Below are 123,898 nucleotides of genomic sequence, written 5' to 3' on the forward strand. Positions count from 1 at the left end.
AATCCACAAAGGGTTTGGTAATATTTAAAAGGGAGGAGAACGCTGAGGAATTGATGTGACAACATCAAACTAACTGGCAGAGTTTACACTCGCTCTCTCTTCATTGAGTTTGATATGACAGAAATTGTCCTGCTTTTTCACATTACCACAAGTGGATAACTAATACATTTTGTCATCTGCAAAAACAGTTGTGAAATAGAATAACCAAAAATAACCGTCTAACTGAAAATGTAACAGAAAGGGTTTTACACATAACTCTCTGTAGAGCTCTGTCACAGCTGGTGTGGTGGAGGAAATGCTGTGATGGTGTTTTTCTGTCACATCCATTCTCATCTCATTCAATTAACACTCCAAATACAGTATGTTGAGACCATAGAGATGGAAAGAGAACTAATGATTGTATCTGTGCCATTATGGTGTCTGTGACAGCATGGGCAGCGCCATTGAGGCTATCTCCATATTGAAGTAGTACATTTTCTTCTTCTCGATTAGCTAATCTCTCCTGATGACCCGATTGGACATGAATCCAACAGGGTCACCAGGAGGGATCTGCCAATGAAGTTGGAGTTCCACCCAGTTGACTACATTAAAATGGTGGAAGCCCTCAATGGCGCTGCCCATGCTAGAACAGCATTTTGGCCACTAGAGGCCTCTATCATTCTCTTTGGTTGAGTTAGGAAAAGTGGCATGATTTCCAACTTACAGTTTCCAAAAATAAATCTGGGTTGCTGGCTACTTGGCTAGATAATAATACATTTAATTTATAAGCCACTTTTGAATAAAACACAATGTCAAAGTGCAACAGTGAGTGTATAAACGATGATCTAGATATATAACAATGTAAAAAATGTTGCTTTGTCCTTTTCCAAAACATCTGGATATCCAGTTTGATTGAACAGGCCCTTCAGTTCCACCACATATAACTTTTGATGGCAACCTGGGATTTTGTGCATTCACCATATGAGAATATAGTCTGACTTCTGTTCTGGGGATTTTTACGTTTCTTTTGGGATGTGAACCATGACACTGATCACATAGATAGAACTGCCATGACAAGGCCTCACTTCTCTTCTTTTTGTCTCCATGCCTCACTCTCTCTCAGGGACACAGAGTCTGTTTATTCCTAGACTGACGGAGGGATCTGCAGGGTCGTCAGGCTGACACTGAGAGGGACGTAAACACGCCACAGCCATCTCAATTAACAAGCAGGCCTCTGATCCACACTTCACATACACACGTCACACACATCACACATGTGATCTGCTTGTGTTAAAGGCATGTCAATCACACCGACTCATCTCAACATCTCCTACTGACACTTTTAGCAGGACACACACAGGTTTTTCTGTAATTTGTAAACCGATGACAGCCCATCTTCACATTCTAAATAAACCCTCTCCTCTATTGACACAATGGGGTGTTTGCAGGAAAACTGTAATTTCAGCATCGACAGAGTAGATCTCTCTACCTGCACTATAGACTGGCATTGGAGTTAACCTGTCCTCCCTCCTCTCCTCCACCCTTTTTTCTCTCCTCTTCCTCTCCATCTCATCCTCTTCCTTCCCCTTCCCTCGCCTCCCTCCTCTCCTTCCCCCTCCTCGTCTTCCCCCTCCCTCCACCCCTTCATCTAATGAGTTTTTACCTGGCACAGCCTGCTGTAAACTCCATTTGGACCTGAGCCTACAATTACCTCCTCCGAGTCTCCAAAGTAACAGCGGCCGGCCTAATTAGTATGCATTATCAATTAAAAAATGTAATAGCTGGCAGATTGATTAGATCCTCTGTAGTGGAGGGGGCAGAAACTGTAGCGAAACACACAGTGCAAAATCATCTCTGGTCTCCCACACTATTTCTCTCTTTCACTTAGAGACACACAGAGAAACACACAAAGGTAGAGAGGCAGGCTTGCACACACACTTACACACGTGAGTGTATACACACACACACACACACACACACACACACACACACACACACACACACACACACACACACAGCACAAATACACACATTCATGCATAAAAAACTATATTTACTTATATATACGCTTACGGTTCACACATACGCACACTTTTTTGAAACACATTAATTTGCACGTTATGCATATATATTCCAATATCTGAAAGGAGCAGGCTTGATAAGATACTTTACAGAATAAAGGCCAATGGACAGGCAATAAAATACATACACACTGGCTTAAGAGGCCTCATGTAGGTCTTTTCAAGTCTCCACATTCAGGAAATATAGGCACTGCACAATTTCTGTAATTCAGAGGACTTTTAATTGACTACAATTATTATTTAACAAACAAATAGGAAAATATTAAGTGGAAGGTGTAACTAGTATTGTGTGTATTGTGTATGCAAAGGTTTAATCAAATAATGAGTTGTGTTGTTATAGCTTGCTGCACAAATCCTGCAAAAACAGAACCCTGCTTCCTGGAAAGTAAGTGGAGCCATGGGAGGCGTTAGGCAAAGGAAACCAATTTGTCAGGGAAATGAATATTACAGTTAAAGCAAGCATTCATTTTCTGGACATTGACGGCGCCATTAAATTGTGCTGTCTGACATAAAAGTCGCTGAATAGATAGGAATGTCTACATTTTTCCCTCTCCTTCTCCCCATTTATCTTTTTCTAGACCTACTGGTTTTTAAAATAAATTGTTTACAAGGTGATCTGTTTTTGCACACCCATCAATTACTGTTTATTCAAAATCTGTAATTTTGTGTTGGGGACAAATATTATATTTCCATGTTCAACTGTTCGATGAATTGGTCATTCTTTAAAGGCTCAGCTCACATCAAATGTTTCTCCATGTTCAACATGCATTACCAAAGGCTTGGCATGTAGATAGAGTTGCTATATCTGATCATGAGAAAATAAAAGAGTTATAGAATCAACAAAATATAGTGGTTCCAGGTTGGAGGACAAGTCCTGTTTACACCAACACAAATAATACAAGTCAAATAATTCAGCCAAATGACAGAGCATAAGTCACATTACTGCAGACAAACCATGGATTTATTTTCAAAAACATTCAAATAAGATGAAATGATTTATGACTACACATGAACAGATTTGAGTGAGCAACTTTCTCCCCGAATGCTGCTTCTTCCTCACGCACGCTGTCCAAGGTGCTGAAAATTACTGCCGCCCTCATTTTCCACGTGCTCAATGAATTCATGCACGCTATTCAAACGTTTTCATCTATCTTAAATGATTGAATTAAGAATAGTTGCTTATTTACATAAATATCAATAACGACACATTACGTGAATTACCCCCCCTATTGGCCACAAACTTTGTACGCCTGAAAATATACTTTATTTTCATTAGGAAGCATGAAATGCGATCATTATTGCATTCATTAAGGCCACTATAAACAATTACCCAGGTTCGCCTTTCCTTATCATGTAATGGGTCATTGTGGTAATGGAAGAAACTTCACAGTATCATTTTTACACATGTCCCCTAATACAGAGGCCATTTTAGCGGAGTTAGGTTAGGCAGAGATGCAACAAATAGAATAACATTCTGCCTTTTGGTGGGGCCTGTATCACTTATGTATCGCCAAGCCTTTGGTGTATTTCTCTGGTATTTTCCTCACGCCAGCCGAGTCGGGCAGATCCATTACCTGGGTAGAGAAGCGACAAACGCCAGTTGTCCGGATAGTTCATAGCGCGGTAATACAGAGACAGGAATGGGCAGCAGATTCGGGGAAGCAGCGGAATTGAGGAGTCACATACAATGAGCGTCACACGGCAAGGGGACAGTGGCCGAGGGGAAGAGTGGCCCCCGCCACGTGCTCTTTGGTGACTGTCATCACGGTAACAACATTCTGAGGTGAGGGGACAGAGGTGGAGAGAGAGAGGAGATAAAGTGTAGGCCAGGGGATCTATCTTAACATCAATGACAAATCTGTAGTAGAGGTTGAGGAGTGTGTTTGTGCTGAGTGTGTTATACTACAACGAAGGAAACTGCACTTCTCTGCGGATTGCAGTTTCACTGAAAAAGCGGTGTGCATTAGTGCTGACCCATGATATTGGACTAACAGTATTTTGTTTGTAGGTATAGGCCTACATTTGGATGCATTATTTCAGGGCTCTATAGCCATTCCCCAATGATAACGTTTTATACCATTTGACTATCCCATTCATACCACTGGCCTGTGTGTCTTTGGGACTGATCTCACAAGATTGAAATTATGCAACCACTTCTTAGAAATAAATGTTAGTATGAATGAATAAATTACAATCTAAATGAATGAATGAATGAATAAACATCTAGATGAACAGCCTTATTCTGAGAAATATGGCGGCACGGAAGAGTGTGGAGGTAATTCAAAGCATCTGAACCTAATACAATATTCTGCCTTCTGTGGTGTTTTTCTAAAAACTCAACGCTTCGTTCAGTAAACCTAAAGTCAATATGACATTAACCTTCAACACGTATTGTCACAGTTTCTTACAAATGTAAGTATGATTAGTACTGCATTTTAAGTTTCAAGACAAGCCATCTGCTCCAAGGTAACAGTATAAAGAGTAGGCCCAGGCATAAAAGTGCATACACAACAGAACAGTTCGGCTCAGCTCACACACAGCTTGCTTCCACAGAACAGAGCATATGTCCCCGCAGTCGACGGTTACGTTGCCTATGAGCCTGCTTCAGCGTCAGTTTTCACTGATGTATATTTCGTTGTCCACGAGCTTAATTTTGATTTATCGTCCGTCCATAAATTAGAAAATATGTTTTAGAATTCCATCCTGCGGAAAAGCGGCGCGTGATGTCAGGGGATTGGGTGATATTTAAGATGTCAGAAAAACGTATTGGATTAGCGCGCTTTGTTCCCCGGCAACAGCAGGTGTTTAATCACGGTTGATGGCTGAGGCTAAATGCGTTAGGACAGCACAGGCCAAAACTGGAGCTGCGTTCCACGGATCGCGATAAATCATATGGCCGAATGTTGCTGCTTACCTCGCCACCCCCCATCAACACCCCCATGCCTCCCTTCCCATCACACACACCGTGCATGGCAAGCGTCTTGGAACAACAGTAACCTATGTCAGAAGCGCGTTTATGATGTGATGTCGATGTGAAAATATCAATCCACTGAGAACCGCGCACAGCCAAAAGGTCTATCCTATTATTCACACGGTGTTGCTTGCATTCACTAACACATTGTCCGCTCGGGTTAAATAAATTCATACCAACAGTGTACTATTAATATTGCAACCATTATCGAGGCCTGGGGTGATAACAACGGTGGAACAATTGTGGTGAATATAAGGCCTAATTTATTTTGTCGGGTAATCATGATTTATGTAACATAAATACATCTGAATAACTCGATTCAACTCGCGAAATGTGGACTGAGGCACTCAAGCTCATTGTGTGAATGAACTAGCTTAGATTTGACACTTTAGCTCAGGCAGGAGTCTCAGCCTGCTCTGCTCCATCAGCGTGCTACAAGTTTCTCATATATAGCCAGGCTGTCTCCCCATGCACCATCATCGTTATCATTATCACCTTCTAAAAAGTGATTACTTTGCCAATACACGCTCTCCCGTTTCACACTGATGTGTATTTACCCGGGTAGGCAGAAATGGATGAGACTTGGAGAGCTAGGCCGAGGGAGAGAAAGGGGAAAAGTGAGAGAGGGGGGGAGACGTTTAGGAGCGCAAACATTTTCAAGGTCACCCGGTGAACTGGAACGAGCGTGAGGAGATGCATGGCGAAAATAGCGCGTTTTGACACGAGCGCGCGGTTTGATTAAAAGGCAAAGTAATGAGTTTAAACACACGCCACGAGCATGCCGCCGGAGTCCGTCGGATTTTTTCGCAAATTACTTAACGGTGCAGTGATGGAAATAAGATTGTACTGTTTGGTAATGGAAAAGAAAGCCCATATTCTTTTTCTGACATACACAAAATAAATTACACAAGCTAATAGCCATGGCGTACGGTTTTTTCCCCCTCTCCTCCCTGAATCCTTCTGGGGAATTCGAACGCTCCTTGCGGTTTCATTTTACATTGTTATCTCGGAACAATATTGGCTAAAATGAGGAAAACATCAAACACCTAATGTAACATTAACTGTTGTGACTGCTGATAAAAATAGCTGGTGTGGGTTTGCACAAAAAGCAAGTCAACCGTGGAAATAGGAGGCAGGAGCCTAGTTACAGAGCGCCTTTAAATATACCTAATAGTGGAACCAGAACGCTGGGAACCTTCGTGAGTAGAACCCTCCGAGCAGAACAAAGGGGATTGCAAAACAAACTGCAGGATGATTTAATGCTGTGTGCGTGGGGAAAAAAATCCGGACCACATTAGCCAGCAGAGAAACGTGCTAATCATGCATACCTGCAAGTGGGAACTCTGCCAAGCACGACCAAGCAAGAGCTCAAGTCCATATAGCTTGCAAAATACACTATGGAAATGTATCCAGGTTTCTGATGTGTAGGCGATGAAAAATAGGCTAGCCGATAGACGAAAGTCACTGAATAAGGCATCCAGGTTTACAAGCTGCAGAAGACAGACCAATGTCACTGAATATAAGCAGGTTTCCAATGATATGCCTATGCATATATACTGAACAAAAATATAAACCCAACATCCAACAATTTCAACGATTTTACTGAGTTATAGTTCATACAAGGAAATCAGTCAATTGAAATAAATGTAACATGACTGGGCAGGGAGGCAGCCATGGGTGGACCTGGGAGGGCATAGGCCCACATACTGGGGAGCCAGGCCCAGCCAATCAGATTTTTTTGTTGTTGCTCGAAAATGTCTTTATTACAGATATAAATACTCCTCAGTTTCATCAGCTGTCCGTGTGGCTGGTCTCAGACGATCCCGCAGGTGAAGAAGCCGGATGTGGCTGGTGTGGTTGCACGTGGTCTGCGGTTGTGAGGCCGGTTGGACTTACTGCAAAATGATCTAAAACGACATTGGAGGCGGCTTATGTTAGAGAAATTAACATTCAATTCTCTAACAAGAGCTCTGGTGGACATTCCTGCAGGCAGCATGACAATTTACAGTATCTATCGTTTCTTATACTCCTCTTTTCTGTCTATCCTGGAACTACCTTTTCATTGAGGCTCTTAATTCGCCTCTAATTCTGCGTGTCAGAACCGTGTTCCCCCTGCAGTCCCGCCAGCAGCCCTTGTCTCCCCGTTTTCAACCCTCTCTCTCCCGAGCTACTCAGCCCAATGACACAAGGCAAATTGCGTTTAATAAATTAGCTTAATGGATCCGGCGATCGGTTAGCGGCAGCGATGTTTCCTCTGGTTAAGCAAAACATTTATATCCTCCACATTTCCCCTTCTCTCTGTGAGAAGGGGAAACCGTGGAAACGGGCTTCCGGAGATGCACGTGCGCGCAACGAGGCCCAAAATAAACCCTTCTTTGAGTGGTGCACGCTTTCACTTCACTGTTGGTTTGCATTGCAGGGATAGGCTATTTAGCTTGCCCTTGTTCGATGCGTAACTGACCGTCCATGGCAGTTACAGCTTGATGATGGTAATCAGGACTATAAAGCTTCAAAGATTAAAGTTGGTTTGGATAAATGTTTTAAAGCTGCTGTGCCAAAATAGTTCAGATTCATGCGTAATGGGGGGGACAATTATTTTCATGGCGTGTGCCATTAGACTACATCTTCATCGTCATCATCTGAGGAAGTTGTCACCTTTAAAAATCACACCCTCTTCAGCGAGATCATCCAACCCAGTTTTAATGGCGTGGTGCGCCTATGCAGTGGGTTAAATGTCAATGACGATATGACCCCCTCCTCCCCGGCCTGCATGTTTGGTTGCGCAAAACAATCTCATCGGACATTATTGATGTTACAGATGTTATAGTAATCAAATTATCGGCGTGTGAAGGGCCTCCCCGTCACTGAGGCGCGTGATGAATTACAGTAAAGGTCACAGACTGCTGCGACTTTATAGGAGCGATCTCCGGTTCACACAGCAACGCTCAGGTGAGCTCCTCCAGGGCCTCGCGCCGCTGACACATTTCCGTTCAGGTTAACGGGTTTCTCACCCGAAGGGCAGAGGCAGGCAGGGTGCCCTAAATGGCTGTTGTATGGTCTGAACTTCAGATATTTTCAACGTCAATTTTAATAAAGTTACACTGGATAACTCTGTTTCAATTATTCGCAGATGTAGCCTCCCTTTTTACAATTGTAAAGGTTTTAACTAGTATGGCTGAATGGAGTACCATGGGGAGACAACTACTTGTAGCTGTGTAGGCCTCTACATGGGCTTATCCCAGAGGTCAGTAATGTGCAGCGTCACATAAAACAGTCGCTGTCCACTGACTTGTGGTGCTGAACATCATACAAGAGCCCCGATTTTGTCGCTGCCAGTGGTTCTGAAATGGTACCGAAAAGTTAAAGGAAAACAACGCATTGCCTTTATTGATGATTCAATACACACAAATCTATGGAGTCGTTTCGGTTGGTTCGATCTCTGAAGCGAACAATATTCTGAGTTGATTATCCAATTACGCTACTTTTAATAATTTGTTTTAGATTGCTGCATTAATTAAAGAACCTGTCATAACAGCGGCGGATCAGAGTTTGATCTGAAAGGACTTCTCCACATTAAGTGCTGTTTTTATCACCGTCTTTTAAAATAAATGTTTATGGAAAAAAGTCAGTCTATCAAAAGCAGTTGGATGCTCAGCTGTTTAGTCTCCAGACACTACACCTGACATAGCCTCTTGGGAGGGAAGTGTGTGACTTCTCGTAGAAGGCAGCCATTCATAGAATAGGCAACACATGGGTCTGTCTGTCTGCCTGTATATACACTGCTCAAAAAAATAAAGGGAACACTTAAACAACACAATGTAACTCCAAGTCAATCACACTTCGGTGAAATCAAACTGTCCACTTAGGAAGCAACACTGATTGACAATAAATTTCACATGCTGTTGTGCAAATGGAATAGACAACAGGTGGAAATTCTAGGCAATTAGCAAGACACCCCCAATAAAGGAGTCATTCTGCAGGTGGGGACCACAGACCACTTCTCAGTTCCTATGCTTCCTGGCTGATGTTTTGGTCACTTTTGAATGCTGCCGGTGCTTTCACTCTAGCGGTAGCATGACACGGCGTCTACAACCCACACAAGTGGCTCAGGTAGTGCAGCTCATCCAGGATGGCACATCAATGCGAGCTATGGCAAGAAGGTTTGCTGTGTCTGTCAGCATAGTGTCCAGAGCATGGAGGCGCTACCAGGAGACAGGCCAGTACATCAGGAGACGTGGAGGAGGCCGTAGGAGGGCAACAACCCAGCAGCAGGACCGCTACCTCCGCCTTTGTGCAAGGAGGAGCAGAAGGAGCACTGCCAGAGCCCTGCAAAATGACCTCCAGCAGGCCACAAATGTGCATGTGTCTGCTCAAACGGTCAGAAACAGACTCCATGAGGGTGGTATGAGGGCCCGACGTCCACAGGTGGGGGTTGTGCTTACAGCCCAACACCGTGCAGGACGTTTGGCATTTGCCAGTGAACACCAAGATTGGCAAATTCGCCACTGGCGCCCTGTGCTCTTCACAGATGAAAGCAGGTTCACATTGAGCACGTGACAGAGTCTGGAGACGCCGTGGAGAACGTTCTGCTGCCTGCAACATCCTCCAGCATGACCGGTTTGGCGGTGGGTCAGTCATGGTGTGGGGTGGCATTTCTTTGGGGGGCCGCACAGCCTCCATGTGCTCGCCAGAGGTAGCCTGACTGCCATTAGGTACCGAGATGAGATCCTCAGACCCCTTGTGAGACCATATGCTGGTGCGGTTGGCCCTGGGTTCCTCCTAATGCAAGACAATGCTAGACCTCATGTGGCTGGAGTGTGTCAGCAGTTCCTGCAAGAGGAAGGCATTGATGCTATGGACTGGCCCGCCCGTTCCCCAGACCTGAATCCAATTGAGCACATCTGGGACATCATGTCTCGCTCCATCCACCAACGCCACGTTGCACCACAGACTGTCCAGGAGTTGGCAGATGCTTTAGTCCAGGTCTGGGAGGAGATCCCTCAGGAGACCATCCGCTACCTCATCAGGAGCATGCCCAGGCATTGTAGGGAGGTCATACAGGCACGTGGAGGCCACACACACTACTGAGCCTCATTTTGACTTGTTTTAAGGACATTACATCAAAGTTGGATCAGCCTGTAGTGTGGTTTTCCACTTTAATTTTGAGTGTGACTCCAAATCCAGACCTCCATGGGTTGATAAATTGGATTTCCATTGATTATTTTTGTGTGATTTTGTTGTCAGCACATTTAGCTATGTAAAGAAAAAAGTATTTAATAAGATTATTTCTTTCATTCAGATCTAGGATGTGTTGTTTAAGTGTTCCCTTTATTTTTTTGAGCAGTATATATATAAATCCTATTCTCAAAATCTAATGTGGCATCATCAAAGAAATTACCATTCAGATATGAATTAATCGTTTTATCAAAAAGGCTACATTTGGTAGAATATCAGGTCACTGTTGAGGTGCACCAGTCCTCGAGTTATGGCACTGCTGTGGTTATTGTGTCGGAGGGAGGGAGGAGAGATGCAGGGAGGGACGGAGACTGAGGCTTTGCCGCTGTCACTCTTGGCCACATTAATTCACACGCAATTAGATGTCAGAACGCGCAGGGCTTCTCTGTTTGATGATAGCCTTGGGCTGCGCGAGCCACTAATCAGGAGAGTAAACTCCGCTATATTTCAATTTGGGAGAGCGCTCTTCCGCTAAGGGGGGTCCTGGCACTGCGATAAATAAAACGCCCATTTACTCCACCGCCTCGTGGAGTCATCCAAACTGCACGCAGCGCCTCGCCATCACCAAGCCCCCTAATCATAGCCTACATTTAGGGAACCCACATAAATCACACAATTGGAAACGACATGATTAGGGATGCCGTATAACTACAGCCGATACACTGCCTGGCTGTTTCCGCTTTTCCTAGTCGTCGATTGGAAATAATTTTCAATCAAAAACTAGATGACATTGACGATTAGTAACACATTTTCAAATAGTAGTCTGAAGCCTACTGTTTATTTTATTGTAGTCCATTTAGGCCTTGGAGTGATTTGGTCACAGGTCTAGTCTAGAATAGGAGAGCGTATAGAGTGACACGTTTACAACTATTAGGCGAGTAATCCCGGTATTTAGACATCTGTTTTTCACCACACGACACAGTCTCGACCGAAGTGCCCTAAACTCCTTTCAAATATTAACCAGCCTGTTGCTGATCTCGTTAAAGTATTAATTGTCTGAATATAGTCCATTTATATAATCCCCATGGATTCGCCGCTGCCCTTCCAATAAGTTACTTCTAATTCTCTAAACGGAGTGGATTTGAGTGAAGTACAGCACATAATCTCTATTCAAATATTTCCATATGACAACTGCTTACCGACCACTCCAATTAAAGGCCAGTCACTTTCTATTTGAGACGTTCCATGGAGAGCCAGGCGGGTACGTGGAGAGAACAATAGAACCCTTTAAAAAGCGTTTTATTTCCCAAAACTGCAGATCGACTGGACTGGCCCAAGAGCCGCCTCTGAGAACCTCTAAACCGCAGGCCAGGGACCTCAAGGGGATTAAGGGGTGGACATGGAGGTTTGGAGGGGTATCAAAACTGTCATTTTTTCTCTCTCTCCAAACAAAGTGGCAGTCTGTGCGGTGCTTGCATGCTCATAATCATGAAAATGAGATGCGCATTTAAATCTGAGAGCGCGAGCGAGTCCACCGCCTGTGGCCACTGCAGGAGTATACCTGCCCGCCCCACAAAGCCCGCGGGTTAATTAATTGGGCCCGAATGCGAACAAGCGCGAGGAGAAGCAGCCAGCAGCAGCGAGGGTTTGATACTCTACATCTGTGGTTTTTAGAAGAAACATTCAGTCCTCCTCCACACACCCCATCTACGCGCGTGAGGGAGGATTTTAAATAGAAAATTAGCATTCAGATGAGAGCGCATGCATGGAGCGAGGCACTCGGACGGGGAGGCCTCTGAAAAGAGAGGGAGCAGGGATGAGGTATATTAATGACTCCACGCGCACTCCCGTGACATCATCTCCAAACGCCGTGCTAAAAAGGGAGTTCTCCATCGACACGCTATAGGCATAGTCCCCCGCTGGATCGGTTCTAAGTTCACACACAAATAGGCAATTTGTCAAACATTCTGATCTAGCGAGGTTGGTGTGTGGTTGTGCCTGGAATGGGATTTACACGGTTTGAGCTGGTTGTTCCCAATATAAATTACAGTAGGCTAATTGTTTGTTCTCAATACAAATTCGCGTAATCTCCTCACCATTCATATAGTCACTGACTCCAAATGTCAAATGCTCTGTCATATTGACCAACTTTATCATCTTTACACAATTAATATGGAATGGAAAAAATATGTATCCCTCATTTCTTGTGTTGTTGGACTTGAGCCTATATAATGATACATTCACTCTATAAGACAACCAACATTTGGTGAAGAAACATGTTACAACATTTAATGCAAACATGTGAAGGGTCGATGGATTGAGGAGACCTCATTGCTTCGCTGCTGCCAACCATGTCATGTACACAGTCTTCTCAGTTCACAAAAATAAAATACACTGAATTAACATGGGCCCGAAAACAACACATTTCATTTGAGGAAACGTTTTTAATTCAAAAACAGACCATTTCCTTTTTCATTTGGTGCAAATGAGAAAGTATTATTTACCTTTTGTACCCACTCTGCATCTCTTCATGCTTTTACACAAACACATGCATCTCAGCTCAGAACCTTTTCAACCCTAATGGTCTGTCAATGAGACCCCTAATTTAAAAAGCTACATGGCGGATCAACCCAAATAGATATTGCCTGGCTGTGTGTTCTCCTTTTCTCCGCTATGACTCTTACAGTCGAGGCTGGAGAGGGAGGAAGAGGCAAATGCAAAGTGCTTGTATAGGCCAGGAAGGGTACCAGCCCTGAGCACTCCACTCCGCTATGCTTTATTGTGTAGGCCCTGTGAAATACAGGTCTTCATTAGGGGCCTGCCTGGAGAGGAGTGCCGCCAGGGGCTTTGTGAGTGTGAATCACAGAGGTTTATGCGTCTTTTGTGTGGCTAATACTCCACTATTTCAGACGAAGTCTGTTTTAGTGCAAGCATTTATGGGCCCAAATTGCTACTGAATAGGACAGTCAAGCACTTTTAACGCCACTCACCTTCCTCTCACCCCTTTTAACTTATTACCTTACATTAACACATTTTAACCTGTCAGGGGCCTCATGCCTAGCTCCTCACTGCTTTCAAATAAATTATGATCACGGTAAATAAAGTGCTTGTGTAGGTGGGGCGCAAAATGTGTTTACCTCGGCTTGAATCAACACAGTAAATCTTTTTATCCCCTCATCCGTGTTAATGAAGCCAATCTCCGTTTGGACTGCGTTGATCACTCTTTAATGCACTCCGCTGGTTTTTACAGCGCAATCAAACGCTAATTAACAACTGGGAAGGGTGGAGGGGTGGTTTCTTACAGAGAGCCATCATAAAGGCATTCTGTTCCCATTGTGCGTTCACTTAGAGAGCACAGAGAAGAGAGGCAGGATGCACCTGGCTGCACGCCGCTCCTCAAATTACTTGGTTTGCAATCACTTTACATGAAAGTATACTTTATAAAGGGTTTATAAATCGATTATAAAATATATTAAAAGGGTTGATATGTTACATTTTGAAAACGTTGTAGTGGAACATTTTACTGCAAAAAAGTTCAAATGCAAGTTGTTGGCAAATACATTTAAAGTAGATGTTTATCTCATGAGACTGGGTTGCTCTATCACTATGGACATTTCTATGTGTGCACACAGGTACAAATGCACGCATTCCAACCCCCCTCCCTCCATCTCAACAGAACATTTTCTTCCCCTACTCCAGTCTGCACACAGCAGATAGATACACATGTGAAGCCAGAAAAAAGTAAAGTGAAAAATCTAATGTACTGAAAGCCTGAATGTGTGTGTCGTCCTAACGAAGACCTGATTGAACATTTCTGAGTGGGAAGATGTAGTTCATTAGTCTCCACGCTTCAGAGCAGCATTTAAAAGAAACTTCAGAGCAGAAAAAAATCTAATTACAATAAAGGAGAGTCACACAATAGCTGTGAAGCATCAATTTAAGCCTAATCACCACAATCACCATCCCCAGGGGTCCCTGGTGACAGACAGAGATGGTTTGGGGGAGAAGATTGCATTTGGGGTGGATATGACACTTTCCACTTCCCTCCAAAACATAGTATTCATCAAACCATATTCTGTTACACTTTATCTCACGAATGAATAAAATCAACGTTTAAGTATTATGGTTTGTAAATTGTCTCTGCATTGACTGAACATGTGAGTTTTTGTTTGCAAGTATTTATTTTGATTGGTTATCATATTGGAGGTTAATCAATGTGGAGAGACAATGTACAGCTTCAAATACATCTGCTGTAATAAATGTCTGGATGTACAGGTAAAATAAGTGGTGGGAGAGATAAGGAAAAACCTTGAAGTTGCTGAGGAATTAAGAGCAGGAGGTCTGACTGTGGAAGGAGTCTGGAATAGAGGCCCTGTCTGTGAGGAAGGAGTCTGGAATAGAGGCCCTGTCTGTGAGGAAGGAGTCTGGAATAGAGGCCCTGTCTGTGAGGAAGGAGTCTGGAATAGAGGCCCTGTCTGTGAGGAAGGAGTCTGGAATAGAGGCCCTGAGTGTGAGGAAGGAGTCTGGAATAGAGGCCCTGAGTGTGAGGAAGGAGTCTGGAATAGAGGCCCTGAGTGTGAGGAAGGAGTCTGGAATAAAGGCCCTGAGTGTGAGGAAGGAGTCTGGAAAGAGGCCCTGACTGTCTACAGTTCCTGTTAGTGTACGGATGAAGCCCTAAAAAGGTCGAAACATCACCTTTCAGTTCAGGTATAGGCTTCATCTTGTTCTGGTAATATGGCCCTATATTATACCGTATATTACTGATATTCAAAGGTGTGTTAGAGAGTGCAAGCTCGCCAGGGAAGGTGTCTTTGAATTGTAATGTGTGTGTGTGTCTGCACATCTGTGCACAGGGAGACACTGTGGTTAATGAGAAGTGCCTTATCTGCTCAGGTCAGACAGCAGTTTCCTTTAGTGTCTGTCTGGGACCCTCTCTATCCCTCCTTCTATCCCCCTGTCTACCCCATCCCTCCCTTTGGCAATAAGACAGGCGTGTCCTTAACTGGGACCTTCTTTTTCCCTCCCTCATGTCCCTCTCTCCTATTCTCAGACAGACACCATGAAAAGTCCATATTAACAGGCCCATCATGTCGCCCTGAGAGAGCGAGCACGAAATCAAGCTGTCACCACAGAGGGGAGAGGGAGAGAAGGGGAGGAGGGAGAGAGGCAGGCCCCTCACCCCCAGCCCATTATAGTAGGTGCCAACCTGGGAGATGGATCACACATGCAGGGAGAGTAGACTGGTGGGTGTGTGTGTGTGTGTGTGTGTGCGCGTGCTTCTTAGTTTGTCTACATCAGCCTTTCTACAGTTTCTTATCCAGTCTAACATTCAGTCAAAGACATTGAATACAAGACCAAGAAGGACCAGTTCAGTTGTTCTTCGTATTGTTTCCATTCACACAACTTAGCCGCTGCCTACATCAAATTAGGAAGATGACTGAACTTTGAGATAGATGTGGAGCTGTTGCCGTGGTGATGTGATGATCACGTCAAGGAGCAAAACAACCACCAACGTCTGTTATAATAAGGACTGTAATGTTTCGTTCCTTTAATCAGTCAGATCAGGTAGCTAGTCAAATGAAACCTTATCAACATAACTATCTCAGATATGTCTGCTATCATGCTTCAATTTTGCCAATCACCAAAAATAAACTTTTGTTTAATTGAGAGGAAAATAAATCAAATGAATATGAAATAATGAAGAACATTAAATTGTTACTTAGACTGCCTATCTGTGTTCTGCTTGTGTTCAGTATTACAACGTCATTCTAGTTACGACAGACAAAGACGTTTGTCCAACATGTTGATGATGTCGTTTATAGTAATAGCAGACAAAAAAAGTTTGAACAGGGGATCCCAGACTTTGGCGTGCGACCCCATTTTTGCAAAAAAAAACAAAAAATAAAATCGCAACACCACCACGTAACAAAACATTATGTAATCAACGGCCAATGTTTACTTCTTTAATTGGAGCTATTACAAATCAGCCTGACAGTACTTTTGACAGTATTCAATCTGAAGGAACTATGGTTGGAAGTAACTGAAATGCATCAGAAAGGTATTGGGATGTTCAGAAGATCATCAGGCAATCATTTTGTATGATCTTCAGTGTCATCATTGATGATGTTCTTCTCCCCCTGTGATTTAGTGGCTGGTCCTGTCCACTCTGTTCTAATGAGTCTTGAACAGCTTGTGGTCATTGTAGAGGGAAACAGAAGAGACGTGTTGCTGAGAGTTATCTTTTTAGTGATGGGGTTATAATATGTTGTAGCTTAATAAACCATTCAAAAGATAGACACACATTTGTAGGAAGAAAACAGAAACCACTGTCTATTATAACTGCATCTAGTGGCTACTATGAAAGAAGTGTTCATTTCAGAGTTTCTCTAACGGACCGTTGTGCAACATGTTGGTCATCATGTCGTTTATAGTAACAGCAGACTAAGAGGTTTGTACAACATACCTTTCACAATAAAGTAGCAGATGCACAGAAGGTATGGTTGTTTAGCTATTGGGGAGAGGTGTCCAGAGAACCAGGTAACTCAGCCACTCACAATAATTCAATTAACATGCTGGTGGTACCACCTTTGTTTTGTTGTTATCAAATGATAAATAATTGTCCGCTCTCATGTATTTCCTGATTTGTGTTATAATGGAAAATGCCAATCTAGTAAAATGTACAGTCTGTTGGATGTTGACTTAGTGTTGCCAAAACAGACGTAAGGTCCCCCCCCCCACACACACACACACACACACACACACGAGGCTCTTTACTACACTACACCTTCTAATGCCCAAACCTTCTAATGCCCAAACCTGAAGGGAAATTGCATTCACAGTACTTTAGCTTCCGTTTAGCGGGCTTACGCAGTCTTGTGACCCGCAGTCAATCCCGGCTCAAACCCAGTCTCTCACAAATTCCTATAAATGTCTGATAATGGTAGCCTAGTGGTTAGAGCGTTGGGCCAGTAAGCGAAAGGTTGCGGGATCGAATCCCTGAGCTGACAAGGTAAAAATCTGTCGTTCTGCCCGAGCAAGGCAGTTAACCCACCGTTCCCCGGGCGCAAAGACGTGGATGTCGATTAAGGCAGCCCCCTGCACCTCTCTGATTAAGAGGGGTTGGGTTAAATATGGAAGACACATTTCAGTTGAAGGCATTCAGTTGTACAACTGACTAGGTGTCCCCCTTTCCCCTAATGTTAACTGGAACATGAAAGAAAGCATCTAAGATACCGTACATATTCATTACAACAATACCGAACCAATCTCCATAGTGGGAACAATATCTAATACAAACATACATGACTTCAGTTCAGCCCAGTAAGCTACAAGTATGAAGCAGCAGTCCGTCTGTGTTGAGTAAAATCTGATTTAGCATCAGATCATTCCCTCTCTAAATGTGACATAAAAACGTCAAGCCGGGAGTGTAAAAGCTCCAGATTTGTGTGTGTGTGTGTGTGTGTGTGTGGGTCCGACGGAGCTGCAGTAGGCCTTAACGGCTTGTGTCATAATAGCAGATAAAGCCGTTTCTATACACTGCCCGTTACAGCAGCTCTCGCTGTGTGTGTCTGAGGGGAAAATGGCAGAAGAAGTGGGTGTGAAAAAATATTTTGCGGCCTGTTGTAGTGTTTGTGTGTGTCTATGGCCTGTCGCTGTGTGATGAACAGCTGGCAGGGGGAATGAGTGCGTAGGGAGAGGTGATGGATGATCTAACAGGTGTTCTCTACAGCCCTCAGAGACACCTCGCTTATGAGCTGGAAAACACAGCCAGACACAAACCACAACACACACACCGCACCCAACACACAAACGCACTATACTCTATCCCAAAACACAGCCAGACACAAAATCACACAGCACCCTAACCCAACATTGCATCCTAACCCAACACACACATAGCCAACACACCGAAACCCAAGACACAGTCAGTCACACTGCACCACAACCCGACACACACTATGAAGTAACCCTACCTACAAACACACTGGAAAACAACCCGACACACACTATGAAGTAACCCTACCTACAAACACACTGGAAAACAACCCGACACACACTATGAAGTAACCCTACCTACAAACACACTGGAAAACAACCCGACACACACTATGAAGTAACCCTACCTACAAACACACTGGAAAACAACCCGACACACACTATGAAGTAACCCTACCCACAAACACACTGGAAAACAACCCGACACACACTATGAAGTAACCCTACCCACAAACACACTGGAAAACAACCCGACACACACTATGAAGTAACCCTACCCACAAACACACTGGAAAACAACCCGACACACACTATGAAGTAACCCTACCCACAAACACACTGGAAAACAACCCGACACACACTATGAAGTAACCCTACCCACAAACACACTGGAAAACAACCCGACACACACTATGAAGTAACCCTACCTACAAACACACTGGAAAACAACCCGACACACTAACCGAACACACAATGCACCACAATAAAGAGAGACTCATTCAAAACAACCATCAACAACCATAGTTCACGTTACAGTTTTAATATATTCAATTATTTTCACCAAAAGTGATACAGACCTCATTGATTGATGAACACATTTTTGGTTACCTGGTCTGGGGAGACACAAGAGTCTCTGGTCTGGGGAGAAACAAGAGTCTCTGGTCTGGGGAGAAACAAGAGTCTCTGGTCTGGGGAGAAACAAGAGTCTCTGGTCTGGGGAGACACAAGAGTCTCTGGTCTGGGGAGACACAAGAGTCTCTGGTCTGGGGAGACACAAGAGTCTCTGGTCTGGGGAGAAACAAGAGTCTCTGGTCTGGGGAGAAACAAGAGTCTCTGGTCTGGGGAGAAACAAGAGTCTCTGGTCTGGGGAGAAACAAGAGTCTCTGGTCTGGGGAGAAACAAGAGTCTCTGGTCTGGGGAGAAACAAGAGTCTCTGGTCTGGGGAGACACAAGAGTCTCTGGTCTGGGGAGACACAAGAGTCTCTGGTCTGGGGAGACACAAGAGTCTCTGGTCTGGGGAGACACAAGAGTCTCTGGTCTGGGGAGACACAAGAGTCTCTGGTCTGGGGAGACACAAGAGTCTCTCTGGGGACACAAGAGTCTCTGGTCTGGGGAGAAACAAGAGTCTCTGGTCTGGGGAGAAACAAGAGTCTCTGGTCTGGGGAGAAACAAGAGTCTCTGGTCTGGGGAGAAACAAGAGTCTCTGGTCTGGGGAGACACAAGAGTCTCTGGTCTGGGGAGACACAAGAGTCTCTGGTCTGGGGAGAAACAAGAGTCTCTGGTCTGGGGAGAAACAAGAGTCTCTGGTCTGGGGAGAAACAAGAGTCTCTGGTCTGGGGAGAAACAAGAGTCTCTGGTCTGGGGAGAAACAAGAGTCTCTGGTCTGGGGAGAAAGAAGAGTCCTGTTGAAATGAAATGCAGCAGAAACATTGATGCTCATTGCTGACAATAGATTGCCACAGTGTAAAAAAATATGATGAGGTGTGTGTATGAGTGTGTGTACCGTATGAGGATGTGTAAGCATGAGAGAAACAATATCAATCTCTTTGCCTGCATGTAGTGTGTATTTGCGTGACAGAGAATGAAAGAGGAAGAAGAACTGAGATTGGGAGACAGAAATAAATGTTGTGTATGTGTGAGTGTGAGTGTATGTGTGTTTTTGCATGCATGTGTATGAGACCTCTCCATGGCAGCTGTGCATTTCTCCCTGTGTTGGAGGACTGGGGCTAGGGGGCGCTGTAGACTCTAGGCCTGGGCCAGGGCCTGTTTAAGGTCTCGGAGCAGCATTGAGCCCATGACACTCTTCTCTGTGTTGATGGTGATCAGGGCTGTAGACGACTCCCTCAGCTCCACCGTCACCAGCACCACAGCTCCACTACTGGCCGTCTTACCAGCAAACCTACAGGGAACAGGAGATACAAGACTGGGTTACAGCACTAACTGGATACTGGGTTACAGGACTGACTGGATACAAGGTTACATGACTGACTGGATACCAGACACAGGGTTACAGGACTGACTGGATACAAGGCACAGGGTTACAGGACTGACTGGATACAAGGTTACATGACTGACTGGATACAGGGTTACATGACTTACTGGATACAGGGTTACATGACTGACTGGATACAAGATACAGGGTTACATGACTGACTGGATACAGGGTTACATGACTGACTGGATACAGGGTTACATGACTGACTGGATACAGGGTTACATGACTGACTGGATACAGGGTTACATGACTGACTGGATACAGGGTTACATGACTGACTGGATACAGGGTTACATGACTGACTGGATACAGGGTTACATGACTGACTGGATACAGGGTTACAGGACTGACTGGATACAAGGCACAGGGTTACAGGACTGACTGGATACAAGGCACAGGGTTACAGGACTGACTGGATACAAGGCACAGGGTTACAGGACTGACTGGATACAAGGCACAGGGTTACATGACTGACTGGATACAAGATACAGGCTTACAGGACTGACTGGATACAAGATACAGGGTTACAGGACTGACTGGATACAAGATACAGGGTTACATGACTGACTGGATACAAGATACAGGCTTACAGGACTGACTGGATACAAGATACAGGCTTACAGGACTGACTGGATACAAGATACAGGCTTACAGGACTGACTGGATACAAGATACAGGGTTGCATGACTGACTGGATACAAGATACAGGCTTACAGGACTGACTGGATACCAGATACAGGGTTGCATGACTGACTGGATACAAGATACAGGCTTACAGGACTGACTGGATACCAGATACAGGACTGACTGGATATACAGCGGCAAGAAAAAGTATGTGAACCATTTGGAAATACCTGGATTTCTGCATAAATTGGTCATAAAATTTGATCTGATCTTCATCTAGGTCACAATATACAAACAGTCTGCTTAAACTAATAACACACAAACAATTACACGTTTTCATGTCTTTATTGAACACACCGTGTAAACATCCACAGTGCAGGTTGGAAAAAGTATGTGAATCCTTGAATTTAATAACTGGTTGACCCTCCTTTGGCAGCAATAACCTCAACCAAACGTTTTCTGTAGTTGTGGATCAGACCTGCGCAACGGTCAGGAGGAATTTTGGACCATTACTCTTTACAAAACTGTTTCAGCAATATTATTGGGATGTCTGGTATTAACTGCTCTCGAGGTCATGCCACAGCATCTCAATTGGGTTGAGGTCAGGACTCTGACTGGGCCACTCCAGAAGATGTATTTTCTTCTGTTGAAGCCATTCTGTTGTTGATTTACTTCTGTGTTTTGGGTCGTTGTCCTTTTGCATCACCCAACTTCTGTTGAGCTTTGGCGGACAGGTAGCCTAACATTCTCCTGCAAAATGTCTTGATAAACTTGGGAATTAATTTTTCCGTCGATGATAGCAAGCTGTCCAGGCCGAGGCAGCAAAGCAGCCCCAAACCACGATGCTCCCTCCACCATACTTTACAGTTGGGATGAGGTTTTGATGTTGGTGTGCTGTGCATTTTTTTCTCCACACAGTCTTGTGTGTTCCTTCCAAACAACTCAACTGTAGTTTCATCTGTCCACAGAATATTTTCCAGTAGTGCTGAAGAACATCCAGGTGCACTTTTGCAAACTTCAGACGTGCAGCAATGGATTTTTTCGACAGCAGTGGCTTCTTCCGTGGTGTCCTCCCATGAACACCCTTCTTGTTTAGTGTTTTACGTATCGTAGACTCGTCAACAGAGATGTTAGCATGTTCCAGAGATTTCCATCTTTAGCTGACACTCTAGGATTCTTCTAAACCTCACTGAGCATTCTGCGCTGTTCTCTTGCATTCATCATTGCAGGATGGCCACACCTAAGGAGAGTAGCAACAGTGCTGAACTTTCTCCATTTATAGACATTTTGTCTTACTGTGGACTGATGAACATCAAGGCTTTTAGAGATACTTTTGTAACCCTTTCCATCTTTATGCAAGTCAATAATTCTTAATCTTAGGTCTTCTGAAATCTCTTTTGTTCGAGGCATGGTTCACATCAGGCAATGCTTATTGTGAATAGCAAACTCAAATTTTGTGAGTGTTTTTTATAGGGCAAGGCAGCTCTAACCAACATCTCCAATCTCGTCTCATTGATTGGACTCCAGGTTAGCTGACTCCAATGAGCTTTTGGAGAAGTCATTAGCCATGGGGTTCACATACTTTTTCCAACCTACACTGTGAATGTGTAAATGATGTATTCAATATAGACAAGAAAAATAAACAAATAACACACAAATTATTGTAAGCACACTATGTTTGTCCATTGTTGTGACTTAGATGAAGATTGGATCAAATTCGATGACTAATTTATGCAGAAATCCAGGTAATTCCAAAGGGTTCACATACCCTGTCTTCTAAAGTGGCAAGAAACAGTAACAGAACCAACTAAATACAGGAATGACTAGATACAAGGTAACATGAATTATGACAATGCACATTTAGTCTTTCAGTCTAGGGTGTCACTAAGTTTAGGGATGTAAGTTAAGGTTGCATAGCTGACCTATAAACTTCATGAAATTAACAACCAATGTGTGTTTCAGCTGCCAATACTCTTAAAGGAAGAATCCACTCATTCCTTTAATTTACAGTGTTAAATAACACTAATGTGTGAAAAATATTTTGGGGTGAACAAATGTAGCATTTTGGCATTATAATAAAGTTGGAAGCAACATGGAAAATCGTTGTGGAAATCCGTTGCTGCTCAAGTCCACTACAAAATCCACAATGCAATGCTCTTTCTATGGGCTGGCTAGCTACACACAATAATACCAAAGACAATATCAGCATGTAACGGAGCTAAACTCAGCAAAAAAAGAAACGTCCTCTCACTGTCAACTGCATTTATTTTCAGAAAACTTAACATGTGTAAATATTTGTATGAACATAACAAGATTCAACAACTGAGACAAACTGAACAAGTCCCACAGACATGTGACTAACAGAAATTTAATAATGTGTCCCTGAACAAAGGGGGGGGGGCTGATACTGACTGTTACTAGCTGCATTAAGCACTGGAGTGCATCTCCTCCTCATGGACTGCACCAGATTTGCCAGTTCTTGCTGTGAGATGTTACCCCACTCTTCCACCAAGGCACTTGCAAGTTCCCGGACATTTCTGGGGGGAATGGCCCTAGCCCTCACCCTCCAATCCCAGATGTGCTCAATGGGATTGAGATCCGGGCTCTTCGCTGGCCATGGCAGAACACTGACATTCCTGTCTTGCAGGAAATCACGCACAGAACGAGCAGTATGGCTGGTGGCATTGTCATGCTGGAGGGTCATGTCAGGATGAGCCTGCATGAAGGGTACCACATGAGGGAGGAGGATGTCTTCCCTGTAACGCACAGCGTTGAGATTGCCTGCAATGACAAGCTCAGTCCCAGACCATGACGGACCCTCCACCTCCAAATCGATCCCGCTCCAGAGTACAGGCCACGGTGTAATGCTCATTCCTTCGACGATAAACGTTAATCCGACCTCACCCCTGGTGAAACAAAACCATGACTCGTCAGTGAAGAGCACTTTTTGCCAGTCCTGTCTGGTCCAGCGATGGTGGGTTTGTGCCCATAGGCGACATTGTTGCCGGTGATGCCTGGTGAGGACCTGCCTTACAACAGGCCTATAAGCCTGCAGTCCAGCCTCTCTCAGCCTATTGTGGACAGTCTGAGCACTGATGGAGGGATTGTGCATTCCTGGTGTAACTCGGGCAGTTGTTATTGCCATCCTGTACCTGTCCCACCGGTGTGATATTCGGATGTACCGATCCTGTGCAGGTGTTGTTACACGTGGTCTGCCAGTGCGAGGACGATCAGCTGTCCGTCCTGTCTCCCTGTTGCGCTGTCTTAGGCGTCTCACAGTACGGACATTGCAATTTATTGCCCTGGCCACATCTGCAGTCCTCATGCCTCCTTGCAGAATGCCTAAGGCACGTTCACGCAGATGAGCAGGGACCCTGGGAATCTTTCTTTTTGAGTTTTTCAGAGTCAGTAGAAAGGCCTCTTTAGTGTCCTATGTTTTCATAACTGTGACCTTAGTTGCCTACCGTCTGTAAGCTGTTAGTGTCTTAACGACCGTTCCACAGGTGCATGTTCATTAATTGTTTATGGTTCATTGAACAAGCATGGGAAACAGTGTTTAAACCCTTTACATTGAAGATCTGTGAAGTTATTTGGATTTTTACGAATTATCTTTGAAAGACATTGTCCTTAAAAAGGGACGTTTCTTTTTTTGCCGAGTTTAGTTAGTGCAGTTTGTTTAGGCAATTTTACAGCTTTCAATTTCGGAGTCTACAATCTTACCATGTTGGGACGGCAGGTAGCCTAGTGGTTAGAGCTTTAGGCCAGTAACCGAAAGGTTGCTAGATCGAATCCCCGAGCTGACAAGGTAAAAATCGGTCGTTCTGCCCCTGAACAAGGCAGTTGCCCATGCTACGTCAATGGGCCGCGCGCTGCATTCTGGGCAATTCTGGGACAAGGAGCTCTACTTCAAGGAGTGAATTGGAGTCTATTGGGCGCCAGCTCAAAAACCCAACATTAGCATGAATTTCATCAACAACAAGTACATTACAAATCTTTTCCGAAATGTGAGATAATTAACATGCTATCTGTAGTATCGTATAGCTTTGGAATCGTGACATGATGTACTTTAGAGGAAAATAGACACGTTTCTCGACATATACACTGACTTTGAGAAGGGATTGCGTGGCGATTAGCTTAGCAATCGCGTGACACAGCATGACAACGTGAACGCGATTGGTCGAAAGTCTTCTGGGTGGGATTCCCATCTCCTTTCTATAATATCTCTGGTAACTGCACCATGCAATGCACCCTGGACTAAAGTGGCAGACAAACAGGAAAAATGTGCTAGACCATCCGTTAAGTTAGACATTTCTCGAGGTAGGAATATCGCAAAATTATGATCAATGGCTCATTCGAGAGAAGACATCCTTCCAAGTTATGACATCAGCCAGTATTGAAATCTGACATGTATGATAGAGGTTTTTGCGATCTAAATGTCGTATTCCTATTAACTTCCAGTGTAGTGAGAGTGACTTTATCACGGTGCTACGTCATACTGGCCGGATTTCTGCCTGCTTGAACGCTAATAACTCAGATACACATGAAAACTGAAATGACCCAGGGAGTCGATAGAACATCACTCAGAGATGCACAAAAACAATATAACATTCAAAATGTCTGAAACTTTCCTTTAACACACACCAAGCAGGCCCTCATAAATCCTCCATTAATACAATTCCCAAACACTACAAATCATGTAATTACCCAGCATTAGTGAGGGGGTGTCAGAGAGAGAGGGAGAGAGAGAGATAGCCAGTCTATTATCCAGCTGACTAAAAAGCCATTAAGGAGGAGAGACACTCCTTTTGTCAATCAAACACATTCACCCCCTTTCCCCAGAGAGAGCAATAGAGAGTGTGTGTGGGGGGACCCTCCCTCCCCCAGGAGAATTCTCAGCAGCGCGGTTTCCTAGGATACCAGCCCCACAGACAGGGGGACTAAAATGGGGCACACATGGTGCCCATTGAGGGTGCTAACAAGAGCCAGGCAGCGGGCCTGACCCAGGGTGACCCAACCCCTCTTTAGGGTGACAGGCCTGTGCTGGGCCCCCTTCTCCCTCTTCCCTGTCCCCTCTGGTGCCCCACGTGGCTGACACCACCCAGCCATCTGCCTCCGTTTAGCACTACATCCCTGGGACAAAGGCCCCCCGTGGACCCCTGGTTAGGCCTGACAAATACCCCACAAAGACCCGCTCTTAGAATTGACAAGTAGCCCTCCCTCAGGCCTGACAATACCTCAGTGAAGAGGAGCCCCCCACAGCAGATAGAGAAGGCTCAGAGCATGTTAGGAACAGGCCTGTAGACAGGACCAGGGGCCACTGGGCTGGCATTGTTTCAGTCTCTGGGTACAGCTAAACAACACCACCACCAACTAACACCCTATGGGATAGGGAGGAGGACACACCCTATGGGATAGGGAGGAGGACACACCCTATGGGATAGGGAGGAGGACACACCCTATGGGATAGGGAGGAGGACACACCCTATGGGATAGGGAGGAGGACACACCCTATGGGATAGGGAGGAGGACACACCCTATGGGATAGGGAGGAGGACACACCCTATGGGATAGGGAGGAGGACACACCCTATGGGATAGGGAGGAGGACACACCCTATGGGATAGGGAGGAGGACACACCCTATGGGATAGGGAGGAGGACACACCCTATGGGATAGGGAGGAGGACACACCCTATGGGATAGGGAGGAGGACACACCCTATGGGATAGGGAGGAGGACACACCCTATGGGATAGGGAGGAGGTCACAAATGTGCGCGCGCGCACACACACACACACACACACACACACACACACACACACACACACACACACACACACACACACACACACACACACACACACACACACACACACACACACACACACACACACACACACACGTGTGTCTGGCTCTGCCTCTGGGGAGCAGCTAAATTACCATCAACAGAGGAGAGGGAGTTTATCAGGCAGCTCTCAGTCCTCTGACTTAATTAAAATATTAGCCACTTCAACAGGACACACTCCACTGAAAACACCACTAATCCCTCCACTCCTTCATTCTACCCCTCCACTCCTTCATTCTACCCCTCCACTCCTTCATTCTACCCCTCCACTCCTTCATTCTACCCCTCCACTCCTTCATTCTACCCCTCCACTCCTTCATTCTACCCCTCCACTCCTTCATTCTACCCCTCCACTCTTTCATTCTACCCCTCCACTCTTTCATTCTACCCCTCCACTCCTTCATTCTACCCCTCCACTCCTTCATTCTACCCCTCCACTCCTTCATTCTACCCCTCCACTCCTTCATTCTACCCCTCCACTCCTTCATTCTACCCCTCCACTCCTTCATTCTACCCCTCCACTCCTTCATTCTACCCCTCCACTCCTTCATTCTACCCCTCCACTCCTTCATTCTACCCCTCCACTCCTTCATTCTACCCCTGCACTCCTTCATTCTACCCCTGCACTCCTTCATTCTACCCCTCCACTCCTTCATTCTACCCCTCCACTCTTTCCTTTTCTCTTCTCGTTTAGCAATTGTGTAGGCCTAAATATGTCATTTTTCAAATGTACCAATCTAACGACTCCAATCTAAAAGCTCCGGCTACCAAAAACAGAGCTTTAGATATGTTTAAAAAACAGCACAAACGCTCATTTTAAAGCCCTACCCAGCCACTGTGTCCTGTGCTATAACCTCATTCCACGTAAGCTGCCTGAGGTGTGTGGTCACTGTGGCTTAAGGATTTTAGGGATGGGGGGAGATCTCTTGCTCTCTCTTCAGGCCAGAAAACAGTATGTTTCATTTGTCACTGGTTGGTGTGATTTAAGTGTCTCTGTGTGTGTGTTACTTCTGTGTACAGGTCTGTCTGGTTGGTGTGATTTAACTGTCTCTATGTGTGTGTGTGTTACTTCTGTGTACAGGTCTGTCTGGTTGGTGCATAATGAAACATTTTATCCTATAGTTCTGAGCTGTAGGCCTCTGGGCAGGATTCTCCCTGGTTCTGATTTCACACTGAGGACTAGAGACGACACACTGAGGTGACACACATCATGAAAATAAAAAATAAATGTAACGGGGCACAGTGAAGCATCATTTACAAACCAGACGTGAGCCCAACTACACACACACACACACAGTAGGGGTGATAGTGGTCCTAACCAGGTCATTGGTATGCCTATGCTCTCCCCAGGCAGGCGTGAGAGGGGCTAAACACTGGATTAATTGCAGCGTATGAAAAGAAAAGCAAACGATAACCCCCGGACTTAGAGAGGAGGGATTGGCATCGATCGGCAGACTGCTGCTAAGCATCACTCTCCAATTATGTGTGATTCTCCTCAGTGGAAGGAGCCTCTCCCTGATGCCATCTGCCTCCAGTACACCTCCAACACCCCACCATGCAAACACTAAGTGGGCTTCACCTTTACATTCAACCTCAGGCTGGGTCAGGAAGAACAAGGATCAGTCTGCCACCCACCACTACCAACTGGCTGTACGAGAGACATTACTGGATTGGATTTATGTTGAGCTTTTACAGCACTTTACATTATATGAATATTCAACCAAAAATTCCAGAAAAACATTTGAAGTAAACATAATAATGGTGTTTTGGACTGGTCCGACATATAGCGGCTGCCTGGTAGACAACACTAACAGGCCCTGGCTGGTTAAAGCCATTAATGCAGCAGCATGCTCCCAGCAACCCCACACTGAGCTGAGCTTAACTGGGCTTCACTGGCCATGTGGTCAGATGAATGTCCAAGACCAAGTGTCCTTCAGCAGGGTGGTCAGATCAGACCAGCTACAGCCAGATGGGTACTGCTATTAACCCCTATTAGAGAGCAGTACATTTCCCAGAACACCGCCATACGGACACTGAGTGACCACACTGCAGCCCATATGGACACTGATGACCACTAGAGAGAGGGAGATAGAGGTGTGTGTGTGTGTGTGTGTGTGTTGACCACTACACAACAGGGGGAGATGAAGGGATAAAGAACAGTTCACAAGGACAGTATACAGATGTGTTAAATGCAGAGTTGGGGATTGGGAAGAGAGAAGACTCACACTCAAACAGATATTGTTAGCAGTGTTATTGAATATGTTCATAAATAACCATTGCTACTACTGTTTATAATTGTTATTATTTGGAGGCACATTCAACAATAAAGCTCACAAACCCACTAAAAACTGGATAATAAAAAACAAATAAATATTATTAAGCCTAAAAGCGCTTTGGGCTGCAATTTGTTTGTATTATAGGTGATAATCAAATAATGATTTTTACGAGTAATAAAATTAAGGGGATAAAATACTGAACATCTTCATTAATTTAAGATTAATAGGACAAAAAGTATATTTGCATTTAACTCCATTTCAGTCATCACCAAATGGAAATAAAATTGGATATATAAATATGTTATATTGAAGCAAAGTAAACACAGCTTAAAATTCCCAAGGTGCACTTTTAAAAATGAAGGTCTCTAACCAACCAATGCATACAAATACGATCACATTTGCTTTCAAACGGAGTGAAAAATAGAGCAGATTTATTCTATTCCCCCTGTTTAGACACAAACAAGAACAGCTTTTTCTACATTTGCTTTTCTGCTTGATTTATTGCCAGCCTCCTTTCCATCAATCTATTGGGCTGTGTTGAGGTGGTTAGGTTTTCCTCCGTTAGTAAGGGCAGCTTGTAGAGAGTAGCAGTGCTGCACCCTGCTGGTGATGAACAGGACTGCATGGCTGAGAGGGAGAAGAGGTGCACTATACACCCATGTACACATGCGCACAAACCTGATATGCAGCTAGCTTTTTTCCTTAAATTATTCTAATAGCCACAATATCAAATGTAATATAGTATTGTGGCTAATACCACCACACAATATAAACATGATACCATGTAAGATCATCACTTCAAGGCTGAACCCTGACCTCAAGGGAGAGTGCCTAATTTGTGTGCTGGTGCCCAGGCAGGAGAGGCCTGTCCCTAGGGAGGAGAGGGTCCTAGTGGAGTTCACCTCCATCACAGTAACATTAATGCAGTGTGACCTCCACAATGAGCTCTCAGTGTGTGTCTCCCCTCACATCGATCCTTCCTGTGTGCATTTGTGTCAACACTGGTCTGTGTGTGTGTGTACACGCGCGTGTGTGTGTGTGTGTGTGTGTGTGAGAGTGCGCTCTAGTAGTTGTGCAGCATCAATTATAACCCCACCTATGAGATACCTCTTCGGTACTTTCAGATCTGAAGAAAACGGTGGACGGCTCCAGCTAACCTAACTTCCAGTACACCTATCTGACTCCTTCAGATGTGCAGAAGGGGAGGCTGCTAGCCCAGGGGTCGTCTTTGGACCAGGTCCATGTCATCATTGCGAGACCAGAGGAGAGCGTGTCGTCATTAAAGGACAGTGAGGAGAGTGTGGCTTCCTCCCCAGCCGTCAGCCAGCCAGCCAGGCAGCAGAGAGAGATTGATAGCCCAGAGTCATTTGTCCTATTGGTTATTCTAAATGAAGTATGGGCTTATTGGAGGCAGGCCTCTCCCACCGGCTAACATTGATTTCCACTCACTCTCCTCTACTCCTCCCAGCTCCCTGTAACCTTGTGCTAGTGTCTCATTCCTCCTCTTTCTTTTTCCTTCTCTCCATCTCTCCCTTTCTCCCCCTTGGTTTTTCTATCCCCTTCTGTTTATCCCCCGTCCTCCCTCTCTCCCCCTAAGATCCCTTATTTTCAGACAGTTGGATAGACAGGGAGGGAGGTAGAGACAAAGTAAAAGAGGGACAAAGTGGGAGACAGATGGAAAGATAGGAGAGACAGAAAGAGGGACAAAGAGGAAGTGAAAGAGAGACAGGTGAGGAAACAGAGAGAGAGAGCAGGAGAGAGATAGATGGAGGGGTAATTATCCGTCAGGTGTGTGTGTGTGCGTGACGGAGAAGGAAGCTCATTAGCACACCCTGTGTACACCAATTACACAGCAAGACTTCACACACACCGTTCTCTAGGCATTCCCCTGGCAGAGCCGTCTCAGGCAGGGACACACACAGACAGTCAAACACATACGTGCAAAGCAGAGCCGAAAAAACAAACAAACCCACACGTTTGTTTTACTATTGTTGTGGGGACCAAACAATTCATTCCCATTCAAAATGCCAATCCCTTACCTTAAATAACCACACAAAAAACACAACACACACACCTGTGGACGTTGTCTTGACCGGATGGAACCACTCCCAGGTTGGCCACGGTTGCCACTGGTCTGCTGATTGGTTGGCTGGTCATGTTCTCTGCTGCCATGGTGATGGTTGCCGAGCTCTCGTTCATGCCCAGCAGTTTACCTGATTGGGTGAGAAACAGTTTAGTGAAATGATGCACTCACAACACATCTAGAGGTTGCTTTGCAGGTGCGCTGGAGAATAATATTCATTGACTGCACTCAATACCCTGTGACACACAGCCAGCACACTCTCCTCATTCTGACAGATGACAGGAAATGAACATAGTGCTTGAGAGCTTGACTGTGTGGAAGATGAAGAAAGTGCACCCAACATGCCAGAAATAGTTTTTAATGAGGACTGGAGTGAATGGCAGAGAGAGGGAGGGAGGCAGGTTAGAGTGAGTGGGGGACGACGACGACGACACACACACACACACACACACTACTCCATTCAGGTCAAAATAACAAATCTGTTTAAAGATCGCCTAAAGAGAAGGAAAGTTGTTCTGTTTAAAAGAGAGGGGTGGGTTAAATGTAGCCTTTGTCTCCTCTTCTCCCTGATTGCTGTGAGGAGTAGAGATCAGAAGCGGAATCTAGTGAATGAAGATTCATTAATGAATTAATCAGACAAGGAAGGCATTAGTAGACACTTAGAGAAGAGTGGTGGCCTACATACCGCATTCTCTCAACAGCTCTCCTCGGTGTGTGTATGTGAGTGTGTGTGTTTACAAGATATTTCAGCCACTCTTGGAGGACCATTGAAGTTGAATGGAAAATGTATTTTTATTATGAGGAATTTCTGCATTAAAGCCTCCATAAAAAGCAGGCCTGTATTATTGGAATCACTTATGAAGCCATTAACAACAAACTGCCTTTGTTGCTGCTTTGACTGGTGTGACTACAGCACACGGCTCAGTAACACTTTAACAGGGACTTATCCTAAACACCATGAAATACGGCGTGATTGGTCATGTTGAAGATAATGTAGGTAATGTTTAGTCTGACTGTGTAAGATAATGATTATGATATTTTTTGTAGTTAACGCTGTATGAAAGCTCACCTTGCTCCTTGCGGAAGTCCAGTTCGGTCATGGTGATGGGCAGGAAGAGTTCCCCTATGGCAGGCTGGATGGACACACTGAAATGGTCCTCCTTCGTACTGATGGACAAACAGGACAACAGTGAGTGTCGAAGGGCCACAACTATGTTAGTGTGTTATGTTTCTGTCCGTGTGTATAATAGTACTGTAGTGTTTTGCGATCATATACCTAATAACAAAATCAAGCTACCAGTAATGCTCAAACAAATGGAAATTAGGGGTGTGTGTATGTGACATTTTCTCTGTTCTGATTGCCATACAAAACAAACTGGGTGATTGGCATTTTGGCGCGGATTGATTTGCTCTGTCCCAAAAATGTTTTCTGATCAGCCTATTGATCAGCGAGCGGAGCAGAGCAGAAAGGTGGTGGCATAGACTGCTGTTCTGTTCTGCTCTGCTCTGGGAAGTCAGAGCAGAGTTCATTAATGAGGGGGATAATTGTTATCTCTGAAACAGGATCAATGGTGGGTGATGCCTCACCTGGGAGTCAGGTCAGAGAGGAGAGGAGGAAGAGGAGGGATAGAGAAGAGATGGAGATAACAGACCGGAAAAGGGGAGTTTTCTTCTACAGCTAGAAGAAAAGCAAGTTATGGATAGGAGGAGGAGGAAGAAGAGGAGGGAGAAGAGGAAGAGAGCCATGGCTGTTTCAGCCTCACTGTGTATAATGACTAGAAGACAGGGTATCTTACCACAGCTGGAAGTTGGCTGCTTGTGTTGAGTCATTGAAGTCGATGCCCATGAAAACAGTCACTGAGGCCTCCGGCTCCAGACACTCTGAGAACAGAGAAGAGGAGGATGAGAGGGAGAGAGGAGTGAGTGAAAAGGGCAGAGAGGGAGGATGGGGGCAGAAGTGAGAGAAGAGGAGGAAAGGAAGAGAGGAGTGAGTGACAAGGGCAGAGGGGAAGGGAGAGGGCAGGAGAAGAGAGGGAAGAGAGGAGGAAGAAAGGAGTGAGTGACCAGAACAGAGAGCGAGGTAGTGGGCAAAGGAAGACAGAGATGGAAGAGGGAAGAGAGGAGAGGAAGAGAGTGACAAGGGAGGGGGCAGAATGAGAAAGAGGAGGGCATTAGAGTGGAACAGACAGACAGGCATGCAGACAGACACTACTTGTGTTTTCTACTTCACAAAGCCAGGCCACTGCGTGTGAGAAATCCATCTTTCAATCTCATCCTCCGCAACGAGACCAAAAAAGAATAGCTTATTTCCAAAACAACAGGTTTGTCAAAGAGAATGTCAGGGTCTGAAGAGAGAGTGAAGGAGAGGAAGAGAGAGAGAGACAGAGAGGGTGGAGATGGCTATGTATAAAGTAGGACAAGAGAGAGGGATGAGAGAGATGAGGAAGGAAGAGGGAGAAAGACATGGAGCAGAGAGATCTGTGAGGAAGAGGATGAGGGAGAAAGATGAGGGAGAAAGAGGCCTAGAGGAGACAGATCGACAGAGTCATCCTCTATGCTCTCCTGAGCAGCCCTGTGTTTCAGCGTGGAACTCTGTTTCACACAGAGGAGAGGACCCTGGACACCAGAGGACAGACACTGAAAACAGAGACATCAAACACTCCTCTTCTCAACACTCCTGCCTCAAAGCTGCTTTATATCACCCCTCTTTCTCTCTCTTCCTTTTCCCCCCATCTCTTTAACTTCTTCCCTCGCTCATCTCACTCTTTCTCCTCCTCATCCCCCTCTACATTTTAGTTTTGAGAGGAAGGTGGACTTTACTACAGTAGATGAATACATGTAGATGCAGGTGTGGAAGCGCCAGATATGTTGAAATGCATTGTGAGCCATGCTACTGTAGGAACAGTGCTCTGTATCATTAATTTTTAAGACATTGTGATAGAGTAAGGTATTTCTTCCGCACTCACTTTCTCCTGCTCAATTTGAAAACCGACTCCACACACACACACACACACACACACACACACACACACACACACACACACACACACACACACACACAATCGATCCCAATTACCCAGTGTTTGGCAGCCTGAGTTCCTTCAATGCCCAATCAATCCACAGCCAATTGAAGCTTTTAACGTGCTTGAGCGCACACGACTTTTCTTTTTCATCTCTTCTTTTGCTTTTCTTTGATGTCTGCAGGGAGAGTTGGCCCAGAGGTGTGTGTGTGTGTGTGTGTTATGAATGTAGATATTCTCTAATCAATATGCCTTCCCAGGGATTATGTGGATTAATACGCCCAATCTCAGCTATAGAAGATCATAACAGAAAACAAGGTCTTGATGGTTTCCTATCATATAGGCTTATAGTCCTCCATAGTATAATGACCTAATACAGGGTCTGGAGTGACCAGCAGAGCACCTATTTTAAAATGTCACGGAACATAAGAGGCCTCATATAGATTTGTAAGAACGAGAGGTCATACCTGTATGTGCAAATGAATTCGTTTTACATGAAAATCATTAGGTCCTGGATGGCAGTGTGATGCAGGGTAGTTAAGGCCTTTCCCTCGACATGACATAATACGTAACCTGGATGATGTTTCTCGCTCTCTCGCTCTGGTGGGAGGGGCTATAGGAGGACGGGCTCATTGTAATGGTGGGAATGGAATTAATGGAAGGAGTCAAACATGTGGTTTTCATATGATTGATACCGCTCCATATATTCTATTCCAGCCATTACAATGAGCTTGTCCTATATACACAGTGTACAAAACATTAAAAACACTGTTGTGGTAATATTGAGTTACATCTGCACTGATTGAAGTGGATTTGTGACATCAATAAGGAATCATAGCTTTCATCTGGTCAGTCTCATTGAAAGAGCTGATGTTCTTAATGTTTTGTACACTCAGTGTACACCCTTGACTTATTCCACGTTTTGTTGTGTTACAAAGTGGGATTAAAATGGATTTAACGATCTACACAAAATGTCATGTCAAAGTCGAAGAAAAATTCTAACATTTGTAAAAGAATATCATGAAAAATAAAACAGGTTGATTAGATAAATATTAAACTCAGAGCCAATCAATACATGTTAGAGTCACCGTTGGCAGCGATTACAGCTGTAAGTCTAAGCGCTTCCCACACCTGGATTGTGCAACATTTTCTCATTACTCTTTTCTAAATTCTTCAAGCTCTGTCAAATTGGTTGTTGATCATTGCTAGACAACCATTTTCAGGTCATAGATTTAAGTCAGAACTGTAACTCGGCCAGTCAGGGTCATTCACTGTCTTCTTGGTAAGCAACTCCAATGTACTTTAGGCATTGTGTTTTAGGTTGTTGTCCTGCTGAAAGGTTCCTGGTGGAAAGCAGGTTTTCCTCTAAGATTTTGCCTGTGCTTAGCTCCATTCTGTAAATGTTTTATCCTGAAAACTCCCCAGTCCTAACAATTGATTACAAACGTACCCATAACATAACGCAGCCACCACTATGCTTAAAAATGTAGAGAATGGTACTAAGTAAAGTGTCGTATTGGATTTCCTCCAAACATATCACTTTGTATTCAGGACTAAAAGTTAATTGCTTTGCCACATTTTTTGCAGTATTACTTTAGTGACTTGTTGCAAACAGGATACATGTTTTGGAATATTTTTATTCTGTACAGGCTTCAGTCTTTTCACTCTGTCATTTAGGTTAGTATTGTGGATTAACTACAATGTTGTTGATCCATTCTCCTATTACAGCCATTAAACGCTGTAACTGGTTTAAAGTCACCATTGGGCTCATGGTGAAATCCCTGAGCGGTTTCCTTCCTCTCTTTTAACTGAGTTAGGCAGGACACCTGTATCTTTGTAGTGACTGGGTGTATTGACACACCATCCAAAGTGTAATTAATAACTTCACCATGCTCAAAGGGGATTTTCAATGTCTGCTTTTATTATTTTTACCCATCTACCAATAGGTGCCCTTCTTTGTGCGGCATTGGAAACCTCCCTGGTCTTTGTGGTTGAATCTGTGTTTAAAAATTGCACAGAGTGAGTCCATGCAACTTATTCTGTGACTTGTTAAGCAAATGTTTACTTGTGAACTTAATCAGCTTCTTGATATGCCACACCTGTCAGGTGGATGGCTTATCTTGGCAAAGGAGAAATCCTCACTAACAGGGATGTAAACACATTTGTACACAACATTTTACAGAAATACGTTTTTGTGAGTATGGAACATTTCGGGGAATTTTATTTCAGCTCATGAAACCAACACTTTACACGTTGCGTTTACATTTTTGTTCAGTGCATATACACTACAAAAGTATGTGGACACCTGCTCGTCGAACATCCCAAAATCATGGGCAATAATATGGAGTTAGTCCACCTTTGCTCCTCTGACAGCCTTCACTCTTCTGGGAAGGCTTTCCACTACATGTTGGAACATTGGTGCGGGGACTTGCTTCCATTCAGCCACAAGAGCATTAGTGAGGCCAGGCACTGATGTTGGGCGATGAGGCCTGGCTCGCAGTCGGCGTTCCAGTTCATCCCAAAGGTGTTCGATGGATTTGAGGTCAGGGCTCTGTGCAGGCCAGTCAAGTTCTTCCACACCGATCTCGACATTTCTGTATGGACCTCGCTTGTGCACGGGGGCATTGTCATGCTGAAATAGTGAAGGGCCTTCCCCAAACTGTTGCCACAAAGTTGGAAGCACAGAATCGTCTAGAATGTCATTGTATGCTGTAGATTTACGATTACCCTTCACTGTAACTAAGGGGCCTAGCCTGAACCATGAAAAACAGCCCCAGACCATCATTCCTCCTCCACCAAACTTTACAGTTGGCACACGATTTTTACGCACTACACGCTTCAACACTCGGTGGTCCCGTTCTGTAAGCTTGTGTGGCCACCAACGCTGAGCCGTTGTTGCTCCTAGAGGTTTCCACTTCACAATAACAGCACTTACAGTTGCCCGGGGCAGCTCTAGCAGGGAAAAAAATTGACGAACTGACTTGTTGGAAAGGTGGCATCCTATGTTGAAAGTCACAGATTTTCAGTATGGGCCATTCTACTGACAATGTTTATCTATGGAGATTGGATGGCTGTGTGCTGGATTTTATACACCTGTCAGCAATGGGTGTGGCTGTAATAGCCAAATCTACTAATTTGAAGGGGTGTCCACATACTTGGTCAGGTAGCGTATTATGTTATCTAACTCACCTATAGTATTGAAGCAGTGTATTATGTTATCTAACTCACCTATATCATTGAAACTTTGTATTATGTTATCTAACTCACCTATATTATTGAAGCTTTGTATTATGTTATCTAACTCACCTATATTATTGAAGCTTTGTATTATGTTATCTAACTCACCTATATTATTGAAGCTCTGTATTATGTTCTAACTCACCTATAGTATGTACATACAACCTCAATCAGCCTGACTAACCGGTGTCTGTATGTAGCCTCGCTACTTTTATAGCCTCGCTACTGTATATAGCCTGTCTTTTACTGTTGTTTTATTTATTTACCTACCTATTGTTCACCTAACACCTTTTTTGCACTATTGGTTAGAGCCTGTAAGTAAGCATTTCAGTAAGGTCTACACCTGTTGTACTCAGCGCACATGACAAATAAACAGTGTATTATGTTATCTAACTCACCTATAGTATTGAAGCAGTGTATTATGTTATCTAACTCACCTATAGCATTGAAGCAGTGTATTATGTTATCTAACTCACCTATAGCATTGAAGCAGTGTATTATGTTATCTAACTCACCTATAGCATTGAAGCAGTGTATTATGTTATCTAACTCACCTATAGCATTGAAGCAGTGTATTATGTTATCTAACTCACCTATAGCATTGAAGCAGTGTATTATGTTATCTAACTCACCTATAGCATTGAAGCAGTGTATTATGTTATCTAACTCACCTATAGCATTGAAGCAGTGTATTATGTTATCTAACTCACCTATAGCATTGAAGCAGTGTATTATGTTATCTAACTCACCTATAGCATTGAAGCAGTGTATTATGTTATCTAACTCACCTATAGCATTGAAGCAGTGTATTATGTTATCTAACTCACCTATAGCATTGAAGCAGTGTATTATGTTATCTAACTCACCTATAGCATTGAAGCAGTGTATTATGTTATCTAACTCACCTATAGCATTGAAGCAGTGTATTATGTTATCTAACTCACCTATAGCATTGAAGCAGTGTATTATGTTATCTAACTCACCTATAGCATTGAAGCAGTGTATTATGTTATCTAACTCACCTATAGCATTGAAGCAGTGTATTATGTTATCTAACTCACCTATAGCATTGAAGCAGTGTATTATGTTATCTAACTCACCTATAGCATTGAAGCAGTGTATTATGTTATCTAACTCACCTATAGCATTGAAGCAGTGTATTATGTTATCTAACTCACCTATAGCATTGAAGCAGTGTATTATGTTATCTAACTCACCTATAGCATTGAAGCAGTGTATTATGTTATCTAACTCACCTATAGCATTGAAGCAGTGTATTATGTTATCTAACTCACCTATAGCATTGAAGCAGTGTATTATGTTATCTAACTCACCTATAGCATTGAAGCAGTGTATTATGTTATCTAACTCACCTATAGCATTGAAGCAGTGTATTATGTTATCTAACTCACCTATAGCATTGAAGCAGTGTATTATGTTATCTAACTCACCTATAGCATTGAAGCAGTGTATTATGTTATCTAACTCACCTATAGCATTGAAGCAGTGTATTATGTTATCTAACTCACCTATAGCATTGAAGCAGTGTATTATGTTATCTAACTCACCTATAGCATTGAAGCAGTGTATTATGTTATCTAACTCACCTATAGCATTGAAGCAGTGTATTATGTTATCCAACTCACCTATAGCATTGAAGCAGTGTATTATGTTATCTAACTCACCTATAGCATTGAAGCAGTGTATTATGTTATCTAACTCACCTATAGTATTGAAGCAGTGTATATTGAGTCCTGTGGGGCTCCTGTCTCCAATGTGGATCTGTTCCAGAGGGTGGTCTGTGGTGTTGGTCAGGCTGATCTGGACTGACACCATGGTGGGCTGGTAGAGACAGGGCTGTCTGGGGAACTGGTACTGGGCTGACAGACCTTTACCTGTCATACGGTGCAGCAGGTCATGGCTCTTCTCTGGGACAAACGCTGGACCGCTCACCTGGAGAGGAAAGGAGAGAGCAGGGACAGAGCTGAGTAAACAGGGACACAAACACAGAGTGGACCAATGAGAATATGAAAAGGTCTGAAGAACAGAATGTTGGTTAACATTTTGACAAATATGGTCTTTGTCAGGTAACCAAACCCAGATAACCCCACATAGAAGTAGGTATGTTGTTTGGTGACGTAGGTCCAGCTCTCTTCATTAAATATCTACTTACCATAGGCTACTCCACTTACGACTGCAGGATAACTGAGGTTTTGTTGACAACTTATGCCTAGCTCTGTTCATTAACCATCAACCATTCTTCCTGGAAAAAGGCCATTTCAGCCATGTCCTAGAAAAGTGCCATATAAACCCAATGTATTATTATTATTCCTATACACTATGTCCCCAATCAGGCAGGTTAGTAGTGAGTGGGTGGGATAGTCTGATGCAGCTCCACGGCAGGCTGAAGGACTGCTCTGGCTTAATGAATGGGAACACTAGAGGACTGCTCTGGGCCTAGCCTGCCATTCAGCGTTCTATTAACAGAGCTTTTACCTTTTCAACAGCAGGAACTGTAATTACCATAGCATAGAGAGGCAGGACAAAACACCCTGTCAGGAGAAGAGGGAGAAACTTACTGACAAATTCTGGGGGTTAAGGGGAGTGTTTTTCTTGTTCTTTATTTTCCCCTAGCAACATTAGCATGGTCCCTCTTTCATTCTGTATTCTGTTCGTTCTTTCATTCATTCTATTTTCTGTGCATTCTTATTCTGATTAACCAGCCTGACTCTCTTTTGACTTGTTGATTTGACAGTGGCCATTGCATCCTTTCGACTCTAGGTAATCTAGTCTACGTATACTGGTACAAGCCATCTACTTTACACAGACAAAGACAGATGCAAGCAATCACAATTAGGCTGCATGCAAAAAACAAATATACTTAAGCTGGCTAGGTGGTTTCATAACACTTTGCATAGGCATAAAACTACACTCCATTGCAATACCCCCATCAACAATTGTTACAAAATGCTACTTTTAATGAAGATTGAAGCTACTAGGCCTAAATGGTGTTACACTCATCATTTTGAGTTATCGGATGCCCACATCATGTCTCATTCATGTGTGAAAAGGCAAATAAAATATTTTTTCTTTTCTTTTTTCTTAACACTGTTTAGTGGCTCAATCTTCATTAACAGTAAAAGGCTACCTTGTTGACACCCAGTCCAGCCATGCAGTGACAGAACTGTCTGTCTCAACATCAGGACAATCATAGTCATACAGTGCATTTGGAAAGAATTCAGACCCCTTGACTTTTTCCGTATTTTGTTACGTTACAGCCTTATTCTAAAATTGATGAAATAGTTTTTTCCCCCATCTATCTACACACACTACCCCATAATGACAAGGTAGAAACAGGTTTTAAGATTTTTTTTGCAAATGTAGAAATGAAATGAAAATATCACATAAGTATTCAGACCCTTCACTCAGTACTTTGTTGAAGCACCTTTGGCAGTGATTACAGCCTCGAGTCTTCTTGGGTATGACGCTACAAGCTTGGCACACCTGTATTTGGGGAGTTTCTCCCATTCTTCTCTGCAGATCCTCTCAAGCTCCATCAGGTTGGATGGGGAGCGTCACTGCACAGCTATTTTCAGGTCTCTCCAGAGATCGGGTTCAAGTCCAGGCTGTAGCTGGGCCACTCAAGGACATGGAGACTTGTCCCAAAGCCACTCCTGCGCTGTCTTGGCTGTGTGCTTAGGGTCGTTGTTCTGTTGGAAGGTGAACCATCGCCCCAGTCTGAGGTCCTGAGCGCTTTGGAGCAGGTTTTCATCAAGGATCTCTCTGTACTTCACCGTAAGGATGGTACCAGGTTCATTCAGGCCAAAGACTTCAATCTAGATTTCATCAGACCAGAGAATCTTGTTTGTCATGGTCTGAGAGTCTTTAGGTGCCTTTTGGCAAACTTCAAGCGGGCTGTCATGTGCCTTTTACTGAAGAGTGGCATCCGTCTGGCCACTCTACCATAAAGGCCTGATTGGTGGAGTGCTGCAGAGATGGTTGTCCTTCTGGAAGGTTCTCCCATCTCCAAAGAGGAACTCTGGAGCTCTGTCAGACTGACCATCGGGTTCTTCGTCACCTCCCTGACCAAGGCCCTTCTCCCCCGATTGCTCATTTTGGCGTAACAAAATGTGGAAAAAGTGAAGGGGTCTGAATACTTTCAGAATGCACTGTATATTTCCCATATACTAAGTAGGCTACTAAGTAGGCTCCTCCCTGCTTCTCTCAGACAGACACATGGATATCAACCCTGTGTTAATGAGAGTAAAGTGAGAGAACGCTAAAACAAGTAATTAACACCTCCTGAATTCTTCTGTTACACCTGCTGCTGTTGGTGCTATGTGTTTACCTTGACAAGCTGAGACACGAGGGAGTGAGGGGTGGGAGAGAGACACACGAGGGAGTGAGGGGGGAGAGCGAGACACACGAGGGAGTGAGGAGGGGGAGAGCGAGACACACGAGGGAGTGAGGAGGGGGAGAGCGAGACACACGAGGGAGTGAGGAGGGGGAGAGACACACGAGGGAGTGAGGAGGGGAGAGACACACGAGGGAGTGAGGAGGGGAGAGACACACGAGGGAGTGAGGAGGGGGAGAGACACACGAGGGAGTGAGGAGGGGGAGAGACACACGAGGGAGTGAGGAGGGGGAGAGACACACGAGGGAGTGAGGAGGGGGAGAGACACACGAGGGAGTGAGGAGGGGGAGAGACACACGAGGGAGTGAGGAGGGGGAGAGACACACGAGGGAGTGAGGAGGGGGAGAGACACACGAGGGAGTGAGGAGGGGGAGAGACACACGAGGGAGTGAGGAGGGGGAGAGACACGAGGGAGTGAGGAGGGGGAGAGACACGAGGGAGTGAGGAGGGGGAGAGAGACACGAGGGAGTGAGGAGGGGGAGAGAGACACGAGGGAGTGAGGAGGGGAGAGAGACACGAGGGAGTGAGGAGGGGGAGAGAGACACGAGGGAGTGAGGAGGGGGAGAGAGACACGAGGGAGTGAGGAGGGGGAGAGAGACACGAGGGGAGTGAGGAGGGGGAGAGAGACACGAGGGAGTGAGGAGGGGGAGAGAGACACGAGGGAGTGAGGAGGGGAGAGAGACACGAGGGAGTGAGGAGGGGGAGAGAGACACGAGGGAGTGAGGAGGGGGAGAGAGACACGAGGGAGTGAGGAGGGGGAGAGAGACACGAGGGAGTGAGGAGGGGGAGAGAGACACGAGGGAGTGAGGAGGGGGAGAGACACGAGGGAGTGAGGAGGGGGAGAGAGACACGAGGGAGTGAGGAGGGGGAGAGAGACACGAGGGAGTGAGGAGGGGGAGAGACACGAGGGAGTGAGGAGGGAGAGAGACACGAGGGAGTGAGGAGGGGAGAGACACGAGGGAGTGAGGAGGGGGAGAGAGACACGAGGGAGTGAGGGGGGAGAGAGACACGAGGGAGTGAGGAGGGGGAGAGACACGAGGGAGTGAGGAGGGGGAGAGACACGAGGGAGTGAGGGGGGAGAGACACGAGGGAGTGAGGAGGGGGAGAGACACGAGGGAGTGAGGAGGGGGAGAGATACGAGGGAGTTAGGGGGGAGAGAGAGGGAAATTATAAAAAGAGGTGTGAGAAATCTCACAACAGTGTCAAAAAACCTCACAGTCAACAAAGATAAAAAGGGTCCAAGTAAACACGTGGGCAACGGTGAGAGTCAAACGAGGAGACAAATATAACTCCTCATTTCTGAATTGTGATGATGTGATATGACATGGGAAAGAGTGTCTAAGATGTTGACAGGAGATGGAGGTGGGTGGACATATTTGCCAGTCTCTTTCAGATTATACTGATAGGAGAAGAGATGTGTGTGAGACATTCTCAGGACTGTCATGGTGTGTGAGTGTGGAGAATCAGTTTGAAATACAACAGGGTGGAACTCAAAGTGCTGACAAAACAAGTTAGTAAACAGAAACAGACTGGCTAATCACATTCAAAAAGTCCAGTTTTTCCTCCTACAATGACACATAGTAGAGGAGAGCAGGTTATCCTCCCCTGGTAATAGCCAGCCCAGACGTGTCGTGTACCCCCAGACAGGAAGGGGGTCAAACAAACATTTGTCACGGCGCGGCGCCCTCACACTCGCCCGTCACGCCAACGGGGGAAATTTATCGGGCCACTTTTGTTCGTGTCAGAGCAGTCGTTGTCGATAAAGCTGGCCGTAATGTCTGCCACGCCTTCACAGAGCAGATTTACCTTCCTGACAAGCACATCCTGCTCCCTCCGCACTCAAGGTCCTGTTTAACACACCCGTGAGGAGGGAGGGATAGAGGATAGGATAGGACAGGGTTTCAAACTGCTTATCATCACCAATTTGACACAGCAGACAGTAATGACCTAACACACACACACACACACACACACACACACACACACACACACACACACACACACACACACACACACACACACACACACACCCTCGCCCAGTCTTCCGTCACTGTTGGCCTGTGAGGCAGGACGCATCCTCCAAACCCAAAGTGTAAATAACAGCAGGCTAGGGATGTAACCTTGCCTCCCGTGTCACACACACCCTTGGTGGATCTCTTTTTGTCTGGTCTCCTGGACTTGGGGGAAGGTGACAACGAGAGAGGAAGTTGATTGAGAGGCTCTATTATGTCTCAACTGTGATGGATGACACACTCCAGTCACCTTCAGAGCCCGGACACACACACCCACGCCGTGGGACCACACGCTCACCCCCTCCCAGCATCCTCTCTGGTAAATTACCTGAAAATCTCGCTGATATATTCAAAAGGGGCTAACCGTAACTTGGCATCTGGCGAGCATGTGAACGCATAACATGTCCAATTTAAGAGAACGAGTGTTTGTTAGGAGATGTATGGGGATGTATTGAAAATCCATTTCTGTTTTTCTGACATTGGCTGCTTGTTACTTCAGAAAGAGGATTTCATTATGTCGTGAGATTGTATGAGAGCGAGAGGTGTAAGAGACGTGTGTTTGACTTGATTTTAATTGTTCCCTCAGTCAGTCAGGAGATGACAATTAATTGAGTCAGTCTATCAGAAGACCTTGACTAGAAGGAGTCAGCAAGATGTCACTGCAGTCACCTACAACCATATTAAGCCAACAGGAGTTAGTTAGCTCAAAGCACACAGACAGAGGTTAGCTCACCTGGGACCATTCATCACAAAATGAGATTTTTAAAAAGTGATTCATCTTGGTACTTTTAAAGAAACATGGACAGTTATGGTACACCAAGACACGGTGGCATCAGTTTAATTGAAGCGTTTGCATCAGGGGCTTGATTCAGACAGACAGACAACCCCCTACCTGTGGTGGAAAAAGCACCCAAATGTCATACATAAGTAAAAGTATAGATAACTTCATAGAAAGTTACTCAAGAAAAGTGAAAGTCACACCGTGAAATACTACTTCAGTAAAAGTCTAAAAGTATTTGGTTTTAAAAATACTTAAGTATAAAAAGTAATTGTATTTGCTAAAATATACTTAATATATATATAATTTAAAATGTCTTCTATTAAGGAAAGTAGACAGCACCATTTTCTTGTTTTAAAAATGTATGGATAGCCAGGGGCACACTCCAACACTCAAGACATTATTTACAAATGATGCATGTGTGTTTAGTAAGTCCGCCAGAACAAAGGCAGTAGTGATGACCACATATTCTCTTGAAAATTGCTAAATTCACACACACATATCATGTTCTGCTAAACACACACACACAATCCAAATCAACCAATTGCATATTTCCTACAGGGCATTTAAACCTATTCATACCCAGACAGCGTGTGTGTGTGTGTGTGTGTGTGTGTGTGTGTGAGTGGCAGGTAGGGGTGTGTGGAGGGCAGGGCTGCTATATTCCTGCCTATCCCAGTCCACTGCTGATTCATAATTAGACCTGAACCCAGCACACCCACACCGGGGGAGGTCAGGGGGGGTGAGGCGCGGGGAGGTGCGGTCTGCCTGATGTGCACCAAATGAACAAATTATGATGGCCCCCTCCGGGTGTGATGGGGTCAAACGGCCCGCGCCCCGCCGCTGACAGTTCAATTTCCCCCCAACGCAGCCTCATTCGCCCAATGCTAATTATGAATGAAACGTTATCAGCCTTTGACAATTCCCCCCCCCTCCTACACACATACACACGGACAACGGAAGGAGGGTGTGTGTTTGGAGGGGTGGGATGGTTTAAAAGGCATTTGTGAGAGATCCTCTAATGTCAAAATGTTATTAGAGAGAGGGAGAATGAAAAGAGAGAGAAAGTAGGAAAGAAGAGGGAGAGAGAAAGGGAAAAACAGCGGGGAGAGGGAGATAGAGGAGAGGAGGGGTCAGAGACAGTGACCAGGGTTAATGTAAATGTCTTTGATAACCAGGCAGTAATTCTCTAAAAGGGCCGGAGCGCTCAGCTGAGACACACTCACCGCTTCTGTGGGCTGATTGGTGAGAAATAGAAATGACACCGGGGCAAGTGTGTGTCTGTGAAGGATATTGGTGTGAGTGAGAGAGAGAGAGACAGATAGGAAGTGGGTGGGTGATACTATGTGTGTGTGTGTGTCTGCTCGCACGTCTCTGAAATAAGTAGCGAGAGGGTTGTGAGGTTATTTACCCCAGTCTATGAATCCTGATGGCCATCATGTATTTATGCATAGGATTGACTCTCAATCAGATGCTGATGTGCAAACAGCACCCTGTTTAATCTGCATTTCTATTGTCTATTACTGCCTGGCCTTAACCTATCAGTAAACACACCACTCTACCTGAGACAGGCTGTCAATCACACACACACACACAAACACATGCACGCGCACACTGATACAAACGCACTGGATGAGTGAAGACAGAAAAAAAAGGACGAAAAGATTGTATACGTACGAGAGAGAACTTATTATTTGTAGGTAAGACAATGAATGTAATGGGAACATTATAGTGATGTTATAGGGACATATCTACTCTCTATAGAATTAGCTCATATTGGTTGATTGGTCACACATGCTCCTCAGCTAAAGTAGTGCTGGTACAAGGCCAACAAACACATACATCTAACATCAAAGATAAAAAGAGCCATTCAACTGGGAAAAGGTCACCCATAATGCATACACACACTGTAGACTACAGAGACACCAGGGAGAGAACAACTGACAGAGAGATGGAGAGAGAGACAGAGAGGGAGGTGGAGAGAGATGGAGAGAGACAGAAAGGGAGGTGGAGAGAGATGGAGAGAGAGAGAGGGAGGTGGAGAGGGAGTTCGAGAGGGAGGTGGAGAGAGATGGAGAGAGACAGAGAGGGAGGTGGAGAGAGAGACAGAGAGGGAGGTGGAGAGGGAGTTCAAGAGGGAGGTGGATGGAGGTTGGCATTGAGAGTTGTATGAACAGGGCACATGGAGAGAGGAAAACAGAACGACTGTAAAACACAGGAAATGCAATTGTATGAGTGGAGAGGGATATTATTTATAAATATGTCCAGGAAGGAGGAAAGGGAGATGATTTATAAATACAGTACCAATCAAAAGTTTGGACACACCTACTCAGTGTTTTTCTTTATTTTACTATTTTCTACATTGTTGAATAATAGTGAAGACATCAAAACTATGAAATAACACATATGGAATCATGTAGTAACCAAAAAAGTATTAAACAAAATATATTTATATTTGAGATTCTTCAAAGTAGCCACCTTTTGCAGTGATGACAGCTTTGCACACGCATGGAATTCTCTCAAACAGCTTCACCTGGAATGCTTTTCCAACAGTCTTGAAGGAGTTCACACATATGCTGAGCTCGTTGGCTGATTTTCCTTCACTCTGCGGTCCAACTCATCCCAAACCATCTCAATCTCACTTGGGTTGAAGTCGGGTGATTATGGAGGCCAGATCATCTGATGCCACACTCCATCACTCTCCTTCTTGGTCAAAAAGCCCTTACACAGCCTGGAGGTGTGTTGGGTCATTGTCCTGTTGAAAAACAAATGATAAGCCCAAACCAAATGGGATGGTGTATCGCTGCAAAACGCTGTGGTAGCCATGCTGGTCAAGTTTGCCTTGAATTCTAAATAAATCACAGACCGGCAAATCACTCCCATACCATCACACCTCCTCCATGCTTCACAGTGGGAACCACAAATGCAGAGATAATCCGTTCATCTACTGTACTCTGCGTCTCACAAAGACAGTGGTTGGAACCAAAAATCTCAAATTTGGACTCATCAGACCAAAGGACATATTTCCACCGGTATAATGTCACCAATATGTCCCTTCTTATTGATGTCCTTTAGTAGTGGTTTCTTTGCAGCAATTTGACCATGAAGGCCTGATTCACGCAGTCTCCTCTGAACAGTTGATGTTGTGATGTGTCTGTTACTTGAACTATTTGAAGCATTTATTTGGGCTGCAATCTGAGGTGCAGTTAACTCTAATGAATGCATCCTCTGCAGCAGAGGTAACACTGCCTTTCCTGTGCAGTCCTCATGAGATCCAGTTTCATCATAGTACTTGATGGTTTTTGCGACTGCACTTGAAGAAATGTTCAAAGTTCTTGAAATGTTCCAAATTGTCTGACCTTCATGTCTTAAATGGACTGTAGTTTCTCTTTGCTTATTTGAGCTGTTCTTGCCATAATATGGACTCACAACACAACTGATTGGCTCAAATGCATTAAGGAAAGAAATTCCACAAATTAACTGTTAACAAGGCACACCTGTTAATTGAAATGCATTCCAGGTAAGTACCTCGTGAAGCTGGTTGAGAGAATGCCAAGAGTGTGCAAAGCTGTCATCCAGGCAAAGGGTGGCTACATTGAAGAATCTCAAATATAAAATATATTTTGATTTGCTTAACACCTTTTTGGTTACAACATGATTATTTCATAGTTTTTATGTCTTCACTATTATTCTACAATGTAGAAAATAGTCAAAAGAAAGAAAAACCCTTGCATGAGTCGGTGTGTCCAAACCTTTGACTGGTACTGTATGTCCAGGAAGGAGGAAAGGGAGATAATTTACACAATGCCTTTGGAAAGTATTCAGACCCCTTGACTTTTTCCACATTCTGTTAGGTTACAGCCTTATTCTAAAATGGATTAAATTGCCCCCCCCCTCAATCTACACACAATACCCCATAATGACAAAGCAAAACCAGATTTTTTTTGTGCTAATTAATTGAAAATAAAAAACGGAAATATCACATTTACGCATTCAGAACCTTCACTCTGTACTTTGTTGGAGCACCATGAGCAGCTATTATCACCTCAAGTCTTCTTGGGTGTGACACTACAAGCTGGCACACCTGTATTTGGGAAGTTTCTTCCATTCTTCTCTGCAGATCTTCTCAAGCTCTATCAGGTTGGATGGGGAGCGTTGCTGCACAGATATTCTCAGGTCTCTCCAGAGATGTTCGATCAGGTTCAAGTCTGGGCTCTGCCTTGGCCACTCACGGACATTCAGAGACTAGTCCTGAAAGCCACTCCTGCGTTGTCTTGGCTGTGTTCCTAGGGTCGGTGTCCTGTTGGAAAGTGAACCTTTGCCCCAGTCTGAGGTCCTGAGCGCTCAGTAGCAGGTTTTAATCAAAGACCTCTCTGTACTTTTCTCCGTTCATCTTCGCCTTGATCCTGACTAGTCTCCCAGTCCCTGAAAAACATCCACACAGCATGATGCTGCCACCACCATGCTTCACCGTAGGGATGGTGCCAGGTTTCCTCCAGACGTGACACTTGACATTTAGACCAAAGAGTTCAATCTTGGTTTCATCAGACCAGATAATCTTGTTTCTCATGGTCTGAGAGTCTTTAGGTGCCTTTTGGCAAACTCCAAGCAGGCTGTCATGTGCCTTTTACTGAGGAGTGGCTTCCGTCTGGCCACTCTACCATAAAGGCCTGTCCATCTGGAAGGTTCTCCCATCTCCACAGAAGAACTCTCGTGCTCTGTCAGAGTGACCATCGGGTTCTAAGTCACCTCCCTGACCAAGGCCGATTGCTCAGTTTGGCCGTGCGGCCAGCTCTAGGAAGAGTCTTGGTGGTTCCAACTTATTCCATTTAAGATTGATGGAGGCCACTGTGTTCTTGGGGGCCTTCAATGCAGCAGAAATGCTTTGGTACCCTTCCTCAGATCTGTGCTTCGACACAATCCTGTCTTGGCGCTCTATGGACAATTCCTTCGACCTCATGGCTTGGTTTTTGCTCCGACATGCGCGGTCAACTATGGGACCTTATATAGACAGGTGTGTGCCCCTCCAAATCATGTCCAATCAATTTAATTTTCCACAGATGGACTCCAATCAAGTTGTGGACACATCTTAAGGATTATCAATGGAAACAGGGTGCACATGAGCTCAATTTGTAGTCTCATAGCAGAGGGCCTGAATACTTATGTAAATACATTTTTTTTTGCTTCGTCATTATGGGGTATTGTGTGTAGATTGATGAGGACATTTTTTTATTTAATTCATTTTAGAATAAGGCTGTAATGTAATAAAATGTGGAAAAATTCAAGGGGTCTGAATACTTTCCGAAGGCACTGTAAATATGTCCAGGAAGGAGGAAAGGGAGATGATTTATAAATATGTCCAAGAAGGAGGAAAGGGTCAACAGCCAACTCCAGGAGGAGATTCCAGCCACTGGAGAGGCAGTCTTTTAAAGACACTCTACTGTACAGTATGGTCCAACACGTTTCTCTCTCAGCTGTCACACACACACACACCAAGGGAGGGATAAACAGACAGACAGATCTACACACACACTCTCACCTGGATGGTGGAGGAGACATTGGAGAGTGACAGGCCCTCCAGGTCTCCTAGCAGGCTAGGGGAGAGGACAGAAGACTTGAGCTGGGTCACTGGTGCAGGAGTGACTACAGGACACACACACAGAACACTTATGAGATGAATTCCAACTGGAAATCTTGTGGTATTTTTCCTAGCTACATGCAGACAGAAAACTCACAGTCACCCAGATCCAACAGAGACACCTCCTTCGTTGACTTCACCTCCACCTGGAGAAATGACCAGCAGAATCCTACATGAGAAACATACTGTCCCTAGACTGTCTTTGAACAGGTGCTGGAGAAAATATTAATTAATGTTCGACCCTTAGGTCTGTGTCAGACTGTCAAACATATTTATAGTAAAACACTTGGCAGAGTACAGCACAGTATATCATAACATAGGAGTTTTATTTTTTAGCTAATGTTCCAACATGAATGGCAGATGAATGAAGGCTATAGATGAAAGAGAAAGAAGAACGAGTATGAAAGAGAGAAAGATGACAGGCAGAATATTAAAGTAAAGTCTGTCTGTATGTCTTTGTGGGAATGTAGTCTACACTGCCCTATTTGACTGACAGTGTCTATACAATGCAGTAACATGATATTCCTAAACATGTCAGCTATGTGCATAAAATTATATTTATTTCTCAGGCTGCTGTGTGTACAGTGGGGGGGAAAAAGTATTTGATCCCCTACTGATTTTGTATGTTTGCCCACTGACAAAGAAATGATCAGTCTATTTTAATGTTAGGTTTATATGAACAGTGAGAGACAGAATAACAACAAAAATATCGAGAAAAACGCATGTCAAAAGTGTTATAAATTGATTTGCATTTTAATGAGGGAAATAAGTATTTGACCCCCTCTCAATCAGAAAGATTTCTGGCTCCCAGGTGTCTTTTATACAGGGAAAGAGCTGAGATTAGGAGCACACTCTTAAAGGGAGTGCTCCTAACCGCAGCTTGTTACCTGTATAAAAGACACCTGTCCACAGAAGCAATCAATCAATCAGATTCCAAACCATGGCCAAGACCAAAGAGCTCTCCAAGGATGTCAGGGACAAGATTGTAGACCTACACAAGGCTGGAATGGGCTACAAGACCCTCGCCAAGCAGCTTGGTGAGAAGGTGACAACATTTGGTGTGATTATTCGCAAATGGAAGAAACACAAAAGAACTGTCAATATCCCTCGGCCTGGGGCTCCATGCAAGAGCTCACCTCGTGGAGTTGCAATGATCATAAGAATGGTGAGGAATCAGCCCAGAACTACACGGGAGGATCTTGTCAATGATCTCAAGGCAGCTGGGACCATAGTCACCAAGAAAACAATTGGTAACACACTACGCCGTGAAGGACTAAAATCCTGCAGCGCCCGCAAGGTCCCCTGCTGAAGAATACATATACATGCCCGTCTGAAGTTTGCCAATGAACATCTGAATGACTCAGAGGACAACTGGTGAAAGTGTTGTGGTCAGATGAGACCAAAATGGAGCTCTTTGGCATCAACTCAACTCGCCGTGTTTGGAGAAGGAGGAATGCTGCCTATGACCCCAAGAACACCATCTCCACCGTCAAACATGGAGGTGGAAACATTATGCTTTGGGGGTGTTTTCTGCTATGGGGACAGGACAACTTCACCGCATCATTTGACGGGGCCATGTACTGTCAAATCTTGGGTGAGAACCTCCTTCCCTCAACAAAGGAGTGGCTCAAGAAGAAGTACATTAAGGTCCTGGAGTGGCCTAGCCAGTCTCCAGACCTTAATCCCATAGAAAATCTGTGGAGGGAGCTGAAGGTTCGAGTTGCCAAACGTCAGCCTCGAAACCTTAATGACTTGGAGAAGATCTGTAAAGACGAGTGGGACAAAATCCCTCCTGAGATGTGTGCAAATCTGGTGGCCAACTACAAGAAACGTCTGAACTCTGTGATTGCCAACAAGGGTTTTGCCACCAAGTACTAAGTCATGTTTTGCAGAGGGGTCAAATACTTATTTCCCTCATTAAAATGCAAATCAATTTAGAACATTTTTGACATGCGTTTTTCTGGATTTCTTTGTTGTTATTCTGTCTCTCACTGTTCATATAAACCTACTATTAAAATTATAGACTGATCATTTCTTTGTCAGTGGGCAAATGTTCAAAATCAGCAGGGGATCAAATACTTTTTCCCCCCACTGTATATACATCTGGAGGGTGGGCCAGCCGTGAGACATGTCGTGTCACAACCGATAGATACATTCCATTGACTCTACCTCCTACCACTAGGCCAGGCTTGTCAAACGGCGACTCAGAATATTAGGACGTGCATCGTCACATATACAATACAACATGCAACAATAAAAAAGCATTTAAACATACAGGCGCTTTTACGGCCCTCTGTCTCTCCATGCCCTCCTAACCAACCACAGCCCTGTTCACTTCTCATAAAGAACCATATAATTCCACTCTGCTTACTGCAGGATCCACAAATGGAGGAGTGTGTGTGAGAAGGCATAATAGTGAAAACAAACAATGATGTTAGAGGGCGTATCTTCTCAGATCGTCTCTGATGGATGCTTGGTGGCAAAGAAGAAACCCTTGTTAACAGGCGGAGTGAGAGAGAGAGAGAGAGAAAAAGGGAGAGAAAAGACGGAGAGATGCATAATGCATAGGTCGTAGGAGCAAAGTGTGTAAAATGAAAATGTCAGTGCAGAAAGAGAGGGATTCAGAAAGAGAGAATCAGAAAGAGAGAGGGGGAGAACCAGAGAGAGAATCAGAAAGAGAGGGGGAGAATCAGAAAGAGAGAGGGGCTGCGTTTCAAACTCATATTACTGCATGGTCGGAACTAGAAGCACAAGCATTTCGCTACACTTGCATTAACACCTGCTAACCATGTGTATGTGACAAATAGATTTGATTTGATAAAAAAGACACACCCTCCCCCACTTACCTTATGCCCTTGGGGGAATCCCCGTCACCATCTTGTCCATCGGTCCAAACAATTAGCCAAACAAGGTAACATCGCAATGTAAGCCCCTCAGCCCTTATTTTTGATAGAGTTTGCGAGTGTACAATTATGTTCACTTCGGGGCCTGAAACACCCCATAATTCAATTTGCAATGACTGTACATCCGCTAAGAAAAGTCAGGCAAAACTTAAAACCTCAACGTCAATATGGAGAAGTAAACATACAAGTGTAAGTAAAAACAAATGTAAATAAATTAGAAATTGTGCTACTAATGCACAAACACGTCTCATAAAATTCATGACGTTTTTGTTTGGTTAGCTTTTGGAAATTGTAGAAATAAATGTTTTTCCTTCTTCAGAAGTTCCAGCTAGGCAGGCAAATGTTAGTTAACTAATTAATTTGCTAGCTATCATACAGTAGAGGTATAGTCATAATTATATAGTTAATATAAGTAGACATGCAATCATAATTGACTGTAGCGCATATAAAGCACCCACAAGCTACCGGTGGCTGAAAACACAATCGTCACGGGATGAACGAGTGATGTATTTCCGGGCAAGGGCGGTCCATTTAAAATGAAGTCCTTCCTCCCTTGCCCTGCAAGTGTAAACTCGTCAGACGTCATCAGAAGTGTCCAATTAATTTAAGGCCTGAGGGGAGAGGGTGTGTCTGTTAAGTGTTTGGAATGCAGCCAGGGATAATCAGAAAGAGAATCAGAAAGAGAAAGAGAATCAGAAAGAGAAAGAGAATCAGAGAGCGAGTGGGAGAGAATCAGAGAGCGAGTGGGAGAGAATCAGAGAGCGGGAGGGAGAGAATCAGAAAGCGGGAGGGAGAGAATCAGAAAGCGGGAGGGAGAGAATCAGAAAGCGGGAGGGAGAGAATCAGAAAGCGGGAGGGAGAGAATCAGAAAGCGGGAGGGAGAGAATCAGAGAGCGGGAGGGAGAGAATCAGAAAGCGGGAGGGAGAGAATCAGAAAGCGGGAGGGAGAGAATCAGAAAGCGGGAGGGAGAGAATCAGAAAGCGGGAGGGAGAGAATCAGAAAGCGGGAGGGAGAGAATCAGAAAGCGGGAGGGAGAGAATCAGAAAGCGGGAGGGAGAGAATCAGAAAGCGGGAGGGAGAGAATCAGAAAGCGGGAGGGAGAGAATCAGAAAGCGGGAGGGAGAGAATCAGAAAGCGGGAGGGAGAGAATCAGAAAGCGGGAGGGAGAGAATCAGAAAGCGGGAGGGAGAGAATCAGAAAGCGGGAGGGAGAGAATCAGAAAGCGGGAGGGAGAGAATCAGAGAGCGGGAGGGAGAGAATCAGAGAGCGGGAGGGAGAGAATCAGAAAGCGGGAGGGAGAGAATCAGAAAGCGGGAGGGAGAGAATCAGAAAGCGGGAGGGAGAGAATCAGAAAGCGGGAGGGAGAGAATCAGAGAGCGGGAGGGAGAGAATCAGAAAGCGGGAGGGAGAGAATCAGAAAGCGGGAGGGAGAGAATCAGAAAGCGGGAGGGAGAGAATCAGAGAGCGGGAGGGAGAGAATCAGAAAGCGGGAGGGAGAGAATCAGAAAGCGGGAGGGAGAGAATCAGAAAGCGGGAGGGAGAGAATCAGAAAGCGGGAGGGAGAGAATCAGAAAGCGGGAGGGAGAGAATCAGAAAGCGGGAGGGAGAGAATCAGAAAGCGGGAGGGAGAGAATCAGAAAGCGGGAGGGAGAGAATCAGAAAGCGGGAGGGAGAGAATCAGAAAGCGGGAGGGAGAGAATCAGAAAGCGGGAGGGAGAGAATCAGAAAGCGGGAGGGAGAGAATCAGAAAGCGGGAGGGAGAGAATCAGAAAGCGGGAGGGAGAGAATCAGAAAGCGGGAGGGAGAGAATCAGAAAGCGGGAGGGAGAGAATCAGAAAGCGGGAGGGAGAGAATCAGAAAGCGGGAGGGAGAGAATCAGAAAGCGGGAGGGAGAGAATCAGAAAGCGGGAGGGAGAGAATCAGAAAGCGGGAGGGAGAGAATCAGAAAGCGGGAGGGAGAGAATCAGAAAGCGGGAGGGAGAGAATCAGAAAGCGGGAGGGAGAGAATCAGAAAGCGGGAGGGAGAGAATCAGAAAGCGGGAGGGAGAGAATCAGAAAGCGGGAGGGAGAGAATCAGAAAGCGGGAGGGAGAGAATCAGAGAGCGGGAGGGAGAGAATCAGAAAGCGGGAGGGAGAGAATCAGAGAGCGGGAGGGAGAGAATCAGAAAGCGGGAGGGAGAGAATCAGAAAGCGGGAGGGAGAGAATCAGAAAGCGGGAGGGAGAGAATCAGAAAGCGGGAGGGAGAGAATCAGAACGCGGGAGGGAGAGAATCAGAAAGCGGGAGAAAAGGATGAGGTGAGAGATAAAGCAAGAAGAAACAAAGAAGCAGACCAAATCATATTCCGCTGTGTAAAATGTGATTTCTCTGCCTCCAGTAGCTCTTCAAAGACACTGTTCACACTCACTAACACACTGTATACTGTTGTACCATGATGAACAGAGGGTTGGTTCATACTCTCTTATTTACGGTGTGGACAGCAGCTCAGATTGGACACAGGTCAACAGACCTTCATCTGTTCAGAGTCAGACCACGGCCTCAATTCAATCAACTGCAGATAAAGGAACACTCAAGAGAGTTAACGCTAGCTGTATCTTAGATGTTAAGCATGCTAGAACTGACACACCTAGCAAGCTGTTGGCCTCCCAGTTGGTTGGTTGTCTCACCTTGGGTTTGGCTTTAGACTTGGTCTTCTTCTTGTGTTCAGTGCCTGAGTCAGAGTCTGATTCTGAATCAGAGGAGCTCTCTTCTGCAGACGAACTGCTGGCCTCTTTAGCAACGTTCCCATTCTCATCCGAATCCCTGACACAGGACACACACATGAACGAACACACACGCACGTTGAGGAGAGAGAGAACACAAAAGGTTGTAAGAGTTCAACCTCCAAATCACATTCCAACACTTTTCAATCTGTAACTGATAAAGGAGTGTTTAAAGATGATTTCCCATGAGGAAATATAAGGAATAGGGCACCTTAAACATATGTTAAACTGAAGACTGTAATACATTAACGCGTGTTTCCTATAACCAAAACATAAATAACATGAAGTTTCAATACGAAGGGGAAAGTGTTACGCATCTATCCATTCAAACACTTTCCATTCTGCACCACGTAGTGCAGTCTGCTGGAGCTCACATTACATCTATCCATTCAAACACTTTCCATTCTGCACCACGTAGTGCAGTCTGCTGGAGCTCACATTACATCTATCCATTCAAACACTTTCCATTCTGCACCACGTAGTGCAGTCTGCTGGAGCTCACATTACATCTATCCATTCAAACACTTTCCATTCTGCACCACGTAGTGCAGTCTGCTGGAGCTCACATTACATCTATCCATTCAAACACTTTCCATTCTGCACCACGTAGTGCAGTCTGCTGGAGCTCACATTACATCTATCCATTCAAACACTTTCCATTCTGCACCACGTAGTGCAGTCTGCTGGAGCTCACATTACATCTATCCATTCAAACACTTTCCATTCTGCACCACGTAGTGCAGTCTGCTGGAGCTCACATTACATCTATCCATTCAAACACTTTCCATTCTGCACCACGTAGTGCAGTCTGCTGGAGCTCACATTACATCTATCCATTCAAACACTTTCCATTCTGCACCACGTAGTGCAGTCTGCTGGAGCTCACATTACATCTATCCATTCAAACACTTTCCATTCTGCACCACGTGAGTGCAGTCTGCTGGAGCTCACATTACATCTATCCATTCAAACACTTTCCATTCTGCACCACGTAGTGCAGTCTGCTGGAGCTCACATTACATCTATCCATTCAAACACTTTCCATTCTGCACCACGTAGTGCAGTCTGCTGGAGCTCACATTACATCTATCCATTCAAACACTTTCCATTCTGCACCACGTAGTGCAGTCTGCTGGAGCTCACATTACATCTATCCATTCAAACACTTTCCATTCTGCACCACGTAGTGCAGTCTGCTGGAGCTCACATTACATCTATCCATTCAAACACTTTCCATTCTGCACCACGTAGTGCAGTCTGCTGGAGCTCACATTACATCTATCCATTCAAACACTTTCCATTCTGCACCACGTAGTACAGTCTGCTGGAGCTCACATTACATCTATCCATTCAAACACTTTCCATTCTGCACCACGTGAGTGCAGTCTGCTGGAGCTCACATTACATCTATCCATTCAAACACTTTCCATTCTGCACCACGTAGTGCAGTCTGCTGGAGCTCACATTACATCTATCCATTCAAACACTTTCCATTCTGCACCACGTAGTGCAGTCTGCTGGAGCTCACATTACATCTATCCATTCAAACACTTTCCATTCTGCACCACGTAGTGCAGTCTGCTGGAGCTCACATTACATCTATCCATTCAAACACTTTCCATTCTGCACCACGTAGTGCAGTCTGCTGGAGCTCACATTACATCTATCCATTCAAACACTTTCCATTCTGCACCACGTAGTGCAGTCTGCTGGAGCTCACATTACATCTATCCATTCAAACACTTTACATTCTGCACCACGTAGTGCAGTCTGCTGGAGCTCACATTACATCTATCCATTCAAACACTTTCCATTCTGCACCACGTAGTGCAGTCTGCTGGAGCTCACACTCAAACTCTGTCAGAACAACCTAGATCAATCTGTTTTGGTTCGCCCACTTAATTTAATATCGCTTTGGCTAAAAAGTTATCCTCCTCCCTCCCTCCATCTCCCTCTCTCTTCAATTTGTCCTGATAATGAGTGTTTACTGGGGCTGCCTGGGATTTTCAGCTGTTAAATTAACGAGGAGAATTGTGACGGTAACTGGCTTTTTAACTTGGCCGATGATGAGAAGCCAGTATTAATTTGGCCTACAGATTTCATTTGTTTCGAACAGGAAAAAGCGATATAAATCAGAGTGGGCCTGATTAAGCCCTGCCTGGAATGACTGGGCTGTAATGAGGGCATTATGCTGGGTTTGTTGTGGAAGCACTGGGGTGAGCTGGGATAATTACTGTGTGTGTGTCGGTGTGTGTGTTTGCGAGAGAGAGAGATTGTGTGTGTGTGGGATAGTGTGTGTGTGTGTGTGTGTGTGTGTGTGTGTGTGTGTGTGTGTGAAATCACTGGGGTGAGCTGCTCTAATTACACTCTAATGGAGGGAACAAGGTCAGCTGCCGGCCTGTCATACAGCGCAAGCAGGTAGGGTGTGTGTGTGCGAAAGAAAGAAAGAAAGAAAGCTGGGGTGAGTGAAATAGAACGTGTCAGGGACAAAATTTGCCAGTGTGTAACAGTGTGCGTGTATTCAGCAGTAATGACTCAGATCTCATTCATTGGTACCACCAGGCAGCTAAATGACCAATCCACAGTCATTATCTATCAGCCATGTAAATCTGGACCACTGCTGATGGAGCTCACACTAACGGCTCTGAACGTGTGTGTACAGTAGGTGTCAATGTATGTCTTCAACATGACCAGAGAGAATATATGTGCGCGCGAGAGAGTGAGTGCGCGCGGAGAGAGCGCGAGAGAGAGAGAGCGTGAGAGAGAGAGAGCGTGAGAGAGAGAGCGCGAGAGAGAGAGAGCGTGAGAGAGAGAGCGTGAGCGAGAGAGAAAGTGAACAGATGGAGAATGAGATTATTGATGCCACAATGCACTGATCACGTTGCTGACTGACTTCAGACAGCTGCACTGTTGTATGAGCGAACACACACACCCCTTGCCTAATTATCATCACACTCAGCCTTCGATAAAACAGGTAAGACCTCAATAGATAAATTCAGCAAGAAGAGAAATGATAGACACACAATACATATAGGTTCCAAACCAAGGACCTAGTCAGGGGAGTGGACATGTTCAGTGATAGTGTTGTACCCGTCTTTGGCCGTTGGTTTGACTGTCTTCTTCTGTAGTGGGGTCTTAGTTTTCCTCTTCTTCCTTTCAGAGTCAGATTCACTGGAACTCTTCTCTGATTGGCTGGAGGACATGTCTGACTCCTCACTGCTCTGACTGCTGTTCTTCTCGACACAGCTCTCTGCATCGCTCCCTGACTCTGGACACACAGGTTCATTTTGTAAGATGTACAGTCTTCTAGATAAAATGGATTGGACTGGCAATGCAAACTCTCACATGAGAACATTATACTTTATGTTACACACGTGGACACACACACACACCTTCACTACTACTACTACTACTACTACTGCTACTGCCATCCTCACTGCTCCCTGATCCCTTCTCTTCCTCTCCAGAGTCAGAGTAGAACTTCTCATCTGATGACTTGGCAGGCTTGGATTTCCCAGTCTTCCCTAGAGATGGAGCCCACTCCTTCAACTGGCAACAGAACAGGAAGTGATGTCAGAGGAAGTGAGGTACAGTAAGAGGAAGTAAAGTAAGAGAAGGGAGGAGAGTTGGGAGAACTGCAAATGTATTGAAACGTAGCAAAATGGATTTGTAGTTTGGGTGACAGAGTTGACCATGACCACCCTTGGTGTAGAGCCGGGGTGGGGTGAGCAGTAAAAAGAAAGATGGAATGATGGATCTTTACCGGCTCAATCACCTCCACATCCCTCACTGATAGGTCAGGAGCCACGGCGGGCCAATCAGAGAGCTCCAGGTAGCCACTGGCTTTGGTGTTGATGGTGTGGGACAGGGTTCCCAACTGGTAACGATCGCGGTCTGACAGAGGGAGAGAGACAGAGAGAGGTAAAAAGAGGTAGAGGGGAAGACACAGGAGAGAGGAGAAGAGAAAAAGATGGGGAGAGGGCAAGATAGAGGGAGGAGAAAGAGGGATGGAGAAAGAGGAGAAAACGTGTCAGAGGCGAAACATTGGAGTTAGGGAGAGAGGAAGAGAAAAGAAGGAAACAATGATTAACATTGGAGGGGGGAGAAGGGTTGAGAGGCATGGGTCTCAATGTCACAGCAGTGCTCTCTCAATATGCAGGACAGAGAGTAATTGGCCTTAAACACTCTGAAATGTCACTGTATAAACACATTCACAACTCTGTTTAATAAAGGGTCCAGGAGCCCATAGGAGCACATACACGGCAGCGGGCAAACAGATTAAAAGGATTCTCCCTCCCTAATACTGAATATAGGAGGTGTAATCAGTCAAAGTGCCTGGGGAGGTCTGCCTTCAAAACAGGCTTTCTCTAACTAAAAAGATGGAGAGAAAAAAGAGGCGTTAAAGTGTGAATATTAAGAATGACAGGAGCGGTTAACATTTTCCATAAACATCTAGCAGACGCAGAGACCACCGCAGAATAATAATGTTTAGGAGGGTGCTTCTGTCTCTTATCTGGATTAAAGTCAAGTGTGTGTGTTCTCTGCGTCTCAGAAAGGTTAGTATTAGCCAGGTAATTCATCCATCTCATATGAGCCAGCGAGAGAGCACTGAACCCACTGCCATTCAGAGAGACCCAGAAAATTCCCTATCTAGTGCGCTATTTAAAAGGTACCTTTGTACGCAGACTCGAGGACAGGTGCTGGTTTGGGCGCCAGCAGAATGCGGTGGGCGTACTTGCTGAGCGCTCCGTTCTTGTCATTGGGCACAATGAGCTGGCGGATGAATCGCGTGCGGTCTCTGATGTCATAGTTCTGGTCATATTTCCCAAGGTTCAGAATGTACTGGGTCAACAACTTAGTCTGGATGGAAGAAAGGAGGGAGAGAGGGGGGGATGGAGAGATGGGAAGATATGGTGGGAGAGAGGGAAGGAGGAGAGGGAGAGAGAGGGGACAGGGCAGGAAAAAGAGCAGGGGAAAGATGGAGGGATATGGGAAGATATTGAAGGAGATGGAGGGAGATGGGGAGATATTGAAGGAGATGGGGAGATATTGAAGGAGATGGAGGGAGATGGGGAGATATTGAAGGAGATGGGGAGATATTGAAGGAGATGGAGGGAGATGGGGAGAACACACACACACACACACACACACACACACACACACACACACACAGCTCCGGGGCATCAGACTAAATGTTCTCTCTTCTCCTCTCTCCTCGTCTTTCTCCAGCTGAGACTGCTCCTCACTAGCTGTATGAGTGACAACCTCTCCCTGTACCAGGTGGGTTTATGGTCTGAGATGGGAAGTGCTTTCCTTACACTAACATATATTATTTAGAGAGGAATAAAAACAAGAGTTACTACCTGAACGGCAACATTACACATTTCTCTCTCTCCCTACCCCCTCTCTGAAACATGACCAGGGGATACTGGTGTAATAATGTGCTCATTTGAGGCGGCAGCAGCAGCGTCTGCAGTGTGGTCATAATCCCAGCTTGGCAGCCATACTGCCTCCCATCTGATAGAATGGGCCTTCAGTTCTCATACGAGGGGAGTCAGGGAGATGGGAGAATGCACTACATTGAAGCCTGCTCTTAAAGCATTTGGCGCTGAGGTTATGGTATAGGACTTCTGTTAAACCCAGCAGGCTGAACCAAACCGGAATACTTAGGAAAGACACTGGTGAAACTATATTAGCAGCTAGTGCCTAAGCAGCCAAATAACTAGAACAACTGGAAGTCATCATAAGCTGAATTGACATGGTAATAAGAGCTTAATAACATCTTATAGGCTACTGCACAGTTTAGCGTAGACTATGTATGTAGGTATGTTTTACCTGTTTGGAGTTGGTGAGGTAGAGTTTGGCAGCCAGGTTGACAGTCTGGAGCTTGACGATGTCCTCCTCGGAGGTGAAGCTCTTGGCCATCTTGCGGAGGACGTCAGGGGCGATCTTAGGGACCCTCTCACAATACTCTCCCATCAGCCACAGGATACTGGCCCGTGCCATCGGCACCTGGAGACACAGGGTTGTTAGTCCTCACTGTACTCTCCCATCAGCCACAGGATACTGGCCCGTGCCATCAGCACCTTCGGCACGGGTTACTCCATGTTAAGATTGTGCACACAATTAAATGTTCCAACTCACACAAGCTCAGTCTCATGAAATACACACTCGGACACAGACACACAAATGTTGAGATAGTGGTAGACGTACAGTGATGTTGTCAAAGAGTTTGGCCATGTGTTTGATGATATCACTGTGCTGGGTGGGCTGGGTCTGGAGCAGCTTCCTGATCACCACCACGCTCTCCGCCACCACCGTCTCTGTAATGACTTCATACGGTTACATTTAAAACAATACCTACAAGAGGATTTCACACACAAACTTTGAACGAAGCTGGACAAAGAACCAATCGGTCAATCAATCAATAAACCAATGGACTGGATCCCTCCCCCATACCGTCTCTGTTGGAGAGCAGCAGCACCAGTCCATTGAGGCAGGTGTCTGTGACCTCAGAGATGTTGGTGGCACACCTGCCTATGGCCTGGATGGTACCGGCAGCAAACTGCTTGTCCTGGCTCTTCACATAGGTCTGGAAAAACCAAAGCACAAGTTGGAGCCATTCACTGTAAAAGGCAATAAATATATGTGCCAGAGATGGGTAAAGGGTTTGAATGTAAAAAAGAGGAAAAGAGAGAGAGAGAATGAAAAAGATAGAAAAGGAGAACGAGGAGAGAAAAACTTACCTGGAACTCTCTAAGGATGGTGGAGATGTTGGCTTCGTTGGCCAGGCTGGTCAAGATCTCCAGCTGGGGAGTCCAGACAGATCTGATCACACACCTGAACTCATCTCACAGTTTACTTTTACATTAACTAGGTCATCATGAGGGCGCTTACCTTGAGTGATTTGATGTGGGTGGCATCTGTGGATCTCACATAAAAACTCTTCATGTAAGGTTCAAACATGCCCTAGTGAGACAACACCAACACATACAGTTCAAAACATGCAGTGTGCCAATACATCTATGCACGCTAAATTACAACTAAAAGGACCTACTACTACAGATGTAGGATCTTAATTTGACCTAGATATTGTCACATCAAAATAATCCTGCAGCAACAGGATTTTAACGTTTAATCCATAATGTTGCTTGATTGGTGGTTAGGCAATTAGCTGGCCATATGTAGGTTACATGAAAAGTGCAATCCTGTTAATATACAGTGCACTCGGACAGTATTCAAACCCCTTCCCTTTTTCCACACTTTGTTACAGCCTTATTCTATTTTCTTCCCTCATCAATCTACACACAATACCCCATAATGACATAGCGAAAACAGGTTTAGACATTTTTGCAAATGTATTAAAAATAAAAAAACAAATACCTAATAAGTATTCAGACACCTATGAGACTCGAAATTGAGCTCAGGTGCATCCTGTTTCCCTTGATCATCCTTGAGATGTTTCTACAACTTGATTGGAGTCCACCTGTTGTAAATTCAGTAGATTGGACATGACTTGGAAAGGCACACCTGTCTATATAAGGTCCCACAGTTGACAGTGCATGTCAGAGCAAAAACCAAGCCATGAAGTCGAAGGTATTGTCCGTAGAGCTCCGAGACAGGATTGTGTCGAGGCACAGATCTGGGGAAGGGTACCAAAAAATGTCTGCAGCATTGAACGTCCCAAACAAACAGTGGCCTCCATCATTCCTAAATGGAAGAAGTTTGGCACCACCAAGACTCTCCTTAGAGCTGGCCGCCCGGCCAAACTGAGCAATCAGGGAGGTGACCAAGAACCCGATGGTCACTCTGACAAACCTGGCACCATCGCTACAGTGAAGCATGGTGGTGGCAGCATCATGCTGTGGGGATGTTTTTCAGCAGCAGGGACTGGGAGACTAGTCAGGATTGCAGGAAAGATGAACGGAGCAAAGTACAGAGAGATCTTTGATGAAAACCTGCTCCAGAGCACTCAGGACCTCAGACTGGGGCAAAGGTTCACCCTCCAACAGGACAACGACCCTAAGCACACAGCCAAGATAACTCAGGAGTGGCTTTGGGACAAGTCTCTGAATGTTATTGAGAGGCCTAGCCAGAGCCTGGACTTGATCGAACATCTCTGGAGAGACCTGAAAATAGCTGTGCAGCGACGCTCCCCATCCAACCTGACAGAGCTTGAGAGGATCTGCAGAGAAGAACGGGTGAAACTCCCCAAATACAGGTGTGTCAAGAAGACACGAGCCTGTAATCGCTGCCAAAGGTGCTTCAACAAAGTACTGAGTAAAGGGTCTGAATACTTATGTAAATGTGTTAGTTCAGTTTTTATTTCATACATTTCTAAAAAACAGTTTTTGCTTTGTCATTATGGGGTATTGTTTGTAGATTTATGAGGGGGAAAAAACTATTTAATCCATTCTAGAATAAGGCTGTAACATAACAAAATCTGGAAAAAGTCAAGGGGTCGGAATTCTTTTCGGAACGCACTGTAACTGTGTGTTCGTGTGGGTTTTCAGTGAATTTATCTAAATCAAATCTCATCTACATTTCCTGCAGGAAAATGATCAGCAACAAAATAGTAATCAAATTAAGACCCTACATCTGTAAGGGTGTCTGTCCTGACTAGGGATTTTAATGGTTAACCGTTAGTCAGTTAGCCACTGAAAATACATTTGACCAGTCATGCTTGGTATTTTGATATTTATTAGGACCCCCATTAGCTGTTGTGAAAGCAGCAGCTACTCTTCCTGGGGTCCACACAAAACATGAAACATGACATAATACAAAACATTAATAGACAAGAACAGCTCAAGGACAGAATTTCATCAATTTAAAAATAGCACACGTAGCCTACATATCAATACATACAACTATCTAGATCAAATAGAGGAGAGGCGTTGTGCCGTGAGGTATTGATTCATCTGTTTTTTTAAACCATGTTTGCTGTTCATTTGAGAAATATGAAATGGGAGTTCCATGCAATAATAGCTATATAATACTGTACGCTTTCTTGAATTTGTTTTGGATTTGGGGACTGTGAAAAGACCCCTGGTGGCATGTCTGGTGGGGTAAGTGTGTGTGTCAGAGCTGTTTGTAAGTTGACTATGCAAACAATTTGGAATTTAACACAATGTTTCTTAATAAAATAAGTGATGCAGCCAGTCTCTCCTTATCAGTATATAGGTTAATTTGCATAATTTTGTGGAATTAAATTGTGTCAGAATTAAACAAAATCATCAGTCAAAACAGGAACAGTGTCTGGGTCAACCGGAATTATTATTTTGCAGACATTTGTAATGTAAGGTGGGTTTATAGAGTCAGAAAGTAGCTTTCTTATGTCAACTATAAGGCCAATGATTTTTATAACTAACCAATATGGCTGTCTCGGCTGAGCCGCAAGCAAGCCAGAGATTCATTGCTAGGCAACTCACAGATGCAGACTGCAGGGAGCAGTGGGAGAGAGAGGAGCAGCATGAAGCAGCCAACAACAGCAGCTAAGCTAGCAACCAAAAAAGTTTCACAGCCTTTCTCTCCTGTTCTACTGGTTTTCATATCAACTTTCTTTCATTGTCCAGAAGCCAAAGGCACAATCCTTGTCATATTAACAACCCAGCCTAGTTGTTGCATATTTCCATTTATTTACAGAGATGTTTACAGAGATGTTAATCTCTGTCACATGAAATGGATTGCATCAGGTGTCTTTTAGAACAGTGTCTTCCTGCTAATTTCATTTTGGCATATGTTGAAAACGATCTATTCCATTCTCTACTTCACTACAGTAGTTGCATGTTCAATAATGAGAGGATAGGCTTGCTATTGTCGCACGTTTTTTAAGCTCTTAATGAAAAATGGCTGTTCCTTCCATGCATAGTATTTTTTGATGGTCAAGTCATTTTACTGTTTGGAATAAATATAACTGTTTGCTAACCGGTTAATGGGGGTTGGTTTGTCAGCAACAAAATGGAACAAGATTTGCATCCCTAGTCCTTACCTTTCTCTGGATGGACATGGTGGCTATGTTCTGTAACACAATGTATTGCACCTCTCTAAGAGGGAGAGAGAGGAAATATTAAGCCATCGTAAATCCTCAGGAAAAGAATGAGGGGGAAAAATGGATAGAGATAGAGATTACCTGTGGCTTCTGAGCAGTCTGACCAGAGATTTGGTGACAATGCTGACCTCGTTTTTAGGAGCCAGGTGCCAGTACAGCTGGGCTACAGACATCACCACCTGACAGACAGAGGACAACAGACAACAGACAAATCCAACATGGCCGATTAGCAACACCTCAAATACAGACAGTGTTTTTCAACTCCAGTCATACTGTTCCCACTCTTCTTATTTAGGATGAGTCTCTCTACACTCAGGACACAAAGCTCTTTAAAGCTCCATATATCAAACAGCAAAGTAAGTAAAGTGCCATGTGTTTTTAAGACGAGACGTGTCATTTAGAAGGTAACAGATAGCCGGAGTAAGGACTGAGGAGTCACATTTGGAAGAAGTGACGATAAGTGTCGGTAAGATGGAGGGCCGCAGTGTGTTTTCTCTGGTAAAGACATAACATGTCACATTGTAATCAACACACTCATTTGGGACCATTTTTCCTCCTGCTGCTACACTGCCACACAGACCTTGAGTCTCCTGGGTGATGGAGCTCTGCTCACAATGTGTGTGTGTGTTACACGATGGGTGTGTTCCTGTGTAGCAGCGGCAGAATCAGTGGTGGCACGGCGTAGCCTTGGTTCCAGAGACAGCATTGAGGGAGGAGTGAGAACTGAACCACACGCTCAGACGCCTTCATCAAGGCTGCCTGTATCCCTCACAGCAGGTTGAAGAGCAGACACACACACACCACTTACTGCTGTGTGTGTGTGTGTGTGTGTGTGTGTGTGTGTGTGTGTGTTGGTGTTTGACTCACGGCAGTGTTTCTGCTCTGTAGTAGAGGCTTGGTGTTCCTGAGCAGCAGTCTGTGGTCGGGGTCCATCATGTAGGGCTTGGCCTCTGTCTCATCTCTAGTCTTTTCCTCATCAGACTCATAGAACGCCCTCTCACTGTGCTCATCAAACACACCGTCCTGAAACACACACACACATTACACATTTCATTTCACTCTGTTATTCACAGCACACACATTTACTTTCACTGTGAAACACAGCACAGGCACAAACACCATAAAGGTCAATCTGATAGCACATCAGCCACATCTTACCCACCAGGTGTCAACTCATCAAATTCAAAGCCAGATGCACACACACATCTAGAGGTTGCTTGAAGATGAGCTGGACACCTGTACAACAGTTAAAAGGTAAAGAAACTTTGCACATTGTGCTCGCAAAATATCACTCGTTTTTTTACTGTGGTAATTGCTCATTTTTTGCCTTCCAACCTTGGTAAAGTTATGACAATAAACAACAGCTACTGAGGACACGTTTTGTGTAGGGGTTTCCTTCCAAATCCTCATGTTCACACAATGACTGCAACGCTGGGTGAAAAATAACTGAATATAGACTTACATTACCAACACATACTTACTGACAAATGTCTCCCAGTAGACAAATGTCTCCCAGTAGACAAATGTCTCCCAGTAGACAAATGTCTCCCAGTAGACAAATGTCTAACTTCGTGATTTATTTACTGTAGGTTATATTTGACTCATCATATTGAAGAAATGATTGCTTTAATTACTTTAGTGATGATGATGTCTATTGGTCCTTTACCCAAGACATTTCCTGGTTGGCTTTAAAGAGACATTCAAGACAAGCCATTACTTAAAAGGGGCAATCTGCAGCTGCTACATACATTTTTGGACATAATTATTTGTACCCATTTATTCTTGAAGAATATAACTTATGAATGCCTCATGAGCTTAGTTCAACTGTCGTACCCCATCAGAACGCAAAATATAAGCCTGTTACTCCAATATATAAGTTCACTCCAAAATATAAGCCTGTTACTCCAATATTTGTAAACAAAGTAAATGTAAACAAAAACTATAATTTTGATATCATGGATTGTCAGTCCTTGCATACATAGCAGTCAATGACAGAAACAGGGAAACCGCTTTGTTACTGTTTTAACGGCTGAGTTCCACTTTAAATGATCACACTACATCTCACACTGTTCTTGTACAATCTTATAAAGCATGTTTCCCCTTTGCTTCCTCTCCCCTTCATCTCTCACCTCTTTCCAGGGGCTGGTGAACTGTGTCCTGGCGTAGCGTGTCAACATGGAGATGATGACCACCTGACCCCACTCCTCCACGTCCACTAGCAGGTTACAGAGTTTACGGTAGTTCTTATGGATCAGGTCAATACGGTCCGGACACACCTCCTCAAAGGCCATCACAACGCTGCCTGCTACCAACTAGAGGACAGGAGGAGAGAGAGGAGGTGTGTTACTGTAGGGCTGGAGCAAAAGCCTCATCAACTCCAGAATCGGCGTTGGAGACCCATGCTCTAGCCTGGGCACATCATAAGCCACCTTGGTTAGAAAGACTGTACTTCATGATCTAACAGAAATAATTAGGATGTACAGTTAGATTATAATAAACAAAAACTCAGGCACCACACAGGAGAGGAATAACTGGGAAGAAAACTACAGCATTTTAAGTCTTCACTAAACTAATCTAACTTGTCATTGCCATGGGCTCCCGAGTGGCGCAGCGGTCTAAGACAGTGCTAGAGGCGTCACTAGATAACCTGGTTTGATTCCAGGCTGTATCACAACCGGCCGTAATTGGGAGTCCCATATGGCGGCGCACAATTGGCCGAGCATCGTTGTAAATAAGAATTTGTTCTTAAATGACTTGCCTAGTTAAATAAAATAAAAATAATAATAAATCCATCAGTAACATAACATGTCCAACATTTCTCATAATTTTTATTTCAGCTCATAACTAATTGAATGTTCTATTCATGAGACAAGAGAAAGGGGGAAGCGGGAGGATGGAAGGAGAGAGGAAGGGGAGGGGGGCAATCAAGTACATTTTATTGGGAGAAAAAAATCCATTTGTCTGGTCCATGTTCTATCCCTATAGTGCTGCTGGCTGGCTGGCTGGCTGGCTGATTGACATGGCTATGTATTAATATGCAAACAGTTTCAACACAGAGAGGCGAGGGGGAGAAGGAAGGAGATGGGGAGCGGAATTCGGTCTCTCTCATTACAACAGACGGGACCCTGGTGGCCACTGCAGAAACCCTGTACATTTACCCATCAGCCTCACCATGCAGCTGTGTTGATTGTGTGTGTGTGTGTGTGTGTGTGTGTGTGTGTGTGTGTGTGTGTGTGTGTGTGTGTGTGTGTGTGTGTGTGTGTGAGAGAGTGTGTGTGTGAGAGTGTGTGTGTGTTTGAGGCCCTCTTACAACTGGGTAGCTGGGAAACAAAGTGTTAATCATTCAACAATCTGGACAGCTTCAGAGAGTAGGCTGCTACATCACTTTTAAAACTTTATACAATGGGTGTGTCTAACCCTGGACGCTGATTGGTTAAAACCGCATTCCAGCCATTGTCTATGCCACAAGTGACCACCAGCTAAAGCTATGATGTTGAAATGCCTATTTACGCTGTTCCATCTCACTGCGCAATCCACTGTCTCATCAGCCCAACCAGAAATTGTATAAACTTGAGCTCCACTGTAAAAAGCATGTAGATATTATTTCCCATTTCTTTTAGACTAGCAATTGGTTTTCAATAACGGAGATGTGTATAAACCTTGTCTGTCTCTCTGACATTGGAAACAATGTTTCAATATTGAAATTCTATCTCTGGCTGTCCCATAGTAATGAATGTGCAGGAGTCGGGAAGAGACAAAGGCAGGCAGATTTTCTCAGCCAGTCGAAATCATGAATCAGCATCATTTTATGGATATATACAAAGTCATTTCAATAGAAAACAGTTCAAATGAAACAAAATGCAGCTAGTTTGTAGTCTTTCCAGCTTCAGTTTGAAGTGATTGTGTTAACTGTGTTGTTGGCTAGCTCCTCTGAACAACAGTGTCCTGACGAATCTTTGCCAGGGGAAATCACACATCATTAGCTTATTGTTATGGATGTCTCCAAATAAATGTCACTTGAAAACAGCTTAAACAAAGGCAAATGCAGCTACATTGCTGTTATTCTGGCTACACTGTTTGGCATAACTGTAAGTTAGCCTTAGTTGACTCGTTAGCAAGCAAGGAATAAGAACATTTAAAACGAACGACTGGGTCACGTCTCTGACAAACGAACTGATAGAACAAACGAACGATCAGCCAACCGACCTGGGTAGCAACCCTAGATTTGTGTAGGGACCATATATTGTGGAAGGATGAAATAGTATGAATCAATTAATAAAAATAATTTGAATATGTTGGTAAACCGTTCGTGCCGACCCTCGAGTTCGTCTCGGGCCTAACAACACCCGTGCCAATATATCCTCCAAACACCAGCTTCCTGGGCATTATCACTTAAATAGAAAGGTGTGTGAGATAAAATGCATGTTTGGGAGCAGCCGAACTTTGCAACCACAAGTACGTTTTTCAACCAAAAACAAGCTGTGTACAAAAACAACCATATGGACGAAATGAATCAAAACAGAGGCAAGGAACGTAACATTGTTTAAGCACTCAGTTTAGCAAGCAATTAGGAAATCCACAGGCAATAAGAAAACTCATAAGCAGAGTTTAACAGAGCTTGTGGTTTATAATTGGAAAGCGGCCTAATTGGGTAGTGTGTGGTTTATAATTGTTTTGCACAGTGTGCTTGGTCTCAGAACTAACAGATGCTGGATGTAAAGTTCCAACTCTGCAAACGTCATCTAGTTTAGAGACCTCATGTTGGAGTTCAGTACAGACAGGACTTGAACAGGAGCTTTGCGAGTGTAAGTGAGTGTGTGTTTGCGTGTGTGTATCAGTGGATACACTGATGTTCCTAGTATCTCAGGCCTGTTGTGCTCCCTCCCCCTCTCTCAACTACCCCCATTAGACACAGCTCCAAGGTAAACTACATGCATCATCAACAAAACTGACACCCCAATCTATGGAGTTGGCACCCATCCTCCCTCCTTTCTTCCTTCCTCTCCCCTTCACCCTCCCTCCCTCCTTCTTCGCCCTCCCTCCCCCACCTCCAACATATTATCTACACTGCGTGACAAGCCAGTAATGGAAAAATCACACTAAGCAAATGGTTCCTCTAATAACAATACATTTCCTATAAAATTATGAAGGGCCCAAACCGTTTCCTTGCATCTATTTTGTCATGAATTCTAATTAGGGTGCCAGGGAGGTGCCAGGGAGGTGCCAGGGAGGCGGCGAGTGCTGGGTCATCACACCAGCGACGACGCCTTGATTGATGGCATGGCGCAGGGTCGGTGGGCCTACCCTCCTTGCATTTCTCTCTCTCTCTCCTCCCTCCCTTTTTCTCTTAAATTAATGGGTATCCCACCTAGCCCCTAATCATACCACACACACACACCTCTCTGTTCTCATTTCAATTTTGCAGGGGGTGGCGCGGGGGGAAGCAGGGGGGGTGGGATGGGATGGGATGGAAGGGATCGATCATTTATCTTGTAATGGCTGGATAATAGATCCATCACAGTAAAACAGCTGCACAACCTCCTGTGTTGTTTCTCTCTCAACAGCCCTTCTCTTCTGATTCTCTGTTTATACCATCCCCTCTTTAACCAGGGGTGTCACACACATTTAGCCTAAAGGGGCCGTCACTGTTCAGACCAACGTCAGGAAGGCCACTTATTGGCTCAACAACTAAATGTGTATTATATTTTTACACCTATACAGATTTATACTACTTACATCAAAATACCCCATTTTCTTAACAGCATAACTAGGAATTCACTTTTTTTTCTGAGAATTCAAATTTTCACAACACCCAATCACCTAGAATAATCAAGGCTAGTTTTAGAGTAGAATTTGGGTATGGATGGTAGGCCATAAACGGCTACTGAGCCGCATGTCAGTCACCTCAGCTTTATACATTCCCTCATCAGGCTAATCACACCATGTAAAGGAGTCTAGTTACGGCAGATCTGAAATTCTAAATCTGAACGTGAAGGGAAATATCAGCTTAGGTGTTTACTTTCCTCTAGGGGAAAACTGCTTAGTCTGCAAAGAGCATTTTGTGACACATACATCAAATGCACTTGAAATACTGCTGTGGGATCAACAGTCATAAAGCAGGTAATGTAAGACGCATGTAAAATATATTCAGAAGTGATTGTTATGATACTCCTAAGAGTGAATAAATCCAAATAGGCCTACACTTTGAATGAAAGACCAAAGGCAATATGATAGATCACCGACAAAAAGCAAAGAGATTAAACTGACAAATATGATATAAAAGCTCTGAAATGATTATAACAATCATAACACAAAAATACCCCTGAAAATACATTAGCATTCCTCTCTTTAATCACAGCACTTCTGTGACTGTGCCCTCTATCTCTCTCTGTCCCCCAGCCAGCCAGCCAGCCAGCCAGCCAGCCAGCCAGCCAGCCAGCCTCAGTGAGAGTGTGTTACAATGGGGAGAAATCATCTATCTTCGTTAGTGACTGAAGCCAAATATGCTATGCATCTGGTCCTGGGCTCTCCAGCCCCCACTGGCCTTAGTGCTACGGATTTGTTTATATAATGAGAAATGTATGCAATGAATACATAATTGAGAGGGGGAGAGTGTGTATGGCTTGTATGTGGTCCTCTGTAGCTCAGTTGGTAGAGCATGGTGCTTACAATGCCAGAATAGTGGGTTCAATTCCTGGAACCACCCATATGTAAAACATGTATGCCCACGTGATTAAGTCGCTTTGGATAAACGTGTCTGCTAAAATGTTTTAAATGTACAGGGCATTCTATATGCAAACTTCAGCACGTACACAACTGACATTTAAACAGCCTTTATAAGAGCATTTAGCTATGTATTTATGGTGACTTTCTGAAGAGTACGCGCTATCTATTAACCTAATAGGGGAAGGAGATGCTGTATTTTGTGATGGGCTGGGCTGCTTTAAACACTGGAGTTGGAGAATGCCATCAAGCTAATCTTGAAAAAAGAACTTAGCCGTAGAAAGCAAATTAAGGTGACACCAGCATCAGTGGGAGAATGCCTTTCTAAATGGACAGTTAACTGGGAGTGTCTAAGGATGTGGGTTTAAGTGGGTGCTAACAAAGCATGGCATTGGTGAATGAGCTAAGCTGAGGGGAGAGACTGATAAAGATTGGGGGGACTGTTCTGTTGGACTGGAGCACCCTCTGGTGGCTGGATGGGATTACTGCACCTAGTGGTAGTAGTGACATCATGGATTTGGTTTGAATTAATTAAGAGAGGGACTGACTGTTGAACAGATATGATATCAAATAGTCCCTCCACCACTCCCTCCCATCCCTCCACCACTCCCTCCCATCCCATCCCTCCACCACTCCTTCCCATCCCTCCACCACTCCTTCCCATCCCTCCACCACTCCTTCCCATCCCTCCACCACTCCTTCCCATCCCTCCACCACTCCTTCCCATCCCTCCACCACTCCTTCCCATCCCTCCACCACTCCCTCCCATCCCTCCACCACTCCTTCCCATCCCTCCACCACTCCGTCCCATCCCATCCCTCCACCGACAGGCTCTCCACATATTGTATTAATGGGGACCAGGTTAAGATGAACTTTTAAATCGGGACCCAAGCACGGTGTACCTAACCTTCTCCAGTGGCAGAGATGACATCACCTCCTTAACCCACTGCATAAAGGAGGGTGGCTTTGCAGATTTCCAGTGGAAGAGGACAAGGCGGCGAGCTAGCAGATGTGTGGTAGTAAATGGCAGTGAACGGGTTTGGGTTAACAGTTGTATTACACATATGTGAGAATGCCTAAAAAAAAAAATGGGGTCCCAGAAGCCACTCAAATATTGGCATGACCAAAACATGTGTCCCACAGTCACTGGAATCCGGTTGCATCTCAAACACTTGGGGTCAACATTTGGATATATTTTTGCCAATCTGTTATTTGAGTAATGGAGATGGTGCAAAACTTTGAACTGAATGAGCCCATGTCTTATGCAAAATGACGAGGTGTGGATACGCTCAATACTGTTTTGCCATATATCATCGGGTAGCTCACAACCCATGTCTTGCTCCCATGCAGATTTTGAATTTGCCAAGGAAGGTGGATTAATGTTCTGTATTATGTCGTATAATCTGGAGATTGTGCCCTTCAGATAAGGGTTAAGATCTAAGCACCTCTCGACTGGACACTTAGTAGGCTCGAGTGGAAATGAAGGGAAATGTGTTTTGGCAAAGCTGCGAGTTTGCAGGTACCTAAAAAAGTGGGTATAGGGAATATTATGGTCAACCCTCAGAGTATCGAATGAGACGGATGTGGGTCACAAAAAAACACCAGACCATTCCTACGCCAGAACTGGAATGCCGTGTCAATCTGTGACGCTGGGAAGAGATGATTAGATGTTCATGGGGAGAAGCCGCTTGCTTGTTTAAGGCTAAAGTGATTTCGGAATTGGGACCAGACTTTAAGGGAGTTCTTGACAATGGGATTCAAAACATGGGTGCCAAGGTTCATGGGTATCAAGGAGCACAAGAGCGAGACAGGAGAAGTTGAAAGGCTTGACTGTAAACTCAATGATGGCACAAGTTGGACCATCCTTGTTTTCAAATGTAGAAACCCAATAAACACATTTAGATATATTTGCTGACCAGTAGTAGCGTAAAAAAACAGGGAAGTCCTAGCCCACCTGTGGGCTTAGGTCTCTCTAGATATACCTTTCTCATTCGTGGATTTTACTTATAAAAATGAAGTTGGAAATGTAGCTGTCCAGTTGTTTAAACATCGATTTTGACAGAAAAATGGTAATCATTTGGAATAAGTACAAAAACATAGTCATCTTAACAGAATTAATGTGACCTGCTAATGAAATGGGAAGAGACGACCACCTTATAAAATCCTGCTTAATGCGCTCCAGGAGTGTTTTTAAGTTGTTTAAACAGAGCCTTGGATGAGCGTGTGACCTTTATCCCCAAATTAGTAAAGACCTGAAGCTCCACCTTAAATGGGAAATCGGCATACCCAATTCCTTCTAACTGATTAATGGAGTGTCGTGGAAAATGACATAATTAGTCATGCTATCCCGTGTTTTACTGCTTAAAGAATAGTCTCTTGTTATATGCGAGTGTTTTTCTAACCTGATACAAACTTGTCTTGGTGTGACTTAGTCATGAGACTTGGCTTACAGCTAAGAGACATTTGGGTGCAACCGCAGCATGTGAAATCCCGTGGGTTTACCATCTACAGAAAGTCACATGTATGGAACCTTGCAGAAAGGAGTACAATATAGTGTTTGTTGTTGTGAAGACAGTTGAGCCCTCGGGCCATCAACCTTGTGCTATCTTAAATTTACACAGACAACGAATTACCTTTTACACACTATCTGCTGACTGCCACGTATACAGAAAGGGGTTGTATGTATTTTCTCTATAAAAGCATTGAACCAGCACTGTTCGTTGAGCTTTCAACTATGCACCTGATGCTCTACCTTGATTCACCATTTTTGATAATCTTATGATAAAGTGTTGTTTGAAATAATCTACAGTCTCTCTTCCCTTTGATTAGATATTCCACGACAAATTGGCGACAGCGGTGGGATGCTAACTTCGCTTGCTGATTGCTCCGAGGAGACTGAGGTTAAACTGCGCGCAGGGGCTTCGTTAAACGTGGCTCAGGGTACCACACACTCCGACTACTAAAACGGAGCAGAGGGGGACCCACCTTGGACCTGCCATGAGTGTCAGTGAGTGGATACGTCATTCCGGACAGATAAATTCAGAGTGAGAATGATTTTCTTTTAAACATCGAAAATCCTGTTCTAAGAACAGGTTGTGCACATTATGTCTTTGTTGTAGAAAAGACACCCCTAGCTGTAGCAGAGTTATTTCTGAATAGGGAAAGTCCTAGAAGTAATTCTAGGGAAAACATCCTATTGAAGCAGGGTGACCCTGTAGGAGCAGGGTACATCTCCGATTGGGATTTTTTGTTGTTGAAACAGAAGTATCCTGGTTAGAGACAGTGGTTGTGTTTCTCTGTTGAAGCAGAAAAACAGCCATGGGATGATATGACATGGTTACGAGTTATGTGATTCCAGGGCACAATCCTGAGATAGAAAACATATTCCTGCTAAAAAAATAAACAAAAATGTAAAGAAAAATAACATGGGAAAAAATTAAATAATAATATATATATATATATATATATATATAAAACACTGTAAAATAAAATGAATCAGTGTACTGGTAAAACAGTTGGTTATGATAGGGAAACCAGCTATACATTTAAACCCTACACGGAAATGTGCATAGAAGGAACTACCATGTGGGTACATTTAAAATTACATAGAATAAAAAAATAATATTATGATGGAGGAGAAATGACTCTTCAAATTATAAGGAAGACGTTCCTAACCAAATACTGTTTGTTTGTTTTTGTTTCCTGACTGTGTGTATTGACAAGAGATTTATATTATGGACGGACGATGGACCCTATCAGCCCGACTGGCTGCACTGTGTGATCGAATAAAGGAACACATTCTCCAGTAGTAAATTGGCAGACGTTCCAGTATCGGTTCTAATACAAGGTATTAAAACCGTTACCAATTAAAAGGCACCAATACCATAACTACTCTCCAGAGAAGTAGGTATCACTACCTTAGAAAATTGTTTAATTGGCATATATTAGAGCAGTAAGTGAGTAAATCTAAAACACTCTGGCCACGTTCAGGAAGAGGAATACTATAGCAAAGCCATAGAGGTACTAAAAGAAGAGCAAGAGCATTTTACCAATTTGGCTAGAATATGGGGTGAAGAAATCTAAATTACAGATAAAATTGGGCAGCATTTCCCTGCTGATGGAAAATTCCAATATAATAAAGAATTCAGATGCTATTGTGAGTTGGCACAATGACATTAAATGAAAGTCTAAGGCTCAATACGTCAGCGTTTTGATGTCACCGTTCTATCGGCAGAGGAGAAAAATCGCTAGAACCAACAGTAGCAATATTTGTACTCAACATACCCGCTCTATTTGTGAAGTAAATTGAGTACGTAGTATGCTTATTTGTCATAAATACAAATTCATTGCTTTAACTAATTATGACAAATGTTAAGAAAATGTTGAGCAATGTTATAAAGTAATGACTTTTAAAATCAAGTTGCGTTATGTTGGCTGACAAATTTGTTGGATCAACACTGCTCTTTGGCCAGAGCGGGCAGTGTGTGCACTAAACAGTCCGAATTTCCAAAACACACAAAGTAGTAAAATGTCGAACTATTATTTGTTATGCTAACGAGCTAGCATGAGGCTGCATAGCAACAGCATCAACTTCTGGTAGACATGCAAAGCTCAACATAAAGGTTACAATATACTAAAATTAACAAATAGTATACAGTATGAAGTACAGTTGAAGTCGGAAGTTTACAAACACTTAGTTTGGAGTCATTAAAACTTGTTTTTCAACGACTCCACAAATTTCTTGTTAACAAACTATAGTTTTGGCAAGTCGGAAAGGACATCTACTTTGTCCATGACAAGTAATGTTTCCAACAACTGTTTATAGACAGATTATTTCACTTATAATTCACTGTATCACAATTCCAGTGGGTCAGAAGTTTACAAACACTAAGTTGACTGTGCCTTTAAACAGCTTGGAAAATTCCAGAAAATGATGTCATGGCTTTAGAAGCTTCTGATAGGCTAATTGACATAATTTGAGTCAATTGGAGGTGTACCTTTGGATGCATTTCAATGCCTACCTTCAAACTCAGTGCCTCTGCTTGACATCATGGGAAAATCAGAAGAAATCAGCCAAGACCTCAGAAAAAAAATTGGATAACTCTACGAGTCTGGTTCATCCTTGGGAGCAATATCCAAACACCTGAAGGTACCACGTTCATCTGTACAAACAATAGTATGCAAGTATCTACACCATGGGACTACGCACCCATCATACCACTCATAAAGGAGACGCGTTCTGTCGCCTAGAGATGAACGTACTTTGGTACGAAAAGTGCAAATCAATCCCAGAACAGCAGCAAAGGGCCTTGTGAAGATGCTGGAGGAAACGGGTACAAAAGTATCTATATCCACAGTAAAACAAGTTCTGTATCGACATAACCTGATGAAAGGCCGCTCAGCAAGGAAGATGCCACTGCTCCAAAACCGCCATAAAAAAAGCCAGACTACGGTTTGCAATTGCACATGGGGACAAAGATTGTACTTTTTGGAGAAATGTCCTCTGGTCTGATGAAACAAAAATAGAACTGTTTGGCCATAATGACCATCGTTATGTTTCTGAAAGAGCTGCAAAATCTGGACCCCTACAAATCAGCCGGGCTAGACAGTCTGGACCCTGTCTTTCTAAAATGATCTGCCAAAATTGTTGCAACCGCTATTACTAGCCTGTTCAACCTCTTTCGTATCGTCTGAGATTCCCAAAGGTTGGAAAGCTGCCGCGATCATCACCCTCTTCAAAAGGGGAGACACTCTAGACCCAAACTGCTACAGACCTATATCTATCCTACCCTGCCTTTCTAAGGTCTTCGAACGCCAAGTTAAACAGATTACCGACCATTTCGAATCCCACTGTACCTTCACCGCTATGCAATCTGGTTTCAGAGCTGGTCATGGGGGCACCTCAGCCATGCTCAAGGTCCTAAACGATATCATAACTGCCATCGATAAGAGACATTACTGTGCAGCCGTATTCATCGACCTGGCCAAGGCTCTCGACTCTGTCAATCACCACATTCTTAACGGCAGACTCAACAGCTTTGGTTTCTCAAATGACTGCCTCGCCTGGTTCAGCAACTACTTCTCAGATAGAGTTCGATGTGTCAAATCGGAGGGCCTGTTGTCCGGACCTCTGGCAGTCTCTATGGGGGTGCCACATGGTTCAATTCTCGGGCCAACTCTCTTCTCTGTGTACATCAATGATGTTGCTCTTGCTGCTGGTGATTCTCTGATCCACCTCTATGCAGACGACACCATTTTGTATACTTCTGCCCCTTCTTTGGACACTGTGTTAACTAACTTCAATGCCATACAACTCTCCTTCCGTGGCCTCCAACTGCTCTTAAAACCTGTTGAGGAACGCCTAGCCAATATTCAATGGAACAGCGTGGCGCGAAATACAAAACCTCAAATCCAATAATTTCAATTTCTTAAACATACGACTATTTTACACCATTTTAAAGATACACTTCTCCTTAATCCAACCACATTGTCCAATTTCAAAAAGGCTTTACAGTGAAAGCAAAACATTAGATTATGTTAGGAGAGTACATAGACCAAAATATATGCTTGCTTTGAAAATGGCTGTGTGATTATTTTTGGCAGGGTACTCTCCTGACATAATCTAATGTTTTGCTTTCGCTGTAAAGCCTTTTTGAAATCGGACAATGTGGTTAGAGTAACGAGAGTCTTGTCTTTTAAAATAAAAATTATAACGCAAACGTCCCACCTTGCCCAGGGAGGTTAAAGTTCTCTGCTGCCAATGACTGGAACGAACTGCAAAAATCACTGAAGCTGGAGACCCATATCTCCCTCACTAGCTTTAAGCTCCAGCTGTCAGAGCAGCTCAGAGATCACTGCACCTGTACATAGCCCATCTGCAAATAGCCCATCCAACTACCTCATCCCCATACTGTATTTATTTATTTATCTTCCTCCTTTGCACCCCAGTATCTCTACTTGCACATCATCTTCTGCACATCTATCACTCCAGTGTTTAATTGGTATATTGTAATTACTTCGCCACCATGGCCTATTTATTGCCTTACCTCACGTATCTTACCTCATTTGCACACACTGTATATATATACTTTTTCTACTGTATTATTGACTGTATGTTTTGTTTATTCCATGTATAACTCTGTGTTGTTGTTTGTGTCACACTGCTTAGCTTTATCTTGGCCAGGTTGCAGTTGTAAATAAGAACTTGTTCTCAACTAGCCTACCTGGTTAAATAAAGGTGAAATAAAGAAATATATATCTTTTTTTACATTACATGGCACAATTAGCTTTTACCAACTAGCTGCAGCTAGACAGCCTCGATGCTAAATGGGGTGGTACTAATTAGTCTAGTCGCTACCTAGGGCTAGCCGCTGAGCTGTCTTTCCATGCCTTAATAGGATACCCTACTGACATACTGTGAGCATGTTTAATACCTACAATTTTGTACTCCCAAAGGACCACATGTATTTTTTACTATTTGACTGGTTGGTCCGCTTTGTTGCTTAGTGGCTGCTGGCATGGGACTGCAGGTTGTACAGATGGTAATTAATACCGCAGGACAGGGGGCGGACAGACATATACCTCTTTTTTTGTATAATATATATATTTTTATCCTTCAAATATGCATATTGCATAAGGTACATTAGAGAACTGAGGTGGTTCCCTCCAGAATCCCAATTTTTCTCAGACCTCATTGCAACACTTCCCGACCTTAACGCTCATCATTTGATACAGGGTGGCGATTTCAATTGTGTATTACATCCAAGTCTAGACAGATCCAGACTGAAGCCCAACAATGTAATTTCAAAATCAGGTGCAGTAATCAATTAATTTCTAGAATCCTATAATTTGTCTGTTGCATGGAAGAAGAGCTGTCAAACAGTACTTTTTTTTCTCCAGTCCACTACTCATACTCTAGGATTTACTTCTTCCTGCTGGACAATATAATTCTTCCTTTTGTAGCTAATAGCCCATATCACAGTATCGTTATCTCAGACCAAAGCCCTGTCTAGCTGGATATCCGCTTTCCGGACAGTACTGTGTCACAACGGCGTGCCGACTTGACCCACTACTACTATCCTGTAGTGTCTTTAAAAAGTGCATATCAACTCACATTGATGTTTTTTTTTCAGATCAACTGCACCCCTGACGTGTCTCACTCTACTGTGTGGGAGTTGTTAAAAGCATATCTAAGGGGACAAATTATTTCATACACAGCGTATGACAATAAACAGCGCACTAAACGCTTATCGGAGCTATCTCAACTCATTCTTGGTGTGGACAAGGACTCCTGAACTCTACAGAGGGAGACTGCTACACCAATCGGAATTTGACAATCTTTCCACTAAACAAACGGAGCAGCTTCTGTTTAAGTCGAGGCAGACATTTTATGAACACGGAGAGAAAGCTGGCAAGTTCTCACCAGCTTTGACAATCCGGTGCTAGCAGCACTATACCTGAAATTTGTGTTGCAGCTGATTTATCTTCTACCAATCCCAAAGAAATCAACAATCAATTTAAGCAATTCTACTCTGCTCTTTAGTCATCAGAGGCTCTTCCTGATGCATCTTGTATGCATGCATTTCTATACAATCTGGACATCCCCTGTCTCAATTCAGAAAGAACAAACAAACATGGATGCCTCAATAAGTGATGATGAAGCTACTCTGGCAATCCAGTCCATGCAGAGCGGTAAAGCTCCTGGGCCTGATGGCTTCCCTATTGAAATTTATAAAGCATTTTCCTCTATACTATCCCCTATCCTCAGCTCAATGTACATGAAATCCTATCTAGTCTGAAGCTGCCCCAGACACTTACCCAAGCGACTATTTCGGTTTTGCTTAAAAATAATCCCCTAGACTGTGACTCATACTGCCCTATAAGCCTTTTGTGCTGTGATTATAACTCTAACAAAACCGGATTTATCTCAGGAAGGTAATCTTTCTATAATATGCGCCGGCTGTTTAATGTTCTTTATTCTGCCCACTCAACTCTACAGCCAGAGGTTGTCATCTCTCTTGATGCTGAGGCTTTAGACCTGGTTGAGTGGGAATATCTATTTACAGTACTAGAGAGATTTGGGTTTGGCCGGTCATTCCTTTCCTGGATTAAGATTTTGTACTCGTCCCCAATGACTTCTGTTCGCACCAACAGTGTTACTTCCAGCTACTTCCCTCTCCACAGGGGGGCCAGGCAGGGTTGCTGTTTATCCCCTTTCCTATTTGATTTGGCTATTGAGCCTCTTGCTATTGCCCTGCGCGTGGAGGAGAGTAATCCTCTCCTCCACGCGCAGGGCAACAGCAAGAGGCTCAATAGCCAAATTCTTTAGGGAATACTAAGGGGCAACATAACTTGCAAGGTGTCCTTTATATGCGGACAATCTTCTTTTATACATATCTAACCCTGTACAGTCTATACCCTATCTATTTGAAATGCTGCAAGGGTTTGGGACATTCTCTGGTTATAACCAAACAAAAAGTGTGCTCCTCATGTCGTGGAATATCTAATCAAAGTGAGGAGAGACTGCAGATTCTTTCAAACAACACTTTATCATAAGATTTGCAAAAATGGAGCATCAACAACCCAGTAAACAGTGCATAGTTGAAAAGCTCAACAGACAGTGCTGATTCAATGCTTTTATAGAGAAAATGCATACAACCCCTTTCTGTATACGTGGCAATCAGCAGATATTGTGTAAAAGGTCATTCGTTGTCTGTGTAAATTTAAGATAGCACAAGGTTGATAGCCCGAGGGCTCAACCGTCTAACTGCGTTCACAACAATAAACACTATATTGTACTCCTTTCTCCAAGGTTCCATACATGTGACTTTCTGTAGATGGTAAACCCACGGGATTTCACATGCTGCAGTTGCACCCAAATGTCTCTTAGCTGTAAGCCCAGCCTTATGACTAAGTCACACCAAGACAAGTTTGTGTCAGGTTAGAAAAACACTAGCATATAACAAGACTATTCTTTAACCTCTATGGGCTAGGTGGCACGTCACCGTCCCACTCTATTCAACAGCCAGTGGAAGAGCGTGGCGCGAAATACAAAACCTCAAAAATGCAATAATTTCAATTTTTCAAACATACGACTATTTTACACCATTTTAAAGACAAGACTCTCGTTAATCTAACCACATTGTCCGATTTCAAAAAGGCTTTACAGCGAAAGCAAAACATTACATTATGTTAGGAGAGTACATAGCAACAAATAATCACACAGCCATTTTCCAAGCAAGCATATATGTCACATAAACCCAAAACACAGCTAAATGAAGCACTAACCTTTGATGATCTTCATCAGATGACACTCCTAGGACATTATGTTATACAATACATGCATGTTTTGTTCAATCAAGTTCATATTTATATCAAAAACATTGGCATGTGATGTTCAGAACATGCATTCCCACCCAAAACTTCCAGTGAATTTACTAAATTACTCACCATAAACATTGACAAAATACATAACAATTATTTTAAGAATTATAGATACAGAACTCCTTTATGCAATCGCTATGTCAGATTTTAAAATAGCTTTTTGGCGAAAGCACATTTTGCAATATTCTGAGTACATAGCTCAGCCATCACGGCTAGATATTTTGACACCCGCCAACTTCGGGGCTTACTAAACTCAGAATTACTATTCGAAAAATGGTATTACCTTTGCTGATCTTCGTCAGAATGCACTCCCAGGACTGCTACTTCCACAAGAAATGTTGTTTTTGTTCCAAATAATCCATAGTTATGTCCAAATACCTCCGTTTTGTTCGTGTGTTCAGGTCACTATCCAAAGGGTAACGCGCAAGCGCATTTCGAGACAAAAAAAATCGAAATGTTCCTTTACCGTACTTCAAAGCATGTCAAACGCTGTTTAAAATCAATTTTTATGGTATCTTTCTCGTAAAATAGCAATAATATTCCAACCGAACAATAGTGTATTCATTCAAAGAGGGAAAGAAATGCGCGGGACCGCGCATCTCCAATCTCTTTGTCACTAGGCAGACCACTGACAAACTGAGCTACCATACTCTGCCCAGAGACAGGAGACGCCTCAATCCGCTTTCTGAAGGCTTTAGAGAGCCAATGGAAGCCTTAGAAAGTGCAACGTAACCCCAAAGATACTGTAGTTTCGAAAGGGACTAGAAAGAAGAACTACAATTTCTGACAGGCCACTTCCTGCTTGGAATTTTCTCAGGTTTTTGCCTGCCATACGAGTTCTGTTATACTCAGACACCATTCAAACAGTTTTAGAAACTTCATAGTGTTTTCTTTCAAAATCTACTAATACTATGCATATTCTCGTTTCTGGGAAAGAGTAGTAACCAGTTTAAATCGGGTACGTTTTTTTATCCGGCCGTGAAAATATCTGACCATTTCTTGGCCTTCTTTAGCCTCTTTATTGAAAACAGAGGATCTCTGCTGTAACGTGACACTTTCTAAGGCTCCCATAGGCTCTCAGAAGGCGCCAGAATGTTGAATGATGACTTTGCAGTCCATGGCTGAAAAACAGTAGCGCATTTGGATAGTGGTCGATCTGAGAACAATGAGACGGGTGCGCGCGTGCACGTGAAGAGTCCATTTTTACATTTTCAGTCTTTGAATTAAAACAACGACTCCCGGTCGGAATATTATCGCTATTTTACGAGAAAAATCGCATAAAAATTGATTTTAAACAGCGTTTGACATGCTTCGAAGTACAGTAATGGAATATTTTGAAATTTTTTGTCAAGATACGCGCGGGCGCGTCACCCTTCGGATAGTGTCTTGAACGCACGAACAAAACGCCGCTATTTGGATATAACTATGGATTATTTGGAACCAAACCAACATTTGTTGTTGAAGTAGAAGTCCTGGGATTGCATTCTGACGAAGAACAGCAAAGATAATCCAGTTTTTCTTATAGTAAATCTGAGTTTGGTGAGTACCAAACTTGGTGGGTGTCAAAATAGCTAGCCTGTGATGGCCGGGCTATCTACTCAGAATATTGCAAAATGTGCTTTCACCGAAAAGCTATTTTAAAATCGGACACCGCGATTGCATAAAGGAGTTCTGTATCTATAATTCTTAAAATAATTATGTTTTTTGTGAACGTTTATCGTGAGTAATTTAGTAAATTCACCGGAAGTGTTCGGTGGGAATGCTAGTTCTGAACGTCACATGCTAATGTAAAAACTGGTTTTTGATATAAATATTAACTTGATTGAACAAAACATGCATGTATTGTATAACATAATGTCCTAGGAGTGTCATCTGATGAAGATCATCAAAGGTTAGTGCTGCATTTAGCTGTGGTTTTGGTTTTTGTGACATTTATATGCTAGCTTGAAAAATGGGTGTCTGATTATTTCTGTCTGGGTACGTACTCTTCTGATATAATCTAATGTTTTGCTTTCATTGTAAAGCCTTTTTGAAATCGGACAGTGTGGTTAGATAAAGGAGAGTCTTGTCTTTAAAATGGTGTAAAATAGTCATATGTTTGAAAAATGGAAGTTTTCGGATTTTCGAGAGTTTGTATTTCGCGCCACGCCCTATCATTGGATATTGGAGCGGTGTTCCGCTAGCGGAACGTCTAGATGTAAGAATTTAATCTTTCACGACATTTCCTCCCTTTTGAGACTAAGTCTCAACCTAATAGAAAATGACTTACAAGTATTTCCATTAACCTCTGGGCGGGCTCGGGACGGACATCCAGCGAAAAATCCTATCGCCATTAGCATAACAGCATTTTCTATATATTTTTTTCAAATATAGGACTATGTTATATCGTTTTATAGATACACCTCTCCTGAACCACATTGTCCAATTTCAAAAAGGCTTTACAGCAAAAGCAAAACATTAGATTATGTTAGAGGAGTATATCGTAAAAGTAGCCACAGCCATTTTCCGACCAACCACATGCATCACAAATAACCGAAAAACAGATAAATGCAGCACTAACCCTTTACAATCTTCATCAGATGACACTCCTAGGACATCATGTTACACAATACATGCATTCTTTTGTTCGATAAAGTTCATATTTATATATAAAAACAGCATTTTACATCGGCGCGTGACGTTGACTATTTTCCCTCAAATGCATCCGGTGAAACAGTGCTACAATTTACTAAATTACTATTCGAAAACATTTTTAAAATGTAATGTCATTCTAAGATTTATAGATGAATATCTCTTGAAAGCACCTGTAATGCCAGATTTAAAAATAACTTTACTGGGTAATCACACTTTGCGATAAAAGGGGATGCGATACTCAGAAAAATAGGCTACCGTTACAGGTCAGCTCCATCTTGGAACAATCGCATATCAAATCTACTCTTGTATACTATTGTCAATAATCCCTTACCTTTGATTATCTTCATCAGAAAGCACTTCCAGGAATCCCAGGTCCACAACAAATGTATTTTCGTTCGAAAAAGTTAATCCTTTACGTCCCAATAGCTTGTTCTTGTTAGCGCGTTCTGAAGGCTGCTCCAAAAGTTCCGTCGGCCGCGGGACTCCTCTTTCAATAAAATGCTTTTTTTTAAATTTAGGTTCGTTCAAACATGTCAAACGTTGTATAACATAAATCTTTAGGGCCTTTTTCAACCAGAGCTCCAATAAGATTCAAGGGGGACGATTGCATTGTCTTTCTAAACGTTTCGAAAGGGGAGGGTAGCCAGGGGCGCGGGCGTCATAATGGTGATGGCCCTCCTCATGTGACCACTTTCCACAGCCTCTCATTCTGTCAGTTTTCACAGTAGGAGACTCAAACCACTTTGTAAAGACTGGTGACATCTAGTGGAAGCAATAGGAAGTGCTCAATGAACCATTGCTCACGGTGTGATTTATAGGCAAAGTGATGAAGTTGAGTCCGCAATTCAGAATTCCACATCCTGTTACGATCGGTCTCGGGGTTTTGACTGCCATATGAGTTCTGTTATACTCATAGACACCATTCAAACAGTTTTAGAAACTGTAGGGTGTTTTCTATCCACAAGTATTAATTATATGCATATCCTAGCTTCTGAGTTTGAGTAGGAGGCCGTTTAAAATGGGCACGAATTATTTTCAAAAATCGCTGTAGCGCCCCCTATCCTAGGCGACCGTCAAAAGAGGTTAAGCAAGCATTAACATGAGGGAAAAGAAAATACTTTCTTACACTTAGTACATTACAATTGTAAATGACCTCTGTTGTCAGTGAGTTTCAACCCGTTGTATAGGGCAATTCATTCTCAGAAGGGGGAAAGGAACATATGTATTCAAACGTCAGTACATTATCACCACACAGAAGGCAATAGCTTTGTTGAGACTGTCTATTGTCTCAGGGTCACCATGACGGTAGGCCATTAACCCTACCTTGGGAGGCACCATTCACATAACTCCCGCCGTGAGCATGGCCTATGGACTGTACCATTGACTCAATATGTTTACCTGTGTGTTATGGATTATCATAGTCTTCATCAGACATGTAATCAGGCATAGGAAATAAATCAGGTAAATAGGGTTCTGAGGCATCTCCTTCAGGGGTCAGTAATGGCATTGCAAGAATAGTCTCAACGGCTTTGCTGCACAATTTCTTAACATAAGTTATATTCAGCATCATTGTAAAAATAAATAAATAACTAAGCCAGAAATCAACCATTTAAATATTGTAGCTCTCATAACACCAGATAATTACTGAACCCATCCAAACTGATTCAAATGACCACTGAGCTCTTTCAGATGTTCCACCCCAATAGTAAAGTTACCCTCACCCTGGGGTATGAATGTACAGTAAGGGTCACCTATCATTTGGCACACTCTTAAGTGAACATTCTGTCCCCGTATGTACTTAGCCTCCGGCTACAAATACATGTTGCACAATGAATCATTCAATCTAATTCATAAAACGTTAGTCACTACTGCTAGTCCACTTACATAGTTATAAACATACTAAAGTAAATTGTACTGTATCATCCAGAAAGCCATATGTATCTTTATTAGAATTCTGATAACATGGTAAAATAAAACCACTACTATCAATGTTATTCAACCCAAATTTAGTGCTCCACGTTAAGTTGATCATACAAATTCAAGACCCTTAACTTAGCACACACCAAAACAGTTAGAACACATTTACAAACGGGACCCTTAACTTACAAGACCCTTAACTTAGCACACACCAAAACAGTTAGAACATTACAAACGGGACCCTTAACTTACAAGACCCTTAACTTAGCACACACCAAAACAGTTAGAACATTACAAACGGGACCCGTAACTTACAAGACCCTTAACTTACAAGACCCTTAACTTACAAGACCCTTAACTTACAAGACCCTTAACTTAGCACACACCAAAACAGTTAGAACATTACAAACGGGACCCGTGACTTACAAGACCCTTAACTTACAAGACCCTTAACTTACAAGACCCTTAACTTAGCACACAGCAAAACAGTTAGAACATTACAAACGGGACCCTTAACTTACAAGACCCTTAACTTAGCACACAGCAAAACAGTTAGAACATTACAAACGGGACCATATACAGTTTAAGTCAGAAGTTTACATACACTTAGGTTAGAGTCATTAAAACTAGTTTTTCAACCACTCCGGTAATTTCTTGTTAATAACAAACCAGTAAGTCGTTTAGGACATCTACTTTGTGCAAGACACAAGTAATTTTCCCAACAATTGTTTACAGACAGATTATTTCACTGTATCACAATTCCAGTGGGTCAGAAGTTTACATGCACTAAGTTGACTGTGTTAAATCGGAAACGTTCTTTGACAGTTTTTGGTTTTTGTTGCTCAGTTTTGTAATTTAGTTAACACCAGTGAATTTGAGCAGGAAGGTAATGTCATTTAAAACAACCTGTTTCCATTACATGGAACAATGGCAAGTATCTAAAGTCAATGTTTTAGTACTGAACATTTAGCTGATGAATATTGAGCTGATGGTGCCAATTTTTTGAAGGTCTTAGATTTGTTAAGAGGTTTTATATTGACTAAATTAATGCAACAGGTTAAACTGATAGGATTACCAGAAAGGGGCTCTGGGATTGTTTACTTTAGAAGCTGTCTATTCCTCATAATGGGACACTATATTATCTGATGTTGTTTGAGTAGGATTCTTTCTTCCAGGACTGATGGAAGTCCACTACAGTATGTATGTTAAGGGGAGCTCCCACATTAAATAAGGCCTGGGAAATGTTTTGCTTTTACCCTACATCATGAATGTTTGTTAGTGTTTCAATACCATGTATGATTTATAGTGTGGGATTATTTTATTTGGTTTCAGTGGGTTTTTCATGGGTTAGAGCCGAAGTATCTTGAAAGGGGTACACAAATGGACATTTCTGAAGTTTTCTTAGTTTTAATTGAACATGTATTCTTTTGATAAGGAATGTACTGAATAAACTGTAACCTGGGCTATGAAATGTAAGAAATGTTTGACTGTTTTTAAATAATTAATCTAATACAGAAAGAAACACTTATTTGAAGGGTTTGAATGACCTCTGACCTCTGTTCTAACTTTCTGGTGTGGTTTGATCGCCCTCACTGGAAAGCCGAGAGATGGTTTGTTGATGATTTAAGGTAATTTATAATACTGATAATTATGGAGAAGTTTCTAATTAATAGTCATATGTGTAATTCGGACCACGAGAAGGATAGAACTGTCTCTGGTCTATTTTTATATTCCTTGAATCAAGTTGTGGGTACAATTTCTTTTCTTTATGGAGTTATGGGTAGTGAATCTAATTCGATTTTGTTATTTTAATTTGTTTTCATTCTTAACCAGTAGTGTTGTTTTTTTACATGTGTCAAAATGGGGGAATTTAGAGGTTTTTGGATTACGTTTACACACCTTGAGTGATATGTCGCGATGTATTGAGTGATATATGAAGGAGTGTATTGTTGCGTGGTTTGTTGTGTTTTGTTTTGATAAATCTCACCAGATTGGGTCTGCTGGAATATCGGGATAATTTCCTGATCCTATGACTCTGCGATGAGGTTGGCAGTGTGATAAGGGGAGTATAACCAATTTGGGAAAATTGTTTCATCAGAATGTGTTACTCTCTTTGACATTTGTTTTAGAGATTTGTATTAATAATATTGGTCCGAAGTAATAATTTGTCATATAGTAGATCATTTGTCTAGATTTCCTGAAGCAGATATAAACTGATATAAACCCCCTCTAACCGGCTGAAGAAATGGAGTTCAATAAGGCCCTGTCCTGCACCACATCTATCCGAGCCAGCATCCAGTTGATGTAATCAACTGCCTTTTCTCTCAGGAGAGCAACGAAGTCCACGTGGAGTGAGCATGGAGAGAAATCCTTTCCAAAACTTCTCATATTGCTGATATTCTGGTTGGCAAACGGACAAGACATAGGAGTTGTGGTGGGGTTCAGGTGAGAAATTGAAATTGGGACATTGTCATAGGCCATCTACTTTGAACTATGAAGAAAAATGAAGAAATACCAGAGCATTGAATGCAGGGGGGGGGGGGGGAGGGGGGTCAACTGTGCCTGGAATTGATTTAGACTTGTCTAAAATTGATATTTTGGGATTATCAAATTAATTTTCTATAGGATTGAGGTCAGGGCTTTGTGATGGCAATTCCAATACCTTGACTTTGTTGTCCTTAAGCCATTTTGCCACAACTTTGGAAGTATGCTTGGGGTCATTGTCCGTTTGGATGACACGTTTGCAACCAAGCTTTAACTTCCTGACTGATGTCTTGAGATGTGGCTTCAATATATCCACATGATTTTCCTACCTCGTGATGCCATCTATTTTGTGAAGTGCACCAGTTCCTCCTGCAGCAAAGCATCCCCACAACACGATGCTGCCACCGCCGTGCTTCACGGTTGGGATGGGGTTCTTCGGCTTGCAAGCCTCCCTCTTTTGACTGGGGTAGGGGTAGCCAGGTGGAAAGCATGGCCAGACGTAGAAAAATGCTTATTGAAATTCTCAATTATAGTGGATTTATCGGTGGTGACAATGTTTCCTAGCCTCAGAGCAGTGGGCAGCTGGGAGGAGGTGCTCTTATTCTCCATGGACTTTACAGTGTCCCAGAACTTTTTTTGAGTTTGTGCTACAGGATGCACATTTCTGTTTGAAAAAGCTAGCCTTAGCTTTCCTAACTGCCGGTGTATATTGGTTCCTAACTTCCTTGAAAAGTTGCATATCACGGGGGCTATTCGATGCTAATGCAGTATGCCACAGGATGTTTTTGTGCTGGTCAAGGGCAGTCAGGTCTGGAGTGAACCAAGGGTTATATCTGTTCCTGGTTCTACATTTTTTTAATGTGGCATGCTTATTTAAGATGGTGAGGAAGGCACTTTTAAAGAATAACCAGGCATCCTCTACTGACGGGATAAGGTCAATATCCTTCCAGGATACCCGGGCCAGGTTAATTAGAAAGGCCTGCTCGCTGAAGTGTTTTAGGGAGCGTTTGACAGTGATGAGGGGTGGTCGTTTGACCGCAGACCCATTGCAGATGCCCGCAATGAGGCAGTGATCGCCGAGATCTTGGTTGAAAACAGCAGAGGTGTATTTGGAGGGCAAGTTGGTCAGGATGATATCTATGAGGGTGCCCGTGTTTACGGATTTGGGGTTGTACCTGGTAGGTTCATTGATAATTTGTGTGAGATTGAGGGCATCAAGCTTAGATTGTTTCTGGAAAGGTGGATTTTTAAAAGTAAAAGCTCGAATTGTTTGGGTACAGACCTGGATAGTAAGACAGAACTCTGCAGTCTCTGCAGTAGATTTCAACTCCGCCCCCTTTGGCAGTTCTATCTTGCCGGAAAATGTTATAGTATGGGATGGAAATTTCAGACACGGCTAGGACATCTGGGTTGGCAGAGTGTGCTAAAGCAGTGAATAAAACAAACTTAGAGAGGAGGCTTCTAATGTTAACATGCATGAAACCAAAGCTTTTACGGTTACAGAAGTCAACAAATGAGAGCACCTGGGGAAAGGAGTGGAGCTAGGCACTGCTGGGCCTGGATTAACCTCTACATCACCAGAGGAACAGAGGAGGAGTAGGATAAGGGTACGGCTAAAGGCTATAAGAACTGGTCGTCTAGTATGTTCGGAACAGAGAGTAAGAGGAGCAGGGTTCTGGGGGCGATAGAATATATTCAAGGCATAATGTACAGACAAAGGTATGGTAGGATGTGAATACATTGGAGGTAAACCTAGGCATTGTGTGATGTTAAGAGAGATATTGTCTCTAGAAACATTTAAACCAGCTGATGTCACCGCATGTTTGGGAGGAGGAACTAAAGGGTTGGCTAAGGCATATTGAGCAGGGCTAGAGGCTCTACAGTGAAATAAGACAATCACTAACCAGAACAGCAAATAAAATACTATTCAAACTATATTGTTCTTGTGAGAACATGTCACCCAATACATACCATCATTGTTCATAACGTTAAGTTACTGGAAGAATAATTGTCATTTTTTGGCAGCAGGGTGGAGGCACGTCTTTTTATTTATATATTTCATGGTATCCAATTGGTAGTAGTTACAGTCTTGTCTCATCGCTGCAACTCACGTACGAACTCGGGAGAGGCGAAGGTCAAGAGCCGCGTGTCCACCGAAACACGACCCAGCCAAGCCGCACTGCTTCTTGACACAATGCACATTTAACCCGGGAGCCAGCTGCACCAATGCGTCAGAGGAAACACTGTACACTTGGCGACCGTGTCAGCGTGCATGCGCCTCGCCCGCCACAGGAGTTGCTAGATCGCGAAGTGACTCGTGGCCGTTGTTGTTGACATTTTATGATAAAAAGGCCAAAAATGTCAGAAAAAAATAGGCTAATTAGTGAATTGGATTTGATTCCTAATTAAATGTTACAAAATTAACACGGTAGAGAGTGTTAGTCAAGTATTAACAGTAAATTCTTCGCCCTGGACAGAGAAAACGCGTCTTCACATTTTTATCGTCATAGTTTTAGCCAGGAAAAATATATTGTTGACAGTATTTTACATCATAGCTATTGTTGACAAAATTAACACTGTATGAAGAGCATGTTGTCTACTGAGGTCTTGTAAGAGGTCTCCTGTGGACAATTATATATGATCTGGTACTGTAAACTGGTTCTACTCACTGTGCTTTTGTCCTTCAGCAGTTTCTCAATGACTTCTATCAGGAGCTCCTTCTGATCCTGGTCCAGGCTGAGGAGGAGGAGGAAAGCTTTGATACAACTCCAAGGTCCAAACACACACACAGAAAAACACTCACACACACACAAACACACCCACCCACACCCTACCTGTAGAGTTTCTGGATGGCGTGGGCGGATGTTTTCCTGACGTAAGGGGACATGTCGGAGGCAGCCTCCTTGATGGCCAGCATCATGATGGGAACGATGATGGGGACTCTGATACTGGACAGAACCCTGAGAGCACTGGCTCTGATCAGCTGGTTAGGGTCCTAGCAGAGGGAGAGATTGCCGGTATTAGTATTATCTACACCTTGAGACAGAGGAAAGTAAAATAGAAAGAAAGGAATGGAGACAGAAATCACCACTGTTGGCCCGTGACCTCACATGGAGACAGACTCTTTAACAGCTCAATACTTCTCAACACACACACACACACACACACACACACACACACACACACACACGACACTTTCGTCTTAGAGTACAAGTGCGTGGGAATTCAAACGGTAGAACCCTCAGCATCAAAGCCTGCTGCGCACACACACACACACACACACGTTACCTTGAGGGCCCTCTGAAAGGTGCTGATGGACAGTAGAGCCAGGTCCTGCTGCTCCTCTGCATACCTCACCAGGTACACATACACCAACTTCTTTAGCTGGAAAACACACATTTTCAATTAGTCATTAATACACCCTTATTTTTTGACAAATCCTAAATCCATTCATTAGCTTTCAGGTTGAGAACGGACAGTCCACATTACAGAATGTGTAGGTAACACTATTCTTTGACAGTGGAGAGAACAGTGCTTTGGCTAGACGTCAGATGTACGTCTTGGTTTAGTTGTTTTAAAGGGGGAAAGCGGAGGTTGAAAGTGTTCCTGATTGATATTATAACAGTCTAGATCCCATGTTGTTTCAGGGAGAGCAGAGAATGAACAAAACTATTTTTTGTTTGAATTCAGAAAGTTTCAGTAGCGTTATCGCTTCCTCCCTCCCTCACTTCCTTCCCTCCCTCCCTTGCTCGCTTCTCCCTTCACACGTAGGAGACTGAGCTAATATTTGTCCAGTGTCCGACTGGGGGTTAAAGGTTGGCCCTTTCATGATTCACCAGTGTTATCCGGTGTGTGTACGGGAAGGTTCAGCTGTGGTGAAACAGTTTTCAATCATTGCAGTAATTAGTGGGTGAATTAACAGCATTAATGACTAAGAGGGGACATAACCCATCTGGCCTCGTTTTAAGGGAATCACATCATATCGACAACATCACAGAAAATAGATGTTCAAAACTAGGAATACTAATCAAATAAGCTAGTGATTGAATATCCATTATTAGATCAGTCATCATACAGTCTAGCCCCCCTCCCCCCATACTACCCTCGTTTCCCCACTCATACACACACCTCCAGGATGTCTAGTCTCAGGGTGTTGTTTCTAGAACTAGTTGAAGAAAACAAAGCATCCTGATATTAAATCACATTATTCCTTCAATACTCTGTGTCCTATGCTGCTTTCTGATTAGAGACAATCAATAACACACAGCAAAACACAGGCCTGCAGAGGAGAGAACAAGCAAGGGGCCAGGTTGAGAGAGAGCGTGGAAAGAGAGGTGAAGACAGACAGAGAGATGCAGAGGCCCAGAGAGGGATCTAGCACTACCCTAGCAGCTGGTGTGTGTGAGGGGGGAGAGAGAGGACGTGACCATGGGCTCTCCTCTGCCAATTACCCCCACCAACCTGCTCCAGTTCCCTACCATTGGCTGCCTTGTCACACACACACACACCCTTTCGTACTGCCTGTTTATTCTCCTGATCAATATTACCAGGCGTGGGGAACTCATCTGGCCGGGCAGTGGTTCTGTGGTCTCATACTTGCAGTGGGGAAATGTCCTCCATGTTCTTTTAGATAGAGCCTTCTAAATGTTTTCAACCATGTTGTGCAAACAGAATGGATGCTCAGTGTATGTGTGTTGATGATGCCTTACCTCTATATTCTTACTAGCCACGTTCTTCACCACTGCTGGGAACAGCTCAGAGGCATTCTTCCCCTTTGCGATCAGCTGTAGACAGAAAATCACTTACATGTTTCACCACAGTATTCAATGTACTATTGCATTGTACATATCATACTACAGCAAAGTACTGCATCTATTTATACTTTTTTCAAAGGAGGATTTTTTTAAAAATGTTCAGTAAATGAATTGAGACTATAAAACTGAAGTACACTTGAACTGAGTTTGCAGTGCACTTAGCTGATGTGCACTTATCAGGCTTGGAATGTGTGTATAGGTTCGACTACTCACCCCAACAACCCTCTTCATGGCCTCCAGTTTAAGCGACTCCTTGTTGCTCTCAAGCATCTCTTTAAGGTCATCATTCCTGGAGGGGGAGAAAGAGATTAGAAAATGTACAATACGCTTTTTGATATTATCACACTGCTTATTTGCAGAGCAGATGCGCTTTTGTACACCAGACAACTCTCACTGATGTAGCCAGGAATTGATTAATGAATTTCATTAACTTAAGAATGGAAAACTGTGGTGCACAGAGAGTTTGACTTGGAAATTGTTTGCATAGTCAACTTAGACACACACTTACCAACAGACATGCCACCAGGGGTCTTTTCACAGTCCCCAGGTCCAGAACAAATTCAAGGAAACATACAGTATTATAAAGAGCCATGATTGCATGGAACTCCCATCTTATATAGCGCAAGTGAACAGCAAACCTGGTTTTAAAAATACAAATGAAGCAACACCTCACGGCACAACGCCTCTTCCCATGTGACTTACTTGTTGTTGTGTGTATGCACTGACAGGTATGTGTAACTGTTCATGTTATTATATGTACGTAAACTGTAAAGTATTTTTTCTGTAATGTCTTTTTAGTCCCTAGTAAGATTAGATGTCGCCAATGGCGTCGGCTAATGTGGATCCTAATAAATCATAAATAAATCAAATTGAACAACATGAGGGAGAGAGGGGGATGGGTAGAGAGAATGAAAAACACAAAACACAACTTAACCATATTGGGTGTTGTTACCAGGCGCAGAGAAAGCAATGTCAGGTTGTGAGTGACTCACGATAATGTCACAATCAACTTACACTACTCAGCTAGAGATCAGGAAACGCTAGGCTATTTGCTAAACTTGAAGACCCACATCACAAGCAAGTGCCAAGACTCACACTTCTGTACAGTACCCTTTGGTGTGTGTCTCATCGGGGCCTCCATTGGTGTGGGGTGTGAGGTGTTGCTCTTCCTGGCTGAGTTCAGTCTTTAAGGTGAGCTGGAGGTTCTCAGCAGACACCAGAGCTGTCCTCACAGCCCCTGCTGCCTCAGAACGCAGCACAGAGAAACCCCGGTGACCATTCATACTGCTACAGCTTCTACAGGCCTGTCTTGCTCTCCTCTCATCTCTCTGTCAGTGTTCCTCGCTCTTCTTTCTCCACTTCTGTCAGTAGGTAAGGGGAGACACAGGATGCCCTTGCAGCTGGCTAAACCTCTGGCCCTCTCCCTGGCACAGACAGCTCCCCCTGGTCATCCAGTTATACTCTCTTCTGCTTTATTTCAGTCCTGTGACTCCAGGCGTTTCCTGCCTGTCATCTCGCTCTCCTGCTCTCTTTCTTTCTAGCTGTCTCTCTCCCCCCAGCTTTCTCTATCTCCCTCTATCCAGCTCTCTCTCCCCCCAGCTCTATCTCCCTCTATCCAGCTCTCTCCCCCCAGCTCTCTCTACCTCTACCTCTCTCTCTCTCTCTCTCCCTCTAGCACTCTCCCTCTCCAGCACTCTCCCTCTCCAGCACTCTCCCTCTCCAGCACTCTCTCATCAGGCTACTAAACTTTTGAGCACCATCTCCTTAGCTCGATGTCAATAGAGGGAGTTGCAAGTTGAAGTTGCCCTCTTTGCAGACTACTAGTATGACTCAGTCTTCACTGTTTTAAATCCAATCTGGAGAAGGGATGAAGTTCTCTGTCTGACAGATCCTTAGCCCATCAGTCAATGGCTACTTCTTCCGCTTCTCCTCCTCTTCTCTGGACGTACATTAGTTCTCTGTCCATGTGTAGCTGTAGCTCAGTTGGTTCTCTCTGCCGGAGTCGGTGCTTGTAGCGTGGTAGTTTAGTTCTCTGTGTCTCTGCCTGTGACTGTGGCCACGTCCCTCTAGGGGAAACGGGAGGGCCTTATCAGCCTCAGGGTAAACACACAGAAGCTTTCACCACCTCTGTCCACAGCACAATACACCACTTTACACCCACGCCTGCCTTGTGCCCTCCCAGGGAACTGCTGTGAGGGCTGGGCTAGATAAAAGCCCTGCCAGCCTCACACACTGCCAGGAGAACCACACAGAGTTAGGACAACACCCAACAACTGTACATGTCATTCTTCACATTTCAATCAGCCTAGTCTCTTTTCCTAGGTTATTCATTCTGGGAAGCCATTCTTCAAATCAACCAGCCCTGAGAAAGCTATGGTAATTCACTCACATAACGACCAGCAGGATAAGGTGCTGTAAACTTCTCCAATCAGCTGGTTTATTAGCTGCCGTTACATAGGCTACTATTGTCTGCCATTGATTTCAAAGTTTAACAAACTCTATGGACAAGGACTATTTTGAACAATTTACATAGACCATTTCATAAAAACACATTTACTGGAAGAACTGTGCAGATGCAAAGTTTAGTAACAGAGTTACAGTAAAATTTCCCTCAGTTTTTATGCGACCAAAAAAACTTTAATATCTGCTATGAATTATGATTCAGAGATGTCTGCAGAAAGAATGGGGTGTCAGCTATAAGTTTGAACAAATGTATTTTGGTTACAGCAGGTGAAGTGGATTTACATTCGGTAACGGAATTACATCAAGGGTCCCTGTTCTGTACTATACAGAAATGCATAATTATGAATATGAATATCATTGTCTTCATGGTTTTGTATTCTGAATAGGTATACAAAGGTAGAAATTAGGGACGCAAATTTTGTTCAATTTTGCTGCCGACTAACGGTAAAAAAAATGTACAGTAAATTAACAAAAAATCCAAAAACAGTCAAATGTGACCGACCGACTCAAATCAGTCTTACGTAGAAAATTTAAAATTGTGTGTTTTTTTTATTTTTATATTGGATAAAAGTAGAGACTCAGAGCTACAAAATGGTATATCATACACTACAGTTGAGGAACAATGGTAAAGTAATTCTGCTTTGAAAGTTGATAAACATGTAAACTCACTTTTGAGAAATGGCCTTTAATTTTTTGGTACTACTACTGGAGAGCCCTTCTTTGTCTACATCCATTCAGCATTGTTCGCACCCTCTTAAACTGCAGCGCCTCCCATCTCTTTAAGGGTTGATCCAAGCGTTCTGTACTAACAGCAGCAGACAAGCACCCAAGCTAACTTTCTAGCTACTTCCAGACACAAATATGAGAACAGCTCACTGAACATTACCCGCCCAAGCAGAGCTGGTTAGGCTGCAATGTTATCCAGAGCGTTGGTGATTGCAACTGTGCTATCAGATTGTCCGTTCATAAATTGGGAGCATTCAGAGCGCACACTGGACGCTCTGGCCGATGAGTAGGGTTGATCCGAACGGACTGACCTCACAACGCCAGTCAAGCACCCAAGTTAACTGGCTAACATTGGCTAGCTACTTCCAGACAAATGAGAGAACACCCCATTTTACTCGCCCAAGCAGAGCTGGTTAGGCTGTTTTCATGTTATCCAGAGCGTTGGTGTCTAACTGTGCTGCTGGCAACAATTTAATTACACATTTTCCCCGACGTTTACTGACACCAGCCATATTCAACCGGTGTTGAGCGTTCGTAAATTCATCAATTATTCTGCGCTCTGGCACACTCAGATGAGTGCTCTGGAATCGGTGTAGATGGCCAGACTGAATTTACAAACGCACCCGAAATGGTTACTTGCATAGTGGAGTCTTTTGTTGACCTGTTAGGGCTAGGGGGCAGCATTTGCACGTCTGGATAAAAGAAATGTACCCGATTTAATCTGGTTACTAATCCTACCCAGTAACTAGAATATGCATATACTTATTATATATGGATAGAAAACACCCTAAAGTTTCTAAAACTGTTTGAATGGTGTCTGTGAGTATAACAGAACTCATTTGGCAGGCAAAACCCTGAGACATTTTCTGACAGGAAGTGGATACCTGATGTGTTGTATTGACTTTAAACCTATCCCATTGAAAAACACAGGGGCTGAGGAATATTTTGGCACTTCCTATTGCTTCCACTAGATGTCACCAGCCTTTACAAAGTGTTTTGAGTCTTCTGGAGGGAGATCTGACCGAACAAGAGCCATGGAACGATGATGTCCCATTAGACACCTGGCGCGCGAGTTCATGTTGGGTACCCTCGTTCCAATACGTTATAAAAGAGTATGCATTATTCATGTTCTGGTTAAAAAAGGCCCTAATGATTTATGCTATACAACGTTTGACATGTTTGAACGAACGGAAATATATTTTTTCCCCTCGTTCATGACGAGAAGTCCGGCTGGCTTAGATCATGTGCTAACAAGACGGAGATTTTTGGACATAAATGATGAGCTTTTTTGAACAAAACTACATTCGTTATGGACCTGTGATACCTGGAAGTGACATCTGATGAAGAGAATCAAAGGTAATGGATTATTTACATAGTATTTTCGATTTTAGATCTCCCCAACATGACGTCTAGTCTGTATCGTAACGCGTATTTTTCTGGGCGCAGTGCTCAGATTATTGCAAAGTGTGATTTCCCAGTAAGGTTATTTTTAAATCTGGCAAGTTGATTGCGTTCAAGAGATGTAAATCTATAATTCTTTAAATGACAATATAATATTTTACCAATGTTTTCTAATTTTAATTATTTAATTTGTGACGCTGACTTGACTGCCGGTTATTGGAGGGAAACGATTTCCTCAACATCAATGCCATAGTAAAACGCTGTTTTTGGATATAAATATGAACTTGATAGAACTAAAAATGCATGCATTGTCTAACATAATGTCCTAGGAGTGTCATCTGATGGAGATTGTAAAAGGTTAGTGCATCATTTTAGCTGGTTTTATGGTTTTGGTGACCCTGTCTTTGACTTGACAAAACATTACACACAACTCTTGTAAATGTACTGTCCTAACATACTCTAAATTTATGCTTTTGCCGTAAAACCTTTTTGAAATCGTAAAACGTGGTTAGATTAAGGAGATGTTTATCTTTCAAAGGGTGTAAAATAGTTGTATGTTTGAAAAATTTGAATTTTGACATTTATTTGGATTCAAATTTGCCGCTCTTGAAATGCACCTGCTGTTGATGGAGTGCACCACGGGTGGCACGCTAGCGTCCCACCTAGCCCATAGAGGTTAAGACATGTAGCTAGCTAGCTAAACAATGAACCATAATCCCAACTCATGACGTTCCTACCCTGCATTAATATGCAGGTAGCTAACCCACCAGGTTCAATGTTAGCTAGCTAACATTAGGCTATAACTAGCCAAGCAAATGGCTCTGAGATACAAATAATACGATCGTACAGGTAACGTTAGCTAGCGAGCCAGCCAGCTAACGTTAGTTAGCTAACAGTACACTTTAACTTGAAATTAAAGCACTTTGCCAAAATTTGAAATGTGTAATATCTGAAAATGTAGCTAGCTAGACTATCTTACCTGCATACATCATGGATGGACGCGTCTCCTGTCAGATGCCATGGTTGCCCTTAGCTTGAAGATGTAATCCAGAGACAGTCATTTTCTCCATCTCCTTAGCTATCATACTCAAATTTCACTGATTTCAAAAATCAGTCCTCCAGAAAGAGGAGAGCAACACTTATGCAGTTTTACTACGTGATACAATATATATTTTTTAAAGCAGTGTTAGACAGGATTACCTAGACATACAGAACAGCTCAAATAGACAGAGGCGTGCTATATGGCAGACACAATCCAAACTCATCTCTCGGCAAGTCCAGCCCACTCATCTCAGCCAATTACGGCTAGCGGGAAGGTTGCTGCCTTTTTTTGTGGCTAAACCAATTAGGCTTGTAACTTAACCATTTTATTCGTATTTACAGATGGCATACAATTTTGCTATTAAGGTACATAAAAGTTCTGTGCTCTACTTTACAGTACTCTACTGTGCTGTCCAAACTTGTGAAACATAGACGTCTATGATTGGTTGACTTTTCAACGTCCATAGACGTCCGGTGCTCAGTGGGTGAGGGTGCTTGCTAAAGTAAATGCAAAGAGGGTAGGTCTCCCTCAATGTGAGCAAGACAAAGGAGCTTATCGTGGACTACAGGAAAAGGCGGCACGAACAGGCCCCCATTAACATCGACGGGGCTGTAGTGGAGCGGGTCGAGAGTTTCAAGTTCCTTGGTGTCCACATTCACCAACGAACTATCATGGTCCAAACATACGAAGACAGTCGTAAAGAGGGCACGACAAAACCTTTTCCCCCTCAGGAGACTGAAAAGATTTGGCATGGGTCCCCAGATCCTCAAAAGGTTCTACAGCTGCACCATAGAGAGCATCCTGACCGGTTGCATCACCGCCTGGTATAGCAACTGCTCGGCATCTGACCATAAGGCGCTACAGAGGGTAGTGCGAACAGCCCAGTACATCACTGAGGCCAAGCTTCCTGCCATCCAGGACTTATATAATAGGCGGTGTCAGAAGAAAGCCCAGAAAATTGTCAGACTCCAGTCACCCAAGTTATAGACCGTTTTCTCTGCTCCCGCACGGCAAGCGGTACCGGAGCACCAAGTCTAGGACCAAAAGGCTCCTCAACAACTTCTACCCCCAAGCCATTAGACTGCTGAACAATTCATAAAAATCGCCACCGGACAATTTACATTGACCCCCACCTCTTGTACACTGCTGCTTCTCGCTGTTCGTTTCTTACCTATGCAGTCACTTGGCCCCTACCTACATATACAGATTACCTCAACAAGCCTGTACCCCTGCACACTGACTCGGGACCCCCTGTATATAGCCGTTATTGTTATTGTGTTACTTTTTATTTTAGCCTACTTGGTAAATATTTTCTTCTTCTTGAACTGTACTGTTGGTTAACTGCTTGTAAGTAAGCATTTCACGGTAAAGTCTACACTTGTTGTATTCGGCACATTACGCAAATAAAGTTTGATTTGTTAGGTGTCATGGTATGTGTCAGTAAGAGACAGGAGATGTGACATTAACTGAAGAGAGGGAGGAGACAGCGCGGAAGAGAGAGGGAGACTGTTGTCCAGACTTATCAGTCTTGCTTTGACCACCAGATGACAGAAAAAGGAGAAAAAACTAAAACATAACAGTATGCCAGTGGAAATGAGGACAGTAGCAGGTGACACAACTGTGGTTTGTGACTACTATGATTAGCGATTTGGTAACAGAATTACGAGTTTTAATTACTTAATAATTCATAAACAAGCTTGATATCAGTAAAAACACTAACTAATTGGTACACTAGTCTAACTTTACTTATTACTTCTGTGAACTTTCATTAGAAATGTTTAAATATCTTAAATATGTGGGTTTTTGGTAAGGAATTACAAGGCAATGTTTCTTAAACTTCAAGAAGGCAAATCATTTCTCCGAAACTAAATATAAGTGTTGATATTAGTTGGCAGGGGTATTTGTGTTTCAATGTACTTCTAATACCGTTTAAGACTTTTTCTTGAAGATTTCTAAAATGCCTTTTCCATCTGTTTGACCAGAAATTAAAGCCTTTGCTTATTCCTAATTTCTAGGATGGGAAGTTGTTGAAAAATGCACATATGCCTTAGAAAAAACATTTTTTTAATCACTTTTATTTGACATGCTCCTATGAACATCACATTGGTGCAGAGAGGTCCTTTAAGATGGAAATGCCCGCCCCATTGAAATAAACCAGGTCCTCATAAAATACATATAACATGGGAGACTGAACCACGATAAAATAATATGGCGTTTTAAGAAGCAGCTGATCACTTGAGGACAACCAGCCAGTCAGTCACATGTTGCTGTGCTGTGATGCAGTCAGGGCCAGCAAGCAGAGAAGCAGAGTAGACCATGAGGTAACAAGAGCCCAGGCTAATCAGGTTAATCTACAGGAATGTGGCTTTGCCCCTGACTGTCACACGACAAACATTTAAAACCGCAAACTGACTCATTTTATTTCATTGGAGAAAGCCGACTCAGACAAAGGCCATCTATTAATATCTTTATGAGCAAAAAGGTGCAAGAGAGGATTAAGTTCACTGCCAATAAATGCATAACAAAGGCAAGTAAAAAAATAAAAGCCATAAAAACTCCATCAGTGATTCACTGCTTTCTGATTTACCATTCAAGTCTGCCATCTAGTGTTATGGTACAATCATTGCAAGATAGAGAACTACACAGAGCAACATTCTCAGAAATTAATCTTCCAGTAGATCTAAAAGTATTAAATGGGATAAAACCTTCACCTACCCTATGCTAACACCCATTCAATCAATCAATACAGATATACGAAAGGTGTGGGGCTAGTGAGTTGGTTTAATACAACAATGCTATCGGCCACTGACTTGAGTTTGGGAAGTTCCAGAAAAAACCCTCTTCATTTGAACAATATAATGTAAAGGGAATTAGACTAATGCCTGTGAAAGAGTGAGTTAATGTATGAATGCCTGATAAGCCAAGGTTAGGTTACTAGCTTATGTTATACTGATAATCCTTTAGGACAGACTCCCTACTAGATCTCAGAGTAAAGCCTAGGTATCATGTGTCATAGTTTGTAGAGAGAGTGGAATCATTCACATCCAGGCATTTCCCCCCCAAGCCCTGCAGCCCAACCAAGGGTCATCTAGTTTCCATTATCAGACCTGGCCTACTGGCCCTAAACGTCCAAACAGGCCAACTGTCATGTGAGAGGAATTAAAGAATTCACTGAGGGCCACACCACATTAAACATTAGGCTGACAAGTCACTGCTTGACGTAAACCGAGATAGTTGAAGCTGTTCTACTGTCCGCTGCTAAACAGAGCAACAATAGGCTACATGGAACACTGAAGAACAGATAGAAGTAGAGACATGCCAGATATACCAGTAGACATTCCATTCTATAATGATGGCATTTGCACAGCTCAAACATTTAATGAAACCTTTATACTTGTACCTCTTAAAACTGCTAGAACGATTAGTCTACATGAGAAATAGGACCAATTGTAGAGAAATACAGACAAACTAACAGTGGCTAATTCAAAGCTTCAAAGATACTCAGGTTGAATGAAATTTCATATAATGGTTGACTGTCTGAGACTGCGAGACAAAATGGCCTTGTCTGGAGCCAGCTGGGGAAAAGACTAGCCTACTGATAGTAAAATAATAACTGATCCCAATGCCCAGGGCATGGTTTGGGAAACACAGTTATCCCTCTCAAATCATACAACTGAGTAACTAAACTATTGGGCTCACAGACAAGATCATAATGAATAAGATTAGGCTATACAAAACTGATCCTAATTCAGCACACCTTCCCTGAGATCCTACGTGAATACAGGCCCTGACTTACATCATGACAACAGGATGGCCAAACTGATGATGGACTGCCCTCTAGCGGTATCATCACTTGACGCTGACAGCCGAGGACCACCTTGTACACTTTGTCAGTTCCATTTCATCTCTTTTTAATTTTTTAAGGGTCTGAATGGGTAGTTTACAAGGATTTACAAGTGTTGAGAATGTATAGTAGTCACTTTAGTTTATGACAGTGAGAGGGGAAGAAGATGTATTTTTTTCTACAACTGAGGATAGCCTATGTGCATAGCACAGCAAGCATTATTTTGATGTAGCTATTCGTTTAGAATAATCTGACGCTGTACAGCTCTACAACATAAAACGACGTGATGGTGTGTAACGTAAAATGTGTGCTAGTATTAAAAAGGGTGCCTGTTTGTCATCTTTTTTTGTTTGTTTATGTCAACATGTCTTCCACGCAAACTGCATCTTTGATAAGTGCTGGCTATCAACAAAAGCGTTTTCAAGCCTGAAGCTACCATAACATCTATTGCCAGCTAGACTAGCTAAAGATGCAACTGGGTTGGCAGCTGTATATCTAGCTAGCTACCACCACCAGCCATGTTAACTAGCTAATTAAATTGCAAACACAGCTTACACACAAGCAAGTTACTAAAATGCTTTCTAGCTAACTGGCTTACTTTTTAAAGTCGACGCTGAACAGGCTAAATCCAGCCCCAGCGTTGGAGGAGGTCGGGGTAGTCTCCTGCCCAACCTCCACCGCTGAATCAGTTCCTCCTTGGTCGCTGTACGACAAATTGTTCGTCGACATACTCAACATTTGACGTTTCGTAAGTGTACAGAAATGTTTATTGTGAAAAGCTAAACTATCGTAAAACAAAATTGCAGTCGTTGACAGTTTTATGACGCTAATTAGAAGGGGAAGCGATACAAAACTTTATCATGAACATGCAACTTTTTCCCTCATCCATGCAGAACCGGAAGTATGAGTTGGATAAGTTTTAGTCACATGACAGGAGGGAACGATGAAGCACCTGACCACCCCGTTACCACGGTAAATATGGTCGCAAGTCAATCAAATGAGCTGAGGGGCGTATTCAATGACGCGCGTGCGCGCTAAACGAAAGTGGGAGCGTGCAGTATTTTTGTTGCCCATCTACTGTTGATGCCCCATTTAAATTGAGAGCGTATGAGAACGTCTGTGACAGGGTTTTGTGCATGCAGGAAGAGTCATGTATGCTTTTTTACATAATAATGTAGGTTAGGGGAAAATATAATGATATCAAATGATCGATTGTAATAACGCATGGAACTCTTTATACCTTGGAAGGAGTGAGGGAGTAGGTCTTTATAAACGCATTACTTGGTGCAGTGGTCTAAGGCACTGCATCTCAGTGCAAGAGGTGACACTACAGTCCCTGGTTCAAATCCAGGCTTAATCACATCCAGCTGTGATTGGGAGTCCCATAGGGCGGCTCACAATGTCATCCGGGTTTGGCTGGGGTAGGCCATCGTTGTAAATAAGAATTTGTTTTTAACTGACTTGCCTAGTTAAATAAAGGTTAAATATATATACATATACATATATATATTACTAACCCAGAGCATGGTGATACAGGCAGGCAGTTGCAGCTGCACTCAACGTGTCAGGTGTGCATTCCAACACTCTAACAAAGACACCAATAGGTACTCAAGTGCTACACCACCTGGTGGTGTGTATGTGTAATGACGTTAATACCACATTTCACATGTTCACAATAATTGGATTTTCAAATGCATGGGAAACTAAGTATTTAACACTTGAGTCTTTTACTGTGAGTCTTTCAGTTGTCTTTTAAAAATAATTTATATCACCGTTCTTTTTTTTCTTGTTTGGAGAACAAATTTGAAGTGGCTTGGAAGCTTTGCATGCCTCTGTGATCGACGAACACTTGGGGTAGTGTTCATTCTCAATGGTGGAAAAGCCACCAACTGTTTCTGAGCCAGGCTCTGAGTATGAAATTGGATTCTGCTCTTGGTAAACTGTTTCCTCTTTTACAGTCTCAGTCTGTAGAAGCTGCACCACAGAAGTACTTGGATAGCTAGAGAACAGCCTGTCATCACAACTGGTAACTAAATGGTTGTTCCTTCTCGTCTGACAAGAATCCGATCAACATGTCTACGAACCATTTTATAATCTCCCAACATGACTTTGTAGGAGACAGGACCAGTCAATGAGTCTATGAATCCAGGAATCAATTTTTGCCCATGACTGAAATTTCTGGTCAGGACAGGGTCCGTGTCTCCAAAACTTTGGCCCTTGGTGCGTTTGTCATTGTTCTCTTTCTGTCTGTTTTGTTTGGGTACAACTTTCCTTTTCAGGTCTGGATAGACTAGGTACAATGTGGAGTGTAGTCTATAACTAATAACATCTCAGCAGGATAACATCTCAGCAGTCCTGTTGTAGATTGAGGTGTTATTCTGTAGCTAAACAGAACACATGACACCTTTGCTGCTATGCTCCCTTCTGCACTTTTCGTCATCATTTCTTTGAATGTCTGTACTGCGTGTTCTGCCAGTCAATTTGAAGATGGATGATGTGGAGCAGATGTCACATGCACAATACTGTTGTTTCTGAAGAATTCTTGTGTTTCTGTACTTACGAAACAGGTCGCATTGTCGCTCACCACCATCTCAGGTATCCCTTGGTTACTAAAGCTCTATTGTAGGCCATCTATAGTAGTGGTGGATGAAGCAGAACTAACAGGATACACATCCATCCATTTTGAATGTGCATTGGAACATTTTCCCCATTAATGGCCTTGCGTAATCCATTTGCAATTTTTCCAAGGTTTTTCTGGAAACTCCCAAGGGTGGAGTGGAGCTGTTGCCTTTCTGTGTTCCTAACACGTGTTACATGTCTTGACTCAATTCTCCATCTCCTGATCTTTCATATGCAAGACCCCCAGGTGACTCTGATGTGCTGTAGGATATCCAGGTGTAACAGTGTAGGTTCCCGTCCCTCTCTTCGCCCCAACCCGGGCTCGAACCAGGGACCCTTGCACACATCAACAACTGACACCCACGAAGCATCGTTACCCATCGCGCCACAAAAGCCGCGGCCCTTGCAACGCAAGGGGAACAACCACTTCAGGTCTCAGAGCGAGTGACGTCACTGATTGAAACGCTATTAGCGCGCACCACCGCTAACTAACTAGCCATTTCACATCGGTTACACAGGCATGCTGGCTGTGGAATATCACTCGTTCTCCCCACAAAACGCAACCATCCCGTACACTCATCTCTGTTTTCCTGACACTGTGTGGTGTGAGTTCAGTTCCTTCTGTTTGTTGTGGTCATCCCCTTTCCGAATATTCTCTAACTCTAGACAGCACTGGATTCTTTACCTGTCCAGGTTCTCACTTGCTCTGCAGTCACGAGTGCTGTGTCTGTGTCCACAAACATCAGCACTCCTGAGCTGTTATGATGGGCATGTACAGCAGCGGAAGACGGCTCAAGGAATCTGCGTTGCCATGGTACGTTCCTGCCTTGAAAACGGTGACATACTCGTACGCCTGTAATGGAAATGATATGATTAAAGGTTTGACTAAATGATTTCACTCAGAAACCTTATAACCTGTTGAAATGTATTCGAAATAAGGCTATAATAATGGGTTAAAAACTATATTGTAATACTGTGTGTGAGTAAGACACTGGTACCACTTCAAAACGAGGGAGGCAGAGTTGATAAGACGACCTTGGGAAAGGAACAGGTGAAGAGGCCTCCTTAAGTTAGGGAGAGAAACAACGGCCTGGGAACAGTTAGGCTGGCAAAAGATAAGGAGACAGGTGGTCTGTGGAAAAATACAGCCGCCTAAAGCTGGGTGGAGTTCTCAACTGATGTAAGTGTGTGTGTGTGTGTGTGTGTGTGTGTGCGTGTGTGTGTGTTAATATAAAAGGCTTTGTACATTGTAAGGATTTTTAGAGCTCCCATAAATAAACGTTTTGACCCTTTTAGGCTGGCTATCCGTCTGCTTCATTCAACCAGAATCTTACACACTCTGGTGGGGCAGACTGAGTAGTTTAATTGAAGTTCGGTTTAAGAACATTGATAACTTCATTCACATAACAATGCCCTCAACATCACTACCCACCTCTGGATTCTCAGAGACACCATCTGTGGAACTGCCTTTGTTTCATTGAAAATGAACAGTAAAGGTTTATGATCTGTACAAATGGTAAACTTCCTGCCATACGCTGTATGTATTTGTGGAACCTCTGAACCCCAAACATTACTGCAAACTCCTCTTTGTGCACTGTCCCACAGCTTTGAGTACTCTGATCTATTCATTATGATTACACTGCACCCTGTATCCACTTCAAACTTCAAATCTGATTAATTTACTTTACATTTTTATGTGCTAAACATGTGTATGTGGTCAATAACATTTTATTTGATTTTGATTTGATTTGATAGGAGCCACTTTTGGAATGTTCTCTGACATGCTGTACATCAGCCAAACTCAACTGGCGGACCATGGTCTGGACCCGGACCCAGATAATGGCCAATACCGACAACATCGCATTTTGTTATATAGAAGTCAATAAATTATTTTTAGACAGCTTTAAAAATTCAACCGAGTGCAGCAGCCTCTCTAACTCATAACCTCTTTTTCGCTCTCTCTCGAAGCAACGCCCACCTTTACTAGTGCCCGTCTAATCCAATCGCATGGTTATATGCATATACAACAGGCAGTATCATACCCAATCACATCAATCCAAATTTCCTTTGCGGAACCTTGGGACAAGCAGGCAGAAAGAAACAGAAAGATTTGACCGCGGTTCAACTGTTAAATTCACAGATAAAAGGAGCTTAGTTACCAGTATCTTTGTTAATACGTCTGGTTAAAAATTTTAAAAAGTTCACGCTGAAAACGGTATATTCAAAGACGAGTGTCACGACTTCCACCGAAGTTGGTCCCTCTCCTTGTTCGGGCGGCGTTCGGCGGTCGACGTCACCGGCCTTCTAGCCGTCGCCGATCCACCTTTCATTTTCCATTTGTTTTGTCTTTGTTTTACACACCTGGTTTCAATTTCCCAATTACATGTTCATTATTTAACCCTCTGTTTTCCCATGGTTTTTGTGCGTGATTGTTTTATGTACACTGCTCAAAAAAATAAAGGGAACACTAAAATAACACATCCTAGATCTGAATGAATGAAATAATCTTATTAAATACTTTTTTCTTTACATAGTTGAATGTGCTGACAACAAAATCACACAAAAATAATCAATGGAAATCCAATTTATCAACCCATGGAGGTCTGGATTTGGAGTCACACTCAAAATTAAAGTGGAAAACCACACTACAGGCTGATCCAACTTTGATGTAATGTCCTTAAAACAAGTCAAAATGAGGCTCAGTAGTGTGTGTGGCCTCCACGTGCCTGTATGACCTCCCTACAACGCCTGGGCATGCTCCTGATGAGGTGGCGGATGGTCTCCTGAGGGATCTCCTCCCAGACCTGGACTAAAGCATCCGCCAACTCCTGGACAGTCTGTGGTGCAACGTGGCGTTGGTGGATGGAGCGAGACATGATGTCCCAGATGTGCTCAATTGGATTCAGGTCTGGGGAACGGGCGGGCCAGTCCATAGCATCAATGCCTTCCTCTTGCAGGAACTGCTGACACACTCCAGCCACATGAGGTCTAGCATTGTCTTGCATTAGGAGGAACCCAGGGCCAACCGCACCAGCACATGGTCTCACAAGGGGTCTGAGGATCTCATCTCGGTACCTAATTACAGTCAGGCTACCTCTGGCGAGCACATGGAGGGCTGTGCGGCCCTCCAAAGAAATGCCACCCCACACCATGACTGACCCACCGCCAAACCGGTCATGCTGGAGGATGTTGCAGGCAGCAGAATGTTCTCCACGGCGTCTCCAGACTCTGTCACGTCTGTCACATGTGCTCAGTGTGAACCTGCTTTCATCAAGATTTGCCAATCTTGGTGTTCTCTGGCAAATGCCAAACGTCCTGCACGGTGTTGGGCTGTAAGCACAACCCCCACCTGTGGACGTCGGGCCCTCATACCACCCTCATGGAGTCTGTTTCTGACCGTTTGAGCAGACACATGCACATTTGTGGCCTGCTGGAGGTCATTTTGCAGGGCTCTGGCAGTGCTCCTCCTGCTCCTCCTTGCACAAAGGCGGAGGTAGCGGTCCTGCTGCTGGGTTGTTGCCCTCCTACGGCCTCCTCCACGTCTCCTGATGTACTGGCCTGTCTCTTGGTAGCGCCTCCATGCTCTGGACACTACGCTGACAGACACAGCAAACCTTCTTGCCACAGCTCGCATTGATGTGCCATCCTGGATGAGCTGCACTACCTGAGCCACTTGTGTGGGTTGTAGACGCCGTCTCATGCTACCACTAGAGTGAAAGCACCGCCAGCATTCAAAAGTGACCAAAACATCAGCCAGGAAGCATAGGAACTGAGAAGTGGTCTGTGGTCACCACCTGCAGAACCACTCCTTTATTGGGGGTGTCTTGCTAATTGCCTATAATTTCCACCTGTTGTCTATTCCATTTGCACAACAGCATGTGAAATGTATTGTCAATCAGTGTTGCTTCCTAAGTGGACAGTTTGATTTCACAGAAGTGTGATTGACTTGGAATTACATTGTGTTGTTTAAGTGTTCCCTTTATTTTTTTGAGCAGTATATATTCGGTCTGTTATTGTGGGCTCGGTATTACGTCATGTTATTGGAATATTTGAGTAAAGTTACTTGTGTTACTCATCTCTGCTGTCCCGTGCCTGACTCCTCTGCACCAGCTACACCCAGACCACTACAACGAGTGGACGAAACAGTATGTATTCATTCGCCCCGCAACTACTGCAGCACAAAACCAATGTGCTTGATATGCAGTGAGTCCAATGTTAAGTGCCATTATGACACCAGCCATAGTAATTTCGATCAGACGTATCCCCTGAACACAGAGGTTAGAACAAACAAGATTAACCAACTCAAATCCCAATATGAGAGGTCCTGCAAAATCCTTGTCAATTCCCTGGCAGCCCAACAACGTGCAATGGAGTGTTCACTGAGGATAGCTTGGGTTTTGGGAAAACACACACACAAAAAACATTTTCAGACGCTGAAATGGTAAAGAAATGCATGTGTGAAGTTGCTGACACCTTGCTAGAAGGTAAACTAAAAGATGAGCTCAGGGAAAAGATCAAACAGATCCCACTGTCAGATTCTAAAGCAATGAGTAGAAGTGAAATATTAACTGAAGATTTAACTTCACAACGTGATGAGGCCATTCAGAATGCAACATGCATTTCATTAGATAAGGAGAAAAGATGGTGCCGACAGATATGGCAGCTCTGCTTCTAGCTCCTAAGCAACTTTGCAGTGTTCTTTTTTTGTGTGTTATTTGTTATATTATTAGCCCAAATTTTTTTTGTGTTATTACATACAGCCAGAAAGAACTTTTGGATACCGGAGCGGCGGTAACTCACCAGCATTACGACCGGGAATACGACTTTCTACTGTATTTTAGTCAATGCCATTCCGACATTGCTTGTCCTAATATTTCTATATTTCTTAATTCCATTATTTTACTTTTAGATTTGTGTGTATTGTTGTGAATTGCTAGATATTACTGCACTGTTGGAGCTAGAAACACAAGCATTTCGCTACACCCGCAATAACTCTGCTAAATATGCGAATGTGACCAATGCAATTTGATTTGATAACACTGATAATTGCCCAGCTTCTGGTGATTGTCAGATTTTATAACGAAACAAAGAAGGAATTCTGTGAGGAGCTGTTGGGCTTAACAAATCTACAAGCACACAGACAGGGAGAGGATATCCATGAGGCCATCAAAGGGATTCCGACAAAAAGGGGGATAGTTCTGAAGTCAGTGGTCTCCACAGATGGAGCTCCAGCCATGATAGGAAAGGGAGGGGACTGGTTGCACTTTTGAAAGAGGACCACCCTGACCAGACATCATATCACTGCATCCTCCATCAATCTGTCCTGTGTGCCAGTGAAGGAAAAGAGTATTCTGAAGTCATGACAACGATAATGAAAATGATCAACTTTTTGAGAGCAACATCATCCCTACAACACCGCATGCTACGAGGCATTCTGATGACAACAATGTCAGATGTCTCAGCAAAGGCAGGGTTTTGGAAATCTATTGGGCCATTTGAGCGGAAATCTAAGCTTTATTATCAGAGCAAAAGAGTGACAAGGCAACTCAGTTTTCAGAGTTTTTGGAAGATGAGGAGAAGATAGAAACTGTTGCATTTTTGACAGACATTACATCACATCTGAACCAACTGAATGTTAAGCTGCAGGGACGGGACAACACAGTGTGTGATATGATAACAACAGTCCAGGCTTTTTGGTATTTTTTATTTTATTAGGATCTCATTGGCTGTTGCAAAAAGCAGCAGTTACTCTTCCTGGAGTCCGCACAAAACATGAAACATGACATAATACAAAACATTAATAGACAAGAACAGCTCAAAGACAGAACTACATAAATAAAATCAAAAATACAAAAGGCACACATAGCCTACATACTGTATCAGTACATACACACAAACTATCTAGATCAAATAGGGGAGAGGCGCTGTGCCGTGAGGTGTTGCTTTATCTGTTTTTTTGTAACCAGGATGACTGTTCACTTGAGCAATATGAGATGTAACGGAGTTCCATACAATAATGTCTCTATATAATACTGAACGCTTTCTTGAATTTGTTCTGGATTTGTGGACTGTGAAAAGACCCCTGGTGGCATGTCTGGTGGGGTAAGTGTGTATGTCAGAGCTGTGTGTAAGTTGACTATGCAAACAATTTTCTTATAAAAAGAAGAAGTGATGGAGTTAGACTCTCCTCAACTCTTAACCAAGAGAGACTGGCATGCATAGTATTTATATCAACCCTCTGATTACAATGAAGAGCAAGACATGCTCTGTTCTGGGCCAGCTGCAGCTTAACTAGGTCTTTCCTTGCAGCACTTGACCACCCTTGACAAAACAATAATCAAGATAAGACAAAACTTTAGCCTAGGGGACTTGCTTTTTGGAGTGTGGTGTCAAAAAGCAGATCATATCTTTATTACGGACAGACCTCTCCCCATCTTTACAACCATTGAATCTATGTGTTTGACGATGACAGTTTACAATCTTATGTAACGCCAAGTAATTTAGTCTCCTCAAATAGTTCAACAGCCACACCACTCATTACCAGATTCAGCTGAGGTCTTGAACTTAGGGAATTATTTGTACCAAATACAATGTTCTTAGTTTTAGAGATGTTCAGGACCAGTTTATTACTGGCCACCCATTCCAAAATAGACTGCTCTTTGTTAAGGGTTTCAGTGACTTTATTAGCTGTGGTTGCTGATAGGTGTATGGTTTAATCATCAGCATACATGGACACACATGCTTTGTTTAATGCCAGTGGCAGGTCATTGGTAAAAATAGAAAGAGTAGAGGGCCTAGAGAGCTACCCTGCGGTACACCACACTTGACATTAGAGAAGCTTCCATAAAATAAAACCTTTTGAGTTCTATTAGATAGATAGTTCTGAATTCACGATATGGCAGAGGTTGAAAAGCCATAACACATACGTTTTTTCAACAACAGGTTATGGTAAAAAATATCAGAGGCTGCACTGAAATCTAACAGTACAGCTCCCACAATCTTCTTATTATCAATTTCTTTCAACCAATCTTCAGTCATTTGTGTCAGTGCAATACATGTTTGAGTGCCCTTCTCTATAAACATGCTGCAAGTCTGTTGTTCATTTGTTTACAGAGAAATAGCATTGTATTTGGTCAAACTTGGCTCTCTCATCCCTTCCAGGCTTCTGGGAGGGAGGGTGGACAATGAGCCTGTCAGCGGATGTAAGCAATATCCCCACGCGCTCTGGCAGCTTTCATGGCTGGGATAAGTTCTTTCCTCTTCTGGCGCACAGCTTCAGGATAGTCCTTGTTGAGGAAGATACACTGCCTTGCAAATGTATTCATCCTGTAACAACCTGTAATTTAAATTGATTTTTATTTGGATTTCATGTAATGGACATACACAAAATAGTCCAAATTGGTGAAGTGAAATGAAAAAAATTACTTGTTTAAAAAAAATTTAAGAATTAAAAATGGAAAATTGGTGCTTGCATATGTATTCACCCCCTTTGCTATGAAGCCCCTAAATAAGATCTGGTGCAACCAATTACCTTCAGAAGTCACATAATTAGTTAAATAGAGTCCACCTGCGTGCAATCTAAGTGTCACATGATCTCAGTATATATACACCTGTTCTGAAAGGCCCCAGGGTCTGCAACACCACTAAGCATGGGGCACCACCAAGCAAGCAGCACCATTAAGACCAATGAGCTCTCCAAACAGGTCAGGGACAAAGTTGTGGAGAAGTACATATCAGGGTTGGGTTATAAAAAAATATCAGAAACTTTGAACATCCCACAGAGCACCATTAAATCCGTTTTTAAAAAATGTAAAGAATATGGCACCACAACAAACATGCCAAGAGAGGGCCGCCCACCAAAACTCACAGACCAGACAAGGAGGGCATTAATCAGACAGCCAACAAAGAGACCAAAGATAACCCTGAAGGAGCTGCAAAGCTCCACAGCGGAGATTGTAGTATCTGTCCATAGGACCACTTTAAGCCGTACACTCCACAGAGCTGGGCTTTACAGAAGAGTGGCCAGAAAAAAGCCATTGTTTAAAGAAAAAAATAAGCAAACACGTTTGGTGTTCACCAAAAGGCATGTGGGAGACTCCCCAAACATATGGAAGAAGGTATTCTGGTCAGATGAAACAAAAAATTAGCTTTTTGGCCATCAAGGAAAATGCTATGTCTGGCGCAAACCCAACACCTCTCATCACCCCGAGAACATCTTCTAAAATGAAGCATGGTGGTGGCAGTATCATGCTGTGGGGATGTTTTTCATCGGCAGGGACTGGGAAACTGGTCAGAATTGAAGGAATGATGGATGGAGCTAAATACAGGGAAATTCTTGAGGGAAACCTGTTTCAGTCTTCCAGAGATTTGAGACTGGGACGGAGGTTCACCTTCCAGCAGGACAATGACCCTAAGCATACTGCTAAGTAACACTCAAGTGGTTTAAGGGGAAACATTTAAATGTCTTGGAATGGCCTAGTCAAAGCCAGACCTCAATCCAATTGAGAATCTGTTGTATGACTTAAAGATTGCTGTACACCAGCAGAACCCATCCAACTTGAAGAAGCTGGAGCAGTTTTGCCTTGAAGAATGGGCAAAAATCCCAGTGGCTAGATGTGACAGGCTTATAGAGACATACCCCAAGAGACTTACAGCTGTAATTGCTGCAAAAGGGGGGGTGAATAGTTATGCACGCTTCTGTTTTTTTGTCTTATTTCTTGTTTGTTTCACAAGAAAAAATATTTTGCATCTTCAAAGTGTGACGACCCTCCCACTCTGTCTGCCGTATTCTCTCTTTTTGTTCTTGTTTCCTTATTAGGATGCCGGTGGGCGGAGCTGGGAGGGTCGTCAGCTACATGGGAAACACCTGGGTCCGGGTGTGTCCCATGATAAATAAGACCTCTTTCACATTCATGGGGGAGACTCTCTCTCCATGCAGACACCTTGTTGTTTTTGGTTGTGGTAGTTGTGGCTTTTTGGTTGTTTGCTTTGGCACCTTTCAACACTCGGCATTATTACATTCAGGTATGCAAAACACTCACTTACACTACTGATTACACACACCATTGTTAATTGTTCATTTTTGTTTAGTTACTTTATTTAATAAATATATATTTTGATACTCCTTGTCTCCACGTTGTCTCCCTTTTGTTGCGATCTCAGAGCTGGTTCGTAACAAAAGTGGTAGGCATGTTGTGTAAATTAAATGATACAACCCCCCCCCCCCAAAAATCAATTTTAATCCCAGGTTGTAAGGCAACAAAATAGGGAAAATGCCAAGGGAGTTGAATACTTTCGCAAGCCACTGTATACGTTCCTCTCAAGTTCTTCACTCTTTCCAGAACAGCTACCTTGTCCTTGAACCTCAGGAACTTGACAACTATTGGCCTGGGTCTGTCACCTTGGCCGGTGGTTTGTTTTCCAGTCCTGTGGGTGCGCTCCACCTCAAACTTCCTGTGGTCCATCTTCAATTTCTCTGAGAATATTTCCCTCACTTTGTCCTCAGACTCTGTCCAGGTCTCATGTGGAGAATCTGCAATTCCATCCTCAACCATGTTATTCCGCCTTGATTGTCCCTCGAGATAGTCTGATTTATCCATTATTGTTATCATGGATTCCCACACAGAACTGATGTCCTCTCTAAATTACTTAAAGATTTCTGTCATTTTGCCATTCTCCTGTTTCAAATCATCGAGCTGACTCTGGGAGAACTGCAAGCTGTAGTTCAGGTCCTGGACCTCTCTGGTCAGGTCATCCATTCTTTTATTAGCTGAATCCACCAGTATTTGGACAAAACACTTAAAGCAATTTTCTTGCTGTTGTAACAACTGCTTGTAGAACTGTTTTTGATCGCCGGCTTTGGTCTTTGTCATGGTAGCTAGCAACGTTAGTTACGCTGTTACTCCTTGAAGTTCCAGACAGGGCAGGTCACAGGGAAGATTGAAAACAACAAACAGCAGGGTTCTAGACAAACCCGGGACAATCCACGGTCCAAGCCACAATGGCTAACCGCGCAGCGGGCTGCGTTCAAGACCTCAGGAAACCCCATTGGCTTGATAGGCAGCTAGCTGCTACGCCAAATAGCTCCTCAGACCCGGCCTTGGTCAGCAGGATAACTGGACAGAGAGTAGCAGTCCCAGCAACTGATGCCAACTGCGTTGTGGGATCCAAACTAAAAAGTTAGCTAGCTACTAAGAAACTTTCCAATACACTTTTAAAACAACAAACTTTCCAAAACAACAAACCGTGCTCTCCCTCATTCCGCGTTCCAGAGGAAATAGGAGGAAATTGGAGCTTTTCAAGAATGATCTCCAGGGAGAACTTGTCCACTTCCCCAATCTTCTGGTGCAAACACAGGGAGACAAAGATGTTGATGATTGATTGATTGATGTTGATTTCACCCAGAAGCTGATGGATAACATCAAGGCTTGCTTTGATGACTTCACTGTTGGAAGAGAACTGCTGCTGCTCATCCAGAACCCCTTCTTGGTCACAACTAGGGCTGTTGCAGTGGCCGTGTTACCCCCACACCTGTGGTCACGAGTCATGAAGGCAGTCAAATTCCACATTACCGTTTAGTCATGGTAATTAGGCTTCTCCAAGCTCTGTAGCTGCTGCTGGTCATTAGTAGCCTACCAAACTTGCTAACTGCCTGGTACTCTACACTCTATTGTCCCTCTAATCAGTCTGACATCAATGCAAATGTTGTGATGAAAAGAGGGGGATCCCATCAGCTTTCTATAGGCTCGGCCTACTATATTTATTTCTCAACTTTCCTAATATTAAGCACATTGCTTATATTTACAACAGGAGTATAGCCTACCTGGCTGGCATGAAAATAAACCACGGGGAAAAACCTCCTCCATTCGCTATTTAAGTGCATAGATGACATGTATTTTTTCCCAGGTGCATGATAATGGTCCATTCTAAATCAAAACAAATGTCACACATATATTATTTAGTGTATGTAAAGACAAGATTAAATCAAGAATAGTCTGATGGGTGACAATATTAGCCTATCACTTGTGAGTTACAATATATATAATCACTTGTGAATGAGCTCCTGAGTGGCGCAGCGGTCTAAGGCTAGAGGCGTCACTACAGACACCCTGGTTTGAATCAAGGCTGTATCACAATCGGCCGTGATTGGAGTCCCATAGGGCGGCACACAATTGGCCCAGCGTCGTCCGGGTTTGGCCGGTGTAGGCAGTCATTGTAAATAAGAATTTGTTATTATCTGACTTGCCGAGTAAATAAAATAAAAATGCCCAGCATAAGAAACATGCCTTTTTTTTGTGACATGTTCAAATCATAGTCGCACACCTCATGTAGCCAAGCTCATAGACCTATATGTTTAAATAAGGTTTGTATCACAACTAAAGTGGCCAAATAACTTCTTAAAATTAAGCACATTAATCCACTTTACAAGGGGTGTAGAGTCTAACTGGCATACATAAGCACCGCGTGAGTTTCAAGTTTGGGGAAGATCATTTTCACCATAAAAATGCCTTTATAATAAAAGCATAATTGCATTTGTGGTCACTTTTGATAATGGTGTTTTCCGGTAATAGAACATTTGCGCTTATAGCCTACTACCATGTACATATTGCTGCATTTATAATGTGAAAAAATTGCCAAATAGTTTATCAACATTTTAAGCTAAACGTTCTGATCTGTTGCGTCAGCCACATTGCATAAAAAAGTTTTTTTGATGCCAGCGGTTGTATTCATTTGGGATGTATCGCATCCCACAACTATCCCAGACTATGCTTAGTATATTTATTTATCTTGCGCAGAATAGGTCAACTTTTGTACTGTGGGGGATAGTAAATTGACATAGGCTAGTGCTTTTGCTGTTCCTTAGTCCTACTCATCTTGTTGGCTGACGAAAGTAAATGTAAACATTTCTTCCAATATCTTCAATATGAACCTCGGAAGGTAATTGAGATAATATGTACATGTAGGTAGAGTTATTAAAGTGACTATGCATAGATAGAGAGTAGCAGCAGTATAAAAACAAAGGTGGGGTTAATGTATATAGTCCAGGTGGCCATTTGATTAGATGTTCAGGAGTCTTATGGCTTAGGGGTAGAAGCTGTTAAGAAGCCTCTTGGACTTAGACTTGGCGCTCCGGTACAGCTTGCCATGCAGTAGAAGAGAGAACAGTCTATGTCTAAGGTGACTGGAGTCTTTGACAATTTTTAGGGCCTTCCTCTGACACCGCCTGGTATAGAGGTCCTGGATGACAGGAAGCTTGGCCCCAGTGATGTACTGGGCTGTACGCACTACCCTCTGTAGCGCCTTACGGTCGGATGCCGAGCCATTGCCATACCAGGCAGTGATGCAACCGGTCAGGATGCTCTCGATGGTGCAGCTGTAGAAGTCTTTGAGGACCCCTGCCAAATCTTTTCAGTCTCCTGAGTGGGAAAAGGTGTTGTCGTGCCCTCTTCATGACTGTCTTGGTGTGTTTGGACCATGATAGTTTGTTGATGATGTGGACACCAACACTAACACACCTGACTCTATATATCGACCATAATTAGTTAATAATCAAGTGTGCTATTGCTGGGCTGGAACAGAAGTCTGTTCTTCCAGTAGATCAGAGGAGTGAGGTTAGACACCTCTGGTATTGACTTTTTTTTTTGTTCACCTGAAATTATGCTTCAGTAATAATAGCCTACTTTTTACTAACATGTATAACCTTTACATATGAGCTAGCTTACTTGTACACTTTGAAATAATATGAAAGTGTTTAACCTTGTTTTGTTTTTTTTACCTTTATTTAACTAGGCAAGTTAGTTAAGAACAAACTCTTATTTTCAATGACGGCCTAGGAACAGTGCCTTGTTCAGGGGGAGAACGACATATTTTTACCTTGTCAGCTCAGGATTCGATCTTGCAACCTTTCAGTTACTAGTCCAATGCTCGAACCACTAGGCTACCTGCCTAGTGTTTACTTAACTATTATTCAAGATGAACTAGTGTCGATGTTGATTAATCACAGATCACAATCATGCAATAAAGAGGGGAAGGGAATCTGTCTCTAATTTGTCTGTGTTTTGTGTTCTATTCTCAAATGAACATGACATAAGCTCTCCAATTAGTTTTATTTGATTGTCGTAGTTTTTTCAGGATACCAGCCATGTGAAACCATTTTGCAGCTGATAATTGAACTTATTTTGGGTAACAGACATATACAACAAAATGTACAATGTGGACCCAGAGGATATCACTTGTAAGTCATAATTAAAACACTTGTTTCCAAAGTGGCATGCAGTGCCAATGCAGCCATAGGCCTACATCAGTGGCTCCCAACTTCAGTCCTTTAATACCCCCAACAGCACATATTCTTTGGTGTAGCCCCGGAAAAACATACCTGATTCAACTCAGAGGGCCTGATGATTAATTGACAAGTTGAAATATGCATGTTTGTCCGGGGCTACAATAAACTGTACTGTTTGGGGTACTCGAGGACCGGAGTTGGGAACCATGATGGCATTAGCCTTATGAGCATTTGCAGTGCACCTCTTGACATTGTGCATCTGAAGCAGAGAAGAGCTTAACTCACATTGTTTACATATTGTACATATTGTTCAGTTTACATATTGTCTTCTTGGGTATGACGCTACAAGCTTGGTACACCTGTATTTGGGATGTTTCTCCCATTCCTCTCTGCAGATCCTCTCAAGCTCTGTCAGGTTGGATGGGGAGCGTTGCTGCACAGCTATTTTCAGGTCTCTCCTGAGATGTTCAATATGGGTCAAGTCCAGGCTCTGGCAGGGATACTCAAGAACATTCAGAGACCACTCCTGTGTTATTTTGTCTGTGTGCTTAGGGTCGTTGTCCTGTTGGATGGTGAACCTTCACCCCAGTCTGACGTCCTTGAGCACTATGGAGCAAGTTTCATTCAAGGATCTCGCCGCTGAAAAACATCCCCACAGCATGATGCTGCAACCACCATGCTTCACCATAGGGATGATGCCAGATTTCCTCCAGATGTGATGCTTGGCATTCAGGCCAAAGTGTTAAATCTTGGTATCATCAGACCAGAGGATCTTGTTTCTCATTGTCTGAGAGTCTTTATCCCAATGAACAAACACCCCTATTAAATAGGACCTTCAATTAGAGGCAACGAGGAACAGCTGCCTCCAATTGAAGGTCAACCCAATAAACTAAGCATAGAAATAGAATAAATAGACACAGACATAGAAATAGAACATTGCCCCCCCCAAAAAAACACACTAAACAAACACCCCCTGCCACGCCCTGACCAAACTATAATAGCAAACAACCCCTTTTACTGGTCAGGATGTGACACGGTGGGTACATGGTAGGATGACAGGATCCTTGAAGATGTCACAGCACACAGGCTACATTTTCCTCTGGAAGAGATGATCTGGAACTGGAAGCCATTTTCTCAGTCCCACTCACCCCCTGAAAAATCTCTATTACATACAAATATCAATAATACAAAAAATCAATAATACAAAAAATCCCAAGAGTGCCAAGAGTGTGCAAAGCTGTCAAGACAAAGGGTGTCGACTTTGAAGAATCTTTAAAATAAAATATATTTTGATTTGTTTAACACTTTTTTGGTTACTTTTTTGATTCCATATGTGTTATTTCATTGTTTCGATGTCTTCACTATTATTCTACAATATAGACAATAGTAAAAAATTAAGAAAAACCCTTGAATAAGTAGGTGTGTTCAAACTTTTGACTGTTACTGTATATAGTGCTATTTCCATTTCAATTGTTTTTTTTAAATTGCCATTTTCATTATTTTATTTCACTTCGTTCTGCATGTTGGAGCTCAGGGTCTAAGATTGTCATTGTACCCTGCAATCACACATGCAACCCTGTACATGTGACTATTAAACACTCAGAATCTGATAGGGCATTTATGGGTGAGAAAGTGAACTTGCCACTTCCAAAAATGAGTTCAGTGGGGAATGGGGATTCCCTGCTTTGCGATCTGATGCATAAATCTACATCCAGGGTTTCAGTAAATAGGCAAAGGCACTAAACGTTTTTATTGCACATTTAACTAAACTGACGCATTTGGCAAAGTTCAACTTCAATTCATTGTCACAAAACGTTCGTCAGACAAAAATATGTTTTTGTCTCTGGTTTGCATAGCACAGGTGGTGGTCGCCTTCACTGTAGTAGGCCAGCCTAATAAACTCAGCAAAAAAATAAACGTTCCTTTTTCAGGACAGTCTTTCAAAGATAATTATTAAAAATCCAAATAACGTCACAGATCTTCATTGTAAAGGGTTTAAACACTGTTTCCCATGCTTGTTCAATGAACCATAAACAATTAACGAACATGCACCTGTGGAACGGTCGTTAAGACACTAACAGCTTACAGACAGTAGGCAATTAAGGTCACAGTTATGAAAACTTAGGACACTAAAGAGGCCTTTCTACTGACTCTGAAAAACACCAAAAGAAAGATGCCCAGGGTCCCTGCTCATCTGCGTGAACGTGCCTTAGGCATGCTACAAGGAGGCATGAGGACTGCAGATGTGGCCAGGGCAATAAATTGCAATGTCCGTACTGTGAGACGCCTAAGACAGCGCTACAGGGAGACAGGACGGACAGCTGATCATCCTCACAGTGGCAGACCACGTGTAACACCTGCACAGGATCGGTACATCCGAACATCACACCTGCGGGACAGGTACAGGATGGCAACAACAACTGCCCGAGTTACACCAGGAACGCACAATCTCTCCATCAGTGCTGACTGTCCACAATAGGCTGAGAGAGGCTGGACTGAGGGCTTATAGGCCTGTTGTAAGGCAGGTCCTCACCGGCAACAACGTCGCCTATGGGCACAAACCCACCGTCGCTGGACCAGACAGGACTGGCAAAAAGTGCTCTTCACTGACGAGTCGCGGTTTTGTCTCACCAGGGGTGATTGTCGGATTCGCGTTTATCGTCAAAGGAATGAGCATTACACCGAGGCCTGTATTCTGGAGCGGGATCGATTTGGAGGTGGAGGGTCCGTCATGGTCTGGGACAGTGTGTCACAGCATCATCGGACTGAGCTTGTCGTCATTGCAGGCAATCTCAACGCTGTGCGTTACAGGGAAGACATCCTGCTCCCTCATGTGGTACCCTTCCTGCAGGCTCATCCTGACATGACCCTCCAGCATGGCAATGCCACCAGCCATACTGCTCGTTCTGTGCGTGATTTCCTGCAAGACAGGAATGTCAGTGATCTGCCATGGCCAGCGAAGAGCCCGGATCTCAATCCCATTGAGCACGTCTGGGACATGCTGGATCGGAGGGTGAGGGCTAGGGCCATTCTCCCAGAAATGTCCAGGAACTTGCAGGTGCCTTGGTGGAAGAGTGGGGAAACATCTCACAGCAAGAACTGGCAAATCTGGTGCAGTCCATGAGGAGGAGATGCACTGCAGTACTCAATGCAGCTGGTGGCCACACCAGATACTGACTGTTACTTTTGATTTGGACCCCCCTTTGTTCAGGGACACATTATTCAATTTCTGTTAGTCACATGTCTGTGGAACTTGTTCAGTTTATGTCTCAGTTGTTGAATCTTGTTATGTTCAAACAAATATTTACACATGTTAAGTTTGCTGAAAATAAACGCAGTTGACAGTGAGAGGACGTTTCTTTTTTTCTGAGTTTATATAGGCTAGTGTACGGATGGTGTATTAATAGTCCAGCCTATTAATTAATTTCTATTTTAATTCTTGCGCAATTTATGCATCTCTGTTGGCAGCGCCACTGGCCTCTCTTCCGTTTAAAGCTCTTGAACCAGTAGCCTAGCCCAATGCGTTCCTAGAAATATATATATCTCAATATAATATATCAATACCTTGCTCTTGCTTGATGGATATAAAATAGGCTACAGCGTTCACAATGAACTGGCGGGAACGTTTGAATGGCGAGAGCTTCTTTGGTGTGATTGTGATCACGTAGGCTGGTGGTAAAAATGCAATAAACGTGAAACCTCTTTTCTCCCTCGACCAGTTTTTATGTTTAC

At 43.5% G+C, this 123,898-nt stretch overlaps 1 protein-coding gene across 3 annotated transcripts; it reads right to left on the bottom strand.

Annotated features, from left to right (window-relative positions):
- Positions 1-18,726: 18,726 nt before the first annotated feature.
- On the bottom strand, positions 18,727-105,175 carry LOC106568153 (adaptor related protein complex 3 subunit beta 1). Of its 3 annotated transcripts, none has more exons than XM_014138251.2 (27): positions 104,864-105,175; positions 95,003-95,078; positions 94,685-94,759; positions 93,264-93,359; positions 92,810-92,970; positions 92,645-92,711; positions 67,964-68,146; positions 66,702-66,857; positions 65,916-66,013; positions 65,775-65,829; positions 62,684-62,755; positions 62,533-62,595; positions 62,246-62,378; positions 62,000-62,109; positions 61,622-61,798; positions 60,460-60,646; positions 59,550-59,680; positions 59,179-59,335; positions 58,877-59,054; positions 55,691-55,826; positions 50,219-50,267; positions 50,023-50,126; positions 39,004-39,232; positions 32,819-32,903; positions 32,092-32,189; positions 31,014-31,152; positions 18,727-20,101 (listed from the first exon to the last, which is right to left on the bottom strand). In XM_014138251.2, exons 1-27 carry the CDS (start codon positions 105,001-105,003, stop codon positions 19,948-19,950), a joined length of 3,309 nt encoding a protein of 1,102 aa, XP_013993726.1. In that variant the 5' UTR covers positions 105,004-105,175; the 3' UTR covers positions 18,727-19,947. The 3 variants fall into 3 exon arrangements, with proteins under 3 accessions (XP_013993726.1, XP_013993717.1, XP_013993708.1); XM_014138242.2 differs by lacking the exon at positions 104,864-105,175 and adding an exon at positions 95,900-96,386; XM_014138233.2 differs by lacking the exon at positions 104,864-105,175 and adding an exon at positions 95,885-96,386.
- Positions 105,176-123,898: the final 18,723 nt, after the last annotated feature.

This window comes from Salmo salar, chromosome ssa01 (assembly GCF_905237065.1).
Source record: "Salmo salar chromosome ssa01, Ssal_v3.1, whole genome shotgun sequence".
Lineage (NCBI taxonomy): Eukaryota > Metazoa > Chordata > Actinopteri > Salmoniformes > Salmonidae > Salmo > Salmo salar.

Coding starts and splice junctions, on each gene's coding strand:
- LOC106568153 (XM_014138233.2), bottom strand. CDS start 96,072: ATGAATGGTCACCGGGGTTTCTCTGTGCTGCGTTCTGAGGCAGCAGGG. Junction 62,756..65,774: donor CCATGTCCATCCAGAGAAAG/GTAAGGACTAGG, acceptor TTGTCTCACTAG/GGCATGTTTGAACCTTACAT. Junction 61,799..61,999: donor AACTCTTTGACAACATCACT/GTACGTCTACCA, acceptor CTGTGTCTCCAG/GTGCCGATGGCACGGGCCAG.